General features: G+C 35.2%; 14 protein-coding genes, 1 long non-coding RNA gene and 1 other non-coding gene across 22 annotated transcripts; 4 read left to right on the plus strand and 12 right to left on the minus strand.

Annotated features, from left to right (window-relative positions):
- The first annotated feature begins 2,021 nt into the window (after positions 1-2,021).
- On the plus strand, positions 2,022-6,091 carry LOC108993758 (protein KINESIN LIGHT CHAIN-RELATED 1-like). Its single transcript, XM_018968771.2, has 3 exons — positions 2,022-3,000; positions 4,064-4,972; positions 5,610-6,091. The coding sequence occupies exons 1-3, from the start codon at positions 2,360-2,362 to the stop codon at positions 5,842-5,844; spliced, it is 1,785 nt and encodes a 594-aa protein (XP_018824316.1). The 5' UTR covers positions 2,022-2,359; the 3' UTR covers positions 5,845-6,091.
- Positions 6,092-6,781: 690 nt separating this feature from the next.
- Positions 6,782-8,485, plus strand: LOC108993759 (bidirectional sugar transporter SWEET4-like). The gene is made up of 5 exons (XM_035693929.1): positions 6,782-7,035; positions 7,141-7,177; positions 7,333-7,711; positions 7,847-7,966; positions 8,072-8,485. Exons 1-5 carry the CDS (start codon positions 6,993-6,995, stop codon positions 8,279-8,281), a joined length of 789 nt encoding a protein of 262 aa, XP_035549822.1. The 5' UTR covers positions 6,782-6,992; the 3' UTR covers positions 8,282-8,485.
- A 278-nt stretch (positions 8,486-8,763) lies between these two features.
- On the minus strand, positions 8,764-13,716 carry LOC108993757 (protein NLP6-like). Its single transcript, XM_018968770.2, has 5 exons — positions 13,132-13,716; positions 11,443-12,017; positions 11,199-11,246; positions 10,136-11,072; positions 8,764-9,989 (listed from the first exon to the last, which is right to left on the minus strand). The coding sequence occupies exons 1-5, from the start codon at positions 13,589-13,591 to the stop codon at positions 8,884-8,886; spliced, it is 3,126 nt and encodes a 1,041-aa protein (XP_018824315.1). The 5' UTR covers positions 13,592-13,716; the 3' UTR covers positions 8,764-8,883.
- A 5,891-nt stretch (positions 13,717-19,607) lies between these two features.
- Positions 19,608-23,638, minus strand: LOC108993796 (26S proteasome non-ATPase regulatory subunit 8 homolog A-like). The gene is made up of 6 exons (XM_018968827.2): positions 23,404-23,638; positions 22,651-22,729; positions 22,012-22,114; positions 21,412-21,675; positions 21,016-21,127; positions 19,608-20,070 (listed from the first exon to the last, which is right to left on the minus strand). Exons 1-6 carry the CDS (start codon positions 23,506-23,508, stop codon positions 19,930-19,932), a joined length of 804 nt encoding a protein of 267 aa, XP_018824372.1. The 5' UTR covers positions 23,509-23,638; the 3' UTR covers positions 19,608-19,929.
- An 8,495-nt stretch (positions 23,639-32,133) lies between these two features.
- On the plus strand, positions 32,134-35,583 carry LOC108993730 (probable E3 ubiquitin-protein ligase RHA4A). Its single transcript, XM_018968740.2, has 3 exons — positions 32,134-32,434; positions 32,812-32,897; positions 34,732-35,583. The coding sequence occupies exons 1-3, from the start codon at positions 32,213-32,215 to the stop codon at positions 35,183-35,185; spliced, it is 762 nt and encodes a 253-aa protein (XP_018824285.1). The 5' UTR covers positions 32,134-32,212; the 3' UTR covers positions 35,186-35,583.
- A 194-nt stretch (positions 35,584-35,777) lies between these two features.
- On the minus strand, positions 35,778-42,340 carry LOC108993735 (cellulose synthase-like protein G3). Of its 3 annotated transcripts, XM_018968745.2 has the most exons (8): positions 42,230-42,340; positions 39,762-39,878; positions 39,018-39,671; positions 38,758-38,907; positions 38,263-38,388; positions 37,604-38,047; positions 36,662-37,009; positions 35,778-36,528 (listed from the first exon to the last, which is right to left on the minus strand). In XM_018968745.2, exons 3-8 carry the CDS (start codon positions 39,624-39,626, stop codon positions 35,974-35,976), a joined length of 2,232 nt encoding a protein of 743 aa, XP_018824290.1. In that variant the 5' UTR covers positions 39,627-39,671; positions 39,762-39,878; positions 42,230-42,340; the 3' UTR covers positions 35,778-35,973. The 3 variants fall into 3 exon arrangements, with proteins under 3 accessions (XP_018824290.1, XP_018824289.1, XP_018824291.1); XM_018968744.2 differs by lacking the exon at positions 39,762-39,878; XM_018968746.2 differs by lacking the exon at positions 39,762-39,878 and having other exon boundaries at positions 42,223-42,340.
- A 1,366-nt stretch (positions 42,341-43,706) lies between these two features.
- On the minus strand, positions 43,707-48,545 carry LOC108993784 (auxin response factor 9). Its single transcript, XM_018968813.2, has 14 exons — positions 48,091-48,545; positions 47,883-47,998; positions 47,537-47,632; positions 47,084-47,140; positions 46,824-46,976; positions 46,639-46,723; positions 46,399-46,489; positions 46,111-46,275; positions 45,899-46,012; positions 45,739-45,811; positions 45,512-45,662; positions 44,790-45,400; positions 44,488-44,675; positions 43,707-44,296 (listed from the first exon to the last, which is right to left on the minus strand). Exons 1-14 carry the CDS (start codon positions 48,137-48,139, stop codon positions 44,140-44,142), a joined length of 2,106 nt encoding a protein of 701 aa, XP_018824358.1. The 5' UTR covers positions 48,140-48,545; the 3' UTR covers positions 43,707-44,139.
- Positions 48,546-63,292: 14,747 nt separating this feature from the next.
- LOC108993745 (3-oxoacyl-[acyl-carrier-protein] synthase I, chloroplastic-like) lies at positions 63,293-65,195 on the minus strand. The gene is made up of 6 exons (XM_035693869.1): positions 65,043-65,195; positions 64,848-64,976; positions 64,143-64,262; positions 63,900-64,016; positions 63,742-63,801; positions 63,293-63,515 (listed from the first exon to the last, which is right to left on the minus strand). Exons 1-6 carry the CDS (start codon positions 65,193-65,195, stop codon positions 63,498-63,500), a joined length of 597 nt encoding a protein of 198 aa, XP_035549762.1. The 3' UTR covers positions 63,293-63,497.
- Positions 65,196-65,240: 45 nt separating this feature from the next.
- Positions 65,241-66,288, minus strand: LOC118349477. The gene is made up of 3 exons (XR_004802435.1): positions 66,165-66,288; positions 65,802-65,936; positions 65,241-65,628 (listed from the first exon to the last, which is right to left on the minus strand). It is a non-coding gene; the product is annotated as an uncharacterized LOC118349477 (long non-coding RNA).
- A 2,726-nt stretch (positions 66,289-69,014) lies between these two features.
- Positions 69,015-71,553, plus strand: LOC108993787 (cell wall protein IFF6). Its single transcript, XM_018968816.2, has 4 exons — positions 69,015-70,023; positions 70,566-70,666; positions 70,863-70,946; positions 71,043-71,553. Exons 1-4 carry the CDS (start codon positions 69,195-69,197, stop codon positions 71,241-71,243), a joined length of 1,215 nt encoding a protein of 404 aa, XP_018824361.1. The 5' UTR covers positions 69,015-69,194; the 3' UTR covers positions 71,244-71,553.
- Positions 71,554-74,875: 3,322 nt separating this feature from the next.
- Positions 74,876-75,490, minus strand: LOC108993746. The gene has a single exon (XM_018968757.1). The coding sequence runs from the start codon at positions 75,488-75,490 to the stop codon at positions 74,876-74,878; it is 615 nt and encodes a 204-aa protein (XP_018824302.1).
- A 3,589-nt stretch (positions 75,491-79,079) lies between these two features.
- LOC108993809 lies at positions 79,080-81,835 on the minus strand. Of its 2 annotated transcripts, none has more exons than XM_018968845.2 (3): positions 81,470-81,835; positions 80,153-80,393; positions 79,080-79,390 (listed from the first exon to the last, which is right to left on the minus strand). In XM_018968845.2, the coding sequence occupies exons 1-2, from the start codon at positions 81,730-81,732 to the stop codon at positions 80,159-80,161; spliced, it is 498 nt and encodes a 165-aa protein (XP_018824390.1). In that variant the 5' UTR covers positions 81,733-81,835; the 3' UTR covers positions 79,080-79,390; positions 80,153-80,158. The 2 variants fall into 2 exon arrangements, with proteins under 2 accessions (XP_018824390.1, XP_018824389.1); XM_018968844.2 differs by having other exon boundaries at positions 80,163-80,393; positions 81,470-81,833.
- A 154-nt stretch (positions 81,836-81,989) lies between these two features.
- TRNAQ-CUG lies at positions 81,990-82,061 on the minus strand. Its single transcript has one exon. It is a non-coding gene; the product is annotated as a tRNA-Gln (tRNA).
- A 704-nt stretch (positions 82,062-82,765) lies between these two features.
- LOC108993799 (F-box protein SKIP8) lies at positions 82,766-89,930 on the minus strand. Its single transcript, XM_018968831.2, has 3 exons — positions 89,213-89,930; positions 88,474-88,670; positions 82,766-83,405 (listed from the first exon to the last, which is right to left on the minus strand). The coding sequence occupies exons 1-3, from the start codon at positions 89,675-89,677 to the stop codon at positions 83,147-83,149; spliced, it is 921 nt and encodes a 306-aa protein (XP_018824376.1). The 5' UTR covers positions 89,678-89,930; the 3' UTR covers positions 82,766-83,146.
- A 3,036-nt stretch (positions 89,931-92,966) lies between these two features.
- On the minus strand, positions 92,967-96,824 carry LOC108993731 (SUN domain-containing protein 5). The gene is made up of 4 exons (XM_018968741.2): positions 96,441-96,824; positions 94,371-95,656; positions 94,192-94,277; positions 92,967-93,387 (listed from the first exon to the last, which is right to left on the minus strand). The coding sequence occupies exons 1-4, from the start codon at positions 96,658-96,660 to the stop codon at positions 93,153-93,155; spliced, it is 1,827 nt and encodes a 608-aa protein (XP_018824286.1). The 5' UTR covers positions 96,661-96,824; the 3' UTR covers positions 92,967-93,152.
- Positions 96,825-98,398: 1,574 nt separating this feature from the next.
- Positions 98,399-108,312, minus strand: LOC108993770 (uncharacterized protein At4g10930). Of its 4 annotated transcripts, XM_035693958.1 has the most exons (15): positions 108,249-108,266; positions 107,890-108,005; positions 107,295-107,380; positions 106,540-106,630; positions 106,245-106,294; positions 105,584-105,653; positions 104,734-104,843; positions 104,451-104,516; positions 103,440-104,008; positions 103,270-103,356; positions 103,060-103,114; positions 101,281-102,568; positions 101,103-101,177; positions 99,143-100,219; positions 98,399-98,941 (listed from the first exon to the last, which is right to left on the minus strand). In XM_035693958.1, exons 2-15 carry the CDS (start codon positions 107,965-107,967, stop codon positions 98,717-98,719), a joined length of 3,927 nt encoding a protein of 1,308 aa, XP_035549851.1. In that variant the 5' UTR covers positions 107,968-108,005; positions 108,249-108,266; the 3' UTR covers positions 98,399-98,716. The 4 variants fall into 4 exon arrangements, with proteins under 4 accessions (XP_035549851.1, XP_018824331.1, XP_018824329.1 ...); XM_018968784.2 differs by having other exon boundaries at positions 98,765-98,976; positions 99,135-100,219; positions 107,890-108,312; XM_018968785.2 differs by having other exon boundaries at positions 98,778-98,976; positions 107,890-108,312.
- Positions 108,313-117,434: the final 9,122 nt, after the last annotated feature.

The following is a 117,434-nucleotide window of genomic DNA, read 5'->3' on the forward strand; positions in this document are numbered from 1 at the left end:
TGGCAGATTTAAAGGAGAGGCTGAAGTTTTGAAGTAACATATACTTAAGTGCAGTTGACTTTGAGTTGGTGGACACTGGGCGTGTTGCAATTTGCCAACCATTTCCACAAAGCTTTTAGGGAAGTTCATCATGACAGGCTCTTTTGGCTGCATTCTCTCCTACTGAGGATATAACCACACAGATACTTCAGAATCCCCTCTCAAACACTAACTCACATCTCAATCAACAATGGAGAAATCAGCAGTATTGCTTCCTTGGGTCAAGACCTTTATCCTCATTATTCTCCTACACCTGATCTGCTCATCTTCAGGTAAGCCCAAGTTTCAGAGCCTAAAATAATTCCAAATACTAAAGATTTGGGGGTAACATGGATCTTGTTTAATTATTTCTTGTAGTAGTCAGAGTCAATGGCCTCGAGGATGCCATGGAGCTAAGATCAAGCTCTGAGGTAACATGCATATAAGAAACCTTTGCTCTATATGTTATTAACACATGCCTTTTTTTTTTTTTTTGTGTTGTTTCTATCCACTACATGAATGCCATACCTTTTGATTTATGAAGGTGATGATCCAAATGAACAAGGTGAGAAAGCTTATGGGAGTTGAGGCACTGTTGGATTATGAAGATCCATCAGCCAATCCAACACATGACCCCAAGAAAGGAAGCCCTGGTGGTAAAGGAGGCAACAATCCTTGAGTAATTATCCAAGGCTTGCTCGTTTTGCAGCCTTTTAATCTCTTGTGAGAATGATGTTTAATTAATACTGATCAGAGGGAGACTGAGAGTCATGTGATCGAGCAAACTTGATGGGTTTATTAGATATCATCTGTAGTTGTGAACAGAATGAAACTAAAGTTTTCTTGCCGTAAAACATGGCAGCCATAGATCAGTGATTGCTTAGTCTTCTATTTAACCTCATCAACACATTGAAAAAGAATCACAAACCAGAAAACTCTGTCCTCAGAATCTCCGTCTCGAGTTGAGAGACAATGGTTTATGAACATCTTTTGTTGGCACTGGAGAACAACCTCCCGACTAATTTCGTCCAATTATCTCTGCAATGATATAGACAATTTCTTTACAGAACTTTTTACAACTCAATTATCAATGAAGGCCATTTTTGTATATAAAAAAATCCTTAATTTAAAATAAAATCATTAAAAAAAGGATAAAAAAAAAAAAACAATTGCGTCTGTGTCATTTTCTCTCTGAGCATTAGCTGGAAACCCTTATAATAAGCAGGTGAGATATCACCCATAATTGCATGCACGAACCAGACATCACATCAATGCCTTGGATGCCAAAAGAAAAAAGAATGAAGATTATTCTAGTGTGGTCTTTTTTGTTTTTATTAATTATAGGATAATCTCAGCTGGAGACCAGAGACATATTTTTTGTAATATGTATTTATATATTAATATAAATATATATTTCAAGAGAAAGCAAGATTTTAAAATATTTGTAGTATTTAACCACTTTCAAATCTTAACAACTTTTTATTATGTTGGGGATAACTATTTTTAAGAAAATAGGCTCTATAGTTTTAAGATGTATAAATTTCACACACGCGTGCACTTTCTTAAAAAAATAAAAATTTAACATAAATTATATATAAAATTTTTTTATTGGTATGAGATTTATATACTCTATAATTATATATAAAATTATTTCTTTTTAACATAAATTTATTAATTTATTAATGTTCAATGATAATAATTTTGAAAATTCAATATTAAAACAATACCATATATCTTAATCTTAAATTGCTTTTGTCCGTCCATAGGCATAAGTTATAGAGGAAAATTATATGTATTTATAATTTTACTTATAAAATTTATTTTATTAATTTTTTTAAAAAAATTAAATAACTAACATGTAAAATAGTAAATTTTTTTATAATATTTTCTTAAATATGTTTAATATTTTCTTTTAAGTTATGACTGACAATGACCCTTTGCAAAAAAACTATTCCCAGACTCCCAGTTAGCACCAAAAGTATAATTTGTTCGTCATCTTTGTAGTTTTTAATGATTCGTCCCGTAAAAAAGTACAGATCGAATCCCAAAATAACAACGTAGAGACGGACAGAGCTTGAGAGTGCACAGTAACAGTCACGCCACCCCAAACCCAACTCCTGCTCCTCCATCTCCATCTTCGTCTTCATCTTCAAGTCGAATGTACCTTTTGACTTTGATCGAAACCTCTCTCTCGCTTTGCGTTGCGAGCAGAGAGAGACATCTGATCTTCTTCCCTTCCAAAATATATTCTCATCACTGCTCAAGGTAATATGTTCTAATCCTTCCTTTTCCATTCTTTATTACTAGTTACCACGCCCCATCCAACCTCCTCTCATTCACGATGCCGGGCCTAGTCTCCGTTAAGTCCCCGCCGGACTCTACGCCGCTCCGTGTTTCAGTCCCCGATGCCCAAAGATCCGAGCCCGTCAACTCTAAACCTCCCTCCCCGCTCCCTAAGAGACTTCCTTCTCCTTCTTCTTCCCGATCCAAATTCTCTCCCAGGAAGCCCCCGCCAGAGACCCCCACCCTGGATCTCAACCCCAACTCCGACTCTGCACTTGACAACCCGGATCTCGGCCCTTTCCTCCTCAAACTTGCCCGTGACACTATCGCTTCCGGCGAGGGCCCCACCAGGGCTTTGGACTACGCGCTCCGTGCTTCCCAGTCGTTCGAGCGGTGCGCTACGGCCGACGGCGAGCCTAGCCTGGACCTTGCGATGAGCCTTCACGTTTTGGCAGCGATATACTGCAGCCTTGGCCGCTTCGAGGAGGCGGTCCCCGTCCTGGAGAGGGCGATTCGGGTCCCCGACCCTCCGAGAGGTGCGGATCACGCGCTTGCCGCGTTCTCGGGTTACATGCAGCTCGGGGACACGTACTCGATGCTCGGACAGGTCGATAAATCCATCGTCTCCTACGAAGAAGGGCTTAAGATCCAGATCGAGGCCCTGGGGGAGTCGGATCCGAGAGTCGGAGAGACTTGCAGGTGCGTAATATTCGTGTTATCATGTTAGAAACCAGATGACTGATATTATTACTATTATATTTTCGGTTAAACTCTTTTCAAGCCAACTTGCTAATTAGGTGCTACAATAACCGAAATTTAAGATCTTTCTGATCGTAAATGCATCCAATATTAGATAGAAATTTCCATTTAAGCTAATCTTCAGTGGAATTTAGCGGAAAATTTTCTAGAGAAATAGTGAAAACTGGCTTCTTGTCGTTTTCTAATTTTGTAGGCTAATTTCTGCGAATTTTAAATTTCTGATAAATCTTAATTCTCTAGGGAAAAAAACTTTGGGGAGCTATGAATTTTGTTTCGCTAATTGCTACAGGACGGAACGTCAGCTTCCCTAGATTTAGGTCTGGGATTTTACTGTAGTAGATATTTGCTAAGTGAAGAAAATAGCTGTGAAATTAAGGAAGCAGGAGTCATTTAAATATATATATATATATATATTTTTTTTTGTGTCATTGCGAAAGAAACTTCAATCTTCTCCAGCGGCCGTATTCAGGGATCGTTGCAGGTTGCCGAAGATGAATAGTTTGGCCATTAGGCCTTTTCAGATTGTGTTATATCTGATTTCTAACTAACAATTAACCAACTCTCCCATGTGTATGAAGCTTTTAGTCAATGATGGAACAATAAACGAGAACGAGGACTTCAATAGTCTTTAAGATAACTAGGGGGACGACCTAAAGAAGGTTTCCTTTAGAGAATCTGGCCTTCCCGCCTGCTGTTCATGAAATATAACTGCTGGAAGTTCATTCAAAATGAATTTTCTCAAGTGTTTAGAGATGGGTGTAATATAGATGGGACTCTTTTCTTTGATTGGGAGGTTCTTGAGGGATGTAGTGAAGTCTTATGCATTGTGAAACGCATTATGTTATCCCTTCAGAGATTCTGAATGGTAGATTGCTTTCTTAAATTTTGGCTTTCCGTAAGAATATTGCTGTCCCCAATAGTCTTAGATTGGTGGATGGACTCATTATAAGTTATTAGTTGATATTTACTTAAAAAAAGTTATAAGTTGATATTGAAAATGCAGGTACTTATCAGAGGCCCACGTTCAAGCAATGGAGTTTGATAGAGCAGAAGAGTTGTGCAAGAAAACTCTTGAAATTCATCGCGTGCACAGTGAACCAGCATCTCTTGAAGAAGCAACTGATCGTCGGCTGATGGCTCTCATAGTTGAGGCAAAAGGAGACTATGAAACAGCCCTTGAGCACCTTGTCCTTGCCAGCATGGCAATGATTGCAAACGGACAAGACAGTGAGGTTGCTGCTATTGATGTCAGCATTGGCAGCATTTACATGTCTCTCTGTCGCTATGATGAGGCTCTATTTTCCTACCAGAAGGCCCTTACCGTTTTCAAATCATCAAAGGGTGACAACCACCCTTCTGTTGCCTCTGTTTTTGTACATCTTGCTGACCTATATCACAGAACCGGAAAGCTCCGAGACTCCAAATCCTACTGTGAAAATGCCCTGAAGATATATGCAAAGCCTGTGCCTGGAGCTACAGCAGAAGACATTGCTGGCGGGTTGACTGAGATATCTGCCATTTATGAGTCTGTGGATGAGCCTGAGGAGGCTCTGAAGCTTCTGCAGAAGGCAATGAAAATGTTGGAGGATAAACCAGGACAGCAAAGCACAATTGTGGGAATAGAAGCACGAATGGGAGTGATGTTTTACATGGTTGGGAGGTATGAAGAAGCAAGGAACTCTTTTGAGAGTGCTATAGCAAAACTTAGAGCCTGTGGGGAGAGGAAGTCAGCCTTCTTTGGGGTTGTCTTGAACCAAATGGGATTGGCTTCTGTACAGTTGTTCAAGATAGACGAGGCGGCTGAGTTGTTCGAAGAAGCAAGGGGGATTCTGGAACAGGAGTGTGGCCCATTCCATCAAGATACCATTGGAGTATATGGCAATCTTGCGGCAACTTATGATGCCATGGGGAGGTAACAGATCATTTTAATTTATTCTTCCTGTATTTTGGTGTAAGCTTCTTGCTTTGGCTGATAAGCCTGATTCTCTGAGCCAAAAATTCAGTTGACCCTGCCTTTTAGGGGTCATCTCACTGCAACTTAGAAATCTGCAACCCTTGTGAATTGCTAGCCGTAATTAATGTTAATAACATCATCATGGTAAGAATTGTGTCATGCCACCTGTCATTTCACCAAAAGTGGCAGTCCTACATAGCTGGGTGCAACATATATCCAGAAAAAGAAACACAGTTAGTACTTTGAAGTTAATTTATTTTCATGTGGATTGTAGAAATTCCACACTTTCTTCTTATCATTTTAGAGTAGTTGAACCCAGCATATAATTTTTTCTTTTCCATATTTCTCAATTCCACCTATGCACTACATGCTTATAACTTGGGACTGTAACTTTATGATGAATCGGATTTTCTTGATTGCTCCTCTTTTTTGTGAAAAAAAAAAGTTTTCCAATTGTAAACTGACAGTTATGCCCATGGCTCATAACTGAAGACTATCATAATTAACAGTTTGAATGTATTATCGTGATAGTAATCTAGTAATGTTTAAAGCAAGAACGTGAATATTTTTAACATCTTCTAGCAAAATATTGCAGGGTAAATGATGCAATTGAAATTCTGGAGTATGTCCTTAAGCTAAGAGAAGAAAAGCTTGGAATTGCAAATCCCGACTTTGAAGAAGAGAAGAGAAGGCTAGCCGAGCTCCTGAAAGAAGCAGGCAGGACGCGAGACAGAAAAGCGAAATCTCTGGAAAATCTCATCGATCCCAACTCCAAGAAGACGAAGAAAGAAGTGATGAAGAAGTGGCCTAGCTTGGGTTTTCGAATTTGAGAAAAAAACCGATCTTTCTTCCCGATTCCCATGTCTTATTGCTCTCTTACACATGCACATTCTGTAGCATAGAGGATCATGTAAAGGGGTTGAAGTTGTAATTTGGTGAGGTTTTCTGTTTATTGATCTTTGAAATCCCCACTTGTTTTGATATGTTAATTGTTTTGTTCTTTGAGCCTTTTGTCTACCGTAAGGAAATTTGCCCATTTGAGTGAATAAATTTGATAACAATGTTTGCTCCTCATCATTTATGTCTCATCCTTTAATTAAACATCATTGAACACACACACTATTCAAATTCTAACCATGACGATTCACCTGTCCACAATCACGATGACCTCAATCAATAATTGAATCCAACAGCTGATACCACCAGTTCTCTCTGTACTAGAATGCTGGGCAGGAAAACCCATTAGAGATATCAGCAAATGCCTTGTGGTGTTCTGTGTTGCTACAAACATATCTATATTTGCATTAAATCTTCTTTGACTTGTGAATACCTGATGACATATGAGAGTTCCATTCCATGACTTATTCTCAATGCAATAGAGGGGAATTTTGATGACATATGTTCATAAATCTAGAAGGGCAGAACAACTTGTCCAAAAGGGGAGCCAGATAATTCATGGTGCACTAAGTATGAGGTCTGATCCCTCCAAAAAACTCAACTTAAATGATTTGGATAAGTTAGACTTGAATTCAGGGTAAGTGGCATTAGCAGGAATGCCAAATGGCCGTTTCTTTTTGTTTAAATTTTATCTAACAACCACCCGAGGACATCAATAATTCACTCTGATATCTGCAAGGCTCGGGTGGTCATGCGAATCTCGAAGGCAGTGTACATCTAGTTTCTCTCACCCTCAGATTTGGGATGCCATTTTTTCTCAACACCCGCCTTTCATTTAAAGGGACTCCCTTCCATGTGTTGCTTCATGTTGCAGGACCCAATACATGTCATGCAAGTGACCTATCAGTTTTGGGTACCATCCAAAACATATGCTTAATATGAGACAGACCCTCACCGAACAACCATCTATATTAATTCCTATTTGAATTATACATAGATACATACAGCTTGTAACTTTTAACTTGGAAATCCACTTTTCTTTTAGCTTTCTCATTGTTCTTCTTCTTCTTCAGCTCCAGTAATGGTTTCTGCAGATGCTGCTCGAACTGTAGTTGGTATCCTAGGTGGGTTAGTTCTATCTGCTGAAATGAATTTATACTTCATGAGTTCATGTTGTTCAGCTCCATTGATTCAAAACTGATGATGTGAGTTTTCTTTTTTTTTTTCAGGAAACATTATCTCACTCTTCTTGTTCTTATCCCCAGTGTAAGCTTGCTTTCCATGTCTACAAATGGCAATGGTTTTGGCATTCCCAATTTCCCAGTATTTTTCCCTTTATGTAATAGGGATATACAATTCTTTTACGTCAGTTATTATTATTACTATCAGTACCAGTATCAATTATGACTTCAAATTTTCAGGAAAACATTTATTCAAATATGGAAGGAAGGTTCAGTGCAGAACTACTCACCAGCACCATACCTTGCAACCCTGATGAACTGCATGGTCTGGACCTTGTACGGCCTTCCCATGGTGCACAGCCATAGCACACTATTGGTGACCATTAACGGGTCGGGTTCTGCCATTCAGCTCGCATACGTAATCCTCTTCTTGATTTACTCGGACAGGCAAAAGAGGCTGAGAGTTTTTCTGGTGTTGCTACTTGAACTGTTCTTTATCAGCCTTCTCACGGTTTTAGTTCTAACTCGTGTCCATACGCACAAAGACCGATCTATGATTGTCGGTATCATAAGCATTTTCTTCAGCGTCATGATGTATGCTTCTCCATTGGTTGTCATGGTTAGTCTACTCTATATTACCATGCAAATATGGTACTAATTTTGGTATTACTCTTCCTGTCGTTTAATTTTTTTTTTTCCTCCAATCAGAACTGGAGTTTTTTTTTTTTATAATGAATTGATCATTGTGGAACAGAAATTGGTGATTACCACCAGAAGTGTGGAGTTTATGCCATTTTTCCTCTCCTTCACTTCCTTTGCCAATGGTCTTGCCTGGACTGCTTATGCTTTTATCCCTTTCGACCCTTTCATCGCTGTAATTCACATTTCTCTCTCTCTCTCTCTCTCTCATGGCTGTGCAAATGGTGCAGTACAAACAATTTGGTTTATCTTAAAATTTTGGTTGTGGGTTTGGTCTCAGGTACCAAATGCTGTGGGATCAATGTTTGGGCTGGCACAGTTGATTCTCTATGCCACGTTCTACAGATCCACAAAGCTAGTGATCGGAGAAAGAAAACACAAAAGCGAGGTGGATTTGTCAGAGGTGGTGGTGGTGATTGCTGCAGAAGACTCCAGGAAGGTAGGCAGTGCACCTCAGGACGGTGGTGCTTCTGAAACCAATGGTACATGAGAGATTGTCCTATCACCAGTACCATCATCGGATGACTCGACCCCAATTCCAAGATGTTAGCCTAGTCCGATGACATGTCAAATTATGTCCGTTTCTTTTTACCTGTGTTCACAACAGCTTGACACCTGTACCTCCACATGTTACAATATAGAGGCATGTCAGCCAACTTATGACATTGCCCAGTCAGTTAAATCTGTTTTGCAAGTTCCTCTATGGTTTTCCTGTCTTCGTTTTTTTCTTTAAAAAAAAAAAAATGTTTGGTGGCAAAATAACCAAAAAAATAATAATTTCTTGACCCCAATTTTAGATGCTTCGACTTGCATAATAAATTCTACTTCTTCTGCAGAAGCATGCTTATATATACTGAAGAGTTTCATGGCAGTGTGTAGTCTGCTTGGAAGAACTTTTACATACTTTGAGGGAGAGTTCCTGAGTGGCATAGGGTTTATGTCAGTAGATGAGCATCATAAAATAAAAGAATCTCAGTCAGAAGCAAAATTCTTTAATTGACAGAGACTTGAAAACAAGATCTACAACTTACACAGCATCCTGACACTACAAGAATGAGACTCTAAAACTATATAATATCTACAGTCTAATCCTCAATCCCAAGAGCTCTCACAGGAGCTCCCCAAATTGGAGATCGTATCTTGAACCAAAAGCCTGATTATATTGCTGCCAGACGATCTTGGAATATCCATGCACTCCTGCAGGTCTGCATCGCAGGCTATCAATACCCACTCGAGATCATCATCCAGATACTTGATATCAAATGTGCCCACCTCCAGTTTCAACCTCTTTGCCACTTCTTCTTTCAACTCCAAAATACCCGAACTCAAAGAGATCCTAAACCTAATAATATCTTCCTTATATGTTGCCTTTATTGTCACATTCTTCATCTCTTTCCGTGCTGTAACATGTGGGGTTGTAGGAGCAAGAGTAGGCATAGATTGGTTAGGACAAGGAGGGTTAGGCAAACAAAATTCTGGGGCCTGCTCATCCAATACAGCATCTGCTACTGAAGGACACAGATTTCTCAAGTCTTTTGAACTTCCAGCATCCTCAATCAGCATTCCTCCAAATGTTTCTTGAGGTTCTGTCATCAAAATACCATCGGGTAATGAGTATGCAGCAGATATATTCGGTGGACCTGTGGGTGGATATGCCAATTCAGGGGAGTCCCCCCCAGCTTTAACACATTGATCATTGATGGAAGAAACATATAGATGTTTTGCCAGTGCTGTGCTTTCAACTGGGGGGCCACCTTGGCATGAACCATGTGAAGTAGGGGTCCCGGCACTTTCTTCACATGAGCCACTCCTTGCTTTGGACCCGTTTGAGCCTTTACCAACCTCTGGTGGAGACCTACTATGATCATGAACAAGTTTCTCCGGACTAAAGGTTCTTCCTCCTTGCAAGAGATCTTCCATGCCATCCTGTTCATCGCTTTTGAGTGTTATTCTGGTGGGTGACTCGTTCTTTTCGTGAGGTTCAGAGTGCTTAAAGCATGGTGAGGTTTGTTGATTGGATCTGATGGGAAGTGGACTGGGGTTGAGTGAATTTAAACTAAATGTTCCTTCAGCACCTTGAACAGATTCAATTACACGCTTTAGCTTAGTGAGGGAACGGTTGACCTTGTTGATCTTGCGAGACGGCCATCGGGAGATTCCATGCTGCCTACAGATGCGCTTCATTGTAGTAGGGCAAACTGTAAAGCAAGAGTATTCATAACAATTAACACATTTTAGTTGCTCTTGTAAATAAACAATCCATTTTTTTAAGTAAAACAAATTCAGCGCCACCAAATCGAGAAAGATAAAATGCAAGTAACTATTTGCTAGAACATAAGCATACCACCAAGGCTCTTTGCAGCATCCTTAAGACTGCCAGCAAAATATTGTTGGAGAACTTCAAGGCTAATTGATTTCTCAGTTTTGCCACGTTTTCTCTGTGATTTATTTTTCATCTCCTTAATATCTAAAGAAGAAAAATTATTGATGCTTCCACCACCATTCTTAACATCAGTGCCCTTATCATTTATGTCATCCAAGTGCACCATTAATTGCTGTTTGGGTGAATCCTGCACCATATCTCCCATATCCAGCAAGCCATCAGGCCTAGGCGTTGATTTTGTAGATAGCGGGATTCGTATTGATTCAATTCTTGAATCAACTCCATCCTCAGAAACTTGAACGATCTCGACAGATACTTCCTCTTCAAGTTCAATATCTGAAGCAACCTTAAGACTCTGGAAATGCTGCTTCATGGTTGCCAACAAGGAGCCCAATAATATCTGTTGTTCATAGAAGTCTGTAATGCCAGGGGGCAGAAAAAATTCTAGAATGTAATCATCATCTCCAGTATGAGTGCTACGTAAGCATATTGCAAAACAGCCGGCCAACCCAAACATGCGTGCATAGTGGACTAAGGGGTAATTAGTTTTGCAGAAGAGAGTAATGTTTCCACAGAAACATGAGCTACGGGACAAAAATGCTCTCCCCGCAACTCCCTGACCCTTTTTCAAGTGATGCTGAACACAGGCCTCCCGGAAACGCCACATTTGAGAATCTACCACATAGAGTGCCACATCAGGGGTGGACATGCATATTTGTGCCATGCAACTACCATCAAAGCTAGTACAGCTCTTCTTCAGACCACCACCATAGGCCAGGATATTACGATGCATGCATGGAACCCAAGTCTGGGCCAAAGGTAATTTATGAGTTTCACACACCACAGTCAATATCCCCAAAATTTCAGCCAATGCATTCTGACGACCTTCATTGCAGATCTGGTTTAAAGCATTGCCGAGTGTATATCCGCATTAGAAAAAGGACAAGACAATGAAAGAAACCGGGTTTTATCTTCCTGATTTCTATAAGTTTCAGATTTGACATGCATGTTTGTTGCATCTCACCTGTGTGTTTGGATGATCCAAGATCTGGGAACTTTTCAGATTTACTGCCTGCAGAAGAACTGAAATTATGTGAAAGAGAAACCCTGAAATGTTGAAGTATGCAATATTTTCCAAGGTTAACAATCTCTAGGCAACAACCTTTTTCCTTGAAAGACACATGAAGTGTGGAATCATCATCTGGCAGTCGCCTAATAAGATCACAGCAAAAAATTTGACATACACCGCAAGGGGAAAAGAGACCAACCTCGAGTGCTTTGCAGACTTTATCAACTTCAGGTGCATAGTTGATCTTTGCTGAAGTCAAGATGAGCTCAAGTACACCAACGCAGGACTCGCCAGAAGGCTCAAATACAGGCAATGCCAAGCTTCCCCGAACATTAAAATTCTGGGCATGATTACGACGTGGATATTCCAGCATGGAGTAATACTGCACATTTGGAGTCCATTCTGGTACCCTTTGGCAGAAAACACGGCCAGGAAGCCCAAGGAGTCCATTGTTATCCTCATCCACAGGAAAAACATACGTCTGAGAGACCATCCTATACTGATTAAGTCCATTGCTATGTGGATCAAGAACAAAAGGCTGCCCTGACGTTGTGAGCACATACCGACTCCCATTCTTTACGGGTACCCAAACCTGCGCTAGAACATTTTGTTCAGTCAAATCTTTGAAGTACCGAAGTGCTAGTGTCATTCTCTCCTTGATTACAAAACACCCGTCTGGATTTTCTTGGGGTGTCAGTCCCATAAGTGGAAATGGGAGTCTACTGTCGTCGAAATTATTCACCACTGGCCTTTCAGCTACTGGAATGGTAGTGCCTGCATATAGTGAAACTTCAAGGTCGGAACCCAACTGAGTGAACCTTTGAGTGAAGCCAAAATATATCATTTTTTGTTATTGGATGACAAAGACCGATTCAGTCAGATATAATCCAAACTATCGCAGATGGTGACAAAGTCTCAAATGAAAAGGCACCAATAACAAAACTTCAATTCCTACATTTGCTTTCTTTACATGTGTGTGTATTTAGCTAATTGATCGGATTTTTAGATTATAGTTTTTATTTCCTTATGATTTCAAGGGCTTTTTATGGTAAAACATATGTCCTAGAAAGATACTCTATAGAATATGGGACTTGCAACATGCTTCTTGATCTAGGTTTGCATGCCAAGAGCTGTAATTAAGGTAGGGTACTAGTGCAACATGTTCTTGATTTCCTTTTCTTTTCTTTTCTTTTTTGGTTCCTCAACATGTTCTTGGTTTCAATGATAGTACATGATTTTTTGTATGATGTCGTAGAGTTTATTTTTAAGCATTTTTATTTAATTTTAAAATTTGATCATTTACTAATTTTTTAAACGTTTATGTGATTTTTGGATTTTTAGGCTTTTGTTCCCTTAAGGCTTCTATTCCGGTCTTCCTTCTTGTTAGCAATTACAATAAATTAAAGTCCTTGTTTGTGATTTAAATCTTCTAGCTTACGATTAGCGAGAACGAGATATAGCCCAACTGTACTTTCCTAGAAGATATTGTTCTGTGTTAATTCCTAAGAGAATGATCAACTCAGCTAGATAAATGAATCTGGCAATGAGAAAATAATTCCTTGAGTTTGATCTTGGTTTTTCTTTTTATTTGGAATTTTCGTGTTTCATTTTCTTCGCCTTCTCCCCCACCTTCTCAGCAACCAAACGAAGCTTAAAGTACCAGAAAAGAAAAGGCACCAACCAATGACGAAACTTCTCCACTTCCAATCTCAGCTGAAAATCCGAAATCGAAGAAAGGAAGCAATATCGGCATCACAATCGATTCTAATTAACACCCCCAAAACCGCAAAAAGAAAGATGTAATCTTTTTACCGCAACATTTCCGATCCAAACAAAGCAAAAACTAGTGTAATCCAATCCAATAAAGATACAAAAAAGCCAAACTCACCGGGGAACAAGGCAGAGCAGACCGGGGGAGCTGAGGTGGCATGCGATGCGTCGTCGTTTCCGTCAAGGAAAGCCCATAGAGGAGAGAAGGCCTGGTCAGAGCAGGAGAGGTAAAGCGGTGACATGGGGTACTGGTTATTGTTCTTATCATCGTCGTTGTGATCGGAGACAGAGGAGACCTGATCCAACGGCCAGGAACCATCGAGATCATCGAAGTCCATGATCAACGCCTCCACCACTCTCTCTTCTTCCGCCGCCGCCTCCTCCTCCTCCTCCTCTTGTTCTTCTTCTTCCTCCTCCTCCTCCACTACCTGTGGTCCCGTTGACTTGGGAGGTAAGCCGCAGGAGTTCAGTTCCTCCGGTCCGCACATTTTACTCGCAGTTTCTATTTCCGGGATTTGGTTTGTCGGAGACAGAGAGATAATCCGAATCGGACGGTATGGTTCCACTTCCAGTTCCATTGCCTTACGTACCTAAAATGGAACCCAACAGACAGCTTGTTCTAGTTGGTTGAGTCAGATAAAAATAGCGGCGGGAGGGGTTCTATCCAATGTTGACCTCCTTCCTTCCTTCCTACGTCCCCAAAGTATGAGAAATAAATTTTAAGTTCATTTTCAAGAAATTGACTTTGGGTTCTTAAATTGTTCTTAGAGATATTACCAATTTTAAGTATCATGTGGACTGTCGTGTCAATCTAGTAACTGTATAAATGATCTAAATGTAATCTAAACTATTTTACTAATTGACAAGCTTTACGAATCTAGCAAAACGACACATCAATTTATAAAAGAAATATGAAATTTGGAATTATATCATATTGGAATTCCAAAATCTACAAGGTAGTGGGTAATTCATGATGTCCATTATAGCTAATGTGATCTTACTTTACACTAATCAATATTTTCTGATTCACCTCTCCAACTTGCATTTTGAACTGTTGAACCACTGTTTGAGTGATTCTGTCCTACATTAGGAACAAAAATAATGTAAAAGAACAAAATGTTTGCTGGACACTGTAGTTCTTTTGGGAAAAAAATTTAGTAATATTAGATATAATTTTAGGTGTCGTTTGGATTCGAAGATGAGTTGAGATAAATTATGAATAATAGTGAGATGAATTATGAATAGTAATAAGATTTATGAGTTAAAGTTACTGAATAATAGTGAATCGTAATGAGATGAGTTGAAATGTGCTGTAAATACAAACAAGTCCAGCATACATAAGTTTTACATTTTTTTTTTTTAGTGACGTCGCTATTAAAAAGTAGGTTTTTAAAAAAAAAACTATATTCATCATTTTTACACAACACTTCACACATGACTTTTTTATTTTTTTTCTTATCAAATATGTATTGTATGGATGATCATGAGTAGAATAATTCATTTAGTTTAACAAGAATAAAGTAAAATAAATATATAAATAAATATGGTGTGTGGTGTAAGAATGATAAATAGAATTTTTTTTTTATTATTTTATGTAGGATTTATATTTGCCCTTTTCTTCAAAAGTAATGCGCTGAATTAACAATTGTTGTGTCAAAAAATCCCATTTTACAATGAGAAAATTGTATATCTTTTTTAACAATCGCCTCAAAATTATTATTATTATTATTATTATTATTAATAATGTAGAGATATAAGTGTTTGCTTAATAATGGATTGTAATCATCAGGATTTTAGCGTTATTATATTTTGGTGGGGCATAATAACAAGTTGGACGTAAACCAGCTACTATTTTATTTTATTTTTTAAAATAATGCCAGTGGAAGAAGTTTATCATTTTGCTTGCATTTCTGCCTTTAACTTGAATATTCAAAGTGGTGCTATCTTTATGATCTTTGAAAGGATTAGCAACGCAAATAAATAATGATTAATGTTAAATACAGTTTTAAAATATATAAGTGTTTTGTATTTAAAAAAAAAATTATAATTTTTTAATGTGAATCTAAAGATTTTATTCATTTCTTTCAAGATATGGTCCGAGATGTTAATGTTGAAAAAAAAAATATTTGGATAATATCGACATGGTTAGGTCATTCATGATAACGACAGATTAATTTAATTTGTTCAAGAGATATATAAAAAAAAAATTTGAATTAATTTATCATTTTTAATATATAAGTTAATGTGTCACCAACAAATCTGCATTTTATTTTATTTTATTTGGTTGAATTAGTTATATATTGCTCGAATATTTATGGGCAGTGACACGATGGATGAGGTGGTGGTGTTAAATTTGCCACTTGGAAATTCCTAAACCAATCGTCACACCCATGCAATAGGCCAAAATTGCCACATCAGTATCTGGATATAGACATACATGTAAACGCCTAATTTTCCTAAGGTTATCATTTTTACTGTTTATGTATTTATTATGAATGATATTTTCAATTCATTCTCTACCTTTTTTTACTTTTTAAAAATATTAAAATAAATAATAATAATAATTTTATACTAGCCGACATGCCAGCTGTCAAAACTGGCGGCACGCTAGCAGGAGGACCCATAGGCTAAATAAATATCTTCACCTTAGGACCCACAGGCAAAATAAATATCTTCAACTTAATTTTTGTTTATTATTATTATTTTGTAATCACGTGAAAGTTTGAAGAAATACAACAGATTGATGATCCTCATGTTCTATAACCGTCAGATAGAACTAGCACTCAAAATTTATTCTTTAATTCACTATAATTTATAATAAGGAAATTGGGATTTGAGGACTCTTTAGGTCTTTGTTTTTACAAATTATTTTATTTCATTTTATCTAATTATTATAATTTTTTTAAACTCTCATAAAAAATATAATAAACAATTTAAATTTTTTAAATTTTAAAATAAAAATTATATTAAAAAATTATATTCTAATAATATTTTATTTCATTTTTAACTTTCACCTCATCTGTATAAAGCCTAAAATTATTGGACATGAAATTGGGACTTAGGACTCTAATATCATACCCACATAAAGCTATTGTTAGATGGGAGAGGATTAATATATAACATGTAGATGCTCACTTCTACTAGATAAATTAAGCACGTGTGATCGAGAAATGATATGTACAGTTTTAAAGTATGTAAATTTCATATATACATACTCTTTAAAAAGATTAGATAAATTTGAGACTCGTTAAAATAATCTACTTTATTATGAGAAATGATATTTACAGTCGTGAGTGTGTAAGTACCGTGCAGTCGTTTTGAAAAAAAAAAAAATATGGGACCTATATGAAAATAAATTAATTTTTTAATAGTAGATCTTATTATTTTTCAAAATGACTACACGGTACTTACGTACTCTACGACTGTATGTAGTATTACTCATTTTTTATATTAGGACTCACTTATTTTTAAAGAGAGTTTAGTATTCTACATCATAAGATAATGAGAAATGCTTTATCTATAAATAGATTTGATGTAAATTCATAAACTGACGTAACTTGATTTAGTACGTTATAGTATAAAATTATTTTTATTATAAAGTAAATCTAAAGTATTATATGAAATTATGTCAGTTTGTGATTTTACTTTTGTGAAATTTCTTTGTAACTAATGGGATTTGTGTAATACTATTCTTAAATGAGTAATACTATATATAATTTTAAGATATACAAATTTTACGCACTCATTTTTTAAAAAAAAATTAAAATCTACTGTTAAAACTATAATTTTTTTTATATATATCTCAGATTTATTAACATTTTAAAAAAATATGTAAAACTTATACATCCTATCACTGCAGTCTGCAAATATAATTTCTCGTTTTAAATATATATAGTAGCCAACTTCAGACTATCATTCACACATTTTTCATTCCGATCGCTTAGAGAATTTTTGTTCTAGCTCTCTTGTCGCAAGCTGTAAACCTTTCCAACTAAGCAACTTTAACTACTTGGTGCCAAAACTTTAGAGATAAATAATGATGGAATATACTTTAATCATAAAAGAATTATATAAAAATAATCGTATAAATTGACATGATTTGATATGATTCATTAAATTATAAAATTATTTTTATTATTTATATATAATTTTTGAATGGTATTAAATTTAATAAATGTTGTAGGTGCAATTAGGACGGTAAGATTTTCGGTTGCAAAATCGATCGGACCTAGACCAAAATCGACTGAACTATATATATTTAAAATATTATATATGTAAATATATTATTTTATATAATAATTATATAATTTTTATCTATTTTATTATCATTGACCATATAAAATGTTAAATAATATATGCTATCATTTAATAATATATCATAATCCTCATTAAAAATTAACTTAATTTTAATTTAAATAATTTTTTTATTAATTTATCTTCAAAAAATAAAGATTAATTTATTTATTTTCTATTGGATCAGACTGAATTCACCCCTATACGCAACTTTAATTTGAAAAATTTATTTATTTTCTAATGTATTTATCTCTTTCACGTGAATCTTCAATTTCGAATAAAAATGTAAAGAAATTTTAGTCCTTCTTGTCTTTGATTACCTATTATATTTAATTATAATATATAAAAATATTAAAGAAATACTCCACAATGTAAAGAAATATAAAGAATGTAAAGAAATATAGTCTTTATTGTTCTTGTCTTTGTGGACATGTGCTCTTTTTCTATTCTATTATATTTAATATACTAAAATCCCTTTTTGTTTTCCCTTTCTTTCTTTTATTAATTCACCATAATAGCAACTCCACAATGCAAGTGGCCTTGTGCCCATAATAGTAAAAGTTATTCTCTCTATCTGGTAATGCTTCCCACTGTTTTAAGATATTCTTGGGTAGACAATGCTAGACTGCATACCAAATGTGCACTTTAAATATACACATTAGTGTAAATGAGGGTTTTTTTTTTAAAGTATTTTTAAATATCCTTAATCATTAAAAAAATAAAATATAAATATAAATTCATTAATAATAACTTCTATAACCATTAAGAAAAAATAAAAAATATATGAATAAGTATATTTGATGAACATAATTAAAAGTTATGCTATCATTTTCCTTCTTGGACATCATATGTCGTACATAATTGAGTAGGGTGGTAATAATTTTTTCAATTTATTGTTTAAAGTCAGAATCTATTTTTATTTGTTATATTGTTAAGCAATTGAAAACTTAATTTTCTTTCCTTCTTATAACCAGAGTATCAGATATTAGAATATAATTTAAATAATTCAATTTATTAATATAAAATTTTAAAATATACAATAATATGACTTCATGTGATCTATTTGATTTATTTTAGGATAAAAATAATTTTACGTTTTACAATTTTGTGATTTTACTTTTTATTTCTCTATATAAAAAAAAAAATTAAAGATCTTGGACGATAAGAAGTCTGACGAATCTTTTTAAAAAAAGAGAAGAAAAAAAAAAAAAAAGACAATAATAAATAACCTATAGGTAGGCACTTGATAAACAGAGGACCCAATGATATTTGATGCCAATTAACCACGTCAACAGAAGTTTTTTTTAATCGAAATCTTCAAAACAACGTTAAGAAATTGGGGAAATCTTCTAGGAAGCAATCTTCCAAAAAATGATATTGTAGGCCGAGAATGAACAAGACAAAGTTAAATGTGTAGAAAAAGAGGTCGTGTTGGTCATAAATCACTTGGAAAGCCACACGGTTTGTAATATGTATATATTATTTCATAGGATCTCTTTAGTCTTTGCCATGAAAACACATGGGTTTTTTCAGCCATATCCAGAGACTTGGCATCAGGAAATCAATGCTGCAGCCAGTAGCCTAGCATGCATGCTTTTAACAACTAATACTAGAAAATTACTTTATCTACAACATTGTTCCTGAGAACAAAGAAGCAACCTTATAAAGTTGCAGATGATATGTAGCAGAAGATTAATAATGTATTTTTGTTGTTAATTGTTCGATTACAGAGTCAAAGCTAGCAATAAGTCTCGTTTATTTTCGCAGATGAGATAAGATGAATTAAGATTAAAGTTAAAAATTGAATAAAATATTATTAGAATATATTTTTTTAATATTATTTTTATTTTGAGATTTAAAAAAGTTAAATTATTTATTTTATTATGTATAAAAATTTAGAAAAATTATAATGATATCATGAAGCTTCCGCTTTTGTTAAAAAAAAAAATAATAATAATAACAAATAGACTTTTTTGTTGAGTCAATCGTTCTAATAGGGTGCTCGGCATATTGTCACACAAAGTGTTCATTTGCAACACCGTTTTGTAATTATCTTTGACTGGTACAGAGAAACCCACGGCAAACTCAATATATCTCCACTGCAGAGACGACGTTGAGATCAAATTTCAGGTTAAGACATGGAATAGAGGGACAACAGTCACAGTTTAGGTAGAAAGACATTGATTTTTGCAAGTGCAAGTTTCATTTTATGAAGTCACTGTTTATGTAGAAAGATAGGGAATATATTATATAGGGACAGCAAAACCACTCCTTGCATAGATATAATGTTAAAAAGTTATAGGCGCTAAAATTTTTCAGGTTATGAATTAAATTCTAACATATAAATAATTCATAACCTCCTACGCGGCATCTTATTCACTAAAATTGCAAATTCAGAAAATAGTACTCCCTTGAGGAAAAGAAAATGTGTCTAAAGCTGAGCAATGATGAATGCGAATGGCAAGAAACATGGTGAAAATATGTCCCACTTACTAAAGAGAACAATTTTTAAAGCTTAGAACTGAATTGGGAAGGAGAAATTCTCAAATAACAGAATCAGCATCAGTTGTCGGGATATTGGAATCCAAAGCAGACGATCAACCGTTGCCAGTTTAAATCTCTTTTACACAATACGCTCCAACTCTCTCGCATAACTGAGTGTCTGGTTGATCAATTGCAGAGAAGGTATTTCCTTGCACGGTGCAGATTCTTTTGCCTTCTGGAAAAATACAGAACTATTCTTCATCTCCCACTCAGGATGATCCTGCATTCAAGCAAAGGATTCAAAAGGAATATAGTGAAATGAAATAATTACATTTAATTGCTGGTGGGAAGAGTGCCTTGTGGAGCGTGATTGTGCACAGGTGTCTATATTATATATATATATATATATATATATAAGGTAGTACTACCTGGCATACCAAAATGGGCTGAATAGCGTACCGAACACTTTCTAATTTTTTTCTCTTTTTCATCATTTGTTCAATTCAAACGGTTAATAAATAAAAATTCGGTACACTATTTGGTATGCTAACTAGACATTTCCAGACACACGCACACATATAAAGCAACTTGTTTAGGGGCATTGAGCCCCAGCCGTGGGGAAGCAAATCCCAGATCAGAACCCCTACGGTCTTGATGGTATGGAGGGGAGTTCCATGAACCTACATAATTGAACATCCGAAGGCCCTTTTATAATTAACCTAAATCTAGAAAACTATATATAAGAAACATTTGAGTCATACGCTATTTCGGTGTAACGTCCCAATAGAAAGCCCTAACCACATGGCCTATACTCCAAAAAGACCAGTCAATAATACAACTAGAGCCCCATTGGAACATTATAAATAGTAATAACTTCTCATTCCCAAGCAATGTAAAATCTCATACACCATCTACTCTTATCCTTATCATATAGGGTATCACATTCAGATATCACATATCTAAGGCCAATGACTTGGGCTAGGGCCTCACTCATCCCAAACCACTGATAGCTCCAAACACTCCACTTTGAGGTGCAGCATTCCCACCTTTAAACAAAGGACTTGTGGCGAGATTTTGGACATGGTATTCCAACCGAAAGTGAAAGGTGTTCACCACAAACCAGATAATTGTAGGAACAAGAGATCAAGTATATTCCTTCCAGATTGGTCGGTAATTTGAATCATTGAGGAAAAAAAAAAAATCAACACATAACAAGATTGAGCACCTCGTTGATGTATTCCAACAGTTCTCGGTCAGAAGAGAACAGCAGCATTTGCCGTGCATCATTAATTGAAAGATAATCATATGCCTTCTCACTACATCCAGCTATTTCATCTCTGAAAGTGACAGAAAAGATATAAATTTAAATATATTTTAGAGAGTAAATACAAACCTACAAATTAGAAACTATTTTGAATAAAAGCCTAAGGACTTCCACCAATCACATCTTCCCAGGAGTCCAAAGATTGATTTTCAAGTAATAGTTTACAGATACGAAGTTATGTTGCCAAATTCAAAATGAGCTCTTAACTTGCTTGTTTGCAGTTTCTTTGTCTCTAACTGCTTTCAATTCATCTAAGACATTGTAAGCATTACTAAAGATTGGAATTGACTAAATTACCTGACTGTCTTTGCCAGAAGATCCATGAAGTAGACATAAGTCTCGTGTGGCACCTTCTGCCGAGCACTCAACACACGGTTGTAAGCCCCTTCCATGAAGGATTGCTCCAACTCCACTGCATGCTTGATGCAAGGATTCTCCAAAGCAGTTGATGAAAGAAGTTCCAGTTCAGTGTGGAATTCAGCAATTCTATTTTGCACAAGGAGTCTCAATAAGTTGAGACCTAAGATTGGATACTCCTGAGGCGATGGTGGTAGGACATTGCTGCTCCAAAGGAAAAATAATTAATAAATGAAACAACAAAAGTATTGTTCATATCATTGTCGTGTTGATCAGAGACGTAATCTTTTCCAATTCATAATGGTATTTGTTTCATTATGGGTTATGGGTATCTATCTATGAAACATGTTTGTTGCTTTGCCATTGTGCATGTGATGATATGAGTGGTTGCAGACAGAGATCCCTATTATATTAAATAGAACATTTCAATTTGGCATATATGCTTTTTCTTATTTCATTATTTTGTCTTGGCTCCACACTCATAATGTGGATATATATTGAAACTAAAGCATGGATGAATTGAAGAAAATATATACTTACCCAACATCTGTGTAATAAGGCTTCAACTGAAAGAAATCCCTCTCAAATGCATCTTGATCCTCGATCTTCACACTGAGAATAACAGCTTGCTCATATATATCCCCTGAAAGTCCTCATATATAATAAATCATGAGAAAATAATTCAGAAACAAAAAATTGATAACATCTACACCAACTTCAAATGATCTCTAATATACCTAATTATGTGGTTTAATAAATTTTCTTATAAAAAAAAAATCTCTAATATAATGGACTCATCAGACGCAAGATAATGAAAAGCTTTTTTTTTTAAATAATACAACTTTTCAATAACATTGTTTCTTGACTTAGTAGTAAGACTTTGGACCATATGCTCAATTTCAATCATTTGCACTAATGTATAGCTCTTGTTCAGTACATTATGTACTCCACATTTCCAAACACACTTGAGGTTCTAAAATCCACATATCATAATTAAGAGCTTGAATAAGTATTTGTGTAGAAAATGAACGCCAAAAGATTGAACTGCAGACCAATTCATGATTGCAAGGAAATGCTCATCAACAAGACTCCTATGACTGAAACCACTGCAATACCATTGGAAAGAGAAAAAAAGGAAAAGAACACATAGCATTAAGTGATATGACGAAAGAATTTTACTTGCTAAGCTTAGTTCATGGATTGCATTAGGCGTTCCTTCAAACAGAGGTGGGAGGCTTCTGAATTGTGTCAGCAAGACCTGATAAATGGAAACAAAAAAAAAAAATCCATCGGAAAAAGGCTTCAGTTCAAGTGTGTGTATCATAAACCACACCAACTTTAGCATGCTCTCTCTCATCATAAATCAGATCCAACAGGCTTCCAAAAGCTCAAAACTAAGCCCTAGTGGTACTCCCATCTAACACTCTAGCAATGATCCAAAGAAATCTGATCGAAATTACTCAATGCCTCTACTCTAGCAACCATAAACTGAAACAAAAATATGCTAGCCAAATCAACAATACGTTAGGTTAAGTCCCAAATCCAGGATTCACTAAACCATAGATAAAACTGTAGACAACCGTGACAAGATTTGGGTAATACTAAAAAAAAGCACATAGAGCTCGAGCTACAACTATTATCCCACGTCATTCAATCAAACCAAACACAGCGACTAATTCATGCAATACCAAACTAAAAATTAGCCAAAATATTTTCTTTCCCAAGCCCAAATCAAAACCCTAATTATAGACCAAAATTCGAAAATTCGCTATAAAAATTCGGATCCAGGATGAGAAAACCCACTATAACCCTTACTATCCCCAGCTACTCGCAAACTATGGCTTACAACCGAATAAAAAAAGAGGAAAAAACGGCAGGAGATTATGGGACTCATGAGAGTATTCGGAACTAGGGCTTTTCGGGATGGTGTACCTTGAGTTGGGAGAGGAGTCTGCTGCAGGTATCGAAGTCCTGTCTGACGAACGCGGCTTTGAAGCGCTCGAAGAACTGTGAGACCTCTGTGAGCTTCGGATCCATCTCCTTTGTCTTCTCTGCAGTCAATGTGCGTAAAATCGATCACTTTCTTCGGCCTTCGCTCTTGCTTATTGCTGAAGAAGAAGTCGGAACAGAATTTCGCCTTTAAGGGGTTTTTTCCAATTTTATTTTTTGGAAAAAAAACACACACACACACACTCACACATTGGGCCCGGGTCGTGTATTCAGATCCAACTTGTAAAGGTAGGAACGGTGGAACGGGATTGAATACTAAGGGCCCAGGACTTTGTAATGGGCCAAGTGATAGGCCTTGTCCACATAAGGCATCTCAAAAGTATGTGAATGTCATTAAAGTCGCTAGGCATGGTTTATCTTCATCTTTCAAGTGTTGTAATATTTGTATTCCTCCATTACAAACTATTTTCAAATCTTCCCAATGAATTAGCAATTCAAACAATCTTTGACAAGGCATTTTTTAGGACAATGTTGTAGTCTATTGACTATGAAAATATAGGTTTGAAGCCGTTTTGCTAGTTTCACTTTTTTTTTCCTTTAATTTGTATTTTTTTAGTTGGTTAATTAGCACTTTGATCATCCAAAATTTTTGATTGATGGTCGGGATTCTTAACTCCCAATGTTTATATCTTGCAATGTTTACATAAAAATATTATCATGCTTGAAAAAAGAGGATCCTTCGAATTTTTAATCCATATCTTTGGCTTTCCTTTTTGGGTTTTCTTGTTTTGATGAGTCATCATTCATCGAAAAACATTGATCTATTTATAAGTTTATTTATTGGCACATCAAACATATTATTGATCACATAAAAGCTTACCACATGCATAAAATAATATTGATAGTTAATTATCAGGCAGTGTTCTTTGAATCTTCTTATTTTGTGAAAAATTATCATCCATCTCGACAAGTGTTAGACCAAGTCATCTTGGACATTCCAAACTTATAGCTGATATTCCTGGACATTTCAAAATGATAGCTGCAACCCAACCTCCTCCAAAACCAGTGTGATCAGTATTTCCTTGATTTTCTCTTTCACTTGTATCATGCTAAATAGTCTTATTTCCATTATGTACGCTTCCATATTTACTCTTGTAAAGTTGTAATCTCTATTGATGTTGTACTATTTAAATCAAATGAAGTAGACGGAGAAGGTAAGTTGGCCTCTCAATTCTTACCATTCTCCATTCAATTTGTAATTTATTACATGGTATCAGCCATTTAAGTCTCACGCCCAACAAACACGATCCTACAACCCAGCTTCCGCACCACAACAACCAAACACAATGGCCTTTTCCCTACAAACTAAACCTCAATTTTTGAAATTGGATGGCCCCAATTATCTTATCAGGCAGATCCAATTTCTGGTTTTTTTGAAGAGTCACGACATGGTTGGACTCGTTGATGGCACCAACCCTGCTCTAGCCAAAACTTTGCCTGACGACTCCTCAAATTCAGAGTACACTTGTTGGTCTAAACAAGATAACAGTGTTCTAAGTTGGCTCTATGCCTCTATTATTGAAAAACTTGTCTCCACAATTCTCAATCTGGAGACCTCCAAGTAGGTTTAGGACGCCCTCCTTCTCTACCTCACGGTCTCGCATTGCCTTTCTCAAAAGGCAACTTCAAACCATTTCACAGGGTAATCACTCCTGCCTCTCTTACATTGAAGAGGTCAAGCTCTTCTCCGATCAACTGTCCATTGCCGGCAAACCAGTGGAGGAGCAAGATCTCATCACCAACCTCTTGAGTGGGCTCAAGCCACAGTTCATGCCTTTTGTTACCACCTTCACCTTTGCAACCAGAGACAAAGAGTTCACCCAGGACAATTTTCAGACAGAAATTTTGAGTTTTGAGACGTTAATGGAGGCCTCAAATTCCTTTGTACCTGCTGAGACTAATTTTGTCTTTGCAGCAACCCATTCCAAACCTACGTCCCTAAGGAAAACTAAAAGGCCTGGATTTTCATCCCAGTCCCGTTCGCCCATCCAAAATAATCATCCCCCTGCTCATGTGGGCTCCTTCAGCGACAGGCCCGATGCACCTCACTCCCTTGACAACCGGCCCATTTTTCAAACTTGTGGTAAAAAGGGCCATTCGACTCTTAATTGCTATCACCGGTTTAACTTCTCATATCAAGGCCGCTTACCACCATCGGACCTTGCTCCTATGGCTGCTAAAGGTAATACCTTTTATGCTCAATAAGTGTGGTATGCAGACAGTGGAGTCAATGCCCACATTACCAGTAATTCGGCAAATCTCATCACCTCGCAGCCCTATAAAGGAGAAGAAACTATCACGGTTGGAAATGACTCAGGTTTAGTGATAAAAAAATATGGGTACCAATCTCTCACCACAAATCATTCCAATTTTACTCTATCCAATGTTTTTCATTGTCCAAATGCTTCCTCAAATTTGATCTCTATCAACCGTTTTTGTTTGGATAATGATTGTTATTTTATACTGACTGTAAATTATTTTTTTGTGAAGGAGAACAACACATGGCAACTTCTACTTCAAGGGCAAGCTAAGAACGGACTCTATCCAATTGCAGAAAATAAATCTTGTTCAAATAAAATTTCCTATTTTGCTGCCAAACTCAACGTGTCCACCATTTTTGACAAGTGACATGATCGCCTAGGCCACCTATCTCAAGTTGTTTTAAATCAATTGTTTCGTTCCAAATATTTAGATATTTCCACATCCAATAAACCAAGGTTTTGTTCGTCGTGCCGTTTAGGGAAATTCAAACAATTACCCTTTAGTGACTCAACTCGTTAAACCAATCGGCATTTAGCACTTATTCATTCAGATGTATGGACATCTTTTGTGTATTCGGTTGGTGGATCCAAATATTATGTTCTTCTTATTAATGATTTTTCTCGTTTCACTTAGTTATATCCATTAAGTTTAAAAATGAGGTTTCTGCAATTTTTAAACAATTTAAGGCTTTAGTAGATAATATTTTCTCTTGTAAGCTTCAACAATTACAAACTGATAACGGTGGTGAATTTATCTCCACCTCCTTTAAATCATTTTTACAAGAACATGGCATATTTTATTGATTAACGTGCCCTCATACCTCTCAACAAAATGATATTACTGAACGAAAACATCTTCATATTGTTGAAACCGAGTTAACACTTCAAGCTCAGTCCCACCTACAGAATACATATTCGGCCGATGCTTTCCTCACATATGTTTATCTGATAAATCGACTCTCAACCAAAGTGTTACACAATTTAACACCTTTCTACATGCTTCATAAAACAGTTCTCAAATATTCATACTTAAATTTTTTTGATTTGCCTATTTTCCTTTACTCAAACCCTATGAACCTCACAAACTATCTTTTCGTAGTAAGGAGTGCATTTTTATAGGCTATGCTAGCCAACAATGAGGGTATAGGTGTCTTGACTATCATACTGGCCGTGTCTATGTGTCGTGCAGTGTAGTTTTTAACAAACAAAATTTTTCTGCAAAGCGTGGAGTCTTCTCTTCTCCTACCTCGCTGAGTATAGTTTTCCCAGATATGTCTCCTCTTCTTTTATCCCTTCTAGATTCCAGACTTTACAGTTTCACAGCCCTTTCCCACCTCTGAAGTCGAACCCATTGTCCCCTACTAAGAAATCACTAATTCATCTCCTACCCATCCACACTTTGACCAAGAGATTCCCAGTCCGTCCCTGACTTCCCCAATCGATCCACCTGCAACTGCAATCACCACACCATCTCTCAAACATACCCAACAACCAATCCCTTAACCTAAGCTGAGTCACAACCCGCTCCATGACCGGTAACTCCAAACCCAAAACCTTCCTAGATTTTATTGTATTGTATTCAACTCGGCATCCCTTGCAGGTACTCTCCACAGTGGTCACCGACACTAAGCCTTCCACCTACGCACAAGCCATTTCTTCTACCCCATGGTGTGCTACGATGGGATGTGAATTTTACGCATTAATGGTCAATGAGACTTGGGCACTCTGCCCTTACTCGTCAGGTAAGCATATTGTTCGAAATAAATGAGTTTTTAAGATAAAATGGCTCTCTGATGGTAGTATTGAGCGCTATAAAGTACGTCTAGTTGTAAAAAGTTTTGATTAGCAACATGGAATTGACTATGCAGAAACTTTTTACAAGTAGTGAAACACACCACAGTTCGCATGATTCTTACTTTAGCAGTTTCTTTTAATTGGAATATACGTCAATTAGATATTTCAAATGTTTTTCTGTATGGGTTCTTAGATGAATAAATTTTTCTGGAGCAATCTCAAGGGTTTGTTGATGTGAATTATCCAGATTATGTTTGCAAATTGCATAAGTCTCTGTACGGCCTCAAACAAGCACCACGTGCTTGGTTTTGCCGCCTCTCACAATCCCTATTGGAGTATGGTTTCATTGAGTCTACTTCTGATTATTCCATTTTTATCTATGCTACTGGTTCTGTGAAGTTGTATGTATTGGTTTACGTTGATGACATACTAGTCATTGGTTCCAGCAAGACTGCGATTGATTCATTTGTTTCATCTCTCAAGGATTCATTTCTTGTTAAAGATCTGGGTGAGCTGAGTTTTTTTCTAGTTGTTCAGGCTAGCTGTGATCAACATGGGCTCCACCTACGCCAAACACAATACATAACTGATTTGCTTGACTGCACCAAAATGGTGGGTACTAAGCCTCTTAGTTGTCCAACAACCTCAGGTACGAAACTCTCCTCTAAAGACGGTGAGTTCTTGTCTGATCCTACTAAATATCTTCATGTAGTTGTGGCTCTTCAGTATTGTACAATCTCGCGCCTTGATATTGTGTATGCCATCACCAATTGTGCCAATTTATGCACAATCCCCGTGAGCCCCATTGGATTGCTGTCAAGCGTGTGCTTTGCTACCTTAAGGGCAGTATTGACTATGACATTTATTTTTCTTTTGGTGCTATAAATTTACAAGCTTATTGTGACTTTGATTGGGCAGACAATCCGGACGACCTTCGAATTACAACTGGTTATGGCATATTTCTTGGACAAAATCTCATCAGCTGGATATAGAGGTGATAGACGGTCAGTCCAGACCTACCATTTCAGTCCAGATTGGACCGGACCGAGACTGAGATCGGTCGGTCTCGGTCCATGTTTTAGAGGATTGAAAGGTTTCGGTCCAGTCCACAGTCCAAGATTTTTCCAACACGAACTGGACCGGACGAAATGAAAAAAAAATTATATATTATTTATATAATAAATGTACAATTAACAATATAAAATTTTAAATATGTTATTAATACTTTTTAATATTCTATCAATTAACTAATATATAATATCAATTAGTTAATTATATAAATTAATAATGTAATTTTCATCTAATTTATTATCGTTGACCATATAAAAATTTCTTTTATTGAGTTTGTTATATAATACACATTAATAAGTCACTTATTTTAATTTAGTATTTTAAATAAAACTTTTTTATTAATTGATTAAAAAAGAAAAAAAAATTAGGCAGGGCCTAATGGACCGATAGCTACCGGTCCGGTCCAATCCCTAAGGGTGTTTAGTCTGGTGGACTAGACCGGACCAACCGATTTGCACCCTTACCTAGATAGTGAAGAAACAACCCATCGCATCCAAGAGTAGTACAGAAGCGGAGTACCGTAGTTTGGCCGTTGCTAGTATTGAAATATATTGGATACATATACTCATGAAGGAGCTTGGTGCTCTCCTACCTTCCACTCCAACTATTTGGTGTGACAATGTTGGAGCTATTGCCTTGGCATCCAATCCGATGTTTCATGCTCGCACCAAATATGTTGAGGTCGACTACCACTTCATCCGAGAAAAAGTTCTCAACAAAGACATCCAAGTGAAGCATATCTCTACACAAGATCAGATTGCCGATATCTTCACCAAGGGCCAAACTACTACTCGGTTTGCTAAACTAATGGTAATTTTGATCCCCCATCACTTTTTTTTTTTTTTTGTTAGACCAAGTCATCCTGGACTTTTCAAACTTGTAGCTGATACTCCTGGACATTCCAAAATGATAGCTGCGACTCAATCTCCTTCCAAACTTGTAATTAATATTCTTGGACATTCCAAAATGATAGTTGCGACACAATCTCCTTTAGAACCAGCGTGATTAGTGTTTCCTTGATTTGCTCTTTCACTTGTATCATGCTAAATAGTCTTATTTCCATTCTGTACATTTCCATATATATTCTTGTAAAGCTTTAATCTCTCTATTGATGCTCTACTATTTAAATCAAATGAAGGAGAAGGCGAAGGTAAGTTGGCATCTCAATTCTTACCATTCTCCATTCAATTTGTAATTTCTTACAGCAAGCACTAACCGTTAAATCACTTCCAATTAATTGAAGTTAAATCATGAGAGAAATTCCATGATCTAGTGAAAGCCTCAATGATATTCAACTTCTAGGCCATAGAATCTTTGGATATAGCATCTGCTGCCATATATTTGTCATTGGATTCATCTCGATCTTCAACTGTAAATACAGATTTCCACAGTTTCCAACTCCTGAAGAGTAGTACTAGGAATAATAAAAATAAATAAAAAAATAACACCACTTTGCTCATGATGATGTGTGAACTTGGACAGAAGCACGCGTTTAAAGAGCTGGAGAATCTGATATTTACTAAAGTCTGATCTCATATATGCCATGCCCACCTTGTTATAGAAGAGGTTGAGAGATTGCTTCATTCATATTCCACCAACAACAGTGAGATCGATCTCTCCTCAGTGAATTGGGCTTACTAGGAACAGTACTCTCCAACGTCAAACAGCTCCATCCTAGAAAAGGATAATCTAAAGATCAGGACAAGTCGCACCATTAAAGATAACTATAAATACATGAGCAAATTAACTATGTTAATTGCTAAAATTTAAAGAAATCTTTTGTACTATGAAAAACAATATAATACTTGATGTTATGCTCAAATTACAGTTGATTTCAACTCATCTCATAAAATTGGTTCTACAAGAGGAGATTGTTCATTGCTTATAAACATGTCCAAGACCTTGTCTACAGAAAATATGAAATTATTCCTCAACACAATTTAAAGTTATAATTTTTTTTTTTTCGGAAAAAATGTATGTATTCGGAAATTTTATTAAATAATTAATTAAATACCGTGACAACAATTTGATTTAAACTTAAAAATAGAATAATGCTTTTAAGTGGTTTTTTTTTTTGTTAGCTAATGGTTTTGAGTGGTGGATTAATTATGCTGAAAAATGAATTAAATAAAAGGTTAGTACGCATGAAAAAACCGTTGATCATGCTTTATTCGATGCCTGATCAGTCAGTGCTGATCCGGTATTTATGTAATGATGATAATAGAGCTCAAAGGATAAAAACACAATCACTTTGCAATGAATTACCGAATATTTCCTTTCATTTTCAGGAAGAATAAATTCTTCCATTATATTATCATAGTGAAGACTAAAGAGGAAAAAGGCTTGGCCCCCTAATACCACTCAAATGTGTGGGACACCTTCTTCCCTATCCTTCCCCTCACCATTAACTTAATTTCGGATAATATCTTATAAGAAATTTATTCTCATAAGAATTTTTTTTTTTATCTAATTTTATTTTCCCAATATTGAATCGAGTTTATAGTAAAATAAAAACTTTTAAATACATAAGAAACATATATTTATCAATCGATACAAAAAGCATACATTTCATATTGTTGATATGACAGAATTTAATTTATAATTTTTTTTTTTACAAACACTACCATGCCAATGGATGGATGTGTATATATATATATAAGAAGATGACGATGAAATAAATTCATCTCAATCAAAGAAAATACGCGTCAAAATAATTTTCTTTTGCATAATAATTAGTTGCTCTTAAATGAACAAACATAAGGAAGAAATGTGTCAATTTCTTGAAGTTGAGAGTTAAACCCACATTGGCTAACTCCAAATGATGCTTCAATTTGACCTGCCAAACTTGAATAAGAACAACCAACAGTAGTTAGAAGAATAATCCATCCATGATCTTGGTTGACCAAAAGCAGGAGAGGCCTACCACATTCACAAACATCTTTGCAAGTGTGAGCCCTTTTCCAAATGGAAAAATGTTAAATGTATATAAAAAAAAAAGAATTTACAAAAAATTTATTTCTCCATGTATAAATTATTAATATGTTAAAAATAATAAAATTTAAAATTTAAAATTTAAATTTAAAAAAAAAAATTAACGAAAAATTTTTTATAAATAAAAATATAAATAAAACTATAAATACATGTAACAATACTCTTTCCAAATATCTCCCGACAAGAAATAAATCTGCAGAACTTCGATAGTCATTTTATATTATTCCTTTTTTTCTTGTCTCATCCGCCAATGCACTAAATGGGTTTCATGATTATATTGGGCATGCATGGAGGACAAAAACAGATGGGCCTTGGTTTGAGGGCTCAGAATTTAGTGGAATGTCATGGGCTCCGTCCCATCATGGAAAAGGGAGACCGAGAATCTATATTCTATACCATCATATGTTAAAAAAAATAATAATATCAAAATTAAAAAAGCTCATCGATTTGCTTATATTTTATTAACATAGGTTTCGTTTGCTAATCACATCTCTCTCTCTCTCTCTCTCTCTCTCTCTCTCCGAGTGTGCAAACACGGCGATCAGAAATATCATTTTTCTCCATAAATACACTGAACAAGATATTTTTAGCTCTACCAAACCTTGGACTCCATCATGAGTCTTCCTCAACCTCCTCCAAACCCTCCACACCTTTCTCCGGCAGTTCAACTTAAACTTTATCAGTCTTTCATATTCTCAATTCCTATCCTTTTTTCCATCATCCTCCTTCTACTTTTTTACTTGTTCTACCTCAAGAGGAGGGCTTCCGCTCTCTCTTTTCCTCCACCATTAGTACTTCCAACAAGTTCTAATCCAACCAGTCCATATTTTTCCTCAGTAAGTCCTCTCTCTCTCTCTCTCTCTCTCTCTCGCCACAAAGACATGCAGAAAGAAAAACGATTAGAGCATATATAAAACTGTGTTGCTTTGTTTTGTGTGTGTTTGTCTTTGCTTTTCCTTGTTGATTTTACGAAGACTGGAAGCTTTTCTTGTGTCACTGAGTTGTGCTATTTTGTTGAGTCGATCTTCAACAATGTTTCACTGTATTACACAAAAAGTAAACAGCATCATTAACGTGAATTTAATCATACACAGGAGTTTTGCAGTGCTCTGCCTCATCTTTTTCCAAAGTTTTCACAGATTAGATGACAGCTTGTATATTTCAATCTAATATATATTTATCTAGTTCTCTATTTTCTTCATATTTTCTACAGCCTTGTTCGGTGGATTTGAAGGGGTATATCAAGGATAAGCTTCCAGTAATCTTATTCGACGAGGAATTAAGAACAAGGGAGTCACAGTATGTACTTTTTTTTGTCCCCTCTCTTCTTTTTATTCCTATGTACGTAATTTTTCTCCTGGTTTTTATCTTAAAAAGAGGAGCTAAGTTCTTGCTCTTGGAGCATAGTGGTCTTTAATCATTTAGGCCCTACAAAATGTGCTCTGAATGATGGGATATCACATTCTTCAATTCGGAAAGCACTATTCACGATAGTGATTGACCACGAATCAAATTTTCCTTTATAAACTTCGCAAATGGCCTCAGATAATGGCATACTTCTGAAAGTTTGAAACCCCTTAAAGCCATGCATATAGAGTTGTTCCTGTAACCAGCTATGGCCAAAATGCCCCCCCCTTTTTTTTTTTTCTTAGGAAATTTCATTAGAAAAGAAAAAGATGATACATGAGTAAGGGTGGGATTATCCAACAAATATTTCAGTACAATAACCATAGTACAAAAGTAATGAAAAGAAGGAAAATAAAATGGATTTTGAGACTAATTTCTTGGTGGTCCACACCCATACCCTACAAAGAGAGCGTCATCTTAAAAGATAATTTTTAAGTAAGCTATCGCTGGAGGCGATGTAAGTTGTGGGTGCAGTTTGTTGCACGTCTCTGTGGTGGCGTGTGGCCAGGTGGCCATGCGTCGATGGTTGGGAGGTGAGGTGGGGTGGATTTGAAAGATCATGAGGTGAGGAATTTGCTAATACGACACGTGTAGCCGACAAAGTTGTCAGGGTGCGGCGGCACGTGAATATCATGAGCGGAAACAAGTCTCGTGTGAGGCTCATGCGCCGATATTTTTGGCGCAATTCCTCATCGTTCCAATAGATTGGCGGCAATAGGGTTGTGTGTCAACTGATGGTGACTGAAGTACAATAACTCTTAAGAAAACCGAACCAGCAGAAGGGGAGAGAGAAAAAAATACTATCATAAAAACATATTCACGTAATGGTAGTAGGAAGAAAATAGAGATGGAGAGGAGGGTGGAAAACATATCACAGCACTCACCTTCTCTCCGACGGAAGCACTCGAAGTGATTTGAGCTTTCTAAAGAATGAAGAGCTTCTAGAGAGAAGCGAACGACTCCGCACGAATATGGCCCAAAATGCCTTGCTAGATGGAACTGTCAACAGTCAACACTTTTTTCTTTCACCTCCCATTTAGAATCTTTAACGGCATCCGCGTTTTTTTCTTTTTTTTTTTTTTATCATCAAAAGAGCGTTTCTGAACAAGTCGACAAGAAAGCAGAATATATGAGAAATGAAATCTTTGGAGGTGACTATATATATATATGAAATAAAGTTTCAGAAAATTTTTGGTATTTTGTATTGATCAAGATTCTTCAGAAAATGTACCCCATCAGCCATCTGGAGAAGAATAACATGTATTAAACGTAAAAGAGCCGTGCTACAGCCATTTGAAAAAGTGGTCCGAATGATTTTATCGAATAATTTATTTGATTTTTTTTTATATAATTTTTTAATCATTGTAAATAATTTTTAAAAAAATAAAAAATTCACAACATCATTAAAAAAATATTTTCTTAATCATTAAATAAAAAAAAAAAAAAAAACTCATTCGGGATACTAAAGAACTATTTTCTTCAATGTAAAGTCTAGGAAAACCTGAACCGCTCATGCATGGATCTCAAATTATATGGATAGTCAGCAAAATTGCTACAGAAGTGCTATGAATTGCTAAATTGCCCAAGTTTTAGAAGTTTGTTTCCATAATTTATTAAACAAGATATCAGCAAAAGATATGAAATTGAAATGGAAGAACTTATTTTTTAACCATCAGGGGTTAAGCTGTACTGAACTAAAAAATCATTTTATGAATTGTTTTCGCAGATGTTGTGTCTGCCTAGGAGAATTCGAGATCAAAGAAGAGTTGGTCCAAATCCCGTTGTGCCAACATGTGTTTCATGTTGAATGCATCCATCTATGGCTGCACTCAAGCTCAACTTGTCCACTTTGTAGATGCTTGGTCATCCCCACCAAACTACACAATCATGCTCAGCAAGGTATCTCTGAACCCCCCCAGCAAGATAGCACAACTTCCAACCAGCATGATCCCCAGACTCAATCATCGGAACAACAGCAACAACAACAACAGTCAGATGATGTAAACTCAAACATCACTAATATATCAAGAGAACAGACGATGATAACGATTGAAGGATCATCTAGTGTAAGTATATGCTTAACAGGCTCCAGCAGATTACCTGATGATTTGACCATTTGCAGGGAGAATGAGATGGCTCATGATCAGGAATCAGTAGTTCTCCATATCAGAACCCCATAAAAGATGAAGCAACACCATGCCTTCGTTCCATGTTGGAATAAAGTGACTAATTATACACGTACAAGTTCTATAGGCATATAGATGCTGAAATGCATGCATACACATGCCTTTTAAACATTCACATTCTTTTTTCCTATCATATTACCCCACTACTAATTACTTTTTTGAAGGCGATTGGTGTTGGTGCCTGGTGGTAGTCAGGAGTGAAGCAGAGGGGGAAGATCGGCATAGTTTTGGATGACCATATTTTTAGATTTGGGTGATATGTCTTTTTTTTTTTTGAGAGTTTAGAAAAGATCAGCACTGCCATTAATGTCATGGCACAATTATCTTGAGATGATCTATTTTCTGTAGCAGGCCCCCAAATAAATAAAACTGTTGACCGATGGTCAGGTTGGCTTTCCAGTACTTCAAGCATCAATGATTTTTTCAGGTCATTCTTTGGGAAAATGCTGTTATTTATCTTGAATTTTGACATCTCCAATTATACTAATTGATGTAACATATATTTTAAGTTGCTTTTCATTTAGATGATCGATATAAGAGGTCACTTAAATTGCAACATGCAGCAGCATTTCAGACACCTAATAAATTAAACACCGACGTGAAACTTGACACTCATGCATTCTCATTGTAACTTGACACAAATGGGGTCTTACAATTAATTAGATTCAAGAAGTCCCTAATCTATGTGTCTAAGCTGCCAGCAGTCCACTAATGTTGTGTTCAACCCAGACTCGTACAATGAATTCTAGGATGACATAAGCTTCTAATGGTAGCTCCCAATTTCAATTCCTCAGAGGAATTAGAGAAACTAGCATATAAAGGGCCAATGCAAGACCTGTGGAGATCATAGTGGTTTTGAGGGGAATTCTTCCTCTATCACTCCTTAAGGCCATGGCTTCATAAATTGGGAAGGAATTCACCACCACAAAACCTGCTATGAACATCTGCAGAAACAGTCCCTCCAAGTTGCTGATCCCTCTTAAAACTTGCATGAGCCCCGTTAAAAAAGAGGCTAAGTTAATTATGGCTCCGGTTGTGAATGGCACCAACATGGGTGAAGAGACTCCAAATTCAAAGATACCTTGGGCATATCTTTTGCTTTGTTCATCATCGACCACTTTGCTTGTCAAACCGAAACCATATGTGGAGATGCCTAAACACTTGAGAAAGTACTCGAGAAACCCGAAGACGCAGCATGAAAGTCCTCTTTTCATCCACATTCTTTGATCGTTCCACCACCTTTGAACTGTTCCTCCCTCAACTATAAATTCAAGGAGATCTTGTCCATAGGCTCCAAGGAAAAGAAACACATATAAGAGAAACCAGGGGTCTGATATCTGCAACACATTTTCCAAATTCATTGGTTGGGAAGTGACAATCACTAGAAAGTGTAAATTTATCTATGACACACTGATCATGATCTGTAAAAGTACTCTCAACATCAAAACAAGACGTGTTTAGTGAATATACCTTTGGAAATATACCGAGTCCATGGACAAGAGCTAGTTGGGGGAGAAAGGCATATATGGTAATGGGAATAAACGAAAGAGGCCAGAAGGAGTAATACATGTAGGCAAGGCTCATGAGAGGGCCCACAGAACTGATGCCATAAGTTATGGGACTGAAACTGGAGAAGCCAACCTGAAAAGCACCAATGATCCATCTCTGCAATTGGTTTAGCGCATTGATGAGGCTGATTGGTGCATCACCCAGAAAGGCTGGCCTCTTTGGGTTGCAAAATATGGACCTCCATCCCTCGCAATGCAACAGAAATCCCGTGTAGAAGTCCTCTACCAGTGATCCATATCTGAAGCCCACCTATGCATGTGTTGTGCAAAGAATTCATTAGTGCTGTTTTGAAACTGAATATTTCATATTTTTCATCTCAATATGAAATTATGTTAGATTATCAAAATATTACCCATTTGGATATCAAAATCATCTCAATTGATCTCATTTTATCTCATTATTACAACTTTTTCAAATTTCCTCACAAAATATAATAAAAAAATTAATTTTTTTAAATCTCAAAACAATAATACTATTAAAAAATAATATTTTAACAATATTTTATTCAACTTTCATCTCATGATCTCATCTTTAACTCGTTATCCAAACCACACATTGTTTCTATTAAATATTTTATACGGAATGACGAGAAATATCAAAATTTGATTCAGAATAATTACTATAATAATATTAAATCATTAATCGTCTCAAAAATTTAAATTAATAGAAAGAAACGACGTATTCAAATTTTGGTTTTATATTCAAACAGACATTTTCAATAATTATGAATCATATATATATATATATATCATCGATTAAGTATTTTGTTTAGTTTAATTAATGTGAGCTACTTAACATGCACCTTCGTCGTTCAAAGTACGTAGTAAGCTAGGAAAAGCTTACCTCATAACCCCATTTGGTGCTGTTCTCGTAATTGCACCCAGCAACGATGTGTGCCATTTCCAAAATAGATCGAGACTGGATGGGCTTGTTCACAACATGGTTCGGCCCAACTTGGGAGATTTCTGGTGGCACAATATATGATGGGCCTCCAAAGAAAACTCGTCGATTGAAGAAACATCCGGTTCCAATATAATTAGGGCCCAATAGTCCGTCCAAACCCAACGGATTAGTTTGACATGGTCGTTTATATTCACAACCGTAAGTATCGTCTTTGTTGATCCCAGAAAAGATCTGAGGGAACTGAACATATGATAATTGGGACCTAAGTTCTGAATCTAATAGGTAACATAATGCACGAAGAGGTGTTTGTGGGTCATTAGAATACATGTCGCAGTCCAAGGTTAGGATTATGGGTGCGTTGGTCATGGTGGCCGACACTCGAAGCTTCAATACACAGCAGAAAACAAGACAACGTACAAATTAATGAAAATGGATAATACGTAGCAACATACACACACACATATATATGCAACATCTTGGTGATGTTTCGGACGATCAATTTTCTCTGTGTGCATGTGTGTATATATATGTATGTATGTATGTATGTATGTATATATATATATATAGAGAGAGAGAGAGAGAGAGGAAAGCATACATACCAGGACATTTAGGGCACCTGCCTTGAAATTGTGGGGTGAGGTGCTGCTCTTTTCCCTGGAGACATAGATGAGGTTTGGCATGAAATGGTCAGTGATGTCTCTGTTTTTGCTGCTCTCTAATAAGACCTGCTCATTGTTCAAGCCAATAAGTTAGGTTCCCTCTGAGATTAATGTAGAAAGGAAATTATTATGACAACATACGTATACCCGGCCACAACAAAATTGGGATACTACTTGTTGACAGCGATTGGTTCTATTAATTGAGCCCTAAACCTTAATTATATCATAGAAGTTCTACGAAAGTTAATATACAAATTAATTGGCTTGACGTGCTACGTCATACTGTAAAATAATTTTTTTTTATTGTAAAATAAATCTGACATGTCGTATCAAATTACGTTAGTTTGTAAGATTATTTTTATATCGTTTACAAACCTAATACTTCTCGTACATTAAGTCGTCGATCTATAAATTAAATTCATGCACAAAGCAAACCTGAATGACAGTGGGATGATCTTGGCGAGTAAACCTATCTGTCCATTTGTTGAAAGCTTTTCGCTCTATCTCCTCAGTGATATACTCTTTGCCAACTTTTCCTCTCTCAACGACTTCCTCTACCCTCGCTTTCATGCTTTCATACATTTCCTGCAACATCGTTAATTGAGTACACATGCAAAAAGATGATCAATAAGCTAATGTTTAGGGTTCTTAATTCCTCTTTTTATAATAATAAGGTTTTTTTCAATATAATTTACCTTAATCTGCTTACCATCTGATGACCAAGGGTGATTTGATTCAAAATAAGCTTCTGGGCTTCTCTCCATTATATTATTCTTCCTACAGAATGGTAACCAGTAACCTGCAAATTTTGCAGCTTCCATGCAAGCAAATAGTGTCAACTCTGAGCCCCCATCATCCGATACATAGACCGAAATCTTCTCCGTCGGATATCCATAAGCCATGACTGATAATGTTGTGCTCACCAATCTCATCGGTGGCTCCTTGTACGGATCAGTAGTGCATATAAAGATGTCCAATGCCGGAAAAGAATCTGTTTTCTTCATAACCTTTTCGAGATTTTCAGGGTATTCATTTCGATAAACGATAGTCATGAGAAAACCCTGACGAGTCACCCAGACGAAAGCAAGGACGGCATCAGATAGGAACAAGGCGAGGGAGATAAGGAAGGAGGCCGAGGTGGTGGAATGGATGATCAGTTCAAGCCCATGTCGATAGAATAGTGCTAAGATGGCACACAAGTAAATAGCAGCAAACACACGGTTGAAGGCAGTGCGACGTGCATGTCTAAGCGTGTGAAGAAGAGGAGCAGGCTTGGCAGCAGAGGTCAGGTACCGGTCCTCCATATTTTCCGGCTGTGTTTTTTAGAGCAGCAATCTTAAATTACAGGCCTGATGTTTTCGAGCACAACAAATATGTATGATCAGTATATGAAATGTGCTGCCATATTGGAATAAAATAAGATAAAAACTGTTGTTGACCTTCTTGGATTCAGGCTAGATCAATTGGCCTCTTATTCGAAGCCAAAAAAAGGATATAATATCAAAATGATCAGCAGTTTGCACATGCGATCACTTGCAAAGGCAACTTGTAGTACACTACAAATTAATCAATCACGACAAAAAATGTTAGGGTTCCAACAATCCAGCCGCTGGATTCCAGCGTTATCGAAGCTGCTGAAATATATAGTTTTTTTCACCTAGCTAGCTAGCTGTTAATTTCTGGCCATCGCTGTGCTTTGTCTGGGATCTTTCTTATCTTCTCTTAGGGTCTAATTTTTATATTGGTAAAGATCTTTAGTTTTAATTACTTATATAATTACTCAAAGTTTTTAATAAATTATATTACAATTATAATAAAAATATTTAAATTTATCTCTTTTTATTAATTAATTTAAACTTTTAAGATAAATAATTTTACATAATATTAGAGTAAAAATCTTCGGTTTAAAATTTGACTATACACACTATTTTACTTAATTAAATATTTTACATATTATAATCATCCCTTTAAAGAGAGTTTCTATATTCTATATGCACTTTATTAATATGATTAGCTGTATTATTATTTTTAATATAAAATAACTATTTTAATAAATCACATCAATAAAATATATAAAAAATACGAGCTATATTATTTTGGTTATTCATTATTCATTATTTTCTTCAACGCCCAATATGTCATTTTGTACATGTCCCAACCAATCAAAATCAGACCTTGGAATTCCAAATCGGTCATCTATTGTTTCACTACTTTTTGGCTTTTAATATCTATATATATATTTTTTCTTTTTTTAAAAAGATGGCTTTGTGTGGAATTTTAATGTCAAAGTGCTGGTTTTTAAATTATTATAATACGCATAATAATATTAGAGGAAGAGACCTAATTATGAGTTTTTTAAAAATTTAAAAATTAATTATGCAATGGTAAAGATCAATATAAGAATCTTTATTTATATAAAAAAAGATGAAGCGACAGATCATTTTATAATTGACATTTATTTTTATGAATATGCGTTTTGATGGAGGAGAGAGAACATATACATATGATATATAGTATCACAAGTACTAGTCCTATTAACAAAATACACGGGAAAACAAAAAAACAAAAAAACAAGAACAAATTAACAAGATGCTGAAGAACCTTTAATAAAATCATCAGTACTCTTTTTCAAACCAGAGGCTGGAATATTGATCATTACAAGCCTTCGATTCATTCATTAAACGCACGTACAACTAATATTTCACCATAGATTTTTACGTGCTAGACTTTAAAAATATTAATTAATGCACTTTAAAGGCTTAATTATGTAAATAATACTTTATATAGTTTTAAGATATATAAATCCCGTGCACTCTAATTGAAAAAGTAAAATTCGTCATAAATAGTTGGTTTTTTTTTTTTTTATGCACAGGTTCTAATTTTTTCCTATTTTTTTTAAAATTTTGTGCGTAACTTGCATATAGTTATATAAATCATTTTTTCTTATTACGTAGGACTAATTTGGAACATCAATATAGTTAAATTGTTTATGGGTAGTGACAGGGTTAACTACCTATCTATTTTCAAGTTTTTTTTATTTTTTTATCATTTTTTTTTAAATATTTTCTTAACATCCTTAATTATTAAGAAAAAATTTAAAAAATATATAACTTCACTAATACACGCTTCGTTAATCATTAATTAAAATAAAAAAATTAAAACAAAAATAATAATAAATAAATAATAATAAGTAGTAACCTTATCATTATTTATTGTTTATAACATCCACGCTAGTCCTAAGCCCATATAGCCAGAAGTCCATTTTATATATATTGTAATAATATAACATTTTAATACTTAAAAAATATTGAATCACAGTTAAATTAGCTCGCCCCTCCGTGTTGAACTCTTGGATTCAGGTAACAACTCAGAGTCTCGTACACAACTCCAACTAGTAATATTAGGAAATGATTTTACAAAAATAAATTTATAAATTGACGTGATTTAATATGATATATCAGATAATAAATATTATTATAAAGTGGATCTTACTTATTTATTAAAACTACCTCAATTTTAGAACTTGCTTTTGTGATCTCTCTTTCTAGATGTAGCACTTTCTAGTAATATTATCTATCATCCTTTCATATGTTAAAAGGATTTAGGCTTGCATTCAGTTTTTTTTTTTTTCATTATTATAAGAGGTATTTAGTAAAAAATATAATAAATAATTCAAAATTTTCAAATCCCAAAATAATTTTTATAAATTCATACACAAAATATAATAAATAATTTAATTTTTATTCTACTATTCACAAACATCTCAACCCATCTCAATTCATATCTGAATCCAAACCATTCTCGATTCAATAAGAAAATCTCCCCCGTTTTCAACACATCCAGTGAGAAAATCACAAGATAAAAACTGCCAAATTCTAACAAAAGAAGCTTCATAATTACATGTCACCTTGATCTTCTCAGCCTCGGATCGAGCTCCAAGCTGATATTCAAAGCAAAATATACTCCTGGGTTCATTAGATGCCGCTACGTCGTTATTTCTACGAAAGGTTAACAAGTAGCTTGCAACCACCTCCATGAAATCATGTTTATAAAGGGATCGATTCTCTTTGGATATATAGTCATACGCCATGTTTATAAGAACGTATTTCCTAAACTCACTGGCGGATACTTGCACAAGTCGGCGGTGCATCTAATGAACGCGTCTAGTACTGCAGGAAAATGGTGTTCTTTCGGGACCTTTCCGAGGTTTCCGGGGAATTCTTTACGTGGATTAGACGCATACAGTAAGATCATGAGTACTGTGTGGGTATGGCAGCCCCCAGCCCACATGCATGAGAGCAAGAATACAGTCAGAGATTAGATCTTGGCCGTCGAATATATATATATATATATATATATATATACGTGATCTGCATGTACTTGAATTACAATAATCTGACAATAAATTAAAATTTTTCAATAATTAGTAATTTAGTATGTGATGAATGAGCTTCGGGTGTGGGCAAACAGCTAGGGTTGGTTCGACTATGGTTATCAAAGAAGCCGAGGCAATTTGCAAGAGATTACCGATTGGTTTTACTGCAAATGGGATTATGCGTTCCCACGAAAGTTCCAAAGGTACTGAGGATATTGGTGAAGTGGTCCAGACAAATTTGTACGTGTGAGAGTTGAATTGAACATGCATGGATGATAGATAGCAGTATTGGCAACCCGAAACACTCCTGCATGTGGAGGTGGGATAATAATTAATTAGAGATGGATGAGGAGAATGTTGTAGTGGCGTGCATGCATTTTCTGCACGCCCATTACGATGAGGCCACCGACAGTACTAGGGCCGGCCGAGGTAAATGCCTTGTTGGATGGTCTGCAACTTTGTGCCAAGTTGCATCTGTTGGATATGGAGGTCGAATCCGATTCATAGCTTGTCATAAGTACCAGAGAGGGTGCAGTGCGGGAGATATGGGAAAGGAAAAAACAAGATATGGGAAAGGATACTTCATGTCATTCGAGCACTATCTATTTCGATGAGATATCCATATAGAAAAGTAAAATCAAGAGCTATGCATGCTTTGGCCCTACAAGGAGTGAAGGGCTTTAAAGACCATTTGAAGATTGATTGAGCTGGCATACCATAATTACAATGTAAATGGTTTTGATCATGACTCTTTTTAAGGGTTATGAGCCCAGTTATTCATTTACAACATTCAAGTTAGATAAACGTGCATCATAAATTTGTCATTCCCAATCACACCACACTAACATGTTGCATTTTAAATAACTTTTCTTGTCGAGTCGTTGGCATGGGAAGCCAGTTAAAATGTACCATATCAGCCGGTATGAGTAATGACAACAAATCCAAGAGGATGAGTATCACTGCTCAGCTGGATAATGATGCAGTTCAATGCCAAAATAACACAAGCTAATGTCGCAACAGAACCTTGCGAATTCCTACTTGCTAAAGAGTGACATTACAGTTCCAAAACAAGTCTATTTACAATCATTAGAAACAAAGACTGCACGCCGACGCCATCCCACCCATCCCCTTCCCCCTCCAATTATTCAGTACGCTTAATCTCAGTATGAGTCCTGCTCAACAGCAAATGAGCAACACCACCGCAATTTCCACAAGTATTCACAAGATTTCTCTAAGCCTAGCCTCTAATTCCCACTAATGCATACTGAGCTTTTGAGTTTCGTGAAGTTAGCTCTAAAAAACGAGCTATGAATTAGCCAATGTCTTTCTCCCCAGAACTTCAAACATCTTCCAAGCACCAAAACTCCTTGCCCCCCACCCAAAGCTAACAAACAGACAATAATGAAGACCAGGAAAAAATAAAAGCGAGTAAACAAAAAAAATCATGGCAGTTCCATATTGCAGTTTTCGGTGGAATCCAAGCTCATAACAGTCCCTTCACCTTCTATGGAAGACATGGGCAGTTTACTTCCTGGGCTCATCTTCTTCACGTCCTGGCTGGAGCAAATGAAGATTCTTCTCACCATGTTACAGAATTCCCTGGAAGACAATATAACTAAATCAGAAAATCGCTAGATTGAGGATCATAGGGAAATTTTCAAACACTACAAAATGAATTATATTCTAATTTTGTGATCGATAAGAGCATTACATTATGGAACATGTAATTTAGATAGTGTTTAATATGAGTCATATTATTTTATTGTGTGATAGTGTTGAAGAAGACTTACTGCCATGGATCATCACCCACAAGCATCATATCCCCTTCATCGTCAGTATAGACAATTTCCCACTTATCCCGAGGTTGAAGCTGTCCCTTGATGTTAAACATGTCCTCAAGTTCATCTATAAGTTGACCATATCCTTCCAACATGGTTAAGTCTACAGCCCGACCAACAGCAACCCCCTGCATTTGAACCTTTTGCATATTCGAAACACAACCATGAAATGCAGTTTTTCAGTAATTGACAGATTGGGCTATTGATCTTGAATATATTTATTAAATGGTTAAAAAATATTTCCCATTCAGCACCTTGGTGCGACTTCTGGTTGAAGTGGAGCAGTTTTGCTTGCTCTGAATATCTTTTGGCGGTACTTGCAGCTGCCCCAGTTGCTTTTCTTTTGAATCCTTTGATAGATCATACTTATGGTCTGAATCAATTGCTGACAGGGTACTACGTCCTTCAGTGGAGCCATTAGACATACTAATCGGTTGTGTGGTTGCCTCCTCCACAGGATGTGAGGTTGTAGAGTGATTGATCAGCTCAATTCCAAACAAGCGGCAACCAGAAGCAGTGTCAGCTTTCTTCACTTTCTCAACAGGGTCAGGAAATGGGTCATTGTTCGGCTTTGAAGAGTGTGGAGTTGAATAGCCTGGGAGAGAAGGCCATTTAGAGACACTTTTGCGGTCATCCATCGTATCCTGAAATAGATGCCGAGTAACACATGCACGAGGAGAAGATAACCAGCTCCCATCAGTCTGAGTCCTTGAAATTGAGTTGCTGGTGCTGTTAACATCTGTCTGCTTGTGATGCCAGATAGCATGATTTTCACTTCTTTTGCCTTCAGCCATAAATGGTGTCATTTCATTAGACTGTGTCAATGCAGAATTCCAGAGAGTTGATCCAGTTGAACTGGTATTATCTATGAGAGAGAGAGAGAGGAGAAATTAGAATATCACCAACTCACCCTCTACACAAAAAATGAATGGTATAAAGTATAGTTTTTTTTTATCTTAAAAAAGGTTCGTCTCACCAAGATTTGGAATTTCAATGGGTGTTCTGGGCCTTTTGTTCTTCGGAGCAGGTAGAGGCATGCTTACAGGTACAGAAGCCACAAAGGACTCTATCTCCCATGGTGAAACCTGGTCTGGTCTGGGAATAGATGCAGGTTCATCCCATTGAACCTAGAAAAAAGAAGGAATGAAATTTGATTGCCCTATTAGTTTGAAACAATGAGGACAAAGGGATTAAAGAAATTACTTTTAGCGATCGCCATCTTGAACCTGCCCAATGAGGAGATTTATCTTCAACCCCAATTATTGTGCCCAGAAACCTGATCAATCGAAAATGAAGGGGAATCATTATATGAAAACTTATCAACACAAAAACCAATAGCCATTGCGTTATGAAAATATACTACCTTCTCTCTGGAGAGTCCTCCCCCTCAAAACTCATCTTAAATCTCATGCCAACTCCGAACTTATTGTTGACAGCCTCCAAATACTTATTTAAGCTTATTATGAACTGGCTTGTCCTGAGCATTTTAACCAAAGCAAATAAAACCAATGATAATATAGAATTATTCAACAGAATGTCTTTTCAAGCACATCCTCAAGAAGGAATGTATCATACCTTGGCTTATAAAAAACTACAAACATAGTTTGGGTTGCAACAGCATGAGAAGCAGTTGCAAGCACTCCTAAGTGCATGCTCTGACTAGAAATCACAGACGATGGCATGCTGCTCTGTTGACGGGCAAGGCGCCTCACCCCAACACGCAACTCCCCATTTTCTCCCCTAGATGAGCAATTCATTATTGAAACAGTTTTACCATGGGGAATACATATTTAACAGGAAGGTTAGGAAAAGAAAGAAAGAACACGAACAAAATTAGACGTGTGAAAGGGGTGGGGCATATACCTCAGAAATACAAAGGAATCTCCCGCAACTAATCTCTTAGATGTCACAAAAACACTCCATCCTGTTGTAAGCAAGTGTCTCCGTGGTTGACCTGTTCATTGAATCGAAGAAAGTGAGAAACATGAATGAAAATAGATTAACTTGTTTAATTTTTTTTTTTCCAAACCCCATCTCTTCCTAGATTAATGGAACCCATGATAATCGCAAGGAACAGAGTAATAAAAAGATAAAACTGATTGCCTCTGAAAATATGCTTAAAATGCCATGCATAACCATGAAGATCCTTAGCAACCAATTCCTGAGTTGGGGTCGACTGGGTCATATCCTGAAGTAGATCCATACATGGAAATCAATATATCTGAAATGAAGAAAAATAAATACATAAATAGATAAAAGCAAACTATTGGTACAAAGAAAAACGTTACCAGCGGAGGAAGGCATTCAGTAGCATGTTTGCGGAGAACAGAAAACCCGCCATGTGTACTCGTATCAGAGGCTGTTAAAACTTTGCAGAACGAGTGAACCGTTGGTTTTGGAGGTTCAGGAAGTCGACGATCAGGACTTGTAGGCTCAGTTTGCTATACATGTTACAACATAATTGAAATCATTAAAAAAAAAAAAAAAAAAGATTTATTTTTGCTGCCCAGAAATTGAAAGATGTTAGTAATCAGAACAAACTCCTTACGTCTGCATCTGGCACTAAAGTAATTTGTGCGTAAACCTCGTCTGTTTCTTGTTCCGCCTAAAAAAAAAAGTACACAAACATCAATAAAATAAAATAAGTTCTTCCCTATGTAGCAATTTTCCTCGATTTATTCCAGCGCTCTGATAGGTTGATGAGGAAATGCAAGAAATAAAAAGTTTGTTCCCATTTTTTAAATCGAATTTAACCTAATTTCTGGCCCCCGGGGGGGGCGGGGGCGGGGCTCCAGTTCCAGTTACTGGAGACCTCATAAACCTAAAATTCGATCTAAGTTAGCTAATGCATACAGCTCAACTGGGTTTATCATGGTTACAAAAAACCCATACAACATACCAAGCACATATTTTCTTTCCCTCGGTTTCCCAGTAACCAAACAGATAAACAAAAACATAAGGGTAACGAGAAAAACAAAAGACGAATCGAGCAGAGAAATACCAGCAAATCAACGTGAAGTACACTACAGAGAATCTTCGAGGGAAGTTGAAACAGTGGATTTCTCTGATTCAGCTCCTGATTTGTTGATGCCTCCAACTACAACCACCCAAAAATAGCATTTCTCCTTTAAATTTCCATAACGCAAATAATAGCAATTTTCTTTTAAAAGTTCCCCAAATAACAAAACACTCTGAGGAAGGAAAGGCCCAGAAGACTCCAACAACCATAAAAACAAAACTATACTCTCTCTTTTCTTTTCCTCGAGAAGAACTTTTCCTGGAAACCCTTTCTACCGAAACTAACAGAATCAATCCAGAACACAAAATATAGCATTTTAGGCACGTACTTGTTCCATGTGGCCCTGTGGGAAATAGAAGACCCTCTCGCCGGCCCGTGGCACGTCCACGAGTGGGCCCGCGCAAGCCTTCCATAGCTCGGCATACAGCTCATCCCCTCCACAACCTAAGAAACCAAAGGAAAATTATTCACATTTCCCGGAAAATCAAAAGAACCCCTAGGAAAATTTTGGGAAAAAAATCCAAAGGCCATTTCACCTTCCGCCAAAACATTTGACTGGGAAAACGACCCGCCCCAATTCGCCATGATTGAAATCCCCCGAGTCAAACACCAAAAATTCAAAAAAACCAAGGAAAGCTCACCTAAGGATCTCTCCGACACCCTAATTCACCTAGCTATATACAAACAATAAACGCTAATAACACCACTAATTAAGATCAATCCGAAGCAGTTAGTACGATTTATTACAAAAGCTCCGACTTTTCGCATCCAATACGGCGCTTTTACACAGAGTCACACCCTCTCTCTCCCTCTCCCTCTCCCTCAGTAGAGACTGCAATCAAAACCGTAACGTAAAACCACCAGAACGTTACGAAACCACCTTCGGAGCTCGCAAAACCACTCTGTCTCTGTCTCTCTCTACAGAACACAAAACACAACAGAGTCTTAACTCTTAAGGGCGAAAAAACGGCTTTACAAATAAATCCCCCAAAACCGCTTTGCGCGCGTCTTATTATACGCGACTCTGTTGCTTTAACTGTAACACACAGACTCTCTCTCTCTCACACTAACTATACTAACCGTAGTTAGGATCTAACCGGAGGGGGCGGGTAAATGGGACGGCGATAGTAACGGAAAGGTTGGGCAGGGAGTTGAGTGGACAGCCTAAAAGCGGTCAGGGTGAGGTCCGACTGGTCAGAGCCGTGTGATAACGGCTGGGCCAGGGCGGCGGGTGTTTTTAAAATCATTTGTTGAGATGTACGGAGCATTGGGATGCGTGAACTTGGGAAACGGAAGCCGTTAACTGCAGGCGTTCCGTCACCGTTAGACTGCCGTCCCTGTCGCTGTCTGCTTCTGAGCAGGCAACAAGGTTGGCTTGAGCCAACCCGGCAGAGAGTCTTTTTCTATTTTCTATTTTTCTTTTATTTTCTCTTTTTTTTTTTGGAATTGATGATTCTAGCTTGACCTGCTTTCTTCCTAATAATTACGGTGGAATGCCATTCGGTAAAGGGACCCACATGAACACGTGGTAAGCGTTGGATCTTGGTCTTTTTTTTTTTTTTTTCCCTCTTTCCCAGACCATCCCGCTTGCGGTCCCGGTGGTCCTCGTGTGCACACGTCAGCATAGTCCCAATCTGACGTTCCACGTGGTTCGGTGTCGTGGGACCCATACCGCTTGTTTGGTTGATTATTTCATTTAAAATAACAGTTTTATTTGAATCTCATTTATATCGGAGCATTGTTACACAACCTCCACCACACTCCACACTCTACATTTTTTTAAATTTTTTAAATTTTTAATTTTTTTAAGTTTATTTTTTAAAATTATTTCAAATTTATTATTTATTATTCATATAATAAATATTTAATAAAATAATAAAAATTAAAAATAATGTAGAGTGTGGAGTGTTAGGAGGTTGTGAAGATTTTTTGTTTATATCGATTCATAATTTGATTTAATTTTAAATTTTAATCTCGTATATTAAACTATGTTTTATAGATAATATGTAGTATAAAAACTTTTAAATAGCTCTAACACATTAAAAGGTATTTTCGGTTCATATAAGTTCATTAAGGCTATGTTTTGATTAGATTACTTTATTATTATTCATAAACAGTTGATTATTATTTACAAAACTATTATTTATTTTTTATTATTTTATTACTATTAACAAATTATTTAAAATCCCTTCAACTAAACGTAGTCTAAAATCCATCAAATAGCACTAAGATTCGGTTTGGATTTTAAAAAAATATATTTGTTCTTATTTTATTATTATAATTTTTTAAAATTTTTACACAAAATATAATAAATAATTTAAAATTTTCAAATCTCAAAATAATAATAATATTAAAAAAATTTCTAACAATATTTCTTCAACTTTCATATTTTATCTAAAAATATCTCATCTCATCTCTAAATCCAAATCAACCCTAAACCTTTTATTTATGTCAAGTGAATTTAAATTTTTTATTTATTGTTTGCATAAAGTAATTTTAAATTTTTTTAGACAGAGATGGAGACTGTAGTATGTAATGTAATATTTATATTTGTTCAAATAAATTTTTTAAATAACATTAAAATATAGTATGATATAATTTATTTTATATGTTTATTTATTTTCTCATATCAAAGTTTCAACAAAAATTACAAGTGGCAACGTTTTGAATGAGAGTTGGGGGTGCATTCACCAACGAGTAATGTTATATAAATAAGTTTTAAATAGATTAGTCATATATAAATTCTTTGTAAAAAAAAGTGAATATTACTAATAAATAATAATTTATTTATACATTTTTAAGATGAATTTTTTTTTTTATAAGAATTTATATGAGATTTGTCTATTTAAAATTTATACAAATCATTTCTCTTCATTTATATATTCTTAAAGGTTGGTACCATGAAATGATGGCTGGTCTTTTTAAGTTTGAATAATTCTATTATAGGTCTCTATATCACATAATATTCATAAGACATAATTTAATTTAAAAAATATATTTTAAATTTTAAATTTTATAAATCAAATTATGTTACATAGATTGTGTGCAGTATTAATATTTTAAAATAACAATGCCTTTCAAAATTATAGTTATTATCGAGATGTTTATATACGAGTAAGGTCGTGACTTTTGGTAAAACCAGCAAAATTAGACAATATTTGCAGATGAATGAATGTTGGACCCCATTTTAAGTCTCGATATCATATCATGTCCTATTCTTTAGTCATTATTATATGTTAGATCTGACCATGTGGAATGGTTCGAACTTCAGCTATCTATGGTTTGGTGACAACAGAGTCACCATGTACAAGAACTGTGAGACTTTCATCACATCTCATCTCATTTTATTATTATAATTTTTTAAATTTTTACATAAAAATAATAAACAATTTAATTATTTCAAATATAAAAATAATAATAATATTAAAAGATAATATTCTGATAATATTTTTTATTTAAATTTCAACTTTCATATCAACTCACTATCCAAACCGCTCCTTAGTTTTCTATAGTTTCGTATTTTAATGTGTTTTAGATATTTTTAAAAAAATCGAAGCTCATATACTTTAAAATTTTACTTTAAATTTTTTTTTTTTTTAAATTCCAGTAAGAACATTGGGCTTTGTCACCAAATAAGAGAATAAGAGATAAATATTACCAGAGCAATAACAATAAGTATTTCGTATATAAAAAAAAAAGCATCCTAATTTTTTTAATTTAATGATGGATGCCTTTTGAGGGAAAAAAAAATTAAGATCCAATACGCATTATGGATATGAGTTTTAACTAAAGTTTTGAATTTCATATTAGTTGATACGGTCGAAATATATTTTTTTTGTAGTGTAGCTAATACAAATAAAGGTAAAATTTTATACTAATCAGAATTTCAGCCATTTTGATCCGTACTGGTCTATATTTCAACTCGTACCAATCAATATTTCGGCCTTTACCTTTTTTTTCATTTCTTTAAACCGTAAGCTCATTTTTTGATTCCCTGATTCAGGTCAGACTCTTTATAATTTATATATATTTATATATAATTTATTCATATATAGACTATTATTTTATAATATAATTTATATATTTATATATATAATTTAATATATAGACTATTTTGAAACAAAATCGGATTGAAATATCTTGTTTCAATGTATCGATCAAAACGTTCACGGGTACGATATTCAAAACATTGATTTTAACCCTGACTAACACTTCATTAAATTATCTTTTTTTCCCTCGACTCTCTTAACCAATATGTTGAATACGCTATCATACATACATATATATATAAATATATATTTATAAATATATAATATCTCTTCTATTTCTTATGTTATTTCTTTCTATTTGAAAGATTATTAATACGTTTAAATGTTGAAATAATTTCATATGACTAGTGAATAATAATAAAAATTTAATAAATAGTAAAATAATTTAATATTACCTCACTTATCAAACACAACCTAAATTTAATTCGCATAAAGGAGATTATCAAAGCGGTCTGTTGGGCTGGTTTTTTTAGGTAGGGTCCGAAATTTGGAAAATTGAATTCATTTGACCAGGTTAGACATTTAAAAATGGACTCATATATGAAATTATGTGATTTTAATTTAAAAATAAAAAATAACAATTGCTTACAATTTTTTTTTTTTTAAATTTTGTTACAACTCGAGTAACCAGATATTCGAATTTTTATAATTAACTAAATGAATTCCAGTGGATATCCTAACCGCATTATAAACTCAAATTTATATCGAAAATATAAGCGGGTAAACTATAGTATTAGAAATTAATAATAATGATAGATAGCTAGCTAGCTAGCTAATTATTTAAACACGAGAAGTACATGTATAATTAAGGTGTCCATAAAATATGACAAGTAACATGCATGTTATAACTTGTGCATGTATTTTATATTTCCCTGACTGCAAGATCATCTATATATAAATTGAATCGATCATGTTAATTAAATTAGTCTATCATATGAGTCTCGTTCTCTATGATATATATATATATATATATATATATATATATATATATATAATATAAATGCTTGTGATCATAGTATTCTCATCATGTCTTGGTCTTTTGTATGTTTCTTACAATTTACGATATCGACATGTTTCATGTATCGTATTATACCCACTGTTTGTGTCGGTGTTTGTGCTTTCAACTCCATATAACAATTAATAAAAATTAGGATCGGAAGGTAATCGAGGTTGCTTCTGAAATTATTGCAATATTTATAATTTTTTTTTTATTATGTTAATTTGAAGTTAAATGATATCTAACGTCAAGCTGAATTTGCTGAATGAAAAAATATTAATCACTCCAGCATAAATGTTTTTTTTTTTTTTACCAAATTTTTTGTATCGAAAATATCATTTTTGTCGTAAAAAAAAAACATTTATGTTCTAGTTAGTATTCAATTTATAAGTCATTTTTATTTAAGGGGGTAACATAGTCTTTTAGTTTTCTTATTACATTTTTATTTCAATTTAATGCCATTTTTAGTTTTTTATGATTTATCCCATGCATAGACTTCCTAAATGTTATTGACCGATTATATAAAAATTTATTATTATTATTATTATTATTATTATTTTAATAAATGATCAATCTTTTCTAGACACTAATATAGAAATAAAGGAGAGCAATAAATTATAAAATCAAGGTGTTCTACCAAATTATAAGATCAACGTGCATGACTTTAACACGTAAAATATTTAATTAGTTGGGTGAAATATAGAATCAGGATTTGAATTCAAAATCTCTGCTCTGATATTATATAAAATCATCACTTATTTAAAAAACAAACCGATGAGAATACGTAAATTTTACTATTTATATTTATGTCTTAATAATCTTAATTAAAAAAAATATTTATTTACTTAGTAAATCTAATTCTTGGTAAATCTAATTCAAAATCAAATCTTACATGATCACAAACAAGTTGAATAGAGTAAAATATAAAACCAGAATAATAAGATATGTGTGATCTCTTAAGTACTACTCGGATTGGGTTTGCTTTTGCCAGCTTTTGTGGAGAACAATATAAAGGAAGAGAGAAATTGTTAATCTAACTTAGGAATAATTAATGTCTGTTTTTCTATCAATGCTTTGCATCTTTGGCACCTTAAGCAATCCGGTGTTCCCCACAAAGAATATATGGTTTATTCTTTCTTAATGAATGTTAATTAGTTTGTTACGTTTAGATGTTAAGATGAATTGAGTTGAATTGTAAATAATATTATTTTGTAGGTTTCATTGAGATGAATTAGTTTTGATCAACAACCAAACACAACTAAAAATATATAGAATAATAATACACATATAACTCTTTTTTTTCAACCATTTTACGACTCATTTTAAAACAACTAATGAAATCATGCGGCTCTATTAAAAATAAAATTTAATATTACAAAACTATCATCCATTTTATGTAATGTTGTAAAATAATTATAAGGTTATCATTTTCCAAAAAACTATGTTATTAATTAACTTAGAAAAATCTAAAAAAAAAAAAAAAAGAAGGAAGGAAGGAACAAAGTATATATCAAAGTATAATCTAAAAAGTCCACCCTAGGAAAGAGGAATACGAAGATAGCTTGACCGTGTAAATCAGCTGCATGCTCAATTTTCGGATTGACATAAGTCAGCTGCACTAATTAGAATCTGGAATAAAGAAAGGAGGAATTCTAAATATAATTATGAAGTACGTAATTGTATAATTCTTTTGAAAAATAGTAGAATTTATTATTAAAAATGAGTGGAGTTCATTATTATTATTATTATTTATATATAGATCCTATGTTTTATTTAATTTTTTTAAAAATAATTATACAACAATTATATAATTTAGGATTGTAAATATATATTTCTTTCAAATGCTTTATTTATTTTGACTTCTGACTCCATGATGTAATCTAAGACTATTTTGAAAAAAATAAATTATTTTTCAGGGTGAAATCATTACAATTGGCAATTTCTTGCATAGTATCGAGAGGATTTGAAAGAAATAGCTAACGTTATAATTAAAGTAATTTTAAATAATTATGGCCCCGGTTTAGTTACATAAGTCATTTTAATTCATCTCATATAATTATTATAAATTTTATAAATTTTCATGTAAAATATAATAAATAATTTAAATTTAAAAAATATTAATATTAAAAAATAATATTTTATTCAATTTTTAATTTTTATTTTAATATTTAATCTGTATAACCAATCAGGGCCAAGAACTTTTATATTCCAAATAACGTTGGATCTCATGACACAAACCTCTCACGGTCATTAGAGATGGTTTCATTGAATAAACAAAGGAATTAAACCCAAATGTGCATGAGTATTTCTTTATTGAACACAACAAACAGAGCCATTGTGACAATCGATCTGTAAATTATTCGATCTCACTTTTTGATCAAACTGTGATCGAATTTATATTGGTGTGATTTCAGGACACCGAAGGGCCAAATACGAGTAAGTTCCTTTCATGAGTCCATGTCAGCAACTGCAAGGTTCCTCTAAAAATAATAATAATAATAATTAGCATAGTGGTGTGGATAAGCTTTAGGCTTTAAATCAGAGAACATGGAGGAGAGCAAAGACAAACCAATTACAATGGAGTTATGTCTGTGTTTGCCTGTCCCCCCCTTGCATCATAAGACCCCATACTAGATTTCTTATACATAACTTTATAGCCCGACACCTGTCCATTATCATTAATCTACATATTATACTTGGAACTATGCTTCATATGATAATATAATAATTAGGAGTGACCCTTTTGTCACCTTTTCTCTTTTTGAAGGGTTATAATGTCCGAATGAGATGTTATTCCTTTCTTCTTCTTCTTCTTTTTTTTTTTTTACAAAAAAATAAAAAATAAAAAAATATTATACAGTTCAATTAACAAAAAAATATAAATATTAAATAAATTTATGTAAGATTTAGATTAAATGGGTAAACGGCTCAAATGAAGAGAGATAAATCATCTAAATCGGACAAAAAGATTAGATGATTTCTGTCATTCTGCTTTAGATTATTAGTCTGAAGAATGATTGGAGATCAATGAGCAGGACAGCTCAATTATTGAGGTTCAAGGTTTGATTAATCTATACTAAAGATGAGTCTTGAGGATAAGAACTTAAAGAAATTAGGAATGTTTGAATAGTGAATAAATATAAATAGAAGTTATTATTTAGAGTATTCATTTAATACATATGATATGATATTATGTAGATCATTATTTCTCTAAATAAATATCAAGAATATTCAATCAAAAATAACCATGTAATAAATATAAAATATATATTACTATAATAATTTTTTTCTAACATCACTATTAATAATTGATACATGCAAGCGAGTAATTAAAATAGAAGCCTGTAAAAGAACATATCTTACTTAAGAGAGAAGGAATAGGATTGAGAAATTGGTCTGATAAGGCTGAAATTGAGAAATAATCATCAGAGAGAGAGAGAGAGAGAGAGAGTTGTGTTGAGACTTGACCCTATACGACCTCCAATGGACATGGCAGGGAATGGGATTTCCCCCCACCATCCCCTTAAACCTGGAATGCTTTTACTGTCGTCACTGCAGAGTAAAGACAACTAGTCTTTCACACACACCAAAAAAAAAAAAAGAGACAAAAAATTCTTTAAAAATTAAGCCATCATATTAAATTACTTCGACAGACCCTCCTTGTATTGGTCCTTGGTTGGGGCTAGTGATATGCATGCAGGCACACACCATCTACAGATCAACTCGACCCATTAGCCTCTCCTCTGCACAAATTAGACACCCCATTTGCGTCTGATTATAAAATATATAACACCTTGATTTTCAGTTTTTTTTTTAAATTCTATACATCATTCACTATTTATTTTTCTACTCTACATCTATATATTTTTTTTATAAAATATAAAAATATTTTTTATAAGACGTAGAGTATACGGTAGTGAATAATAACTCATCCATATAATTTTTTTTTTTTTACTCATCTAGGATTTGAGTCATTTGACATTGTTTACGTGGGTTTGTAGGGTACCCAACAAAAATAATTTTAATATTATTATTAAAAATCAAACCCCAACTTAGGTTTAAGAGTAGTTTATTTTAGGTGGGGTACCTTAAAACAACATTGGAAATGAAGCATTTTGGGTTGGAATCCATGTGAGGACTATAATGGGGAAATGGGGAAGAAAAGATTTTATTTGCCTTCTTTAAGTAAGTGGAGGATGATGCCTTTCACTGTTGCTTACATGTAAGCAAGCATGTATTAGGTTGAAGGACGGATCAAAGTGTGAGGAGGAGGAGAGGCTGAGAGCGACTTTGGTCCCCAAAGGTGGTACGAGTTCTGACTATCTTTTGACTCCCATTTTGAGGCTTTTTATGCCGTTGGATCTTTATGATTACGACTTTTTTTCCTGATGGGTTATGTGCAGACCTACTGGACCCTCATTTCCCTCCTCTTTTTTCTAGTTCCTCTGCAGAAGGGACAACTTTCCTGCACAAGTCTCCATTGGAGACGTGACATGTTCATACATGACCTAACCACCACATTTTCTTCTTTGTATCAAGCAGGTAGATTAGGTTTCATCCAAGCATCGACCCAAAACTTAACATAATTTCGATTTGGAGTTCCGGCTTCGTTTGGTTCCTAAACATCTCTCAACTCATCTCAACTCATTATTACAACTTTTTCAAATTCTAATATAAAATATAATAAACAATTCAACTTTTTTAAATCTCAAAATAATAATAATATTAAAAAATAATATTCTAACAATATTTTATCATCTCAACTCAACTCAACTCAACTCACTTCAACATCCAAACGCAACCCAAAAGTTTTTGTTTAAGTTCTAGCTTACATAGTCCTTACGACATCTCATTAATAAATAATATATTTTTTTAAACTCTTTGAATGTGAAATCTACTTTTTTATAAAGATTTGTATGATATTTGTCTATTTAAAATTTATACAAATTATTTTTCATATATATTTATTAGATACATTCACCTATTAATTTAAGATTCATTATATTCACAAGTAAGTGAGAGAGTACACCATCTATATCATCGATGTTGCATGATTTAATTTACAAAAATTAAATTTATAAACATTTTTTACAAATCAAATCCTACCATATCAATAGTAAGAAATATATTTTCTACAAAATGTATGTTATACCTACCAGCTTATGAATATAAATTTTCTTAATTTAATTTGATATAGTTTAAGGTTTTGAGTTGGATATTTTAAAACGGTACCAAGATCTATAATTCAAGTTCAATCCTTCAAATGATTTCGAAAGGAATTCAATAATCAAATATCGTAGTCTTTAGTCCAATCCCATTTATTTAGGTCTAGACGTGTCAATTGATTGTTAACAGTATTATATTATAACCAAAATAATAAAAATAATAATATTGTAATTTTTTGAACAGTATCAATTTGTGACCAATTAAGCAAAGATCCATTACCAGAGCACCGTTTGGATGGTAAAAACGTTTTATCACATCATTAAAATTTTTTTAAATTTATGTATAAAATATAATAAAGAATTCAATTTTTTCAAATTTTAAAATAATAATAATATAAAAAAATAATGTTTTATTCAACTTTTAATTTTTATCTAAAATAATTTCATCTCATTTTACTATCCAAACTATAGCTTAGTTTTTCAATTTACAATGAATTAGATTAGCTTAATTTTAATTAGCCAGTTGTGACCAAATTATTGATGGATTTAGTTCTTAATTAATTTAGTTCAGTGCGGTACGGGCATAGGCAGTTCGTGTTATTAAAATTAGCAAAATAGCCCTAATAAAAATAAATAAAATGCATATAATAAAGTAGGAAATAAGGAAACCGTTAAGCGAAAACAGCAAAGCTTTTTTTTTTTTTTAATTATTATTATTATTAAAGTACTACAACTATAAAATAATTTTGTAAAAGTAACTTATTAATTGATGTAGTTTTATATGATACGTTACATCTATTTTATGATAAAAAATAACTTTAAAATCTGACGTACGACATCAAATTATTTAATTATGAGTTTATGTTTATAAAATTTTTTTGTGATTAACGAATTTCTCATTTTATTATAATAAAAACATAAACAACAAGAAAATGTTGTTAGAATTTTAATGATGAGCTTTTTCCAAACATGGGAAACTTTTTCCTATCTGCGAGAAAAATATATTCTGTTTATTAAGTCATTAAATATTGATTTGTTTAGGTCGGAATTGAATTTGAACAAACTGAAATTCAATTCTTAATTAGGCTTTATTTTGTAATTATTGTTGCAACTGGTCCAAATCTATTGGTGAGTTTGATATACAAACATGATTTGTTCTTGCAGAAATTATGATATATCATGATCTATCTTCAGTTAAGATCAACCACTCAGATTCTGCCACATGTTTTATTTTCATCGATCTTGAAGGATCAAAACTTAATTAGGGATGTAAATTGTCATTTGATAGTTGGTTTTTTTTTTAATAAAAAAAGAAAGAAACGATATTTCAATTTTATTGATGTCATAATTTGGTAGTTTAAGATAACATGATATTTTGATAAAAAAAAAAAAAATGATATTTTGATGGTTTCAAAATGTAAGGCTCCATTTGATTATTGAACTTAGCAGAGCTCAGCTGAGTTCAGTTTAATTTTAAGTTGAGTCTAATATTCAAATACTCAATTCTTAAATTACTAAACTCATCCCAACTCAAAACATTCTTACACGTGAGACCCACAATTTTTTTAACTTAAAACATCTTTATACATGGGACCCACAATCTTTTTCAATTTTTCATAAAAAGTACTAAACTCATCTTAACATCCAAACACACTTTAAACTCAATTTAGATGGATCCCACATAAACTCCTTTCACTACTCAACTCAGTTGAACTCGGTTCAACATCCAAACGCAGTCTAAGTTTTCATGTATTTCTTCTCAAAAAGAAATAAATCAAGGACACCCTTGCAAATTCAAATATATACATATTCCTATAAAATAATGTTAGATATAGTCTTAGAGTGTGCAAATCGCATATACTTCTTTTGGAAAAAGTGAAGTTCATCATTAAAAAAATAATTCTTTCATATAGATTTTAAATTTATCAATTTTGTTCAAAGATAACATGCGAAATTTACATATTATAAGACTGTAAATATTATTTATCTTCATACAAAATTTTCTCCCTCCCTCCCCCCCCTCTCTCTTTAACCCTAAAAAGGTCACTCGTAGAGCTCTATAAAAGAGGCTAAATTAACTTGAATGCTTATCTTTCTTACACACTTTTAGATCGTGTTTGGTTGTTGAAACAACTCAACTTATTTCAAATTAATTATTGATAGAATCCACTACTTTCTTACTTCGTATAAAAAAGTTAAATTCATCTCAACTTACTTCATACATTTCAAAAAAAAAAAAAGTTAAACTCATATCAATGAGATTCACAAAATATTACTATTCATAACTCAACTCATCTCAACATCTAAACTTAGCCACGATGCTTTCTCATAACTTAGAGTGACCCTTCCATTTGAGATTCTAAAAGAAGCAAAAGGCAATTAAATATTTTTAGGGATAAAGTTTGTCAGTCATACATACATTTTTAACATGGGTGATAGTCGTTGTTAGAGTTTCATATGTGATAGAATCTCATATAGTATTGAATTAATGTTTTGTTTAGATGTTAAAAATATTTTAGATCGTTTGTTAATAATAATGAAATAATTTATGAATAGTAATTAACTGTTTGTAAATAGTAGTAAAGTAGGTTGAGAATGTCTAAAAACAATTGTGTTCCCAAATCTAAGTAATCTAAGACCATATGAAGGCATGCCATGATCAGCATGATGTAATTAGCAAATGCATGCTGTCACAAAATTATTATCTTACACTAAGATCATGCGCTTGTAAATTATTATGTATCTCACCTCGGATTGGAAGATTTTCGTTAAAGATATACTCTAGTTTTTGAAAGACGCGACATCTTTCATCTAAGACCGCGAAAAATAAAAGAAACATCAATTTTATTGTGCAAAATATAGCCAAATCGATTGCTTCCAATTTGATTTCGAACTCTCTCCAACCCGAAGAAACTCCTTGATTTTATGGCTTGTGGCTTTCGATTGTAGCAAATTTTTCAAAAGAAAAACAATAAGGGAAATGCTTTGTGTCTCAAGATCCCTACCGACAATGGGTCTCGATACAAATTTTTTTTTACTTAATGATTAAGGAAGTATTTTTGAATGATGTTGTGTTTTTTTTCTAAATGTTTAAGGATATAAAAAAAGACATTTAGCCTTATCGGGAGAATTTGTGGTGCTAAGTTTGACCATGGTACTATTGCTTGCTTGAGGGGAAATGGAGTTGCTAGTTTTCTCTGTGCATTTCATGAGGTGGAATTAATTATTATGAGTCCACCAACAAACAATATGAGGATTAAACATAATTAGTTGTTGAACTAAGATTAATCAGGACGAATTTGATATTCTTTCAGTCAAATTGAGGTTGATGACTCTACAGGAAAACCAACTCATGTGTTCAGTACTACTACGCAGTGGACCAACTGCATTTAATATTGCTAATGTGATGTACTGAGTGTATGTAAATATATATATATATATATATATATATATATAAAAGAGGAAAAAGAAAATGCGATGTGGGTGGTGGAACAAAGATGGGTGAGATCAAATTTTTCTCTGAATTTGTCTTTACTCATGGAATATATGCTCATTTTCCTCAAAGTTTGGTTGGGCTGATAGTCTCTAGCCTCCAAGCAATTTCTCTGAAGGGACTCCAAGTTCTGATTGCCAATTGGACAACATTTTATAAGGGACATTTCTTTTCTAGTTTTTGTTTGTGGGGTAGAACAATGGATGTTTTTTTGTTTCAGAATTTGTTGGGCAGTGTTGTTAGTGGTGGGATTTCTGGTAATGGAAACATTTTCTAGAGGAATTTTGATGTTATTTTTATATCCCATGAACCAATGCTGTTCAACCCTTGGTAGTGTTGATGATGAGCTTAGCAAGTTTGTTGGCCCACCACTAGAAACATATATGTCTTATTATGGTGCTCAAAGATCCAATTAAGTTGGTTTGGTTTTTCCAGTAGACTGAAGAATTCATGAATTACAAAATGTTTGAAAAGTCAGAAGAGTGTACATCATGGCGTAGAATTGCAGATCAAGTATGCTCAGCAGGATCTTTCCAAGGCATATTCTCAAAATTTGAAGATTTGATTATACAAAACATGTAAGAAAAGCACATGATCATGCTTCAGCTTTCAAAGCCCCCCTTATAAAATCCATGTCCTCAATGATAACCTAATCTATTGTTATTACCATAGGATGATAAAAAAGAAAAAAGAAAACTAGTCATGTGCTGATAGATAGCATTTTCTTGCAACTCTGGTTCAGTCCCCAGTCCTGTGGATGGATGGATGGTTTAGCAAAATATTTAGATGAAATTTTCTGAATTTTTCGAGTCGTCATGACAGTTCGTTGACAGGACAGTATTTTCTACAGAAATTGATAGATCTCAAGCCCAAAAAGCAGAACAATAACAGTAACAAAAGAGATGATATATAAGAGTAAATAAAGTTGCAGAAGGCCTAACATCAAAAACTTATTCATTACTCGATGGTATTGATCAGCAGTCAGTACAGTAATCAGAATCAAGCTAGTGGGTAGATTAGTTTAATCTGGTGCTACTCTATCAACAAATAGAATCGCAGGAGCAACTTCAACCAGCCAAAATTTTCTCTTTAAGAAAGAGTACGTTCTTGACAAGCCCTTTTTTTGTGGGCACGTTGCAAAGGTTGGCTTGCTAAAGTAGAACCTGCTGGTACGCAATTCTCTTTGGTAGTATTTAACACTCTTGCTTAGAAATAATTGGTAGAATGTGATATTCCATGATTCCATCAATTGGGAGAAAGCAAAAGGATGCCCCACACGACAATGGCTAGAGTGCGGCTGTGCTCGTTAGAAAGGGCTACATGCCTTTCCCGTGAAGTTTCATCTGATGACATTGTTCTTATTATTTGCTAGTTTTTTTTTTTGACAAAGGTTGTGTTGGAGTTTCATTTTTCTCGATTTTTTTTTATATTATAACTTTTGCTGGATCAAAATGGCTTGTCGATAGAAGTTTTTAAAATCTGGAGGAAATGATCTCAGGGGATGTCTTATTGTTGTTGTAAGTTGTAACTATGCTTTGCACAAATCACCCCATCATAGCTTTGCCGAGTCATCCTTGTAGTTTTTCTGATTCCAAAATCCGAAAGGCAAGACTTTGAAGTCAAAATTCAATGAACTCTCCCCAGACATTTTCCCGGAAATAATGAGATGTTGGGACCCTCATTTGACTAATCACTTTAAGTTCTGGTGCGTTTTTGGACACACAATGAACAAAATAAGAACTCTGGTAGTGAATTTAACAGGATCCAATCAACGATATACCTGTGATAAAGATACACCGATCAAATCTATTTTTTCTGTCCTTGTAGTTTTGACAAGTTTTTCTCTGGAAAACTTGCAGAGATGATCTTCATTAGCTATAATATTTTTATATTTTTGAGATAAGTATCAGGTTTCTAATCCACAATCCCATTAGATATGCAGACAAGCCCATATAATGGGACAAACTTCTTACTCACTGAAATCATCTCTAGATATTAACCATCGAAATGATCATTATAAAGATTGGTCAAATGGCAACATTGCCTTCAAGAATCATTACACCATGCTTGATTCCAACACTAACATCACCTTCTTTATGATTAGCACAACTTCAACATCTCAAAATTATGATTGTCGTACTGATTGAAAGTTGAAGGGAAAAGACAAAGTGTTAACTTTATTTAGGGTGTGAAGGGGGCAAAGACAACCACCGAATTTTGCCCGCCAAAGCCAAATGAGTTAGAGAGAGAGAGAGAGCTGCAGAAAGTAGAAAATTTGGATCAGTCAACCTTTGGATGGATGCACCATCATGTCGTCAATCAGATATTATAAACACATACTAAAACAGATATATGCTAACGAAACTCCCTAACAACATGTCTATATGTCTCGATTTTCAATTGTTTTCAGCTAAGAGTCACATATATTAAGCTATTTGCATGGCACCTTCATTAATCTTTTCAGAGGCAGGGTATTGACATACCAACATTACGTGCTTTTCTTCACGTTTGGCAGTGTCGATTGTGACATCAGGCTCCAAGTTCTGAGCGAGTAGTAGAAATATATCAACATGAAACACATTAAGAAACCAGGCACAAGAATGCGAGAAAGAGATATTAAAGGACTAATAATTAAGATTACATCTTGGTCAATAGTTGGATGCAACCAGCCAGTGGTGATTGCTTTTATGGTTGCTATAGCATTAGCCTCCAGTCCACTGGCAGCCCCAAGGCAATGTCTGCAATGTCCGATCAATGACTGAAAAAATAAAAAATGATGGTTAATTAGTCCTTTATGTTTAGTTACACCATGTAAAATGGTGAAAGATGATCTCATTGAAATTCCTGAACTGGTTTTGTGTGGTGTCGGCTTTAGGTTTCTTGCCTTGGTCCAGTTCCTCTTTATCTCCGGCGAGCCCTTAAAGACATCAATGATTGCATTAACCTCAGCAATATCCCCCGACAATTTAGATAGGAAAATTTTATATTTCACACTACCATCCCACTAAGTAAGACGTGCCACATTTATCACCATTGAATGATCGTTTATTGGATGCTTCTTTATCATCCAATGGTGATAAATGTGCCACATCTTACTTAATAGGATGAGAGTGTGGTATATAGCAATACTCATTTAGATATTGCATGAGCATTCACATAGTTCACCTGAAAATCATAAATTCAGAATTTTTGTCACATTCTATTTTAGTCTTATAAATGGTGTCTGTCTCTCCAGATAAATATGATGGCAAGTTTAGCCTTGAGATCAATGACTAGTTTTACCTCTTCAGGGAAAACTCCAGCATCTTCTAAACTCTTTGTTATGCAATATGAAAATGAAACTGCAAGGCCATCTGATCTAGGATCAGTTATTTGATAAGCATCGCATGTTATAGCACCTCCTAAATACTAGGCATATATTTTAGCTCCTCTTCTCATTGCGCTCACCAAGCTCTGCATAATCCTTTTAGTCTACAAAATTAAGTTTTCTTAGAAGCATTAAAATTATAAAAACCATTGTTACGACCGGAAGAAAATAGAGAACCAGAGTCATCTTATAGTTAAAGACCAGTAGATTTTGTAACTATACCAGCACTCCAGATGCTTCTCCCATAACAAAACCGTCACGATCTTTGTCTCTTGGTCTGGAAGCTTTCTGGGGTTCATCATTTCTATGAGAAAGAGCCCGGCATGCGCCCACCAATCCCAACAGGGCAGACTGCAGCCTCAGTCCCACCAGCAATCATGATATCTACATCACGTTTCTATGGCCAACAATGCTGACCTCATGTTGGTGATGGACTAAGGAACGAAAAACGGCGGGATTTTGTTCTATCCATTGTGGATTAGAGCTTCCACTCCATTGCTGAAAGATTTCATGCCTCCGAGGCCTGTTCCTATTAGCACTCCAATTTTTGTCCTGTCCATCTGCAGCCATGAAAACGTGAAAATTCTTAATGCTTAATGTGCAAACTGGAAAATCTCCACAATGTGCTGCTTATGAAATCTGACCGACTTTTTGATAACTTCAGTTCCAAGATTGGCATCTTCAAGGGCCCTCTCCCCAGCAACTAAACAGTACCGCCAGGAATCATCAAGCCGGCGATCATTCTTCCTATCAATGTAGCCTTCAGAAGAGAAATCATGAATCCGACTTGCAAACCGGATGGAGTATTTCGAAGCATCAAACCTGTCAATTAGGTGAATCCCACTCTCTCCCTCCAAAAGTTTGTTACAGAATGTATCGATCTCACTGCCAAAAATCGATACAAGGCCCAATCCCGTTATGATAACACGTTTTTTGGGATCTTTTTCTCGTTTGGTAGCTGAAGCTGCTGAAGCCATGGCCTTGACTGCCCTGCATTTTGGAGCTGGGAATGGTAAATAAAAATCAAGCTACCATTAGCCTAAATAATGCCTCATAAACAGTCAATGCTGTATTAAATCAGTAGATAACATACTCGGCCATAAAAGAAGAAAAGTAGGAAACTTTAGCTTGATTAGCACAGTAGATATAGCAACAAGTGATTTCTGTAAAGAATACCTAAGAAAGAAGAACAGAAAAAAACCGTGCTTTATTATGATTTAATAGGAGACAAAGTGGAGGGCGAAAAGAACATATTGCTGTCCCCAATACCAACTATAACAGCTCTCAGACTCAAGAAGACAGAAGTTTCACCTGAAAAAAAAAACGGAAACACAATATAGTAAGAAAGGGAAAGGGAGAAAAAGAACTACTAAAAGTTACGATGTTCATGGAAAGGTAGGGTTGGAAGCCAAAGCAGTTCCTTTTTTAGCTTCTTACTTTGAGTTTTCCTTGCTCAGTAAACTTCGTTGATTCTTAACAAACATTGTAATATCCAAGCAAACATTTACAAAAACTGGGGAATGATATATGGGCGCTAACCCTGAGTAGAAATGAGAGCCAACTTGACCTCGGCCTCCTCGAACCAGTTTGCATATTGTCCCCTGGCCTAAGGCCATTGAATTGAACCAGAGATATCCCATTATCTCCTGATAATTTAGCTCTAAAGAGCGCCCCAGAAGGAACATTACCAGCAATGGCTGCCATCTTTCTCTCTGATTACTCTCGTTTCTCTAAAAGAGGTCGGGTTAGAAAGATATAAAGAAAGTGAGAGAGCCTTGGGTTGTCAGGGAACTTATGTGTTGTTGGTTTTGTAAATTTTTGCGTTGGGGAGTCCGATATTGATTCTTGCTTCCCTTTTAAGGCAATGCTACCGATTTTTTCTTCCGAAACAACTGCTTGAATGCAGACTGCAGTGAGACTGCCCTTTGTGGCCACTGTTGAATGGGCCTAACTGTCTCTATGTTTAATGGGAAAGTTATTGGCTTCTTGCTTTTAAAAACTACTCGGATAGGCCTACCTTCCGAAGAGTAACAACAAAAGTATCCGAAGAGCAAGCAGTATCCCAATCGACAGTTTATATATTTACTACAAAACATTATGAGATATTGTATTATTATCTCGTTTGGTTATGCATTTTAGACGAGGTAAAATGTGATATTTTATTAAAAATTAAATAAAATATTATTATAATATTATTTTTATTTTAAAATTTAAAAAAATTAAATTATTTATTATATTTTGTGTGAGAGTTTAAAAAAATTATAATGATTATATGAGATGAAATTAGATGAGATAATTTACTTTTGTATAACTAAACCAGCCCTAACAATCTAAAAGTTTGTTAAATAGTAATTCTACATACAATCGTGAAGTGCATAAGTGCCACATAATCGTATTGAAAAAGAGTGAAGTCTATTATTAAAAAAATTAAATTTTTCATATGGATCTCATATTTTATTCATTTTTTTTAAAGCGATTACGTGACGGTTGTACAATTCATAATTACAAATATCTTTTCTCATGTATATTATTAATTTCACAAAAAATAAAAAGATACTTATTTTGTAAGAAAATGAGACTCATACAATCATTTTCACAACTATATTTTAAATTAATAACATTTTTATAAAATAATTTATAAAAAATAACATCGTTTTACATAAACATCCTCAATTTAAAACATGGTTATATAAAGGATTATAGGTGTATCATTATTTGTTTTTATAAAAATAAAAGAATTATAAAAGAAATATCAATATTTTAGGTGGAACTAGCAATTATGATAATTTCAAAAGATTTTAATTATAATCACGACTAAATTCTTTAAAAATACACATGCATATTGCTTGAGTTTACTTGAGACGTTATAACCTAATAACACCTTGTGGTACCAAGAAATGCAAAATTGAAAGTCCCTGGCTGCATTACTTTGATTGCCACGTCAACTTGCCTGAAATTGAAAGTCCAAAGAATCCAAATCGAAGGAGATGCTTTAGAGCTGATAAAAGCCATCAATGGCGGAGACACCCAAGATAATAGCCTCTAGCGGGTGAACTATAGGATATGGGAAGTGAAATGTGAAATTACTATATTTAGAATATCTTTATGAGAAATGATACTTGCAGTCGTGAGCGTGCAGTCGCTTTGAAAAAAGTGAATAAATAAGGGACCCACCTGAAAAAAAATTAATTTTTTAATAGTGGATCCCACTCTTTTTCAAAGCGATTGCACGGCGTTTGCGCATTCCACGACTGTATGTAGCATTACTCTATTTTTATTTCATGTAGCTTTTGTGATATGGAAAATGCTACTATTCTAGCGATTTTTATTTAATAATTAAGAAATTATTTTTCAACAATGTTATGATTTTTTATTTTTTAAAAAATTAAAATATATTAAAAAAATACATATAAAAAAATACACAAAATGCACTAAGGTAGCCCAACGGGGCTGTAGAGCTACCCTTGTGAAATTTGGGTTGACATATTTGTTGGATCCTTGTCTCCCTATCCATTCATACTTTTAGATTGTTTCATTTTAATAGTGAAATGAGATGATATAAAATGAATGAAAATTATTCATAAATAATAATAAAATTATTAATTAAAATTAAATGAGATCATCTCAATATGCTTGAACATTATATTGAACACAACGGACAGAATAACTTTCGTCGGGGAGAGAAAGAGAGAGTACTGAGTATGTTTTGGCTTTAAAAAATAATCAATTTTTTCTTACAAGAATTTCAAATTTAATCCTGTCAATAGAAAAAAGATCTAATTGTTTTTTGGAATTTATATAAATAGAATTATATGAACTATATAAATTTAATAATTTTTTTTATTAAAAATTATATTTAAACAACTTTTTTATTTTATCAACTCATTTACAAAATCCTTACTACGTAGGTTTGAGAGGTGATATGAGAATTTTGTATTTTGTTTTAGTATTTAAAATATTATGTTTTAGTATTATTATTGTATTGAGATTTGAAAAAGTTGAATTGAGATTTAAAAAAGTTGAATTGTTTATTATATTTTATATAGAGATTTGAAAAAAGTGTAATGATGAGATGAGATGAGATGAGAATTTTGTGTCTCATCCCACCCTCCAAACCTGCCCTAAAAGTGAAACATATCTTAAAAATCATGGTATAAATAAAGAGTAATGTTAGAGAGAAGTTATTATAGTGCTACTTCTAGTTGATTATTTTCAACACTCATTTTAAAAGATGTATAGTCTAAATGATACTACATTATATGTGTAAAATAGATACTTCCAAATAATATTTTCTATCTATATTTATTCATAAATAAATACTCATTTTATATATTAACTTTTTAAAATCCAACACAAAATATATCTATTTCCTCCATCTTTGGACATTTCTACTTCGACAAATTCACACACATTTCCTTCTCATAATTTCCCTCTTACGCTTCTGTTGGTACTCGGACAGAGTCATTATTTTCAGCTTCTTGTGTCTTCAGTGAGTGAATTATACTCTTTTACACCCAGACTGAGATTTCTCCTTTTTCTTAAAAGGAATTTGGGGAGATTCGAGTTGGGATGGAGAATAATCAGCAATCGTTTTGGCACTTCACTGATCAGCTTCGGGTACAGGCCTCGAATTTGGCGAACCTTTCGGTCAACGAGTCCGTTTGGAGCACTAATCAAGGTACGAAGATGCCCAACGAAAGGAGGAATTTTGATATTAGGGTTGGTGGAGAGCTTAATTCTCTGAGAAACTTGAATCCAAAAGGTTCCGAATTTAATGGGTTCAGTGATGGGTGGAACATTCTCAAGCTTAAGGGATCTGAGCTTAATGGATTCAATGATGGGTTGAACAGTCTCAAGCCAAAGGGATCTGACGGATTCAACGATGGGTGGAACTGTCTGAAGTCAAACGGGTCTGATTTCAATGGAGTCAATGATGGCTGGAGCAGTCTGAAGTCAGAGGGGTCTGCTTTCAATGGGATCAATGATGGTTGGAACAGTTTCAAGCCGAAGATGACTGATTTTAATGGGTCCAATGATGGATGGAAGACTGGGCTTAGCGGCACTGGAGGTGGTCCAGTATTTGGCGGATTTCAGAAGATTTCTGGGACTAATGGTGGCTTCAACAAGGGGATTTATAATATTGATGTGAAGGGGCTCAAAAGTGGTGTTAAGGGTGAGGATGATCGTGGAGGAAAAGCTGGGAAAAAGAATGGCAATGGTAATAAGAAGAATAGTGGTGAGAATAATAATGATAGCAAGGACAGTAACGGTGCTTTGGACAAGAGGTTCAAGACACTTCCGCAATCTGAGTCTCTGCCTAGGAATGAAACCGTCGGTGGGTATATCTTTGTCTGCAACAACGATACTATGCAAGAGAATCTCAAAAGACAGCTCTTTGGTATGTTCCCCCCTTCTCGTTCTCTATGTTTTTGCTATAGGGAGTAATTTTTATTTATTTATTGTCTATTTAAATTTTAACTTTTGCTATTCCCTTTGTTCAGAACAAGTTCTGGGTGTTTGGTTGAGTGTGGTTATTGATCTATGATTATGAACGGTCTCAAGCACAGAAACCCTGATCTCAATAGACATGTTAGAGATGTTTGATATTTTTTGATCGTTGTCTAGATTGCAATTTTTCTTGTTCTTTTCATGGATGTGTTCTCCCATTTGCAATTAAAGGGCTGTATCCGTTAATCTTCTGTTATGATATGTGATTTTTCAAGTGAATATTCCTTTTTTCCGTGGATGAAAGAATACCCTTTCAAAACAAAAGTTATTTTAGAACATTTCAACGAGGAGAATCAATCTAATTTTCTCAATTCTGGCCTCTGGGAGCTAGAAATCCGGTTTGTTTTTTAGGAGTTTATCCATTTTGCTCTGACCAAGCATTAATCTTTTTTCCGTACTATGTTCTAAATTTGTGCTTTAATATATTTCCAGGTCTGCCTCCACGTTACCGAGATTCTGTTCGGGCTATAACTCCAGGCTTGCCACTCTTCCTTTACAATTACTCCACTCACCAACTCCATGGAATTTTTGAGGTTTCTGTCTTCTTTATTAGGATGAAATAGTTGTTCTCCTTGTTTAGTCTTGTAGCCAAAGGCTAAGTTTCATGTACTTATATTTAGAATAATCAGGCTCATATATTATGGACCAGGCTCCTCCACCCAACGTTTCAATTTTCCTTTTTCTAGATTTGGTGTTGTAATTTTGGCTAAATCTCAAATGGCTGTCCAGGCTGCAAGCTTTGGAGGAACAAACATTGATCCAACGGCTTGGGAGGACAAAAAGTGCCCCGGCGAATCACGCTTCCCTGCTCAGGTATCCCAGTGAACCCATATTCTCATGTCAAATTATGATACTGATTGAAGCAAACGACATGCTTATATTCGGCATTTGCTGCTATGTTTGGGACAGGTTCGAGTTCTTACCAGGAAACTCTGTGAGCCATTGGAGGAGGACTCCTTCAGGCCAATTCTTCACCATTATGATGGCCCTAAATTCCGTCTCGAACTAAGCATACCGGAGGCACTTTCTCTCCTGGATGTATTTGGCTATTTGCAGAACCAGAACAAAACGCTTGAGCAACAGACTACATATGCATGCACACTGATATGAGTACAGAAAAGAGCCGGTGAAAGAATAGCAGAATAAAAAGTTGGTGGCACGCTAGTATTTCGGAATTCGAAGGGAATTTTGGAGAGAAAATAGAGATGATGCTGCCTGTGTGATTTGTTAATTAGCTAGCTGGTCTTTGTAGAGGATGTTAAAGGTTGTCCTCTTTGTTCTTCCTGCCGTATACTGTATACATAAGTGAAAGTGATAAAAAGATAAACTTTATTTATGGTGTGTAATAGTAATTACGGCTCTTTTGGAGAATGAGATGAGATAAAAATTTTGTGAATAGTAGTAAGATATTTTGTGAATAGTAGTGAGAGAATTTAAATTGAGAATTTTTTGAATTTTAAGAAAGAAGAGAAAAAAAATTGAATAAAAAATATTATAAAGTAACGAAAAATTATACTTATCATTCCTATATACTACACATTACATCTATTTTAATTTTTTTTTATAATAAATATGTGGTGTATGGATGATAAGTAGAATAAGTTAATTAGTTTAACAATAAAAAATAAAAAAATATGTAAAGTGTGTGGTGTATGATGATGAGTAGCATCTATCTGAAATAAAATATTATTAGAATATAGTTTTATAATATTATTTTTGTTTGGATATTTGAAAAAATTGACTTGTTTCTTATTTTTTGTTTGAAATTTTAAGAAAGTTGTAATAATTAGTTTGAAAATATTTGTATTTGAATTATGTTTGGAAATGAAATGAGATGAAATATGATGATAATTTTGAGATGAGATCTATTTCTAAACAAGCCCTAAATTGAGGATGCATAAAAGTTTCTAATACTATAGTTTAGTTCCTATAGGGGTGTGGGGTCGGATCAACTGGACCCACCCTGAGCTCCAAATCTGTCTATCCTATTAATGAAAAGGCGGATAACTCGACCACTCCCGAGGTGGATAACTCGACCACTCCCAAGGTGGGTGGAGTTAAGATATATTTTAAAGGTAGGTTGTGGATGAGATGCATTCATATCCAAATTTTCATATACCCATCTGCATATCTTATATAATTACTAAAAAAATCTCTAATATTTTACTCCTCAAGCAAGATCAACAATCTCGTCCTTGAACAAGTAATTTGAAATCATTGGGATCAACCCACTCTCAAAATTTTGGACGGGTATTTCATTTTTTATTACTTTTTTATGCTCATCTAAACATAAATATTAAATGGTACCATGAAAATATGATAGATCTTAATTTCAAATTTCTTATTCTTTCCTCCATCTGGCAGCACCTAACTCAATCCCAAGTTTTTGTTTTATTCAATGAGTATTTATTGCTTAACAAAAAAGGACGACTAGTAAATAATTCAAACACACGGTATTCATTAGTAAATTTAAATAGGGATGGCGCTACACCCACCGGGCACCGAGGGTGTTGCCCGAGAGAGTCTCCCGATGCCTCATTTGCCCTCACTGTTTTCAATTTTTTTATATATTTAAATATCTAAACAAAACAAAAAATACATCTTCATTAAAAAATATTTTTTTAATCATTAAATAAAAAAATATAAAAAAAAATATCTGAGGACCACCTTTAAGTGGCCCGAGCATTTTCCTTTAAATAGGGATAATCCCTCAGATGCCTTTCTTAGAAAGCGAAACTCTCTCTTCACTCTAGAAAGTTACTCATCCTCTCCGACCGGTGTTTCCATCGGAGATGAAGATGGAGTCTTAGCTTCCATCCTCCTCTTTGTTCTTTTTTCAGCTCCTGTTTGTGTATAAGTTTTCTAACTAGTGTTTTTAGTCTCTCCTTTCTATCGGTTCGGTTTTGGTCAAATTTATCGCACTCCGACAACCGAAGGCCTGCATGCGGCCCACCACGCAACCCCCACCCGCTGATCTATCGAAACAAAGAGGAAATGCAGTGAACATATCTGCGCGTGAGGCTCACGCGCGGCTTGTTCTGTTCGTGGTCGTCCTGCGCCATCTGGCAACTATGCGTCACAATCACCATGTGCACAGGCAAGTGTGAAGAGACTCAATCCGCAGTAGTCTAGTCCATTCAATGCCATTCTCCCTATTATGTTTTCGTTTTCTTTAATCGATGATCTTATGGAAGGGAATATGAGTCTCTTCAAGAAATATTTCAAGAAAACAAACTGCAGTATACTTTCAATATCCACCGACTCTAGTAGTGGCATAAACAATCATTTAAGATAGCGCCATCTTTTGCAGGCTATGGGTGGGGACCAAGTTTTTGGTTGTCAGACCCTATTTTTTTTTTTCACTTTTACGCTGTGGTTATTGTAATGTGGTGTTTTTTGAGAAACCTCATCTCCTCCTCATGTATCTCTCTTTCCGTTTCTCAATAAAATATTTGTTTGCTTAAAAAAAAATCTAAATAGGATTGTAGCTATTTACAAAGGCAAATATTAAAAAAAGGCAATTATTAATTAAAGTGAGACTTGTGGACGCATTACAGCTTTGAGCTTACTTGTGGGTAAACATAATTTTTTACTGAAAGGCAAAAAGGAAGAATGAATAGAAAACAAAGATTTAATTTTCAATGCCGTTCATTTTTCTTTTTCTAAGTCTGACAGAAATTAATAATCAGAAAACATAAATTTTCATAATCCTCCGTGGAAGGAGCAAACCATTCATTCCTAAGATCATTGGTAGGTGCTGTTTCCATTTAGTTAATAACATTTCAAATGTACTTTCAATTTTTGCCTCTTTTAGATCATCTTCTTATTTATTGAATTCACTTCTTCCTTTGATAATCGTCCCCTATTTATCAAGCCAAATTGGCAGCTATAGGGAAAAGAGAAAGGTCCAAACCAGTAGGTTAAGGCTAAGTTTTGATGTTGAGGTGATCTTAGATGATCTGAGTTTATTTATAAATAGCAATGTTTTATAAATCTCATTAAAATGTGTTTGAATATAAATAGTTTGATATATATATTTGAATGTATGAAATAGTTTGAGATGAATTTAACTCTTTTTATTTTATTTTATTTTATGTGAAGTTAAAAAAGTAGTAGATCTCATCAATGATTGATATGAGATGGGTTGAGTTGATTTCAACAAATAAACACACCCAACAAGCTTTGAAATTAAAAAGGGTTAATTGCTCAACAAAATTAATCAACTCAATAAACCAACCACAATCTACAAGATTGGGTGGTGTTCCATTCCAGGTACGGGAAACCCCTGATATGCTGGACTTGATCAATGGATAATGTTGGGTATTTGAATAATATCACATAAAAGCATTTGTTCTAATAATTATTTTATGATTTTTCCTTTTATTCGTCGAAGGTTTAAATACCCTTACGATTTTTATTTAATATCATCTGATATGACATCAAATGATTTACCAATAAAAAAACATTGATAGATAGTTCTTCAATCATGTCACGCAACATCATAAAATGATGATTAAAAAGATGATAAATAACATTTTTCTACAAAAATACTAAGTATTCATGGTGATAAATAGAACATGAAATAAAAATATTAAAAAAGTGTTCCCCTTTTGTCATCCACAGCCGTAGGGCACATTCATTTTCATTACAATATGTACAATACTACAAAACAAGGTACTTGAAAACATAACTAATACCAAAAGAAAATGAGCCGAATGAAATTGCCCTTTTACTTTCCATGATCAAGATGGCATTTTGAAGAGATTGGAAAGTGTTGGCTTCAAACCCATTCCCCAAGCAGCACCCTTTGTTCTCTTTGGTGTTAGGCTAGCTGAGCTTGCAGCCATCCTTATTCTCTCGATCAAAGCCTCAGTATTCACTTGCTCAGACAAGATTTCCTCCCATTGTTTTGTGTCTATCACCAACTTCACTCTCCAAACTCCATCTCCGGCTGATGGCAGCACCTCCATTGTCGAACCGTTTGCCAAATCCTCGATAGCATCGGATGCTGCCCCTAGAGATTTTTTGGCTAACTCAATCACATTCAACCACTCGGCCTCCAATTCCTCAATGGCCCTTCTGTTTTGCACTTGTTCAGTGTCCTTACTGCTGCATAACACATTCTCCTCCTTAACAACTGGAAGTATATAGTACAATCGGCCTCCGGTTAGGCGCTCGAGGTCCCGCACCGATGATGATGCTTGACCCTGCCGGAATATTCCATACCCGAGGTGTTCGTTAAGAATTTCCCAAGCTGTAATAGGGCCTCTAAATTGTAGTACAACCCCGAAATCAGTCAGAATCCTGATAGAGTTGTGACAGTCCCCAGTGACCCCTTTGAGAGTGCAATTCCCCATTGCCAAAAACTCCAAACCTTCTAGCTCAGAAATCCAAGTTGGGATATGTATTTAAAGCTGTGGGCCTGTGGCATTGGAATCTGAGCAAAGAAATAGGGGACAGACGGTGGGGGGGAGGTGTCAGAAGAGACAGATTATGGGTGCCCATTTTTTCAAAAACTTAGGTCGGCGCCATGTGAAACTGGACCGTTGGGACATGTTTGTTCAAGAGGGGTAGAGAAATTGAAATGATCGAAAGGGGGAGGAGCAGAATAAGAGGTAGGTTGGCAAATTAAATAATTGGGAGGAAACGACATTTGAGAAGCAGACCCATGTTAGAATTTCTTGCCTAGGGTTTGTACAACTTGTCTATGATAGACTCTATTCTAATCCAATAGGTATCTAATACACCGTTTTACCCATAGGTTCAGTGTATCGACATCAAGAACATGGCTTAAAAACACAAGAATAAGACAGTTTAGATGCTGAACTGAGTTGAATTCTTTATGAATAATAATAAATTAAAATGGTGGAATGAATTTTGTAGAGCCCACTTAATATGAGTTTAAGAGTAATGCTTCATACAGTCGTGGAGTGCACAAGTCTCATGTAGTCGCTTTGAAAAAGAGTAAGATCTACTATTAAACAATTAATTTTCTTTTCATGTGGATCTCGTATTTGTTCACTTTTTTAAAAGTAATTGCGTGGTGCTTGAACACTTACAACTGCAACTATCATTTTTCTAAATTTAATTGTGTTTGGGTGTTAAGAGCACTAACCATTGCCAAATCCAAATTTTGGCTAGAACTTCAAGTTTTAGCTATGGCATTAATCTTTGGTTAGATGAATCTACATTGGACTAACTATCGTAAAATCAAAATAATAATATAATATTATATATTTTAATAATATCTTAATTTTTTTTTAATATTTTACAAATACACTTCATATATTTCTTCAAACTGGATTCAACCACCAGATGCCACAAAATTTGGACAAAATATATTACATACTGTTGAAAAATGAAATAGAATGAGGTAGAAAATAACGGACTATTTATCAAAATTGAAATGGATAATATAGACTTTAAAATAATTAGATAATATAGACACTAAAATAACGTATAGATTTTTGAAATGGATGTAAGATATTACAAGAAGGGCATGGAAAGTAACATGCATGTATATAATGTATGATGAGTCAAAAACTTCAAAATTTGCTCACCTGATATAAGATTAAAATATAATGGTTGCTAAAATTGATTAAAATCTTACTTTGGTGAGTGAATAGTGTCTATCCAAAGATGACTATAGAGCTTAATTTACTGTAACACATATGTTGAGTTTTAGTAGTTTTGGCTAGTCCAATGTAGATAATTTTACTCATGCCTAGTCAAAGTATGAATATGCATTGACATTGGACTAGTCAAATGTCAATGCTCTAAAATGAGTTTAGATATATTTATGAAAAGTTGAAAAATGTTGTAGATCCTACGTGTAAAGAAGTATTGAGCTATAAAAGGTTGTGGATCTCACGTGTAAAGAGGTCTTGAGTTGATATAAATTTAATAATTTGAGAGTTGAGTGTTTGAATGTTAGAATCAACTTAAAATTAGATTGAACTGAATTGATCTTAATTCAATTCAACTTCCAAACTGGGCCTAAATCTTAAATATGCATTCACAACAAAGTTAATTTTATTACTGCTTATTCTAAGAGTTTAACCTTTTAAAAATATGTAAATTTTATCATTTAATTTATATGTTAACAAGTTTTATTCATTCTTGTACGTACGAGCTCTTGTAAACCTTGCACATTAGTAACTTGATTCATTCAAGACCTGAACATAAAAGTCCAAGTCTTGACCTTGATTTCAAGCTAAACTTTTTGAAATGGCGATTCATTAAGTTGTAGTTTTGATAGTGAGATGAAATGAGATGATTTTAAATGAAAGTTAAAAGTTAAATAAAATATTATTATAATAATTTTTTTAATATTATTATTTTAAAATTTAAAAAAATTAAATTATTTTTTATATTTTATATAAGAATTTAAAAAAATTATAATAACAAGATAAAATAAAACACTTTCATTATCGCTTAGTATGACTAACCTTGTCTGCCTATAAAAATGTTAAAAAAAAAAAAAACATTTTTGTTTTCCAAACAAAAACACCCACCCACGCAGACATGTTAATTGTTGTCTGTGTGCATGCACGCGCATGCTTTCACCACCTGCCTTCAATTTGAGATCCAATATCACATTATTTGAATTAAAAACTCTATGTGCATTCATTTTTGTGCCCTCTACTAATATGATTAGCTGTGCCACTTTTTTTAATATAAAATAACTGTTTTGACCAATCAAATCAGTAAAATGCGCAATGAGTACGTAAAAGTGAATGTACGTAGTAAAACTCTATTTTAATTCAGCACAGGTGCATATACCTTTCAGTTTTTCTGTAGTCTAATTTAGTTTCATCATTGGCGTGTTCTTTAGTGTTACTTTATTTTGTGCACAAATCCTCCAAAAATTAAGAAGAAAAATAAAAAGAGGCCATCAATCTTCAACTGTTTGTGTTTCCTCTAATTTTTTTCTGGGTCCATGTGTTGTTCTCCATAAACAGTTTCTAGGAAATTTGTAGGCATGCTTGAATTTCTCATAGAAATAATTTTCTAAGAGAGAATAAAATAAAGTTACTAACATAAAGCCTATGCGACCTTACCAGCATCAAATCGCAAACTACAACTAAAATAACATCATGTTGAGAAATATTATCAACAGATTTAGGGGGAGGGGACACTTGCATTGAACAGAGTACCTGCACAAACTTGAATTGAGGTGTCAATTATGAGGGTAATGGTGCTAATAAAAAAAGAAAAAAAAAAAGGAAAAAAGGGCTTGGTACTGGCATAGGCTCTCCCAAAATTCATGCTATGCTAAACTCCACTCGGTATGTGGTGATCTCATTGGTACAACAATTAAAAAGACTTCAATCTCATTGCACAGTGATGAAATTCATGGGCCTAACTCATCTCATAAAACCGGTTGTATAAGAGAGGATTGCTCATTGCTTATAAACATGCCCAAGACCTTGTCTACAGTCAATGTGGGATTATTCCTCAACACCCTCCCTCACGTGCAGGCCAGTATTTTTTCTGGTCCTTGTCACGGGGTAAGTAGTGTAGGCCCACATTCGTCCTATGGCAGGCTCTGATACCATGATGAAATTCATGGGCCTAACTCATCTCATAAAACCAGTTGTATAAGAGAGGATTGCTCATTGCTTATAAACATGCCCAATACCTTGTCCACAGTCAATGTATGATTATTCCTCAACACACAGCAAGGAGAATAAGATGAAGTTGAACTAGACTCTTTACAATTACTCGGTCATTGTTGACCAGTCTTGTATGTTGAACACCAGGAACTAATGGTGAGAGAATGAGCATCCGAAAGTGTTTGTCAATGTAAACTATGGTTTGATGGTGGTTGTACTAAAGTTAATGAGATGACAAAGAGAGAATTCAAACTTGGTCAAATGGGAAGAAAACAAACATCAAATTCTCAGCCTTAGAAGACGAATTTATAACGTGGTTGAGCTGACAAACTCAGAAAAATGAAGTAAAGAACCTTTCATATCAAGCACCTATATTGAACGTCCCCCATCAAAATCCAATACAGAATACTGAATCGTAGGCTTTGTAGAACAGATGCACCTAATTTCATTCAAATATCTTGATATGTTGGGATGAAAGAAAAAAGAGATTAGAAATTGTTCTTTTTCTATCTTCAGTTCCCTCTTCCTTTATCTTTCAAGTAGCAATATATGATACTAAAGTCTCCCCTTTCTCTTAATCAAGATCCCTTGCAATACAATGTTACTTCTTAAATCTCCTTGGACCTTCCTTTGCTTTCCTTGCTGCAAGAGTTGAGTAACATAGGATTAAATATGACTAGACTATTTGTTAATTCTTTAAAGCCCAAAAGGTGGCATAAAGCACTTGTCTGAAAATTAAAGGTAAACATGATAACTGGCGACAGACAGGTCTATTACAGCAACCAATTAAAACATTTGATAAATGTCCAACATGAGAGCTATCCAGGACGGGTATACGTAGAAAATCCGCCATCTTTGTTCTTACTAATTTGATATACATCAAGAAGTCTCCTTAAGATCAATATATATAGGTTGCAAATATAAATGCTAAAATCTTCTAGCTGATATGTTACTGGTAAAGAAAAACCTGCTATAAGCCAGGAAGGATTATATGTGCAGAGATTCTTAATTTAGGTATGATGTATAGCATATGACTGAACCATATCTCTGTGTAGACTAAGCCAAAACTATTATTCAACTAATATTATAATGCCAACATTAGGATTGGCAATGCAAGTGCATGGATTTCGATTGAATTATACAATGGATTCATTTCATCTGATTGGGGTTCTTATTTAAGGTGGAAGAGAAGTGGCATTTTTTTTAACATTGTATTCTCTACCAATCAGATCATTTTGGGGAAAAAAAAGAAAAAAAAAAAACTTATATACTAACACCTTCAAATAACTGTCATGCATGTGGATCTAGTATTAGTAATTTGTAATACAATAAGGCATTGCACAAGAAACTAGGAGACGGATTCATGTGAGAGTAGGAAACAGAATAAAAAGGGAGAAAAAGTACCAAGTTTTACCTTGACTGAACCTCACTGCTAGTCCTTCTCTCCCCCCTTCCAAAGGCAACCTCATCCATGCTTTGCCCTTGTCGCCTATATCTACCACCAGATGCCAAAAATCCAGGGCAAGGTCTGTAAGCCTTTATTGGCCACCAGCCAAAGCCTGGAATTGTTGCAATCCCACCTTGAATCCTACCCTCACCGTTGCATCCCTTCTCCATTTCCTCTCTCCCACAGCCCTTACAACCCCTGTAGAAAACTTTGTTTGTTAACAGCTCTTGAATTGAACCTTTTATTTATTTATTTCATTCAGATTGCCAGCCATCAAACATGTAAGTGATTTCACTAATTTAAAAAGTTAATACTCAGAGTTATATCAAAACCAAATAAGATCAATATAGAGAAACCTCACTAGCCTCACAAATGTCAAGGCAAAACAGTTCCCTTGCCTATCAAAATCAAATGCTTACGTTGTAGGCTAGCATAAGAAAAGAAATTATGTTATCCAAAATACTCGTTAAAGACATGAATAGGAGAGTAAAAAATATGACCAGTTTCTGTAGGAGAAACCTATAGACTCGGTGGAGTTTCTCTATGTGGAATGCTTTCCAGAGCATCAATCAGTAACATGAAAGAGTTCATCCGTTCATACTCAAACCTGGATACTGAAAAATAAAACCTAATTTGATCATGCTGTTGCACAACCCTGACTACCCGAAACCTATCGCATGACTATAAAAAAGTACATCTAACACCAAGCGACACCAAGCATCCAAACCAAGCTCACATAACAATAACCACCCCCTACGCATAAGTTGCTATACGTCTGATGCATAAGGAGTGACCATGAAAAGTGGCGGTCCCCCCAATCTTTTAGCCCCTTGAACTCAAAATCACTACCCAATTCTTCCTACCTCAAGAACTGTTGAAATAGTAATTCAATGATTAGATTCAAGTCTTCATATGAGCTTAAGCGCGTTTGAGTTGGTGATTTAAGAAGAACCTCATCCGTTGAATTCCCTTTTCAATTACACCGCCGAATTGGACAATTTTCTTATGAAGTCTGAATAGCCAAAATGCACTTGACAATAGCCTCTAGTAAATTTTGAAACTCCTCCATTCATGTGTGAATAGTCAATTTTGTTGAGAAATACCTGGGCCTAGATAAAATGAGTATTCATAGCCAAGCACCAAAATCTTTACTTTCATGTTTTGTTTTACTTTACCCCTCTAGAACAGGTAATTGAACGACGATTCAGATTTCGTAAATGAATCGACATTTTTATCTGGGTAGGCTAGAAGTGAAGAGAAGAAAATGGTGGTACCTCGGAGGGAGTTTGTCAGCGTCATTAGTGAGAAACTCTGACTGGTCAGGAAGTGCATGAGTTGGTGGAGGAGGAGGGCCCTCTTCTACAATAGCAGAAGAAGTTGAAGAAGAGCAGTGAGGGATGGTGAGCTTAGAAGGGTATCGAAAGGGAGTCGTTGTTAAGCCATGCAACCATGCGCTACTGCTGCTAATGAAAGGAGGAGGTTGGGAGACTAAGCTCTGATGATGAGGTGCTGGAACTGAGACTAGGTATACTCCCATTCTCTCTCCCTCCCTTGCTCTCCCTCTCTCAGTGAAGCGGGTGAGGATAAGATGATAACCACTAACTTCGTTTCTCTTCGAAACGAAAGCCCAGAGAGAGAGAGTTTTCAGTAGATGTTTGAGCTTCATAAGTTTGCCACCATATTATCTTGTATTTATGATATAGCCCCTCGTAGTAGTGCCTGTGCTGTGAAAACAGGAAAACAAAAGGGCCAACTTAAAAAAAAAAAAAAAAAACGATGAAAAGCTAAAGGAAAAGGTTCCACCGAGATTTGAACTCGGGTTACTGGATTCAGAGTCCAATGTCCTGACCACTAGACCATGGAACCTTCATGCTCTTAAACTGATTTACAATCTATCATAATAAAGTTTTAAGCATCCATCTCGCACATATCACCTTAGGTACAATTTGATATGGAAATTTTTTTTTATCAGCCACTATTCACCATCCCACACCCTATAAAAAATACTCACATACTCTATAAAAAATACCTCCATACCCTATGAAAAAATTAAGGCATAGAGTGTGAATGAATAATGGTTGATGTATAATAAATTCCTTTCAGATTATCTGTAAATGATAGTGAAATAGTTTATGAATAATAGTAAAATAATAATGAAGTAGTACGAGATAATCTAAGCTAACAAACATAGACTTAGTGGAATTAGTGTAAAAGAGTCCACAAACAAAGAATTCTATGTATCATCTCTGTATCCATCCATTTCCATTGCCGATTAGTGTATTTTAACTAAAATTTCATTTATAAACAACGAAAGCTCGATGGAGATTACAATTTACAATCAATTTAAAGTAACACTCCAATAAGCCTAGAAGGTCGCGACGGATTCGTCCACAAAACGAAGGCATGCCTGATTGACTGGACAGGGTTGAATGAATTCTTTCGGGAACAAATAGGTAGCAGAAAGAAAATGCATTGCGCAAACTAGAAAGCAGAGGAATATAGGCATGTTTACAGGAGGCAAGAACGAAGTTATTTGCTGCCACCCAAACAAAACCTTCATTCGCCAAACAAAATGGAACACTGCTGTAGTATAATTCCTTCATCCGTCCAATACTTTCTTGCAATTACAATATCAATATCCCTGAATCCGCTCTCTTCTGGGGGTTGAACAATAAGTTATTTGGAACTAATTTTTGTAATTTAATCCCTTCAAGCTTTTCGTGCTCATTCCTATGCAAATGATCTAGAAAAAAGTGTAGACAAAAAATAAAGGAGACCTTTCTTTTCTTAATCACGAAAGGGCCAAAACTGAGGTTGGCAACTGAGAAAGGATAATCCAAAGAAATCATAGTGGAATTTCAACCAAGTTGCTCCAGCTAACAAATACCACCACTATTTTTTTGTGACTAGTGTTAGATATCTCATTGGTATCATCTCTTCTTTTTCTTCTATTATGCATGCACAATTGGTTCCTCCACCTCACCATCAACCGTCAGCACAGAACTGTGATGATGCACCATATACCACCTCCCATTATGCAACTCGAACACATTAGTTACGTTGAATGGCCCAGAATCGATGTCAACATACGTTTTCATGGTAACCCAAGCCGTGTCTGTCAGAACCCGAGCCCGCACATCCCGAACTTGAAAGTTGAACCCGTGATCCCAATTGAATGCAAGCTGCCAACTCTGTATTACAGCATTATACCTGAACGAGGGAACAAAGATGATTCAGCTCTACTTTAATTTCAATCAAACATGAAAAGGCAAACCAAAAATACAGATCAGACAAAATCTCAAAATCACTGCAAGCCCAACAGCTCTACTTTAATTTCAATCAAACAGTGTCTTTCTCTGTTGGAAGCAACACTGACATTTACAGTGCATCAGGACATAAAGGTCAAAAGATTGAACCAGTGCTGCTGCAGTTTAGATATTTCCGCCATTAAAAGAAATCAACCTGCTTTTAAAGAACAACTCTCTTCCATCCCAGTTTCAATAAATATATCAAGAATCACTAAATATAAAGTTTTTAAGACTTTGGAAATTAAAATGCCCATCAGAAATCTTCAAGAAGCAGGGCTAAAAAACCTCAAGATTTCAAACCAAGCAAACATATAGCAGATTATCCAAAACTGTCATAATGCTCTATATTTTTTATTTTTATTTTTTTTATTTTTGGATAAAAGATAGATATTATATATATGAATGAAATAGGCATAGGCCATAGCCTTTGTACACAGGAAGTATACCTAAGAACTCCTAATTACATTCTAAGAACGATAAATTAAAGACAGGAAATCCTGAACACTATTCCCATGTAAAACAATAGTGGAAAAGCAACACATTAGAGTGTGGAGAAAAAAATTCTTCAGCTCAGGCAATGTACATTCCTTATCTTTGAAGCAACACGCACTCATTTCCGTCCAAGTGCACCACATAATACACAACGAAATCATCTTCCACACTGCTGCCACTTGATGGCAGCCTAGCATCTTTGACCAACAACCCAACAAATCCACCACCCTCATAGGCATAACCCAAGCAACATCAACCCTTAGAAAGATCTCATCTCACAACACCCTTGTTACCTCACAGTGTAATAAGAGATGGTCCATAGATTCTCCATTCTTCTAGCACATGTAGCACCAATCCAATAGTACACATCCTCTCTTTCTCAAGTTGTCCGTAATCAATATCTTCCCTAGAGCGGCACTCCAAACAAAAAAAGCTACTTTAGAAGGCACATGAGACCTCCAAATAATCTTCCAGGGAAACGGCGTAAAATCAAGTTGTGTTGTCAAGATGCCATAATAAGCCTTAACTGTACATATCTTATGGTTATTAGACCTCCACTTCAAACTATCTCCCTATGCCATAGGAAACTCTGCGGAATATAGTACGCTGTAAAATTCTGAAACAATAGGTAATTCCCAATAATGTAAATCCCTATTAAAAAGAATATTCCACTGGTGCGCACCATGAGAAAATAAACGCATGTCTGCCATTGAAGCCTCCCTATTCACTGCAATACGGTATAAGGCCGGAAAAACCCTTTCCAAAGCTTGGTCTCCACACCACACGTCTCTCCAAAATCTGATACGAATGCCCTCGCCAACTACAAAGCGAATTTGATTTGCAAAACATGGTCATCCCTTCCTTATATACTTCCATAAACCCACACCATACCTCCCTCTTACTTCTTTGGAGCACCAACCACCCCAATCGACACCATATCTAGCATCAATAATATCCTTCCACAATGAACCCCCCTCCAAATGATATCTTCAAAGCCATTTTCCCTATAATGCTTTATTAAAAATTCTCAAGTTATACACCCCCAACCCCTTGTTCACAACTGAGGCACAAACAGTCTTCCATCTAACCAAATGAAATTTCTTCTCTTCTCCCATACCTCCCCATAAGAGCAACCTAAAGAGTTTCTCCATTCTGTTCACCACCCATATAGGCATAGGAAACAAAGATAAAAAATAAGTGGAGAGGTTAGTGAGAGTACTCTTGATTAGAGTGAAACGACCCCCTTTTGATAGATACATTCGTTTCCAGCCAGCCAACCTTTTATCTATCTTCTCCACTACCTCATCCCATATAACTCTATTCTTGAAAGTTGCTCCCAGCGAAAGGCTCAGATATTTCATAGGGAAAGAGGACACTTTACAATCTAGAAGTCTTGCTAAACTGAGGATATTTGAGACCGCCCCCACAGGAACCATCTCAGACTTGCCCAGATTCACCTTTAACCCTGACACTGCTTCAAAGCAGAGTAACAATGCTCGTAAAGATTGGATTTGGCTCCTATTTGCTTAACAAAAAACTAACGTATCATATGCAAAAAGAAGGTGTGAAATGATAATAGGGCCACCAGCAACATTGCCCACCTGAAAACCCGATAAGAACCCTCCCCCAATAACAGCTTGCACCATCCTACTTAAAGCCTCCAAAACTATAACAAATAGAAGAGGAGATAAAGGATCTCCATGCCGCAATCCTCGGGAACTATAAAAAAAACTAGCAGGTGTGCCATTAACCAGAACTGAGAAAGGGACAATTGAACTACAACGACGCATCCATGCAATCCACTGATCCCCAAAACCACCTCTCTCAAGCAGGTATAGGAGAAATTCTCAATTCACATGATTATATGCCTTCTCCATGTCAAGCTTGCACAGAACACCTGAACCTCCCTCCCGTATTCTGTAATCCAAACACTTATTTGCAATGAGTACTGAATCCAGAATTTGTCTACCACGAATAAAAGCATTCTGGGACTTGGAGATAATATGATCCAACACCAGCCTAAGCAGGTTAGCAAGAACCCTTGAGATAATCTTATAAATGCTACTCACCAGACTTATAGGCCGAAAGTCTTCAATAGTCACAGCCCCGTGTTTCTTGGGAATGAGAGCAATAAAGGTCACATTAAGGGATTTTTCAAACTTTTGAAAAGAGTGAAATTCACTGAAAACTTGCATAAAATCCCCTTTCACAGTGTCCCAGCAAGTTTGAAAAAAACCCATCGAAAAACCATCCGGCCCCGGCTCTTTATCCTTAGTCATGCCCGATATGACCTTGTAAATCTCTTCTTCGTCAAAAGGTCTCTCTAGAACACTCACACTCTGCGAATCAATTGCCTCAAAGTGCGAAGCGTCAAGCTTCAGCCTCCAAGGAACCATTCTGTGAGAAGGGTCTCGTAATACTATACTATATGGTTTTCTAGCTCGGGAGGAGAAGATATCACCTGAGAACCAGATTGAGGTTATTCGATAGCATTGTTGCGCCGATGTGAGTTAGCCACTTTGTAAAAGAACTTTGTACACCTATCACCTTCTTTCAACCAAAGAGCCCTAGATTTTTGATGCCATGAAATCTCTTCTGACAACAAAACCCTCTCCAAATTTGTCATAACCGTGCTCTTCCTCAACAACACCTCCTTCGAATTATCTCCCAAAAACTCTTTATCCTCTAAATCTTGCAATTCCTCCAACAATGTAGTCTTCTGGTTGTCAATATGACTAAAAACCTCCAAATTCCACTTCTTCAAGTCTTGTTTCAGTGCTTTCAACTTGCCTGCCAGAATATAACTTGGAGTACCAATAAACTGATATGAAGACCACCAAGCATGCACCCTCTCTACAAACCCATCCGCTAAAAGCCACATGTTTTCAAACTTGAAATACCGACATCCCCTGTGCATACCCCACAATCCAAAATGATAGGAAAATGATCTGAACTGACTCGAGCTAGTGATAATGCTCTAAATTGACCTTTCTATTTAGAAACTACAGATCAACTTGTGTTAAATTCATCAATAAACCAAATGTTGGACATACTAAAGGTCTAAGGGTACCATTTTGCAGATGAATAAAACTAAGAAAAGGGACAGCAATAATCCCAACTAGCATTGAATATGCATAAATTTATACATGTACATACAAAAGTATCTATATACATGTGCATCTATGTGCATGCCTGAGAGGTTACGTATGCACATGTATCTAAGCGCATACATTCTACTAGATAATGCATGAATAATTAAACACGTGTTGAAGGCTAAAAATAGCCCAATAGGTCGGAAGGGGAGAAAGAGTAATTCCCGGCCAGATGAGACTATTCGGGCTTTCATCAGTGCGTACATCAATGATAGTGAATGGAAAGTAAATATGTAGGGAAAATAAAAGAGAGGGAGACACTCAGATTTACGTGATTCGGCATAATACCTACGTCCACAAGATGTTTAGGGGGGGAGAATCCACTATAATATGCTTGTTTTACAGTCTCTCATAGTCTCTCATCCTCACTGTACAATGAAGATCAGAGTTCTATCTTTTAGTGGAAAAATGTTGTCGCCAGTGTCCTTGTCGTGAGGTTGAAAAAGCCGAAGAAGTTCCAGTCCCCCCAAATTGTTTTACCGTCCCCCTTTATCCTTTGCCCCTCCCTTGCTTTATGTCACATCTTCATTTTTTCTCCTGACATCTTTCCCCTTCTCAGCCTTTTGTCCCTTCCTTTTTCCTTTCTCGCTTCCTTCCTGATGAGATCCCCCATTGGGCTGGGCCTTGAAACCCATTATGGGCCTGGGATATTTTATCCCCTCCAACATGTATGTCTATATGATTCAATACAAGGGCAATATGCTCAGTTTGGTAAATAAAGCAAATGTGCAACGGTACTTTCTCACCCACTGAGCCAAATCCCTACATAAACACCATGCCAATTCTCGGCTAAATTTAAGCATCATATTCAATCAGAGCCAGGCAGTCCTGGGCCAAGTAGAATACTGTCCTAACTGCTACATGCGACAAGCTATAGTGCAGTTTGAAACTTTGAGCAATCCACAAACAAAGACTATGTTAGTGATATCTAGTCTCTTTCTGCCCTTAGAAAAAACAATCAAACCAGCCGAGGACAAGTACATACATGTGTGTGGGTGGCATAAGAAAGTGAATGGGTTTTGCACACAATTATGGAACCACAAACTAGCATTATTGAAAGGTGGTACAATGTTCATGTCTGGTCAATATCTTCCATACCAAGACAGACACTATGCAAGCGCACCACAAAAACTCTGAACCTATTAAGAGCATATAGGCTAGCTGCATAAACAGGTCAAAAATAAAAAAAAATAGTGGTCAAAAGTATACGAAAAACAGCCATATCATGGATGAACTTAACAGAGACACGCATACGAAACTATATTTTCTATCAGCAGGAATAAAGCATCTTAAGCATGTCTCTGCAAGCAAGTCTAAAAGTCATACCCTGAAAACAGTTCTCCTGAGGCGTGAACACACTTTACATAATCTGCGTTTAGCCAAAAGTGACTCATTGCTGGAAGAGACCTTTCTTTGATGATGCTGAAGAAATCGGCATTAATAGTCACAATGGCTCTTGTAGCCGCATAGTAAGCCTTCCACCCATTGGCAGGCGTCACGCTATCTTGTTCTAATGTAAAGTCCTAAAAATGAAATTGAGAGACAGAAATATCAGTTGAGAGATCCTCCAGAAAGTGATTCTACATAAGCAGCAGATGACATGTCAACGTCATAGAAATGGGCAAACGCAAATCAGATTGCAATCATGACATGCAAAGAAATAAAAACCTAGCAATTACCAACGAAAATCCCATTATTCAACACTCAGTAATTTAGAAGTATGCTGACAAAAATGCACTAACAGAGTCATTGGTAATCAAGATGGAGTGATCTAAAGGGATATTTCCCTCCAGGTTGCGATTTGCGAATACCCAAAACTCATCCATAGCACGTTTCAGATTATATCAAAAACCCAATCCACATTAATCACAACCAAAAGTTGTAATTTTAGTGTTCAATTTTCCATTTGTTTCTAACATGATTTTAGCTATTTTCAACCCAATTGAGGACGAAAAATTGCTTGTCTGAATCCCCTATACTCCTCAGCAACCAACAATCATCAGCAAAATGCGTAATTACTTCAAATCCGATACAAAACTCTCGATATATAAGTGCATATAATTACTTTGTGATAAAGCGCTTTCCACGCATTGTCGTCGTTGGCGGCCTTGCGCATGAGCGAATTGGTCATCGAGAGGCGGCACAGGCTCGGAAAGTCCAAGTAGCTCAGCGCGTGCGTGGTAATTTCCGGCACCAGCTGCTCCATCATCGACGCGCCCGTCAGTCTCTCCGCCACCGCCACCGACGAAGCCTTCTCCACCATACTAGCTGTCCCGCCGTTCACGTACGGCGCAACCGTAGCTTCCGAATCGGGAGCCCCAAAACCACCGTTACACGAGCAAACGCAATTGCAAACCTTCTTCGCAGACGCAACGGAGTCCACCCCGTCTGATTGGGGGGTCTCCAAATAGGGGAACCGCACTGATCGGACGGCAAGGAGAGCGAGTAGCAGACAGAGCACGGTGACTATTGCGGCCACAAGGAACGGTTGGAACGAGAGGAAGGTAATGAGACTAGAGGCAATCTCCATTCATAAGTCATGAAAGCTACGAAGGACATGAAACCCTAAAGTAGATATGCAGCGGTACGCCGTCGTCTGAGAAGAAAGTACGAGATTTCTCTTTATTTCTTTCGAGAGGCGTATATTCGGGTTCCGGTGGTTTTCTGAAACCCTAAAATAGATTTTGCAGAGGAGGAAGAAGACGGTGGAGGTGGTGGTTGGATTGTCTGTGCGTCGTCGTATCTGACCCCAGAAACGCAAACTTCTCAGAGATGGAACGTGTACTCATTTTACTGTTCTGGTTTTTCGTCTTTTTATTTTTATGGACAATTTTGTAATTTCGCGCCTCTCAAAGATTAAGAAGAGGTTTTGATTTAGAGATAAGTTGAGATGGTTGAAATGATTTGTGAATAGTAGAATAAAAGTTAAATTATTTATTATATTTGGTGTGAAAATTTAAAAAAATTATTTTGAGATTTAAAAAAATTGAATTATTTATTATATTTTATGTAAAAATTTAAAAAAATTATAATGATAAAATGAGATGAATTGAGATGAGTTATGATAACCCTCTTAAATACATTAGTACTCGTAGTAATTTAGAGCACACGCACGTAATTTTGTTAGTGCTGGGTCTAGTTCGTTTTGTCTCTCAATAGCCTACGGGTGATGCTACAGTCTCCGTCGGGACTATAATATTATTTTATATGTATTTTGTTTAAATAATTTTTTATATAAATTTTTTAATATTTAAGAAAAATAAAATAAATTTAAAATATCATTAAAAAAATATCTTCTTAATCAAAAGTAAAAAAATATATATTAAAAAATACTTTCTTAATTATGAAGTAAAATAAAAAATTATAAAAAAATATTTTTTAATAATATTATGATTTTTTTTAAAATATTTAAAATGATCATGCTACAACCCCTATTGGGGGCTCCCATTGGGCTTGCATATACTTTTCTATGTATATTTTTTTAATTTATTTTTTATATAGATTTTTTTTACACTTTTAAATATTTTTAAAAAATAAAATAAATTTAAAATATCATTAAAAAAACACTTCCTTAATTAGAAAGTAAAAAAAATCATTAAATATTATTTTTTATTCTATTTCGTAATTAAAAAAATATTTTTTAATAATATTATAATATTTATTTTATTTTTTAAAATATTTAAAATTATTAAAAATATCTATATAAAAAAAACACATAACAAAATGCTACAACCCAGTGGGAGCCCCCAGCGGGGCATGTAGCATTTTCCATAACCTACATTGCAACGTGTCACAAGGATAGTGACAGGTTTGGTGGGCCAGATGAAAATTTTATATTTTATTTGAGAGTTTAAAATATTATATTTTAATATTATTATTGTTTTAAGATTTAAAAAATATGAATTGAGATTTGAAAAAATTAAATTATTTATTATATTTTATATAGAGATTTAAAAAATGTGTAATGATAAAATAAGATGAGATGATTTTATCTCATCTCACCTCCCAAACCTGTCAGCATCGCAATGGTCTAACTCTCAAACTCAGTTAAAAGTTGAGGTTTCGGTTAAAATTAAAACTATTAAAAATATTAATTTATATTAAATTATTAATCTCAAAATTAAAATAATATTATTATATTATATATTTTAATAATAATTTTTTTTTATATTTTACAAATATACTCCATATATTAATTAATAATTTAATTTTTACTTAAAATTATTGGTTCTTAACTATTTTTTATATCAACCTAATTATCCAACATAAATATTACCTTGTTTACAAAAAATATTTTATGAAAAATGGGACATAATATTTCTTGTTTACTATTGAAAGTTTTAAAAAGAATTTAATAAAGTCTTGTTGATTATTTATGAATAAAATATAGGTTTGATGGGTGAATAATGACTCCAACTTTGAAAATTCTTTTAGAATTACTGTAACTCAAAATCTAAACTAAAAAATTTTAGTTAGTCCAATGCAGACCATTTATTTAAAACTTAGCTATATTTTGGATTTTCTTAGCATTTGGCTAGTCCAATGCTAGACTGCTAGTGCTCTAACAACTAATTGCATTTATTGGATTGCATTTGCGAAATACATGCTAAATTTAGAAGTGCTACAGCTGTAAAGAGATCAAAAAATCCTTCTAAAGTGGCTATAAACTGTCATAGTTTTATATGATTAGTTAAATTTACTTTACAATAAAATTATCTTTAAAATTTAACGTATTACATCAACCTACATAGTTTGTGAATTTATTTTTATAGGATATTTTTATAGCTAAAATTGATCTTCTAGCTTTAGTTAAAATACAAACTTAAAGCCCAAATGTGATGTGATAGATAAAATCAACGTAATTTTCCAAGTTATTGTTTAAATTTAATAAATATATGATGTGGATTCTATAATATTTATTGTTGTTTGTATAAATATTCCGAATAACACTAAATAAATAATAAAAATTGTAGAGCCTACTTCATTCGTCACTCCTAATTAAAATCTTCAAATTTGAAAAAAACATTGTACCTGATACTATTGAGATGAAAATGGTGCACATTGCATCAGTTATACAACATCTCCAATTGGAAAACAGCCCCCCACAACAAATTAATTTCAAGTCGATATCTTGGCAAGATTCATGGAGTGACAAAAAGTTATGGCATGGATGGTATGAAGAAAGTAAATTAAATGTAACTTTGAGGTTATTATTAATGATAAAAACAATAATGATCTTATCGTTTATGCAACACTACAAGCAAACAACCTTGCTCACGCTTGTACGATGTTGGGTTGGCAATGTCTTGTCATTGTGTTTTCCAATTGTAGAAACAAATTAACCATCTGTTTTTCCAAGAAGGAAAAGAAAAAAGAAAAAAAAATTATTGAAGTCGAAAGCACACACGCAAGGCCAGGTTTGATCATATCAATCACTCCCCCTTTTTGGGTCCACTGTTTGTGACTTTTAGATGGTAACCCAAGATGATCAGTCATCCCCCAGATGCTACAAGTATTTCTTTTTAATGAAGATTGCAATGGTTCTGATTGTTGAGTTTGCTGTAGAGGTAGTGCATGAACCAGAATCCTGCCTTATTCCCACGCCTTTGATGATGTTCTTTCAGTCTTTTGGAAACTTCTTTCAAGTTTGGAGACCAAACTCTGTCTATGGTTTCATTTTCGCAAGTTTTAAGGAACAGAAACAATGTGACATAGCGAACAGCATCCAAGGTTGAATGTAGTTAGTTATATATTACTGGCATTTTGTGCCAATTCCAAAAATAAATCATGATTTGTTTACTTTCGGTTACCAACATGCATGGACTGTGAATAGGCAAATAAAGGTAGGGGTACCAGTTTCAGCATGTATACAGTTTGGTAAAGTTCATTCCAAGAAAGCAACTTGAGCTGTTCCTCAAGACCAGTCTCCTTTAAACATAAGCTATAATTACAAAGAGACCTAAACGCCAATAATCTCGTTTTACTAGAGCTGCAAAAATGAGAGACTAACTATAGATCAAGGTGATGAATATTGTCATACAACTGCTAACAAGTATCAAAACCCAACCTCTACTTGTCTGGCACTCCTTATCAGACTGGCGGGCTCCAAAAAATGTGAAGATTTTTGTTGAAATTAGCTTGAGAATTGCAAAGCACAAAAACAAAAGACTCCCTGCAAGCACAGCAAGCTCTCTACTTTCCGAATTTGCTTGATCACTAGCAACCTTTTCAATATCTAACCTGTGGTAATAAAGGAAAAGAGAAAAAAGAGTGTCAGACACAGGAAGTGCAAGAAATGGAAAATAAATGAAAAGAAAATAAGGAAAAACATGCTATATCAGTAAGTTAAAAGGGTAGACAAAATATAACTTCTAAGGGTTGGCTCAAGTGGTAAGGGCATTGATCTTGTTGGTATGCTCCCTCAGGTTTAAGGTTCCCTGGGTGCATACAATTTCTAGGAGTTACGTCCCATCAGTGAAAAAGCCAATGATTTATATGATCCGTGTGACGAGGATGCATTATACGGTCAAGGGTTTAAACTGGGTTAAAGACATGTTGCAGTTACACAGTCTCTAGAATTCCTCGTCATAAAAAAAGTGTAGATGAAATATTATTGCAAGAAAGGACTTGTTTCAATTGTCATTCAAACCTACCAATTACAGTCAGTATGATAACAGGAATGGTAAAGGTTTTGCAAATCAGTCTAGTTGAATACTAAAGAATCCTGATGCAGTAAGCAGTCATTTCACTGACATTGGAAAGCATAGCAATTATTGCTTTATCTCAGCATTATTATGATCGAGATACATGAGATGTTTGCCACTTTAGATACTCAGTCTCATCTAAGGAGTGGGTTGTCGATTGAACACTTGCAGAATTATGGAAAGGAAAAGCATTTCATCAAGTGATTAACCCATTCTTAATAAAGATTTGAAAAGAAGAAGACAAAGGAGCAAACAACTAGAACCAATAACTGTTTGCAGCCTCCAGATAGGATCATAAGGAATAAAGAAGGTAAATAGGAAAAAGTAAACGATTCCCAACCTTAGCTTGTTATTTTCTCTGACCAATTCATACACTTGAGATGAGACAAGAGCTTTCCACAACTGAAGGTCAGTAATTCCTTTTTCCTGCAGAAGGGAAGGATGCCAAACAATTAGGTGGATGCGGAAAGCTACTTATAGGGAGAGAGATGAGAGAGAGAGAGAGCAGCCAGACAATACCATGCTCTCCTTCCACCCCAACAGATCTTTGATCTCTCTTCTGCTTTTATCCAGGAGCGATGATATACTCGATAGCTCTTTTTCAAGCTCAGGTAGAACATTCCCTTGTCTCCGATTCAATTCTTTGATATACTCCTCCAGCACAGATAAGTTTGACTCAAGTGACCTCACCTTCTGCATCAAAATCTTCAGGACAGTGTCTCCAGGTATTCTACCATTTGACTGTTGTCTAACTTCTATTACAGGATCAGGAATACCGTTCAAAATACCCAAAGTTTTTGTTGTATCCACTTTGAGCTTTTGGGCATTATTGCTGCTCCCTGTCCCTACACCAGTCTCAGTGTCATTTTGAACTTCACCCTCTCCTTTCTTGTTAACTGGACCAACTTCTGGTTTTAAAGAAGGCATTGTGGTTGAATTAGGCTCTGGCAATTTGCTGGGAGCCTGTTCTGCATAAGCCACGATGAGATCTTCAAGCATCCGATCAATTGCATCAACACCGTACACCTCTACAACACTCAGTGTGCAGTAAAACTCTGACCCATAATGACTACGTAAATTTAACTTCAAGTACCTCACCCATTTAGGTTCAGGTAACTTAAAGCATTGTGCATGCTTGACATTAGCAGCAACAAAAGTTCCCAAAGGGGACCAGGTATCAGTTGGATAGCTTAAACTGCAAGATAAACCAAACTCCTTGAAATTTGAAGAATGATGTTCAAAGTTTGCAATTTTGACAGTATCAACCAGAGTCTCTTCTGCAAGTTCCATCACCACAAACTTATCTGCCACAGAACAAGGATTTCTCAAGTACTGGTCATGATCCTTCCCCAAAATGTTACTGGCTCCTTTTGCTTCCTTATTATGAGCCACCACCTTTGCACCCTTAGATGCAGAGGCATAGTTGTATGCTGTTCCGTCAAGTTCAAGCCGGTGGGTGATGTTAACAAGTCCGCTAGGCGAGGCTCTGTCTTTTTCTTGCCTTGTTATGTTTCGGAACTCATCAAGATTGAGATAGGTGGGATTAGGAGTTCTCCCACTTGGAAGTTGTTCTGCTTGAATAGCTTTTTCTGTTTCCTGTCGTTCTTGGTGTTCTACTTCACACGCTAAAGCATCGTTACCGAAAAAGCTCCAAACTACTCCTACTCTATTTGTCTCTGGAAGTGAACGGTTCGGATTCATAGAGCTGCGATGAACACTGGAATTATTACAGCTAGTTGACTTATTACCCTCTAAAAATATCTCGTCTGCGTGGGTATTGCTTCTGTTTGTGATATATGAATTGCCTGAAGCACATTAACTTAAATCAATATGGCGAAATAAATAAATGGTTCAGCCCCAACATTCAACTATCAAAGATCATCCAGTTTAATCACTTTACATCTAATTTTCTTTATATTCAAACGGGAAAAAAAGATCATTTCCAAACGATGGCAACTACTAGAATATTTGATAAATTTATTAAATTATATTTTTCTATCAGCTTAAGCTTAGATCGGTAGTTTATCATGCATCAGAATTGGTGGTCCTGAGTTCACATTTTCTTTTAACTTTGTTCTAATGGCAGTACATCATATCCAAGCCCACCCGTTTTAAGATTCCAAGTTCTATTTATTCTAAATGTCTTCCCGAAAACTAAAAAATGCAGAAAACTGCAGGACAGGAAAAGAAAGGCAAAATGGAACTTTGTTTTACTCAAGCAACAAACAAATTTTTATTGATCTGAAGAATAGGCAAGGGCACAAAATTTTGAAGTACTTATTAAACTAAACTTGCATAATTACCAGGCTAATTAACTGAACTAAATCTAGGAGCAGTTATTAACAAGCGAATTAATTCTACGAAGCCTAGGACGTTTGTTTGGCGATCTTAGATTGATTCTTCATTATCATAGGGGGAAAACACCAGTTATAAAGGTTTCAACTATTTTGTTCCGTTTTCTTGGCAACCAAACAGAGAAGTTAGCGAATAATTAATGGAAAAGAAGGAAGTTACTCCTAATCCACACCAATTAAACTAAAAAAAGAAAAAAATCAACGAAAACTGAAAAAAAAAAACGAGGATTTTAACCTCCATTGCCTATGCCATTGACATGGCCAAGGTGAAAGTAGAACAAGAAGACAAGACACCAAAGCGAGAGGATGAAAGGCACGGAAAGCTCGTAAAAGCTCCTCGTATTGTTGTTGTCCTCTCTGATGCAGTTGTTTTTGTTGCTTTCCTTGCTTTGGTTGCCGTTAATGTTTTGGCATTGGCATTTGATTTTTAAGGAGACCTTCCGCGGCGTCTTCATCTTTCACCCGTCCAGACAGAAGCTGTGGAGTCGACGGTTTAATTTGTGGGTCTCACTCGTTCTGAGAGAGAGAGAGAGATAAGAGTTTCCTAAGAAACTGGAAACACGTACTATAATCTTGCTTGTCTTTGGGTGTTTTATTCGCCATCCTACTCCTAGTCTTGCGTAAGCTACTTTCTGTTTTGTGCCATATGAATGGCGATTCGTCAGGGATTATTCATATATAAAACCCATAAAAAGAAGTTATTACAGTTTAATTCTTGTGGACGACCACTTCTCACTTCTTCGGATCTTTTAAAAGTTCTCTAAATAATTTATTTTTATTTAAAAATAAATAAAAGTAATGGCCATCCATCCATAAGTTGAACTTTGGGTATCCAACCAAATAGTGCAAATATGACAATTGAGCTTTGATTGGAACTTGTAATATTTTAACAAAGGAAAGTTAGCTACTTTTGACATGTAAAAACATCAATCTAAGTCTCAAGTGAGATGAAATGAAATAATCTATAAATAATAATAAAATAATTTATAAATAGTAATAAAATAATTTATAAATAAGATATTTTAAGAAATTTTAAAAAATGAGAAAGAGAAAATTGAATAAAATATTATAAAATTAAAATATTGTTATAATATAACTTTTATTTTGAAATTTAAAAAAATTGAAAATTATTTTTTATATTTTATTTGAAAGTTTAGAAAAGTTGTAATGATTAGATAAAAAAATTAAAAATTTGAAATTGAAAAATATTTATGTTGTGATGTTTGGATATTGAAATTGAGATGAGATGAGAGGATCTTGTAATCCAAATGGAGTCTTAAGCGTTTAGATTACCATATGCACCCAATTTACGTCTCCCTTCTTTGGGTCGTGGCTTATAAATTGCATCGAGTTTTGTTACACACAAGTCGGTGCGGTAACACACTACTTAATGTGGAATCCATTCAACTTAAAAATAAAAAATAAAATATCAATAATTTTTTAAAATCGCTAATGTAGAACACTTTCACTTCAATAGTGTGTTGGATGCGTAAAAAAATGAAGCTTGCGTTTGCACTGTTACCTCATTGTATGAAGTTTAGATTACATAAGCATCCAGACATATCTCATCTTTACTTAGCATCCTTTTCCTTCTTATTTAGGCAGTTATCTTTTGTTGTCCCCTAAAAACTCTACAAAAAATTGAAAATATAAAGTATCAAACAGGGCCGATAAACCAAGGCGTGCTGGTGGCGCGTGGGGATCAGGGAGGTTGGCAATGGAGCATATAGAGAGAAAGTTTGCCAGGAATCATAAATCTAGCCTCCAATGGCTTTGATAAAAATGAGAAAAACTATAGAAAAAGAAGAAGAAAAAGAGAGGGTGAGGAAAAGATAGAGGTATGGCCAAATGTAGAAAGGACCTGCCGCCTTCCGCCAGTGAGTTTTGTGGGAAGGGGAGGTTTCGGTGAAGAGAGGAATTTGGTCTTGAGGCTATGATGAACTATTGTGTCCAAACTCCAAAGTTTCTTCTTCTTTTTTTCCTTTTTTTTTTTTTTTTTTTTTTTTTTGTTTGTTTGTTTGTTTGAGTTGGGAGAGGGAGGTTTCGAACCTCATACCTCCATTTTAGAGGCTGAGGGTTATACCAATATGTGGCCTTTAGCTGTCCAAAGTTTCTTTAAAGTTGAAACACTAGCTGCTTTTACAATACCATAAAATCCCCCCATATGTTTGGGTAAAAATGACATTGCAGAGCTCATTCAATAGATTGTACTAACAATTGCAACAACAATAATAGCAACAACAATTTCGTGTTAGTATATACATTCTGGTTTTGGAGCACAAGAACCCTCGCACAAAGTGATGGAGCCATGACTCACTAACACCAATATGTAGTTTATGTTCAGGCCAAACCCACTACTCATCAAGTTGGGTCAACGTTTTTTGATTCTCATTTTTGTACAATGCCTAAATCATGGTGTTTAGGGCTATTTCCCATAACTACCCACAAATTATTAAGCTCAAAAGGGAAGTAAACATCTATGGCCCTTGAGAAAGATGAAAAAAACTGCCTTTACAAAGAATCACTTTTTTCCTTCTGCTGAGCTGCCTCAACATACTGCTCTGCCAGTTTCTTCACCTTCTCTCCTTCCTTGATGAGAAAATTTGCATTCTTGGCTTTGCAGTGGTATCTCATAACTTTATCTGTAGTTCTTGTCACTGCCCACCTATACTGTTCAGTCGTTATCACGCCACTTTTGCACAGTGGCCTGATGTGTTCTTTGATGTAGGCTTCCACCTAGAGAGAGATGGTATGACTGATAAGCTTGAAGTCTAGTAGAAGGAAAGGCCGTACACAAGCATGGGATAAGTATTGGACAGGACTGAAGTATGAAATGATTTACATAAGGCTGTACAAATACGGAGAAAAGAAAATGGAAGTAAAGAAAACCAAATCAACTCAAATATATGATAAAAAGGTCATCTGCTACCTTCTTACCTTCTTGAATACATGATTGAAGCTATCAGGCCGCTTGCTAGTCTCAGTGCTACATTCCTTCTCCATGATTTCGACATTTTTCCCAGTTTGAAATTGGTTGGGTGAATGTTCCCCACCAGAGGAGTTGGGACCAACAGTTGCAACAAACATGTTCTCTGCATTTACCACCTTATTTGACATGTTATTTTCATTTTCTACAGCATCTTTGTTTTCGGCTACTTCATCAACCTGTCCATATATCTTTCTTGATGCCACTTCTGGAAATTTTTTCATGAGGGGTTCTTTGTCTGGGCCATATAACTCTTCACATTCTACAATTGAAAGTTCTTCACCGTTTTCACTCGAAAAGGGTTCTGGAGGAACACAAGAATTGTCAGTCTCGCCCTCCATGGTAGTGCTGATGCCCGCATCACTATGTTTCTGGGGCAGGGTAGAGTCCTTTGGTGCTTCAAAATTCCCTGGTTTTCCATGATCGTTAATATCTGTACCACTATTCAACTTTTCAGAGTTCAGAGTAGAGAAAACCACTTTCATTTTTGAAGCACTTTCTTCTGGTGGTAGCTTAGAGACTTTTGTTGTACTGGAACCAATGTAGTCTTCATCATCCAATTCATACTCAAAATCCCCATAAATATCCAGTTCTGGACAAGAATCCATATCAAATACATCATCTGGCCCTTCCTCCCTTATTGAGGGGTCATCTTTATTGAGGACTTCCTTCTCTGATTGTGGACTGTTTGGAGGAGAATCCGACACAAGGCCTGCACTTCTCAGTGCATCTAAGATTACAGGATCAGTTGAAATTTGATTGGTAGCTTGGTCCGATTCTTTGATGGGAACCTCAGCTGAGGGCGAAGTTAATGCTTCTGTGGCTATACTGGACTTGCTGTTATCTGAATGATGCAACATCTCCTGGGAACATAAATTCAGGTATACTATTTTGCTGTTTGACCTATCGGCAACCTCCTTTTCAATATTAACTGCATCTGCAACTGCAAATTCTGTTTCTGCAGTTCTGCGAATAACCGACAAATTTGCCTTCCTCAAGAAGTACTCTGTGAGTCGGTGAAGTTGTGTCTGAAGAAAAAAAGTTGTCACACAACCAGATAGATAAACTCCAGGATTATAAAGAAATCAACTAGTATAACGTTTTTTTATGAGAGATAATTATTCCATAGAGGAAAACCAAAGCATTTAAGGTGCACTTGAATGATGCATCTGGATGACAACCTTATCTTGTGTAAACTGAAAAATAGCGACACCATGTTTAATACCAAAGAAGAATGCTGTAGTGTCCAGAAATCTTGGTTTTACTGTGAAACAAGTCTTTGTTAAATTTTCCTTCATATCTCTTGACATATAAAGCAGCCAAACCAAAGATCCAAATTGCTCCAATTCCAAGAAAACAAACTACAGCTAATTTTTCTTTTTGGATGGTTATATTGGAGGAATTCTATTATAATTGCAGTGGGCGTAGAGGTGACAAGTGGAAAACAAAAAGCATTGGCGATGGTCTGATGAAGGTGGTCAATTTGGTGTTGGCACTATTGCAACATAAAATGCGGTACAGTGTTGGTGATGGTGAACTGGCAAACAAAAGAGCTAGCATTGATGACATGTGGTGTTTGAGCTGGTGTCGGCAGTGTTGCAGCACTCTGCAATAGTAGTTGCAGTGCTGGTGGTGGCAGTGGCATTGCTAGGACTAATGGAGAACATCAACCATGAAAATCCATAGTAAGTATTATGCGCACAAACTTTTTTTTTCCCTACATTTCCTTGCGAGGTCCTTTTCTGCCTTTCCCAGTTTTCATCCAAGGTTCAGCACTTCCACTTCCATTCCCAAATATTTTCACATCAAAAAGAAAACTACAGAGTATTCCAAGCAGAAATTTAATCCATTCACTGCAGTAAAAATACCCAGCCTGGTTATGGGAGGTGGAGGCAGCAAATTACTCTATACCTGCCTCACGGATAAGGGGATTTTATTATGGTGACTAGGTGCCAGTACTGGTCTCATTTCGGCTGGTAATTGAGCCTGCTCACACCAATCAGAAAAAAGAATTGTATAAATATCAGATATCAAACAAAATAAGATGGAATGAAGAGTATTGGGTTTCAGAAACCAAACTATTACATACTAGTAAGGGATAATTTCGTCTAAGCACTGCATTGTCTTCCTGTAATTCATTGCTGGTGTTCCTGCTTGCTACAGCTGTTTTCCTAGCAAGGACCTCCAGGGCCCATTTTCTTTTGTCACTCTTTACACCATCAGATTTAACAAGCTGCTGCTTCTGAGTACTACTACCTTTAGAATCACATGGTGCAGAAATGGATGACCCTGCTGGGCGTGTGCTTAAAGTTACTTTACTAGGAGCAGAAGCAACATCGCTCTTTGAAGTTGGGGCATTATTCTTACTTTCTGTAATTCCAAATGAAGAAACCCTGGCCTTTGACACAATTTTGTTTGATTCTGTGCATTTAGTACTACTATCAAGAGATGCCTTTGAACAGGTGTCTGCAGAAGTGGGCTGTTCTTTATTCTGCTCTGAACTACCAACAGCTTTAAGAGCTGAAAGAGGCTTGAGGTTATCCTTTCTAGGGAATACGGATGTATCAGCTAAATACAACCTGGAAAGAATTGGATTTGTGGCCTGTGATTCAGACCCCTGATCTGAGTTATCCGCACTCTTTCTTAGGAGGCCAAGAACTGACTTCAAAGTCTCGATCTTTTCAGGCTTTGTAGCTCTCATGCAGCGATGCTTCCAAAACTCAACTTCACAGTCCCTATCCCATGCACGTTTTCGTCTTCCATTGGATGCTCCATAAATTTTCTTTGTTAGATTTTCCCGCACTTTTCCCTTCTGTAGCATTGACTTCTTGGACTTTACTGCTGAAGGTGCCAACTTCTTAACAGGTTCAGTTTTAGGTACTGCTACAGCAGCCCTAAAAGCAGCAAGAAGCTTTGGATCAAAAAGGCTTTCCCCAAAATCTTTCGCAGATTTTTCACGAACAGCTTCTCTTATTTCTCTCCTTAGTTTTTGAACCGCCATGGATGACTCCTTGTCTTCAGAAGCTCTCCTCATTATCTTTTTTACTCGCAAGCCAGCCATGTTTTCTCGCTCTATCGATGATTTATCAGGAGGATTTGGGCATGCAATCTCCTTGGAAAGTCTATGGTTTCTCCCTTGAACTATGCTCATTATATCAGAAGCAATATCATCCTCATCTTGATGATGTTTCAACCTTTCATCTTTGGGAACTACCATTGGGGTTGGGAAGCTCTTAGAATTATCCAGCACAGAAGCATCGCCGTTCTCCTCTGTAGGCACCTGCTCAATCCTCCCTTCAGCTTTAATTTTCTTTCTAGAAACTTCAGTCACAATCTTTGGTTTGGGATTTCCATCAACACTAGTAGACTCGTGCTCACTAATAGATGCAAAGAATAAGACAGACAACCAAATGACAGTAAATAGACATATACATAGGATATGCATGAGAGCACTGCACCAAACAACACAATAATTGAAGATAAACTAAAAAACTTGGGTGACCGCCTGCTTCTAAGTGCTATTCATGAAACTGAAAAAAACATACAACAGAGTTTAAAATCCAACATGGCATGTTTAATATGGAGGAAACAACAGTGAGCAGCGCTAAGATAAATATTGCTGAACCCTGCTGAACCCATGTCCCTAAAATGCCATAAGTTTTGCCAGCTGAAAGGCCTAAGAGCTTCCATGAAAACAGAAACAAAATACTGAATATAAATGAGGATAACTGGACCTGCAAGTGAGCAAGTGGCACTGGAAAATTGTGGCATGGGGACAGCAGTAACATATCCTTAGGGAACAAGGCTATGATCACTAACTGCAGAAAAACGTGACAAAAGCAGAGGAGACATTTGAATGATAAGTTACCTGCAATAAATATACTTTCTCTTTACACCAACCATGGCAGCATTCTCATTAGCATCTGGTTCAAATTTGTAAACAGAAAACATTCAGTAATGAGGCAATAGATAAGGATGTTCATATCAATGCCTTATCAACATCATAAGTGGCTACTTAGGATGTTCAAAGAAAGAAAGAACAGAAAAAAAGAAAGAAAAGACGCCCACACTTAAATACCTTTTGCCAAAGATTTTTCTGAAGGGATTTGCTGCTGGACATCTTCAGTGACTTGATCTCCAATTCGATCATTCTTTATGTCATCAACTAGGAGAACATTAAATTGACAGTGATGGCATTGTAGCTATAAAAATAAATAAATGAACAAAAAAGGTTATATATGCCAATACCAGACAAAAAAGCGCCTACAGATAATCCAAGATGAAGGCCTATAGTCGATTCATCTTCAGACTGCCTGTTTCCAATACAGGATTCACTAGTCAGCTTTCTTGAAGTATTTTCAATGCCATGAAAGCTACTTTGTTCCTTCATTGCTTTGACAGCAGAACTTGTCTTCAACTCACTAATCACCAAGGAATTAGAAGTCAAACTGAAGGATGGATCGTGTGATAAGGACAGTTCCAGCTCCTTCGCCTCAAAGATTGGTTGAATGATAGTCTTCTCCATCGATGGCGTTTCCACCTTATGACTAATGGCATCAGAAGACGATATAACTGTTTCAGTTTTCAAGTCCTGTTCGACTTTGACAGTTGACAGAAAGCTCTCATTTGGTTCTCCAGTCCACTGATTTTCACCAACCATTGAGATCACAACAGCTGTCTCTCCAGCATCAGCAACAGAAATGGACACCTTTCCAGCAAAAGCATCCTCAACAAAACTTTCACAATTAGCATCTTCTGGGCCACGCTCATTGTTAGGTCTCTGAGTCAAAACCACTCCTGATTCTTGTGGCACACATCTATATTAATCCAAAAGTAAGAATGTTAAAAGAAATGACAAGGGAAGTCAGCTTCTAGGAAAAGACATCACATGTAGTATACAAAAGCCTGGTGGTAACATCAGATGATTGTGGAACAACTACAGGGTGATTGTGCCAAAGTTATAGATGAGCCAGTTAACAAACGCCTGGTGGTATGGATAATTGAGTTAGTACCTAAATAATCCAAGCAGGTATGCTGCCATAGTAGAACTCTAATGCCCCTAAACAGTATATATAATCTATAAAACACCATTAAACATCATTAAGTCTACCTTGAGTAATGCAGTAATAGGTTCTGCACGTTCAAGTACTAACGGATGAAATAATGCATATGCAGCTCAAGAAAATTCACTGGATTATACTTGGCCAAGGAACCAACAGCCAAAACCAACCGACTAATAATCAGAGTCCATGAACTTACCTTGGGCATAACCAGGTACTCTCAGATGTGGCTTCAGAATCAAATCCGACACAAAAAGCATGATACCTGATTCCATGCAAACAAAAAAAAAAACGGCCATCAGCCTTTTCTTGCCCCTTCACAGACAACAAGAAGTTTCACCATTTGTTCTTGAAAATATTTAGGAAAAATCAACCTACTGAACCCTTACTCTCACTTAAGCCAAATTGAGCAGTGAAATTCCTAAATGACATTCAATGAATATGTCAAACCCTATTAATCAGATTTTATGGTTGAAGCTCACCAAATATCACATGAATCACAAGCAATTGATGTATCAAGATTGGAATCTCCCTCAATAGTCACTGATCCACTTCGAATTTTGCAGCCATCTCCATCCAAGCAAATAACTGCCTACAACACCATACAGTACATAAGAAAGATGTTGAGATGTAAATTCATACACAATACCAAAATTTGGAAAAACAGCCTTGAGTTCTTAATTTGAGAATAGCACCAATCTTCCTGAAGATTTTTGTTTCTTGAGAAGCTCGCATGGCTATACCCATATTCTGTATGGACTATTATAGGAAGGGGCAATTAAATGGTCTAGAAACAATTTAAATTACTCTTTTTTCCTTGACATGATTTAGTTACATATTTTTATGAATGCCTGACATGTGGATGTAGATGGGCCAACCTTTCAGAATCACAGTGCCGATATCAACGATAGTAGTTGGCCTTCTAGGTTAAGGGCATTTGAAAACACAACAGCCATTTTCTGATTTGTAGGAGTTTTGGATATATGCTTTTTATTATTTCATATATGTATATATGTATATATAGGTATATGTATATATATATATTTATACAACTCATGCATCCATGCAGGAAAAAAATCATGTGTTCAATCCCCCATGCCTCCATGCAGATATTTAAAAGAATAAAAAATCATGCATCCACATGGGATAGAATACATGATTTTACCCTCCACCCCTTACCTGTAGCGAGGGTGATGCCATACGGGCTAACACCATTGACAATAAAAGGCTTATGATGTAATTACGCCAAATAACACTGGGCCCAGGAGGGTGCCAGACTTTTAGAAACGGCACTAAAGAGAGTATTACAAGATCGCATCAGAGGAAAATTACATTTTCATCAATATAATACGACGGAAAAGAGAGCATATTATTCTTCTCTTCAATGCACCAATCATCATCTCTGCATAAGTGAAGAAAAAAAAAGTAGTAAATAATCGTTGCTGAAATCCTAGGCATAGTGACAATGTTAGCATTACTTTTTTTTTTACCTATAAAAGAAGTAATTTAATCAGCATAATTACAAAATAATTATGTGCCACTATAAGCATGGCCCACAGATCCTCCACATTCTACTTGTACTCATATTCGTAATGCAGGCCATTTATTTTTTAAAGTAATGCGAGTAACAATTATTTCCATGCTCTATCTTAATATCTTCTCGCCAAAGAGCTTCGAAACAAATATTAGAGAAGACCCACTTGTAAAAATTCTATCAAAATTAACAGATTTTGAGCCATTAGCAACTTAGCATTTACAAGTGTAGCAATATGGCTTTGAATCAACTTTAAGTAACACTGACAAATATGATATCGGGTAAAATAGAACTGCTATAAATAAATGAAACAAGTATATATATTTTTTTTTACCAAACCCTAAGTTTTCAGAATGCAATGCCGATATTACATGGAGGTACAAAACGAAGAGGAATGGGGCTTTGAACAAGGTAAAAGTTAAAACAACACAAGACAATATGTATATTGTTAAAAAGTACCTGGAAAATGAGTCCTCATCAACTTTGTTGCTACCAATAGTATCATATACCTATATAATGAAATGGAACTTATTAAACTTTAGATCTATTATGTACCAACTTCTAATGTTAGTCTCCTTTTACCAGCTTCTAGCTTTGATAGAAACTCAAAGAAAAGGGAAACAGATCTCATCAAGAGTAGTCAATACTTAGAAACAAATTCTGTGCAAATTAGGTTCTGAATGTATATCAATGACAGCAGAAGTAATGCAGCACAATGAAGGAAAACTGTCTTCAAAAGTTTTATAACACTGACCGGGACGCATGTGATCAATTGAAATTCATTCTGGCAAAGCGGACAAAGGTTTGTGATGGTAGCCCAGTTGTCAATGCATGCAAAACAAAACCTGAAAAATCACATGATGAACTCAGTTTATGAAATCAAATCTTGCTCTCTGTCCAAGCAAATTAATGTTACAAAAAATAGTTACTAGTTTGCTTGATCTTGCACAACAGATATAAATAAAATATAAATTTACCTAGCTGATTCGTTGAACATATATAAAAAAAACCAATATAGATGGATAAAGGAAGCTAAATCTATAAAAATGCCCATCCAACTAAAGAATCTATTGGCTTTTTCAACTCAACTCGACCCTGATAAAATCCAAGGCCATGAACATGGCAGAATTTACCTTTAGACATCTACAAACCAATGAATTTATAAGTTCTTTAAGAGCTCATTTCCAAAAACAAATGCAGCTGTTGCAAGAGGTCCTAACCAGATTAGTCATCTTAACACAGAAAAACATTGAAGAAAGTAAAGTGATATCCACTGAGTTCCTTTCTTAGCTTTACAATAATTGAATTCTTGAATAGAAGTATCAGTAATTGCAGTTTAATGTTCATATCAAAGGTATGTGAGTGCCCACTTCCACTTAACTTAAAAGCAAATAAGGGAATATGATGTGTAACATCTTGATATTATGAGAAGAAAGGTTTATTAACACAACTAACCAAGATGCACGCACTTGAGTGACAAAAGGAATGGAAGAAAATGTAGATACATACCAGTGCTGGCAGCAGTCTAGAACTCCCCTATCAATGACAACATCCATGCATATCCCACACCCTTCACCTTCAAAATTGGAATTATCCTTCCACAATATAAAATAAAATAAAATTAAGTGGCAGATAAAAAATTAAAAAAAAAAGAAGGTATAATAAATGAATAGCTAAAACTAAAATACGAGTATCCATAAGAAACAGAATATGATATAATCTAACAAATTCCTCCGTACACCGCATGTGTTCGACTAGTAACAAGCAAAGCAGCTTAGTGGAGCTCGCGTATGGCCTAATTCACGAAACAAAGATTGCCTTACAATGTACAATGGAAATACAATTTTCAGGAACTCTTTCTTGAAATTTAAAACGCCACAGAGAAAATATCATGTTTTCTCATTTTCCTTTCGCCCTTTATCTCTCAATCATTGTCCCAAATACCGAAGGCATTGGTTAACCGAGCTTGTAGATTCGAAATAGAGAACAAAAATTTAAAGAAAATATGTAGAAACGAAAACTTTTAAAGCTTTGGTACAATATAAAATTCAACAATAAAGCAACAATAAGGGATTAGATAAACAACAGAAACTCGGCTGCTTACAATATTAGTGATAATATCATCATCAACTTCAAAGGTATCTTCTTCTGAAATGCCTCTTGTATCCAAATCCACCTCCATTGTGAAACCCAAAGAACTTTAGCAGCCCTAATCAGATACTAATCAAAGGAATTACAACAACAACAAAGTTAAGCTAACGGGAAATGAAATCGGCTAATCAATTGAAGAAAAACAAAAAGGAGCAGAAAAATAGTGACCGAAATATAAATAATCAGATTTTTTTTTCTTTCCAGAATTCGGAGGTCAAGCAGTTGGTTATTAAGAGGAAGAATCTCATGGGTTAAAAGGGTCAACGGAGAAATATTGGGGGTTTAAGTCTACATGTAACTGAGAGAAAGCACCGTTAATGTGTGTTTCTTTTGAGAGGGTTGTGCGAAGATGAAGAAGACTAACTGAAAATCGTCGGGTTTTTTTTTTTCGTCTTTTAGGCGGAACGTTTTACTGATTTACACACAATATTATTTTACAAAAATATTCTCTTTTTTTTTTAAAATAAAAAATAAGAATTTCATTAAACTAATCAGATAATACAAGACTTAGATTGTGTTTGGATGTTGAAATGAGTTGAGTTGAGTTGAGATGATAAAATATTGTTAGAATATTATTTTTAATATTATTATTATTTTGAGATTTGAAAAAATTGAATTGTTTATTATATTTTATATTAGGATTTAAAAAAATTGTAATGATGAATTGAGATGAGTTGAGATAAATTTGAGATCCAAACGAAGCCTTATCAAACTGAATCACAGACATAACAATCAAGAGGCAATCCTCAATCCATATAGACTCATTTTCTAAACTTATACCAATTTTTGCAGCATTGTGAGTAGCCTAATTGCTGCATCTTTTGGTAAACCATAATTTCCATCCAACTTGAGTAAAAAATAAAACCTGTATATCCTCAATCAATTGGCCCTCCAAAGATAAATCATCAGTGTTCTCATTAACCCCATCAACCACTTGTTTAGCATCGCCCTCATATAGCACCTGGTTAAGATTCATCTCCTGACAGAGTTGAATACCTCTTAGAAAAACATAACACTCTGTTGAGAAGGCAAAATCAACATGCATCCTCGAAGCAGCCACCATGATCTCAACCTCCCCTGTTGTTTCTCACCACAATACCAATGCCTATAAGTCTCTTCTTAGAATCATAAGCAGCATCAAAATTCAGTTTGCACAAGGGATCAGCTAGTGGTCTCCACCTCATATCAGATACATGTTAAAGGATACAATCAACATTAGGCATTGAGCACTAATGGATGTCTTGATAAACCTCCATATCAGTTAATGCAGATCTAAGTAGAACAGACAGGCCATTAAAATTATTATTAAAAACAAAGCAGTTCCTCCTAGTCCATAACTTGTAAAATATGGCAGCCACCTGCACTAAAGTCATCCAATCTTCTAAATAAACCATCTCAAAGCTGTTTAAAGTCATGGAAATTGGAGTTCCATTTCCTTAGAGGACTATCCTAATCATCTCAAACATCCATTGAAGCAGGGCAATTCCAAAAAACATGAATGATAGACTCCTCATCCCTCAAAAATACTGGACACAACTCTTCCTGCAGTACCAATTTTTTTCCATGACTCTTCAATTTTTTTCCTCAGCACCTACTTTGTTGGTAAAATTTCATTGAGAGCCTTCCAGAGAAATTGTTTAATTTTTCCTGAGATCTTCAACTGTCGTAACTGCCTCCAAATCTTCTCACTAGCCTCTCCATTCGATGACTCTCCCTGAGACTGCTTTGACAATACACAATCCAATACATAAGCATTTTTCACTGAAAAAAATCGCATTTGTATGTCTTGCCCATTTCAACATATCGCTAATCTCCCTTCTACTAAGAGGAATACTACAAATAATCTTCGCCTCTTCTGAATTAAAAATTTATTTAACCAATTCAATCTTCCAACTGCAAGTAGCACCATCAATTAACTCAACAACTGTAACATCCTCATTCAACTGATTTATAGGGGTCTGAACTTTATAGGAGAATGATTGTGGCAACCACCTATCATGCCAAACTTTTATATTGTGCTCATTTCCTACTCTCCATACTACACTTGCCTTCACTAGGTTGATAGATGACCATAGACTCCTCCATATATGAGAAAGAGAAAATCCTATTTTAGACTCCAATATGCCACAATTTTTAAAATATTTACTTTTAAAAATCTGGGCCACCAAAGAATTTGGACATTGAAGCAATCTCCATACCTGTTTTGCTAATAGAGCTCTATTAAAAATAGTGAGATTTTTGAAACCAAGGCCCCCTCTGCTATTAACCTCTCCTTAGTATTTCTCAACTCCTCCAATGAATGCTCTTTACACCCCTCTTATGACTCCACAAGAACCGAGAGAACATGACTTCAATTTCCTTAATCAAAACAAATGGTAATTTGAACACACTCATGGTGTATGCAGGGATTGATTGTAGCACACTCTTGATTAGGATTTACTTGCTAGCTGAAGATAGCATCTCAGGTTTCCAGATATTTATTCTTCTCCAAATTTTCTCCTTTAGGTGTCTGAGCGTATTATACTTGGATTTCCCAACCATAGTAGGCAAACCCAAGTATCAATTATAGTTCCCACAAAGCTCTCCATTGGTGGATTCAGTACTCAACTCTATTTCTTCCATATTTGTGTTGGGATTGAAAATAACAGAAGTTTTTTGTTTATTCAATGTCTGACCTGAAGCACATTCATACAAGCATAAGATCTGTTCTACTGAACATCATTCTTCTTGTTTTGCTCTGTAGAAAATGACGCAATCATCTGCAAATAAAATGTGGTTAATGGACCTCCTCCCCTTGATGTAACAACACCTTTGATAATTCCAATCCTCTCAACTTGTTGAAATAGAGAACTGAGGCCCTCAACACAAAAAAGAAATAGATAAGGTGACAAGGGATCACCTTGTCTTAGGCCTCTTGAAGGGAAAAAAGTCTTGCATTGGATACCATTCACTTTAACCGAATAAGACACAGTTTTGACACATATCATAATCAGCTTAGTCTATTTCTCTCCAAAACCCAGTTTCAACATAATGGCCTCTAGAAAATCTCATTCAACCATGTCATATGCTTTAGACATATCTAGTTTAATTGTCATGCTACCCACCTTGCCTTTTTTGTTGACTGCATTATGTGTAAGAGTTCATAGGCTACCAAAATATTGTCTGTAATGAGCCTACCTGGAATAAAAGCACTTTGGTTCCAATAGATCACCAAAGCCAACACCTTCTTCATTCTATTTGCCAAGACTTTGGAAATTAATTTATACAGCACATTGCATAAGTTGATAGGTCGAAACTTATCTATAGAAGATGGGGAATTTACCTTGGGAAAGCGATAAGGGTATGGTTTAAGCCAGCAGGCATTATACAATTCTTCAAAAAATCCAAGACAGCTTGAGTGACCTCCATACCAACTATCTCCCAATGATCTAAGAAAAAATCAACATTGAATCCATCGGGTCCAGGAGCTTTAAAGGGAAACATTTGTTTTAAAGCAAATACCACTTCTTCACTAGTAAACTCCTTTTCCAAATCACACCTCATAGCTTCAGAGATTCTAGAGTTCACCCCATCTATACATTGATTAATGCAAGCTCCAGTAGAATAAGTAGAAAGGAATATCTGTGAGAAGTGTTGCTAGAAGCCATGCATGATTTCTTCAAAATCTATTAGCACCACCCCATTAGCAGTCATAATCTTTTTGATGCAATTTTTCTTCCTTCTTTGGTTGACACAAGCATGATAAAATTTGGTATTCCTGTCACCATTTTCTATCCAACCTCTTGGCTCTTTGCTTCCATTTAATGTCCTCTTGTCCAACAAAAAGTCAATATCCTTCTGAAGTTGCTTTTGTACTGCCAAAGAACTCGAAACCTCATTTTCTTGCAACTGTGCTAGCAGTGTGGACTTATCTTTAATAACCTTTGTTCTCTCTCTGTCAAGATTCTTACTCCATTTCCTAAGGCCCTTTCCACAGGCTTCAAGTTTTGCCTAAATAGATTCAAGCAATTTCCTCCCAGTAGTCCCTTTTTGCCATTTTGCTACTACCAGTGAAGTGCAGCCCTCTTCTCTCCCCCAATGGAGCTCATAATGGAAACTATCAGGAATGTCTCGCCTTGGTTCAAGCTCATTCAAACCACAATCTAACATGAGTGGTCAATGGTCAGAGCAAATAGCAGCAAATGAATCAACTTTAGAGTTTCTATTACCATCTAACCAAGATTGATTAACCAACACTCTGTCTAATATTTCTTTGTTATAGGTTTCATCCTCATGCCTGTTATTCCAGGTAAACTTCTCCCCCTTCCAACCCAAATCATGCAGGTTCCCATGCTCTAAAACATTTCTGAATAAGTCCATCTGATTCTCATTCCTCAAACCTCCACCCATCTTCTCATCGTGTGATAAAATCTCATTAAAGTCCCCAATGACACACCACCCTACATCGACAGGTTTGAAAGATTTTAATAATTTCCATGCACCTCTCGTTTGGCTAACTTCAAGATGACCATAAAAACATGTAAGGAACCAGCTCTTGTCTCCAAGCACATTTGAAACTATAACATTTATGTGCCTAGTTGAGTAGTTAACTAACTCAATATTAAGGTCCTGTTTCCACATAATCATAAGACCACCACTTCGACCCCTTACATCAACACCAATACAATTCTCGTACTTAGATTTTGTAGTAATAAGCTTTGCACGACTAGTAGGCAGTTTTGTTTCCATAAGGAACACCACCTTGGGAGCTTTAATCTTCGATAGGGAGCAAAGACTTTGAACTGTTCGGGAGTTCCCAAGCCTCGGATAGTTCCAGCTTAATGTTTTTATGACGCTTGGCGGGGCTGGCACCCAGCCTCCACCAACTTACTGTGTAAAACAACATCAGTTTTACCTTTCTTTGAAGTCATTAAGTCTGATAGGATAGAGTCATCCTCATCAATTAGTATCTTCTTACTATATTGGATATCCAGGTTTGGACCAGTCGTACCTTGACCTCAAGCCCTCCTCTTCCATTTACCTCTCCTTTCTGAGCAAATTGAGCATGTCCTCTGCCAAACACCTTCCCTTGCAAAACACTAGATGAAGTTGGTGGTAGTAGAGTTGTTAAGTCCTCAGTTACTTACATTGCAAAGGAACTGGGCCGTCCCCCCTTTTGAACCACCTCACTATGGCCCAGAACCAAGTCAGATTCCTCTGTCTGTATTGGGCCCACAGGCCCATCACCTTATCCTTATTGCTGCCAGTAACTGCATAAGCTAGTGTATCTGCTTTTGAATCCTTGCTAATATCAACCACCGAGATTTGCTCAGGATAGTTACCACTTTTCCCAAATAATTGATTTACCTTATCCCTTCTTCCAAGACCACTAACTGAACCACCCTTATCCCTTTGAAAATCTCATGTTTTCGTGGAGTTGCCGCAACCACCTTCAACGTCCACCTGCAGCACCTGCACCGCCTCCAAACCCATGCACTGACCACCATGTTCAGAGGTATCAACAGATCCTTCCATCGTAACATCCTTCTTCTGACCATTCGCTTCCTTCCCTGCAAAACTAGATGAAGAGGATAATGGTGTTAATTTACGTCGAAATCCTCCCTCTGCATAGAGCCATGCACCATACTGCTTAACGTCATGTTCATTTTGTTCAGAGCTAGAAACACTAGAGGAACACCCAGCATGATCATGAACAATCCACTCACACAGGAAGCAAATCTTCGACAGTTTTTCATATTGGAAAGAAATCCATAATTTACAACCCAGATAGTTGATGAACCTGTCACGAGCAACATGTTTATGCAAAGGAATTTCAATTTTAACTTGTAAATATCTTCCCTACCATATTCCATCATCTGCCACATCAACCTCTAACACCTTGCCAACAGTGGTCTCGACCTGCTCACCATACTCCTTTGTCATACACCCCAGAGGGAGGTCATGAAACTGCACCCAAAAAACCTCACTCTCGAACTTAATCTACCCAGGTAACAACGTCCCATCATATGGACGGAAAGGAAATAACGCATTTTCGAATAGCCACGGACGTCCATCCATAATCCGTTGCTTATTAGCATGCGTAACGAACGTCACCACATAAGCAATTTTGTCAACCTCTTGAAAGACAACCCTCTTACTAATCCTCCAGATCTTAGCCATTGAGTTCGCTATAAGATCCTTACCCACACTACAATCACTGCAAATTCTCCCAATCAGACTAAGATCACATTTTCTCTTTACGACGACTTCCCCTCCATAAGGAATATCAAGAATCACTTCCTCCTCCTCCGATAGGTGTAATTGTCCCCATTGAACTTCAAGGTCTTCCATCACATGCAGACTGGATCTGCAAAATCTAACGCTTTACCTCTTAGCAAAACTCAGAACACCACCTCTGGAATCGCCTAGGGCTATACCAGAGAGGAGAATGTAATTTTTAAAAAAAAAATCATATTTTATAACATTACTATGCAATATATTTTACAATGTGTTTATGTATATCATTACTCTTTACGATATTAGAAACATATTGAAGTTTGAACGTCGTAGAATATGTGGACTGGTATCAGCTGGAGAAGAATCTACGTAGAAATAGGTCTATGATTGGCCGGTGTTAGTCTATTGGAACTTTGATATTTTTTTTTTCTTTTGAATAAAACAGCAAACCTTTATTCATAAAAAAGATAAAGAACATAATCCAACATAGTACAATTACATGGCAACATCTATTATAACTCTAGAATGAATAAATTATGGACAAGCATGCCACCATTGTAACATATCTTCAATAAAGTAAGGCTCCATTTGGTTCACAAACTCAGCTAAGCTCAGTTGAGTTCAGTCTAACTTTAAGCTGAGTCTAACATCTAAACACTCAACTCTCAAATTATTAAACTCATCCAAACTCAACTTAAAACATCTTTATATGTAGGACCTACAACCTTTTTTAATTTTCCATAAAAAGTACTAAACTCATTTTAATATCCAAACACACTTTAAACTCAGTTTAAATGGTCCTACATAACTCCTTCCACTACCCAACTCACTACTATTCATAAAGAACTCAACTCAGCTGAGTTCAACTCAACATCCAAATACAACCTAAGTCGTGCAAGAAGATGGCAGCTTTGTTCCCCTGACAACCAACATGACATACATCATATGAGGCAAATCGAAGAAAAAGATTTTGCATTTCAGCTATCACAGACTCCTAATTAGAAAGATTAATGTCTTTAGAACGATTAGCTTCAACAATAGTTAAAGAATCCCCTTCTAACATCATATTAGTCACGCCATATGCAAAATTAATTGTAAACCCCTTAAAATTGCTAAAGTTTCAATATCATCAATTTAAAAAATACCATGTTCCTTACAACTTGAAGCCATCAAAACATTTCCATGATCATCACGTAGGATGACTCCAAAACTAGTTGACTCAGAAGACCAAAACAACACACCATCAAAATTAAGTTTAACCATCCCTTGAGGGGGGCTTTCCAGGAGAGCAACTTTTCTTTACTTACCACTATTTGTTGATTCTTTACATTAAGATAACTCTCAACGTACACAAGACAATTATAAAACACTTCTAAAAGAAAGCACTCAAAATCCTAGAACATCTTAAGGTTCCTATATTTCCATATACCCCTGTGAAATGGTAAGGAAAATAGGAACTAACTTTGGTCAAACTTCAACAAAAACCATACCAGCTCTCAAAATCGCCCAACTTGCTTTAAGTAAGATAAAAGCACCAGATAGCCCAAATATATTGTAAAATTGGACAGCCACAAAGAGAATGGAAACCATCTTCCACAAACAACTTACAATGATCACAAACAGCTAATGGAATAATCCCTCTCCTCAACAAATTATGTCTTGTAGAAAGGCAATCTTTACACGCCCTCCGTCCAAAACTCTTAACTTTATTAGGCAACTTTAAGTTCAAAAAATTTCTCCATAATCCCTTATCTTCATCTGCATGAGAACTTTCAGCTACATTGGATGGAGAAAACAATTTCAAAGCTGTATGATAACCTAACTTCACAGAGTGGTAACCATTTTTATTACCCAACTAGGGCTGTAATCGAGCCGAGCCGAGTCGGTCTTTGGCTTGCCGAGCTCGACTCGGCTCAACTCAAAATACTCGCGAGCTCATCCCACCAATGAGTTCAAGTCAAGCCAAACTCGAGCTCAAATTATTATTTTTTAATAATATTTAATAATTGATAAAATAAATAAATAAAATAAAATAAAAGATCTAATATTGAATTTATACAACTAACAAGTAGAATCTCTATTGAATTATAAAATTTTAAAAAATTTTAAATAATTAATATCTAACTAGTTGATAATTATCCAAAATAACAGTATATTATATGCCTACATATATTATTAATACATACACTTAATATAATAACATATATCCATTTCATATATGGTTCACACATACTAATATATAAAATTATTAAATCTTATTAACTAATTATTATACAAATTATAAAATATACCTATGAAGTATATTCACTGTATAAACATAAGTAATTAGATTACATATTATATATTTAATTATAAAAGTGGTATGCTTATATTATTAGCTAATACATATATATATGTATATATTTATTAATATATAAATAAGTTTTAATCGAGTCGAGCTAACGAGTCGACTCGAGCATAAACGAACGGGCCTTAACGAGCCTTAGCCGAGTCGAATCGAGTTTTGTCGAGTATGTGTCATTTACAAATCGAGCGGATATCTACTTTCATGAATGAGCTTTTTTTTACGAGTCGAGTTCGATTCGAGTTTAACTGAGCGAGTACCAAGCGAGCTATCAAACAGACTGATTTATTTACAGCGCTATACCCAACCATACTACTCTATCATCCACCTTTCTAGACGGCAAAGGAAGGGAACAAATAGTAGCAGCCACATGTGGAGTAAAATCTGAAAAAACCAACTCCCTATTCCATAAAGATAGATCCTGCAGTAGTAAACAATCTACTGTTGAGAAAAAAATTGTTTATTGAATTAAGATTTCTTTACCCAAGAAAGTTTAAATATTTTATTGTTCAATGTGATCCATCGTATCTATTTTATAATAAAAATAATTTTACAATATATTGAATCATATTAAACTATGTCAATATGTAAATTTTCTTATTTCTGCATTAATCAAGCATTCTCTTTAAGCTTTAAAATTCTCAAAAAAATACCAATAAAGGTTCATCATTTAATAAGATGTGGGAGGAAAACTCAATATAAATTTGGTAGACAAAAGCTAAAAGCGTTGCTTTTGTTTTGTGAAATCACACTTTAATCCCCTAATTATCGGATCGTTTATGATATGATTGCCTAATTATTAAAATTATCACTTAATTCCCTATTTTGAAACACAAGTCTCGTTATGATCTGACCGGTAATATGGAAGAAGATAAATGCTTGCGTTCTGCTAAGTGATAACTATGAATCCATCTTAGATGAAAGCCTCGAAAAGCTGC

Source organism: Juglans regia, chromosome 9 (assembly GCF_001411555.2).
Source record: "Juglans regia cultivar Chandler chromosome 9, Walnut 2.0, whole genome shotgun sequence".
NCBI lineage: Eukaryota > Viridiplantae > Streptophyta > Magnoliopsida > Fagales > Juglandaceae > Juglans > Juglans regia.

Coding starts and splice junctions, on each gene's coding strand:
- LOC108993758 (XM_018968771.2), top strand. CDS start 2,360: ATGCCGGGCCTAGTCTCCGTTAAGTCCCCGCCGGACTCTACGCCGCTC. Junction 3,001..4,063: donor AGAGTCGGAGAGACTTGCAG/GTGCGTAATATT, acceptor TTGAAAATGCAG/GTACTTATCAGAGGCCCACG. Junction 4,973..5,609: donor ACTTATGATGCCATGGGGAG/GTAACAGATCAT, acceptor AAAATATTGCAG/GGTAAATGATGCAATTGAAA.
- LOC108993759 (XM_035693929.1), top strand. CDS start 6,993: ATGGTTTCTGCAGATGCTGCTCGAACTGTAGTTGGTATCCTAG. Junction 7,178..7,332: donor TTCTTGTTCTTATCCCCAGT/GTAAGCTTGCTT, acceptor TCAAATTTTCAG/GAAAACATTTATTCAAATAT. Junction 7,967..8,071: donor CTTTCGACCCTTTCATCGCT/GTAATTCACATT, acceptor GTTTGGTCTCAG/GTACCAAATGCTGTGGGATC.
- LOC108993757 (XM_018968770.2), bottom strand. CDS start 13,591: ATGGAACTGGAAGTGGAACCATACCGTCCGATTCGGATTATCTCTCTG. Junction 11,247..11,442: donor AAGTCTGCAAAGCACTCGAG/GTTGGTCTCTTT, acceptor GTTCTTCTGCAG/GCAGTAAATCTGAAAAGTTC. Junction 11,073..11,198: donor TGGATCATCCAAACACACAG/GTGAGATGCAAC, acceptor GCTTTAAACCAG/ATCTGCAATGAAGGTCGTCA.
- LOC108993796 (XM_018968827.2), bottom strand. CDS start 23,508: ATGGATCCGAAGCTCACAGAGGTCTCACAGTTCTTCGAGCGCTTCAAA. Junction 22,730..23,403: donor GACTCCTCTCCCAACTCAAG/GTACACCATCCC, acceptor TCCATTTATCAG/GTCTTGCTGACACAATTCAG. Junction 21,128..21,411: donor CTTCTGGCAAAGACAGTCAG/GTAATTTAGTCA, acceptor TGTCACTTTCAG/AGATGAAATAGCTGGATGTA.
- LOC108993730 (XM_018968740.2), top strand. CDS start 32,213: ATGAGTCTTCCTCAACCTCCTCCAAACCCTCCACACCTTTCTCCGGCA. Junction 32,435..32,811: donor CCAGTCCATATTTTTCCTCA/GTAAGTCCTCTC, acceptor TATTTTCTACAG/CCTTGTTCGGTGGATTTGAA. Junction 32,898..34,731: donor TTAAGAACAAGGGAGTCACA/GTATGTACTTTT, acceptor TTGTTTTCGCAG/ATGTTGTGTCTGCCTAGGAG.
- LOC108993735 (XM_018968744.2), bottom strand. CDS start 39,626: ATGGAGGACCGGTACCTGACCTCTGCTGCCAAGCCTGCTCCTCTTCTT. Junction 38,048..38,262: donor CAGGTGCCCTAAATGTCCTG/GTATGTATGCTT, acceptor TGTGTATTGAAG/CTTCGAGTGTCGGCCACCAT. Junction 36,529..36,661: donor GACTCGGTATATTTCCAAAG/GTATATTCACTA, acceptor AATGTGTTGCAG/ATATCAGACCCCTGGTTTCT.
- LOC108993784 (XM_018968813.2), bottom strand. CDS start 48,139: ATGGCGAATTGGGGCGGGTCGTTTTCCCAGTCAAATGTTTTGGCGGAA. Junction 46,013..46,110: donor GTAGTTTTTTATAAGCCAAG/GTATGATACATT, acceptor TAAAATGCTCAG/GACAAGCCAGTTCATAATAA. Junction 45,401..45,511: donor CATTGAAATTCCAAATCTTG/GTGAGACGAACC, acceptor TCTCTCTCATAG/ATAATACCAGTTCAACTGGA.
- LOC108993745 (XM_035693869.1), bottom strand. CDS start 65,195: ATGGCTGCAGATGGACAGGACAAAAATTGGAGTGCTAATAGGAACAGG. Junction 64,263..64,847: donor GAGAAGCATCTGGAGTGCTG/GTATAGTTACAA, acceptor CGTCTTACTTAG/TGGGATGGTAGTGTGAAATA. Junction 63,802..63,899: donor ATCCAACTATTGACCAAGAT/GTAATCTTAATT, acceptor CTACTCGCTCAG/AACTTGGAGCCTGATGTCAC.
- LOC108993787 (XM_018968816.2), top strand. CDS start 69,195: ATGGAGAATAATCAGCAATCGTTTTGGCACTTCACTGATCAGCTTCGG. Junction 70,024..70,565: donor TCTCAAAAGACAGCTCTTTG/GTATGTTCCCCC, acceptor ATATATTTCCAG/GTCTGCCTCCACGTTACCGA. Junction 70,667..70,862: donor AACTCCATGGAATTTTTGAG/GTTTCTGTCTTC, acceptor ATGGCTGTCCAG/GCTGCAAGCTTTGGAGGAAC.
- LOC108993746 (XM_018968757.1), bottom strand. CDS start 75,490: ATGGGGAATTGCACTCTCAAAGGGGTCACTGGGGACTGTCACAACTCT.
- LOC108993809 (XM_018968844.2), bottom strand. CDS start 81,732: ATGGGAGTATACCTAGTCTCAGTTCCAGCACCTCATCATCAGAGCTTA. Junction 80,394..81,469: donor GCTGACAAACTCCCTCCGAG/GTACCACCATTT, acceptor AGTTTTCTACAG/GGGTTGTAAGGGCTGTGGGA. Junction 79,391..80,162: donor AGCAGTGAGGTTCAGTCAAG/GTAAAACTTGGT, acceptor CAACTCTTGCAG/CAAGGAAAGCAAAGGAAGGT.
- LOC108993799 (XM_018968831.2), bottom strand. CDS start 89,677: ATGGAGATTGCCTCTAGTCTCATTACCTTCCTCTCGTTCCAACCGTTC. Junction 88,671..89,212: donor GGAAAGCGCTTTATCACAAA/GTAATTATATGC, acceptor TTTCATTTTTAG/GACTTTACATTAGAACAAGA. Junction 83,406..88,473: donor TCAGGAGAACTGTTTTCAGG/GTATGACTTTTA, acceptor TCCCTCGTTCAG/GTATAATGCTGTAATACAGA.
- LOC108993731 (XM_018968741.2), bottom strand. CDS start 96,660: ATGAAGACGCCGCGGAAGGTCTCCTTAAAAATCAAATGCCAATGCCAA. Junction 95,657..96,440: donor CAATGGCATAGGCAATGGAG/GTTAAAATCCTC, acceptor AATGTGCTTCAG/GCAATTCATATATCACAAAC. Junction 94,278..94,370: donor TGGGGTGGAAGGAGAGCATG/GTATTGTCTGGC, acceptor TCCCTTCTGCAG/GAAAAAGGAATTACTGACCT.
- LOC108993770 (XM_035693958.1), bottom strand. CDS start 107,967: ATGGAGGTGGATTTGGATACAAGAGGCATTTCAGAAGAAGATACCTTT. Junction 104,517..104,733: donor TGTGATTCATGTGATATTTG/GTGAGCTTCAAC, acceptor GCATGGAATCAG/GTATCATGCTTTTTGTGTCG. Junction 100,220..101,102: donor TCCCCTTATCCGTGAGGCAG/GTATAGAGTAAT, acceptor TTTTTTCTTCAG/ACACAACTTCACCGACTCAC.